Here is a 142867-nt window from a genome sequence, read left to right as displayed (position 1 = left end):
AGTCCAATAATAAATTTGCGGCACATCACATAACTGAAAAGTAAGAGGTGGAGTTAAATTGAGAGACCAATCATTGATCTCCACATAAATTAAGTAGGATCCAAGATAGAACAAAAACAAGTGAAAACAATTTGTTTATCACCTAAACCAATTTGCTTTATTAGTATTATCAATTTCAAAGGGTATTAGCTCATAATGTTAATGTTAAATTTTAAAATGGAATGGTAATACTTTCAATTTGCTTGAGCCCAATGAAGAGGATTAGATATGTGAAGAGTACTAAATTTTGTGGGTTGGTCTAACACAATCCTACAAAATCAGTTTACGAGGTAACGACTATTCCCTCTTATAAACACTTTTTCAAGCAATCTCTCATCCATTGTGAGACTCTTTAACACCTCCATTACACCCAACACTATTAGACTTGATGCATGGATAAAAATGGTGGGTTGTTCGATAGTAGAAACATGATAGTAGATGACCTAATGAATTATTGAGAAGGCTCTGACACTCTGACACCATATCATTTATGGTTGGACCTAACACGATCCACAAAATTGACTTGTGAGGTAAGGACTGTCCCCGTTTATAAATATGTTTTCAGGTAATCTTTCATCCAATACGAGACTTTTGACAAAGAGATTCCTCAAGTAAGGTCTTAGACCCAAATGGAGGAAGGACCATGAGGTCCCTCACAAGCCCAAGTAAGTATCATCCTATAGCTGTGATTAGAGCTGTAAAAAAATGGGTCGGCCCATTAGCCCATAATTTTGGACAGGGCCTAAAAAACAAGCCAAAAAACACACTCGGGCTATTTTGGCCCAAGCCCATTTGGCCCATCGGGCTTCGGGCCCGGCCCATTTTTACTATTTAATTTGATTTTTGTTAAAAAAATAGTATATTTTTCGAAAAAAATTATCAACTATTTTAAAATTTATTAATAAAAAAAATATTTAAATAAATAAAAATGAATGAATTTAGCTTAAAGTTTTAAAATTTTACAGTTTATAAATCATTAATTTTATTTAATTGAATGAATAGTCTAGAGTTTCATTAATATTCAATGTTAATGTAAAAGTTATTTACACTTTTAAGTCAATCTAATCATATTTTAGCAAATAAATAGTGATGAGTGACTAATATATTAAAAATACATAAAAAAGAGTGAATAAATTTTAAAAGTAAAAAATAAACAGGTCGGGCCGGGCTGATCCATGACCCACACAGGCTAGGCCAGACCCTAGAATCTGCGGCCCGATTATAAATGGGCTGGGCTGGACCAACCCATTTGACACCTCTAGTTGGGATAATGTAGTACCTTTAGACAGACTTGGAAAGGTCTATGCCCTTGTTATGTAATCTTGTTTGTATGTATCTTTTGATCATTTTCTGATTCCTAATTTATATGTAATGAATGGTGAATGAAATAAAACAAGGGCAACAATTTCACTAACTTTTTATTTGTTAAGGAGGACCTCCCCTCGAAGAAGAATATTTTCTATCTTTTTACTTTTTTAATTTGTGGAAGATAGTCGCGTTACATGTTTATGGTTTGAAAAATATTGGGTCACACTCTCTAACACGCTCTTTTAACAAAATTTATAATGATTATAATTGTTTGATGATAAATATTTTTTTAAATATCGAGCTCCAAAATATCAGATTACTATTAGGGTCGCATATTAGTATAATTTAATGAGTAGTGCTATGCAGCACGATTCAAAAGCCCACGAATGTAGCACGACGTGGCAATCAAGTCTCTGGCAAATATAAACATGGGAAAGAGAAAACCATGAATAAAAGAAAAAAAGCTCATCCAACGGTCTATAATGTGTCGTGCCCATTCGTGCTTGTATTGCTGTCGTACAATTAAGCATTTTCCTAATTTAACGCATCTCAACAATTATAACCAACATAATTCTATTTTTAGATCTTGAATAAAGATACACAACAGAAAGAATGAAGGTTGACTCAGTTGATAAGGAGTTGAATCACTCACAAAATGAATTCAACTCCTATTGCCAATATAAAGACCTTTAACATTGGCTTATGACCTGGATCCTATCTAAGCTCCACTATAGAACTCACAGTAGAATGGTGGTTGGAGTCATGGAGACTAACTGACGAAATAAAGTAGCTGTATGGCATGACTTGCTTTATGGAATAAATGTAAAGTTTGGCATTATTCCTTTGTATTCAAAGTCTCCTTTTACAATTTAATCAATAAGGGCACGTGATTCCAATAATTTTTCCACTCCTGAATGAGATTCCATTGCAACGGTTGCTTCTAAATGCAACCATCTAAGGATTGGATTAAAAAAAGTCTGGCTAACAAGTGCCACCCTATACTAGTTAAACAAATTAAAAGTAGTTTTACATTGAAAACAATAATTTTAAAATTTTGATTAAACCGAATTCATTGTTTTCCAACATATTATTTTTATATTTGTTTCTTGAACTAATGTCTAAGGAATTCTTCAGCATTTCCTTTTAAAAAATGCTCTAGAATACAAAATTTTCATCAACTTGTTTTGTGTTTTTCTCTCTTGCATAATTGTATAAATCCTCACTAATACGGAATGCATTTATGTACATGTTAGGTTCCATTCCATTCCATGTTTGGATACTAGTTAGCAAGCACTCTTTCTTTGAAGCTGCATGTGGCAATGTTGGTGATGTTGCCATGTTAAATTTTGTGGCCTACATGTTTAATACATATAATTAAACATGATTAACCATTTCTTAAAAATTTCCAGTTAAATTGCTGCAAAAAGATGGGAGGAAAAAAATAAAATAGAAATTAACCCCATCAACATCCAAGTCAAAGTCATTTCCCAAGTTGTGGAAGAGTGTTAAACTGCTACTACACTGAAAGGTCTCAAAGAAAAGTGCAATTTGGAACTCAGTGTATCCAACAAAAATCGTATCTTAAAGGATATATAAGAATTTCAATCCAAGTTTTGGCACTTACCAAACACTGTCCCACAATAGGAAAATGTCTTGTAAGTTAGTATAGCATCACATTTAATAGCAAAAGCTGGAGGTGGCACTAACAAATAAAAATTGATTTAAACCTCAAAGATTAAGACACTTTCACTTATAAATTGAACCGTGTCCTAATGCTTCATACACACCCTTAATACAAAACATTTCATTCCCATAGCTACCTTTTCCCCTAAACACTTCAAAGATGGCGAATTCTCGCATTGCAAGGTTTTTCATGGAGGTGGCACCACCACAGTATGTTAGCGTGATGAGGCGTAGAACATCAATGATGATGGAAACAATTACTGAAGAGGATATGGAAATGAGCTCAAATGATAGTGTAATTTCACCACCTAAAAATTCATCAACTTCATCTCTTGCTGCTTCTGCATGTGCCTCTTCTACCAATGCAGTTGTTAATTCTAGGTACTTCCTGAAGGAAGTTCATAGAACACTCTCAAGTTTGAATCACTGAAGAATGTTGTTTGAGACCAAGTTAACGAAACAAAACAATCTTTGGTGGCGGTTTCTAATTCTTTTTGTTCTTCTTCTTCTCTTATCTTTTATGTATTGATATCCTGTTAGTTGTTTTGGATAAACAAGGATATATAGTTGAGAATCCAGAGTGTAATGTAACATTGATACGGATCTTGTATCTGTATTTTTCTACGAAGTACATGTTTATAATTTTCTATCAATAAAAACTCAAAACTCTGCCACAAATTTTGGCATGTATATCAAACGTGTAATACCTTAATTAAGTGAGCACCGTACATGATACTAACACTAATGTCGTCGACACCAATAATAATTTTGTGAAAACAATATAATTTAATATAATGATATTTGTTGGTGTCGAACACTAACACTAACACATGTCAAACACCAAACACACATTCGAATAGAAGTGTCGGTGCTACAAGCTAATATCATATTTCTTCCTGTGTGTCCTAAATGGAAGCATCCACAAATTTCATAGCATGGCCAAATTCAAGTCACGGCCTTCATAATAAGTGGTTAATTCAATCAATTTTAAGATTATATATTCTCCAAATTTCAGCATTTACTACTCATCAATATTAATGGTTCCAGAGGTACTTCCAAATTTGTGCATTTACTACTTAAGCAATAATTTGTAATTTGAGTTGGTACGTGGAACTAGCAACCCCGGCCTAAACATGTGCAAGTGTTCTACGATGTCGGGCCTCACAATTTTGGGGTCTCAAAATTTTATTTTATTTTCTTAATAATATTAGTTTTAGTCAATTTAAAATAAATCATAAAAATTGTAAAACATGAGGTTTAAACCTAGTACAAAAGTCTCATTTACGTACAAAATCAATAGGTCATTACAATTCTTTTATCAAATTTACAAATTAACACATTTTTTTTTTAGAAACTAAAATGGGATATATTAACAACGGCGGTAGAGGTTTCCCAGTACAAGGTGTACCAAGAAACTCACCCCAAAAAACAAACCGTCAATACAAAGTATATACAAACAAAGGTTAGTCGATACCCAAACAAATCAAAGGATCCGACCACCATCTCTGAGAACCGTACACAAACATGGCGGTCTTAGCTTTCAGCCACCAATACGAGTGAAATTTTACTTTATCTAGAAGCTGTAAATCAGAAGTTTCTATGTTATTGAATAGCTTGTTATTGCGCTCATTCCAGATCAGCCACACACCAAGAAGCCAAATCAATTGAAGAAATGACATGCACTTCTTAGAGTAACCTGTATAATTAATAAATTGAATGAAGTGCTCATTAAAGTTGAGAGGATCCACACCAGATACCCCAATCCAGGACCTAATATGCTGCCATAAAGAACCGAACACATTGCAATGAAGAAACAGATGGGGCTCTGACTCGTTGATACCGCACTCCGACACACACCGAATAGCGTCGCCATGAAGAAAATTAACACATATTTTAAACAGAGGCAATCCTGACATACTATTTTAGTGTGGCTTAATTATAAAAAAATAATTATGAACTAACTTATACTAAAAATATTTGTTCATCCTATAGAGTAGAATATGAACTTTGTAAGCATAATAAATAATTAGCATTCTCTAAAAAAAAAAAAAAAATAGATAGCATTCTAAGGAAAATCAAATTAGGGGATTCAACAAAAGGAAACCTTAAGGAGTTGAAATGAAGCCTTTCCATGGGACCATTCAAGCATATTTGTTATTAATTGACGTGGTAAATATATAATCATTGATTGGAACCTTGTAAAAAAAAATTATGTGTTTTCGTGTGATAATTTGGTGTGGCTATAGCCACACTCAATCATACGATTGATTTGTTCCTGGTTTCAGAGTTCTTTATTGAATGTAGAAAATTATTATATGCGTTATTTTTTTTTTCATATTTGTTTGTAATTGTATTAACAACACAAATTATGTCCCTTAAATAATTAGTATTTTTTTATTTTGTTAAGTTTAATCATGCATGCTAGTACTTGTTTGTTACTATTTTCTTTTTCCCAAAAATGAGACTTGTTTGTCACTATGTTCATATAGCAAGGACCAATGCATTTTTTTATGCAATAAGGTCTATTTTTAATATTTTAGCAGAACCTCCTAATTAATCAGGTTGACCCTTGTTGAGATGCATTGAATTATACTAATATGAGCGACATTGTGTGTATTAGAATCTTGTAACTAAAAGTTAATTAAATTTGTTTCAAAATTTGTTAGTTAGTTAGATAGCTTGTTCTACAAGCAAGTGATATTGTGCCTATAAAAGGCTTTGTATTGTGAAACTTAAGACTGAATGAAATTTATATTACAAGCAATAATTCTCTCTATTCTCTCTTCTTCTTAAAACAAAACTCTTATCCTTCTTCTTTCTGATCCAAACCCTAAAAACCTGCAGGTTATAACTGTTTTCCCGTTCATCCACCTTGTTCTATTGACTTATCCACTTGGTTCTATCAAGAAAAACACCATTGCTGCGCTAACAGTGTGACCCAATTTTTTTTAGGGTTTGTGCCACCCGAATTATTATCTGATATTTTGAGTCTCGAAATATTATGAAAAATAGTATAGTTTTAGTGATGTGGAAGCAGGTAGTTTGGTCCGAATTGACTCAAGTATAGGCAAATTGAATACAGATATACACAATAGTGGCTTATGGGACCTGATCCTATCTAAGTTCCAATATAGACCACATAGTGCAAAGAAGGTTGGAGAGTAATACCAGGAAAAATGTAGCTGTATGCATGACTTATTTTGTAAAATAAATGCAAAGTTTGGCATTATTCCTTTGAATTCAATTTAATCAACACTTGACAAGGCTACTTGGTTCCATCAATTTTTCCACTCCTGAATGATTGCAACGGTTGCTTCTAAATGTGGCCATCTAAGGATTGGATTAAAAAAGCTCTAGAATACAAATTTTTCATCAACTTGTCTAGTCCTTTTCTCTCTCACATAATTGTATATACCCTCACTAATACGGCACATATATGTCGTGTTTAATTATAGCAAGGAATTAAGACCGTGCTTATGTTCCATATTCTATGTTAGCTAGTACTCTTTCTTAGAAGCTGCATGTGGCAATGTTTGTGATGTTACTATATGCTATTTTAGTTAGGACATACATACATGTGACCTTATTTAGTACTGTAGAAGGATGGTACACATATAATTATGTAGATGTGATACTAGGGCAATGATGTATATCACATCACATTTATATATAGAAAAACCTAGCCATGCGGGAAAGTTTTTTTTTGAGCGATACAGAAAGTAGATCAGATCCGAACATTAGAGAGAGAGGGTATCCGGTGAAAACTAAAATATGTTGTTTGTGGTTCTGTTTTCAAACATCAAAGAGGGTAAAACTGAGTTTTAGGGAGAGAAAAAAAGAGTGAATAAGCAATTTGATCCTAAAACGTGTAAGCTTCGGAATCAACAGATTCATCCATAAAATTATAGTGTTTTTGTCAAAACAATTCATTTATTAACGTCTTTTGTTCCACTGTGGCTCAACATGTTAAATGAACGATTGTCATTTCATGTTTATATCACATCATTGTCACATCTTCAAAGAAATGATTGTCAATTTTTTTTAAGGGAAATACTAATTGGTGTTCCCAAGTCACCGGTTAAGGAAGTAAAAAAAAAAATTAAATTTAAATGGACACTTTTTTTTACTATTGAAGATTTGACTACCCAATTTTCATTCTACGGGCACTGATTAGTATTTATCTTTTTTTTTAATGTGTCAAATAAGTTTCCATTGATGTGGGTTTAACGTAAAAAGTTAAAGACGTAAGATCTTATACAATTGCAACATCAATAAATATGATGTTATAGGTTTAGAGAACCTTAGAGATAATGAATCCAATTGTAACACCATATTGCAGCAATAGAGGATCCAATCATGAAAAGTTACATGATCATTTAACTTGTCACTCATATACTCTTCAATGACACAATTTAGCAAATGGATTATTTTGAATAGGACTTGTTATCATTTTAGGGATAAATTTGAACCCTCACAAAATTTTTATCCATAAAATTTGCACTCTCTCAAATCACGATTTGTTGTGGTCATCAAAATCACACAATCATGCATTGAAGATTGTTCGATCAAGATCAGACAGTCTTGATTTGAGCTCAGTATTTTATGAGTTATACATAAAATTAATTTTATTTTTCCTAGACTGTTCAATCAAGATCAGAGGAACACTAATATCTTGACGGTGTGAAGGCGGAAAAAAAAAAAGAAGTAATTGTAGTGCATCTGATTTCTATAATATGACCTTTAGAGTAAATTTGTTGTTTATGTGTGTCCATTGGACCACTATAAAATATCCTTATCCTTTTCGGGTTTGAACCCTCTCTTGTTTGAATCTAACATAAGAGGGTTATGATCACCAGCTTGCCATTAAAATTCCTTATCATCTCACCATTAAAATTTATTAGGCCCCACTTAGATGATGAGCAAAACTCTCTCATGTTGGGTTAAATCATGTGAGGGTTCAAATTATATCTAAAATCACGAGTAAACTATTTCTTGCACTCTACTATGTCAAGAGTTTCATGTTAAATGAAATATGCTCAGAATATATGTTTGTAAATGACGAATAGTCTTCACCTAATAAATTGATTTTATGAAGTTGCTCAACCCAAATTCTAAAAACCACATTCACGTCCTTTTGGTATCTGTTTCCATGTGAATCGTAATTATATTTGATGTATGTGAATGTGAGAACCTAATGGAGGAAATAAAATAGCTATTTGAATTTAAAAAATTTCTGTGCCAAAAAACTATATTAAAACGTGCTTGCAAGTTTGAATTGAAAATGTATGGTTTTCAAGTCAATAGATTTTCCAATTATGTACCCTCCGAAATAATTTGAAGTGCTTTAAATATCAAGTTAATGTAGTTTATTTTTTCACTCTAGAACTAGATAAAAAATTCATATTTATTTATATATTATTATAAAGCTTAGAAAGTTTCGAAAACGAATGTTTATCCACTACAATGTTGTGATAGTTGTTGAGTGTCTTTATGCATATGCCCTCAATGACACGCTATTTTTTGTAATAAAAATGGAAAGGTAGCTATGGATTTTAGTTATGATAGCGAAGAAAGTGATAGAGTTTGGGTAATCTTTATGATTATTATTATGTGATAAAAGTTATCCAATAAACAATAACTTACTATTGAACATTAATTTAAAAAATAATATTTTCTTTTAGTTTTAATTGTTAACTTTTCTTGATCCAGGGATGTCTATCGACATATGCGGACCACATACACCGAGGAAGAGTCGCGATGTACGAAATAATACAATTATAGCACATATGAGCTTTTCATGTGACCAAATGATCGCCCGACCATCGAGCTATAAAGGTAAAACTGACAAATCTTCTTTAGGGGTTCACAAATATAGCGTTCCACACCGAAATATGGTACTAACTCTCATTTGAAAAGTCTCTTCAAAGCACATTGAGACTTCTCTGACTTTAGGGTTGAAGTGTCTTCACAAATACACCTCCGTATTAATGAAGAACAACTGTGAACCATTACTGAAGCTACACCGCTCCTACTCCAACCGATTTTTCTGTTCTCAAGCAAGAATAATAACATTTACAATTGTGTGATTGCCCTTATTGAATGTTTCCAACATCTATTTTGTCGCAATTCCTAACAAAACTTCAAGGTAACTCGTGTAATTTGAAATCAATAAAAGCAATAGTTGAATAGATAAAAAATTGGAAAAACTTAATTCACTCCAAAATTGTTAGATTGTCAATGATTTTTTTCTTTCTTTCAGAGAAATGTAATTTAGAAACATATTGAAACCAGCACTTATTGTGAAGTACATAGCTTAAATTAAAATATAGTTAAGATTAAAACACGTAATCATGAATATCTGGTGATTTTTTAGTTGGACTTGGTCTCCTCTCCTCTATGGCTCTGTCTCACCGGCTTGATATTTCATCCCATCATGTTTGAAATGAGAAAAGATTGTATTCATTGTGAGGATGAGAAATAAACACAAGTCGAAGGAGTACACTGAAAGTACCTCACCCACAGCCAATTCAATGATACACATACACTTGGCAATTGTTTTCCACACTCATCTCATCTAAAAAACATGCTTAACCATTTCTGAAGCATTTCGAAAGCCACTCAATCAATACTCAATGGTCTTAAATCATACACCTCCATCTGCCCATTTTGCAATATTTTTAAGTTTTGGTTCGTTTAACATGTCAATGTTACATTTGTTACTCCAAACTCATTTTATCAATGAAATCAATACAACTGTTTATTATCTTAATAATTGTACAAAACTCAAATATAACACATGAGATTAGGAGAGTGCTTGTGATTAAAAAAAATTCCCTTCAAAGTCATTTTCACGTACATGTAAGAGTATTAAAAGGCTACTACACCGAAAAGTTTAAAAGAAAAGTGCAAATTTGGAACTCAGTGTACACAACAAGAGGAGGAGCCGTATCTTAAAGGATATAATAATTCAATCCAGGTTTTGACACATGCCAAACACTGTCCCACAATAGGAAATTAGGAACAAATCTTTGTAAGTTAGTATGCTATCACATTTCACATTTAATAGCAAAAGTTGGAGCCGGCACTAACAAATGAAAAATTGATTTAAACCTTTAAGATAAAGACCCTTGACTCAATTTAAGCCTAGTTATCATCTCTAGCCACCCCTTATAAATTGAACCATGCCCTTGTGCTTGATACACATCCTCAATACAAAACATAATCAGTTCAATTTTCATTCTAATAGCTACCCATTTCCCCCTCTAAACACTTCAAACTAGTTCACATTAATTAACAATGGCAAATTCTCGCATTGCAAGGTTTTTCATGGAGGTAGCACCACCACAGTATGTTAGCGTGATGAGGCATAGAACATCAAAGATGATGGAAACAATCACCGAAGATGATAGGGAAATCAACTCAAATGACAGTGTGATTTCACCACCAAAAAGTTCATTAGCTTCATCACTTGCTGCCTCTTCTACCAATGCAACTGTTAACACCAGGGACTTCCTGAAGGAAGTTCATAGAACACTCTCAAGTTTGAATCACTGAAGCATGCAGTTTGAGGCAAGCCAATGAAACAAAACAACCTTTGGTGCCTGTTTCATAGTTCTTTTTGTTGTTCTTCTTCTTCTATTATCTTTTTATGTTATTGATATCCTGTTAGTTGTTTTGGATGGACAAGGATGGATATTTGAGTTGAGGTTTGAGAGTGTAATGTAACATTAATAGGTATTCCTGCATCTGCATTTTTATATGATGTACAGGCTTTTAATTTTCTATCAAATATTAAAAATGGCAATCAATTCTAGTGGTGCAAATATATGGGTAACAACTAATAACATTAACTCACCTTAAAGCAATCCGTTTTCTTTGTGGAGTAATAATTTGGACCTTAAGATAAAAGTATTTTTAGTGCATAAAAATGTGTCAAATGCATGACCTCAATCCAAAGACTAGCTACTTCTGTATTTCATATCTGAAAACACTTGGTACAACTTGGGAAGGGTGGTAGGATTATGGACAACAAAATACCAGTACATATAGAGGAGAAAATGTAACATCAACTTCAGAACCTGATACAGTTGGTCCAATATGCTCGATTTTCTAATTTCCATTGTATCAAAAAGGTGCACCTGTTATCTACGTTTCCTCCAAATAAAAAAAAAATCTAAAAAAAAGTATCTTTCTTTTCATTGTTTACTGTAGAAGACAACTATGAGAGACCGCAGCTCACACTGACAGAGTTTAGATATCGGCTTTGGTCTTTGTAGCTGCCCCTCTAGGAACTTCTTCAACAAGGAAGTTTCCAAGCAACCTTTGGTCCAATATCATATTTGGAATCTGCAGAGCAAACCCAGAAGATCAAATCTATGTACAAGGTCAGGCGAATATTGAAATATCTACGATGAGAGAAATACCTTGTCCCCAAAGAAAATCTTTGTGTTATTAGCAATTGATTCGATAAATTTTAGCTCAAGAAATTCAGGGGTAAGCTTCAACCTATTTGCTTCAGCTTCCTTTATTACACTGAAAATTATAAAACCAATAAATTGATCATTTCGTATTTCAAAGACCACATATTAAAATATCATAGTCATAAATTTTCTTAAAGGTATTTATAAATAGGAAAATCTCACCGGTAGAAATCTGCATCTGCCAGGCTCTTCTCACGTGCGAGGTACATTGCATTCTCAATTTCTTCCTGTCTTCTAGCACTATCTTTTTCTGACAGTTTTTGTTCCATTAGGATCTTGCTAACATTGGCATTTTTCTCAGCCTCGCTAATAGCCATCTTCTTCATAGTCTCTGCCTCCTTCTCAGATACTTTCTGTTTCTCAATAGCAATTAAGACCTAACCAATAGCATCCAAAGCATAGTGTTTATTAGAAGAGAGAATATTCAAACTAAAATAGAATGGTAGCATACAACATAAAACTTTTAGAAGCATTTACAAGACACATATCTCAGATGATGACAGTGTTAATCAATCAAAAGGTTAAATAACACGAGCTTGCAAATGTTTAACCCTGTCTTCTTTTAATGAGATTGTCAACTCAACATTGAATCTGTCTAGCTACAGGCATATACACAGAAAAATGACAGGCCCTTTTTAGTAAAATATACCTTAGTACGTTCCTCTTCCATTTGTTCAAAGTTGTGTCTTATACTTTCTGGAATATTCGGCTTTGTGACACGGACACCAATGATCTCAATGCCCGGAGCATAGCGGGTACAGTCAACTTGAAGGGCATCCTTCATCTTTTCGTCGATCTGAAAGTGCCCCAATGCTTGCTTTGTTAACATATTGAGATGAAATAGAGAGAAAGGAGAAATGCCAGAAGGAAAAGAAAGAAAAAAAACATCTTGGGTAACTCGTCTTCTGACACAGCAGAGCAAAAGAATGGCAAGCTTTTAGGGGACAAAAACTTACGACTTGCATCGACTACTCTTTAGTAGATTACAATAAATGCTACAACTTACAAAAATAAATCAAATTATTCCCTTCATATTTTGCTAGTTTGATTAACCATAAAATATAAATGGAAGTTACCAGTATAAAATGAATCATGGATTAAAATTACACTTCTAAAACATTACATTACCTGATCAAACACATCAATATATACTTGTTGAAGACTATGAGAGCTACAAAACTGATTAATCTCATGATGAATCTTGTCATATATCCATGTCTTGTCATATTGTACACCATAGTTGAGCAATGTCTCATAGACAGATTCCTTATGCAGTCGGTTAACAACCTAAAAGAAGAACATTAACCTTATATACAATTAACTGTGTAAAAAAGTAGAAACTTGTAAATCAAATATTACGTCAGAAATATATATTTGCTATTACCTCAATCTTCCCAAAAACGATCATAACACCTCCTTTAGTACCACACGGTATATCTGTCACCTGCAATTGTCATCGTGATTCAAAATCCAAATTATAGAGCCAACAGAAACCCTAATTCCCAACACTGTTCTAAAGAATTTACCTCATCTGTTTGAAGTGTCACTTGAACAGGCTCAAACTGAGTTAAGAAAGGCATTTTCATATGGAAACCTGGAAGAATTAATATTAAAAACATGAACCAGAATCCTGTGGGTGCAAACATTGAAGAAAAGCATTGAAAAAACAAAGAAGGGTTTTCCACCTGGCTCCGTAATTGTTTTCAGAAGCGCACCACCTCTCCAATATACCCCCACATGGCCTTCAGGGACTTGGTGAACAATTGCCATTGTATTTTTGAAGGATGGTGATGCTGAAGGAACCAAAACCTGTAGATAATAAGGCATGTTTTAGGTTTAGATGTTAAGTAGAATCAATTTCCAATTGATGTAAATAAGTATTATTAGTACAACAATAACAAAATCTTATCCCACTAGCTTAGGTTGGTTCAACTACATACACAGATCAAATAAACCATTATGCATTATAATCAAAATCAAAGCAAGCAAGACATCATCAACAACAACAACAACAACAACCAAGCCTTATCCCACTAAGTAGAATAGACTACATGGATCAAACGACGCCATAATTTTCTATCATATATCATATCTCTATCCAACTCGTTAATCTCTAGGTATTTCTTAATAGTTTTTCTAATTGTTCATCTGTCTCTAGAGATTTGACCACCCTCCATCTAATTCACTCTCCTTTCTATAGAATCAACAGGTCTTCTCTCCAGATGCCCAAATCACCTAACCTAAGTTTCCACCATCCAACACAATATAATTATCTCTGCTATAACGCACATCCACCGCAACATTCTCATCTCAGGTATGCTTATTCTTTTTTATTGTTTTTTTTTTTAACAATGCTTATTTCATTCTTGTGTTGTTTTTTTACCATCCAACACTCTTCTTTGGGCAAGTAGCCTAATGGCTAGAGCTCAGACATTTTAAATGCAAAGAAGTGGGGTGTCTGGGGTTTGAACCCCGACCCTTGCATATAATATGCAATATCCCTAACAACTGAGTTAAGCTCGCGAGGATACCATCCAACACTCTTGTCTCATACAAGACTCTTTCGCTTCATGCGGTACATTTGTATCACATAAAAACACCTGAGACCCTTCTCCATTTCAACGACAAAACCAAAGCAAGCAAGAACTAATATGAAAAAAAAACAACAACAAGAACATATTAAGACAAAATTTCCATTTCCGATTCACTATTATGACTTAATGTTAGTAGTTTAAAATTCAATGGAACAAAAAAAGATTATATTAACAATGCAGGTGGTACACGCGAGTGCCTTAAAAAGGGAGATGTTGATAGCGATTACGGGAAACAGAACAACAAAAATTGCATGACATTTGCGGAGAGAGAGAGAGAGAGAGAGTTACGAAAACGGCAATGGCTATGAATGAGAGGAAGGGAACGAGAATGGAAGATGAAGGAGGATCAGCGGCGGCTTGCGGTGCTCGACGAGTTGGTGGTTGCTGCGATTCCATGGCGGTGGAAAAACTCGTGTCTCCTCTTGCAGTTTCAACTTTTTCGTGAATTTGATTCCTTTTAAGTTTGGGTTTGGTATAAAACAACTCATCTTCCTTCCTTATTTGTACATGGAATTTAATTATTATTTTTTGGGAAGAAAGTACATAGAATTGATTTTGAATTATAATAAATTAATTTTGTCAAATCAAATTGCAATTTTTTTTATAGGCAAAATACAAAATACATTAATAAAAAAGAGATACAAAAACCGAGGGAACATTCGACCTGACCCACTTAAAACCCAAATGGGAATATATCATGACAAAACAAACCAGGTGGACCAACCTTAATCTATCCTAACACAAATTCATTTATCATGGGTGCAACCCAGCAAACCCACATACGAGCGCGAAACCAAGTTACAAAAAATATGAAAAGTGAACATTGCAAAAGAACAGTTAAAGTATAAAAATGGCGAATGGATTGACCGCCAACATGGTAACAAAATCCAAGTGCCAACCGCTCCCGGATAGGTACCAATACGTCAGTAACCAGACCCTTTCGGGTTTCAAATTCAATCCGATAATAGATAGGATGGGTACCAACTTCATGCGAAAAATCAAAGATTTTGTAACATTTTTTTTCGGTGGTTGGGGTTTGAACTTCGAACCTTGCATATATTATAACATTGTTCTTACTAACTGAGCTAAGTAACATTTTGTAACATTTTAACAATACATCTAATCAAATTACAATATAGCATTATTTTTATAAATTAGTTTCATAAATATCTACTTGACATGATTAAAAAAATAAGTTTAATTAACAATTTAATTAGAATTTGAATGCATGTATAATGTTTTTCTTTGTCAATATATATTAATTAAATTAGAAATTTATATTTCAGGATTTAATTTGTATATATGGAAAATTTAGAACTATTTTATACATGCATCCAATAAAATCATCTATAATACCACATTTTTAGGTAAATTCCTAAAATATGTCTAAAAAATTTATACTTTTCATGCATAGAAAAAATTTACAATGTCACTGCATGTAAATTAGTGTATATATTTAAATAGTTTTTTAGAAATAATTCAAATAGTGTTTTAAATAACTAATTTCTAAAATGAAGATATTAAATTTTAGCATGGTTTAAATATTACTAAAAGAAATACTCAAATATTAAATTCAATTATATCTTTCTAAAATTTCTTTGGTCTAATCGAAGAAGCACTCAACCTCATTTAAATATTGAGTTGTTATGCCTGAAATTGCAGGGATGGGAAGCATCCACACACAAATTATCATTTGTTGTTTGAAAATAATTTATTCTCGTGGAATTAATTCTATGATGGAAGTATGGAACCTTTCTCCTCATTTTGGGAGAAAAAGAAGGAAATAACTCCAATATGTCTGCTTTTTTCCCTCAAAAATAGTAATAATAATTCAATAAGTGGACCAAACGAAAATGTTTGGTAAAAAGTATATATTTATGCTAATTTCACCCCATTATCCTAGTTACACCTATGACACAGTCTAATTAAGAAAAATTCTCAAAATTCCTCTTCCAAAGAGGTATCTAATTTTCAAAAATCCTTTTTCATTTTCTAAAATATGACACAAACTATTCATTTGTTGTTTGAAAATAATTTATTCTCAAAATTCCTCTTCCAAAGTGGTATCTAATGTTCTCTACTTTTCTCCACTCTCCTATACCCATGTTACGCCTACAATTGTGAGGAAAGTTCACCAAAGGTTGAATATTTTTTTGAGAGGATCAAAGGTTGAAGATATTTGCAAAGTCTTCAATTAATCTTTCATTGTTTAGATGAGTGATCTTTTTATTGCTTTTTTTTTTTTGTGTTTTTTTTTTAAATAGGAGACTCAAAGCGTTATATGTGAATTTTGGTGTTTTTCTTACACAGGAGACTCAAAGCGTTATACATGAATTGAGATTGTGTAGGTTTTTGTTTTGTTGAAAAAGATAAATTAATCTACTTAAATTAGCACTGAAAAAAAATCGAACCTGAGACATTGGAACATCACACATATTGTGTAGGTCAATTTTTTTTTTTTGAGGGAGTGTATTTTCTTTAACTTGTACATAAATTCAATAAGTGTATTACCTTGTTTGTAAATTCAAAATGTTACATGAACTCGAATCATATTGTTGCACATAAATATAAGTAAAGTAAGTTCGTAAATTAAATTCACGTATATTCTAATTTAAAGTTCTTATGTGTAATTTCCAGCCAAAAAAAAAAGTTCATTTGTGAAATCAATTTACATATATTACATGAATTCAATTCACGTAAGCTACCAATCCAATTTTGATAATTTTACTTAAAGCAATGTTAATATGCAGTCAATCGAATTTGAGCAAGAAAATTTGGATGCAATGAACGACATTGTTAACTGGTAATGTAATAAAAATTATTACATTGTTTTCCAAATTATGAATGTGAACAACAAATACAATACTTCATCTTAACAAGTTTTCAGTTTAGTTTTTGTATGTTTGCTACGCGAAATTATTCAGTGAGTTAATTCTTCTTAATTGGGGGGAATAAGCGGCATGCATAGACTTTTGAATGAGCTTTAAACCTCTAAAAGGTATCTACACCCAAAAAAAATGCTATTGTACTGTTTAGATTAAAAGGGAGATCTTCAAAAGTGGGTGAAGGGTTGAATCAGCATGTAGCATGTGGTCTACACAACCACGAGTTGGTAAAAAAATCTAGGGTTAAATGCACTTTTGGCCCCCTATGTTTGCCACCATAGCAATTTTGACCTCCTAACAAAAACAATGCAATTTTGACCCCATAATTTTTTCAACTATGCTGAGAAGCCGCCACGTGTTCCGAAAAAGGGGTCATAATCGCAATTTTTTTGTAAAGATAATAGGCCAAAAGAGCATATATCCCTAAACATGGCAAAATTAAGGGGTCAAAATTGCATTTTTTTTTGTTAGGGGGCTAAAATTGCTACGGTGGCAAACATAGGGGGCCAAAAGTGCATTTAAGCAAAAAATCTATTAGTCATTGTCTTGGATGGATATCTTGTAAAGTGAAGGCTTTCATTAGTCAGTGAAATGACTAATTAGGAGATTATTAAATTGAGAAATATATCGTTGACACCGAAGAATCATTATGTGGAGAGTTTAACTGCTAGGTTTACAATGTGCGACAAACATTTTGTTCATCCATTAGAGGTAACATCGTGTATCAATATAGAGAAGTGCATTATTCTAATGAGCTGAAGACATAGTTTAGACACGCCGCGATGTTATCACACTTGTGAGTACTTTTCATTGTCTTGGTTGGGGTGGGCATGGTTCGGTTTTTGAAAAAACCAAACTAAATTGAACTGAATTGTTGAAATGATTTGGAAAAACCAAACCGAACTGTTTAAGATTTAGAACGAATGGAATTGTAATTTTAGTGACATTCGCATATGCTCATGATTTTCTTCTAGCTATCCCTATTGATGGATTAGGTCATCATATGTCATTAGTGGAGTACCATACTATCTTAGATATCGCCGTATGATTCCAATATTTCCTATCACAACTTTTGGTCCACACTTTTAAGTCAGCTCATGTGTAGTATCTTTTTATTTTTCAATGAAATTTTGCAAAAATGTGTCACATAAAAAAGTTAAATTTTTTTAACAAACCGTATATTAAATATAAATTTTTAAGTACAAAAAAATATGAAAATTCATATTTAATATTCTCAACATTCCTAAAACTTAAATGTATGGAGAAAAAAAATTAAAATTTTAAAGGACTAAAAGTCGAAGAATTTTTTTATGGAGATTGAAACGAAAAGTTGATATATGTATATGAACAAAAACATAATTAAATGTAATTTTTATTACGGTAAAAAAACACAAAATAATTTCTATTTTTCAAAAACTTCTATAAACAATTATAAATTAAATGACTGAAAATCCTTTTATTTTTGAAAAATAATCGGTAACATTTACTTCAATTATAAAGAAAAAAAAAGGGATAACAAAGTGATGATGAAGATTGAGTGGCAGTTATCTGTATAGTTTAAGTTCCAGTTATTTTGGTTGCTATTACCAGCTTAGTTCTCTTCACATAAAATGGTTGCTCTGTTTTCCTTCGCATTGCCCATATTCAAGGTCGTAGCTGAAACTGATGCTGACTCATTCCCTTCCTTTCTTCCTAAAGACGTCAACAGAATCAAAGACCCTTTCGCTCGAACTCTCGCTACGCGGATTCAAAGACTTCCCGTTTCCGTAAGTAAAAAAAACCTTTGCTTCCTCTTATTAATATCTTATCAATGTCATGTATCAAGTCCCTTTCTTTTATTATATGCACCCGTTGTATTGTATTATTATTATTATTATTATTATACTCTTAGCTGGTTTTAGACTTTATTGGACCGGTAATTATGTAGCACAGACACTTCAAATTGAACATGTATTTGGTGTTCGACACGAGTAGGTGTGTGACACCAATACGACATCCACACACATATGGTTATATTCAAATACTTTAACTAAATTATTACCATTATACGTGCCGTGTCCTTGTCATAGATTAGTACTAGTAGTTTTGAGGAAATGCATACGAATTTCAAAGTGTTTTTGTGGTAATGTAATGTCAATTTAACCTTTATTATGCAAGTCATCTCATGCATCAGAAAGGTTTCATAATGAAATTGAGCCAGGTTACTCTGAATTACGTGGAAAAGGATGAGAAACTTTAATCAAATGATATTAGTTGTAATAATTGTTTATAATAGGATAGGATGGAAACTATGGAGTCTATTCCTTTTCATTTTATTTAGTATTTCTATTTTCCGTCCTCCTAATTTGGGAGTCGCACATTGGATAAGAGATGACCTGAACATGTGTTTATAAGTGGGGACAATCCTCACTTCACGGGTCGGTTTTGCAAGGATGAGTCCAAATATAAAAACCTAATGGATATAACTAACACACTGTTTATTGATTCAGAGCCGGTCTAAGGTTAAGGCCATTCAAGTCCTTCCTTTAGGTCTCTAATCCTACTCACAACACCTCCTACGCAACGCGTCAATTTTATGATTTCACATCCATTTTGACGCATAAAAGATATTATGCATATGATTTGTTTATGAATCCCTTCCCATAATTTTTTCACTATAAGACTTCTCCTAGCTTTAGGTCTCACCTTACTTAAGGTCTTCTTTGGACTAATCATCTCACTATTGCTTAATTCTTGATTAAAGTCACTCAAAAGTACTTGTGTAAGGGGATATACAGATAGCTTGGTGGCTGGGGTGGGGGAGTTAAAGAGTTGATTGACAAGGAGGTAGAGTTCGATCCCCACTCCCAGCATAATACTTACATTGCCCGTTAAAAAAAATAAAATCAATACTTTGCGTATATTCACATTGTAATTCTTGTTTGATTGCTCATAAAATATTGAAAAGTTACATATTTGCATATAATTCAAACAGGTTAAGTTCTCTGAAAATCCTATCATGAGTAGTTGTGTGAAGCCACTGGTGCAGAACAAGGAAAATCCAATTGTCCTTTTACATGGTTTTGACAGGTGCTAAAAAAATATGCAGGAGACAGAATTGGTTTGTTCATTTTATTTCTGAAGTTACCCTTGGATTTCACTCCTCCTTATTGTTCAGCTCATGTTTAGAATGGAGATACACATATCCATTGCTTGAGGAAGCTGGTATTGAGACATGGGCCATTGACATTCTTGGTTGGGGTTTCTCTGATCTAGGTTTGTTTCACTACTTTTCCTATGTTATGTTCATACCTTTCTCTCTTCATTTTAGTCATGTTTTCTTCTATCTCTCTTGTATACATCAGAGAAACTTCCTTCCTGCGATGTGGTATCAAAGCGTGAACACTTCTACCAGGTACTTGTATGCTAATTAATGAGTTTTCAGTTTTGTAATTATAATTCTTGAATACTTTCTAGTTTGTATCCTTTGTTATCATACTGTGTAATTCGGAGTAAGAAATCAGATATGTTATAGGCTATCTTCTAAAGAAATGGTTGCCTTCACAAATTAATGAATTTCTTTCCGCACCTATACTTGTTTCGCTTGTGTTGAGGGTGAATTGGTTTATCTACCAGTTTTGGAAATCCTACATTAAAAAGCCGATGATATTGGTTGGTCCAAGCCTTGGTTCTGCTGTTGCCATCGACTTTGCAATCAATTATCCAGAAGCTGTATGTGCTATCAAATAATTTAATTTTTGAATATATTTACAGTGCCGAATTTTTTTTTAAGTTTTTTTTTTTATTAAAAGATAGTTTTATCAAGTGACTATGCCATGATCTGGTCATTTTTCAGGTGGAAAAGCTTGTTTTGATTGATGCTAGTGTATATACAGAAGGGACAGGAAACCTGGCAACCTTACCTAGAGCGGCAGCTTATGCTGGGGTGAGTATTTCTCCTACTTAAAAAGCCTTAAGCCCTCAGCCACAAATCACTGTCAATTATCTAGAAAGCTATTGTTAGGTCGTAAAGAGAGTCTAAGACGCGGGAGAGATCTTCACGTAGAATCTTAAGGCATTGAGCTATTTCTCAATACTCACATTTTCATCCAATGTCGAACTTCTAACTCACACTTGATGGTTGACAGTCTTAATAGTTTCTCCCTCAGGTGTGAGTTAATCCACTCATCACATATGTTCCCCCACTCTTAACAGTTTCTACATCGACGCAGAACATCAAAAACCCACGTCACCTAACCACCATATAGTTCATAAAACTTTCGATACAAGGAGTCAACCACCTTTAGCCCAAACGCCTGTGATACCACTATTGGGCCATGATGGGAGCCTAAAACACGGGTGAGATCTCCACATTGGGCTAAAGGCAACCACGCAAGTGGTTTGGACAACAAATTTTCATTCCAAAACATGAAGGCATTGGTTATATTAATCGCTTCACTGTTGCTCAAAATTCACATTTTTATCCTATATATTGGATTTTTAACTCACAATTGATAGTCTAACAGTGATATCATATTATTTCTCTATGTCAATGTTCCCTAGCTGGAGCTGGATAATTCATATTTATGTGTAATTATCTAGAATATTATTTCATAATCTATCTCTGTAAAATGTTTGAGCAGTTCAACTTCCCCTACTAAAATGAAATTTAATTTATTCATTTTTTTGGGTATGCCCTCTCCATGATACCTTTAAGCAACTACATTCTCAATTTGCCGTATTTTAGAAATCACATCTGTTTCTTTGACATCAGTTAGTCTTGCTCCTGCCAATCACACAAACCAAAAGTACATAATGAATTTATCTTGGATGGCTCATAACCTCTTGGAGTTAGCAATTGCTTACTGGTTTCTAGCTCATACCATTTACATGTGATGTGAGCTAGACTCAAGCAGTAATTTGCAAGGTTTTGGTGTCTCCTTGATTCAAATTTGAGGCTGCTCTTTCAATTTTTACCATTTAAAGCTTCAAAATGTTGGATTTTATGACTTTGGCGAAGTTTGAGAGCTTCTGTGCATTATTTCTTAGCAATAAATAACCACGTCTACTTTTCTAGTGATGTCTATCCTCCTTGGCTATGTATCATTCCAACCAACTCTTCTGTCTCAGTCTTCTCAGCAGTTTTGTTGAGTTATCTACAATTGTACAGCCAGTGCTTATCTGTTGTATGCCGCTCTATTATCTTCTACACCCTTAGTTGTCTTTCCAACTATGGGATATGGATACCACATTGTATTTAGGGTAATTTTGTTAAGAATTCAAGGGGAAGTATCAAAATTGTAGGGTTGTTTTTAAGAACTTTGTTTGGAAAGTTGTCCTTGTTGGATGAGCATTTGATAGGAGTACTACACTGTACTTGACCTGATTTTTGTATAAGTAGGTGTCGGTGCTTGGCATTATTATACATGTCATTTCAATCTTACATTATTGATTGTTCATAGTTCCTTTTCTGTTTCCAGTCTTTTTCACATTATTGCAATAATCTCATTCGATAATGTTTGATTAACCTCTTCACTAGAATTTTTACTTTCATGGGGATAGATAAGTATGAGAGAATGAGGATGTTTGATGTTTTGAATCATTCAAGTTACGCTCACCACTGGCTCTGTTTTGAATCAGGTATATTTATTAAAGAGCGTCCCATTACGCGTATATGCAAACTATTTGTCCTTCACCAACATATCTTTCAGTACTAGCCTTGATTGGACAAATGTAAGTTGCTTTATCCAATTTTTTTCATTGTTTTAGAGGATATGATGTATATATTTTGAATATATTTTCTAGCTCATAACAAACCATTTGGCAAATGCACACTTTGAAGCATTGCGAGCTTTGTATGCTTGTCTACGACAGCCAAGAATCCGAACATCCTATTTAGTCATAACAAGTGTTAGGATTATGAGATGCAGTTTATTTTTATTGTCTATAATAGATATTTAGATTGCATCCTTCCTAAGCATTTAATCTCTTACGAAGGATATCAACCATAGCACCTTCATATCGTATCATATCGTATTAATTGACATTTGCATACTTTGTCATCTTTATGTGTTGCAGAACAAAGTTAGATAACATGATTTTCATATATAATCTTATATAGATTGGCCGCTTGCATTGTTTATTGCCTTGGTGGGAGGATGCCGCGGTTAATTTTATGACCAGTGGTGGCTACAATGTTGCTTCGCAGATAAAAATGGTATTTCCGGCGTTACAAATTTATGATGTTACTTCTGTTATATTCTATTTTTGCTAGAAAACACGATGGATCCTCGAAAGAATCCTCAGATTAGTGGTACAACTATTCATAGTTTCATATACTTACTAAAAAGATTTGGCTTTCAAATTTGTTTAACAGGTAAAGCAGAAAACACTCATAATTTGGGGGGAGAACGACCGCATAATCAGCAATAAGCTTGCTGTGGTTAGTTACTATACAACACTCTTCTATATTATATGAAAATAATGATCTTGGCATATAAATTGTCTTGTGAATACTAATGTTGAAATTAACTTTTTATTTTTACTCTTTTAGCAACTGCACTGTGAATTACCTGATGCAATTATACGCCAAATACCTGATTGTGGTCACCTACCTCATGTTGAAAGACCAGATTCTGTTGTGAAACTCATTAAGGAATTTGTTCAGAAGGATACCAAGACAGTAAATCAATATGTTCCATCATTATGAATGTTGAATACCCTTTTGCCATTCTGACAGAGAAATGACAGAATGTTTGGTGTTTTTCCAAAAAAGGAACCAGTAGTGATGGAGCTTTGAATGGTTATCAATTCAGTGGGGTTGCTGGTCACTAGTGGAATCATTGAGTTATGGAGTATAGTACAAATTTTTTTAAAACATTTCTAATCATATTTTATCAATCCATATACTTTGAATACACATTCCCAGCCTTATTTTTAATTGATTTTAATAAAGAACATGGAATGCTCTCCTTTTATTTTTGGTACACTGAGGTAGCAACTGCTCTCACGTATGTATTATAGAGGAGGGTAGTCTAATAAAATGTAGTATTGGTTGTTCAATGTCTAAGTGGAGTTATAGAGGTAGATAGCCTAATAAAGTTAGCTAAGTGGCTAATCCTTTGTTGTTTATCCATTTGATCGTTTCACTCATCCATAATCCATAATTTTTTATACACAGAATGAAAGTTGAGATTAAGTTCTGAACCTCTTACGTAATACTCATTCATGTCTCAATTTATACCATTAAACTACTCCTTTTAGAACAAAAGCATTAATCATTGATAATGTTTGTGACGTTGTCTATATGATTACTGGTTATTGATGGTATTAAAAAATACAAATCGCTGCAAGACATGCTTATCTCTGCCTTTTCTTACAAATAATTACATCATCAAATATGTTGGAAATTCAAAGGAATCTTTGTACGCATAAGCATGTATCAACCTCCATTTAGTGGAGGAATCATGCACACGTAAACAGTACTTAGCTAGTATTTCTTTTCATTTTTTAAATTAGAAAAACCAAATTAGGTGGATCAAATTTCTCTAGTGTATTTACGCTGAAATTAGAGAAATTTGATCCTTATTTCTTTTCAGTTACAACCTCAATAAGTATTTCTGGATAAGTAAATCTTAAACAACCATCCTTATTTCGATTTTGTTTTCAATTACAAAAAATTGCTGGTGAAAAGCATTACTAGTATTATTTAAGATTTGTCGGCTATGCATGTCGTGATGGAAAATCTTTTTTTGGTACAAACGTGAAATAATTTAATCATCTGGTATAATAATTTTCTCATTTAATTTTTTTTAATTTATGAATGTGTGCCAAAAATTTTTTATTTGTGTTTGTGATCAAGTAAGAATTTCTCGGTGATGTCAATCAAATTATTTTAAGTCGATATTGACTTTTAGGAGCAATTGCGTCAAATAGAAAAATTTAGGTTTAAATATGTCTTTAGTCCTTGCACTTTCATCAGATTTTGGCATTGGTCCCTACACTTTTTTTTGTTTGAAATTGGTCCCTGCACTTTGTAAAAATATTGGTATTGGTCCCTCTATTAACTTTTTGTTAAAAAAAAACACAAAACTATTGGTATTGGTCCCTGCACTTTGTAAAAATATTGATATTGGTGCCACGTGGCGTGAAATAATTGGGCCACGTGGCACTCCGTTGGTTTTGTGTTTTTTTTTTTTTAATAGAAAGTTAACAGAGAAACCAATACCAATATTTTTACAAAGTGCAAGGACCAATGTCAAACAAAAAAAAGTGCAGAGACCAATGCCAAAATCTGATGAAAGTGCAGGGACCAGTGACACATTTAAACCAAAAATTTATTATCCCACGGCATGAAAGAAACGCCAAAACCGAAAGAGAGATTGCACAAAATTCACAATGCTCTCATCTTGTATGGTTTGGTTGATACAGAGACCTTTGAACAACCTGTACTACTTTTCGTGTTACCAAAAAAACTTATATACACAACTCATCCACTAAATATAATAATTGAATATTTTTAATTATTTTTAGATTACATCATTCATCTTTTTTTATCATTCATCTTTGAATTTGCTAGGAATGTCAAAGGCAAATCAAAGATGAAGCCGGCTAGCATGAGATTGGACCATAGTAAACTAGATTATAAATGGGGTAGCTGGCCTCTATACAAATTAATTTAAAAATAGTTCTAGTCACAATCTTAGATATACAAATGAGAAAAGGTTAAAACGAAACCAATGAAGTTCTACTTCTACCCCATTTTATCATAATCAAAATATAGCCACTAAACAAGAAACCAAATTGCCTACTTAATTTTTCAACTTAGGAGGAAGAAAACAAAATGGGGTTTTGCTTGTAGATGATTCTCATAAGTAAAATTACATAATAACCATCATGTTGTTGTGCAAAATTTCATCCACACATCAAACCCCCTAAAATTTTCCTAATTCACTAGTAGCATTGTACCTTAGTTTAGACCTTGAAGGCTAAACACATGGTAATAACAAGGGACAATAGCAATATGGTGTTTGTGTTTTTCATACAAGACTCTCCAGCTGCTGAGGAACCATCAATTGTAGATGATGGACTTATTCCAATAACATTAGGACTACCCGCAGTTGATCCGGTGCCAGTTCCAGTTCCAGTTCCAGTTCCAGTTCCAGTTCCGGTTCCGGTTCCTGTGCCTGGAGTTGAACCGGGTGATCCAGTTGATGGAGTTCCTGCATTGCTGCAAGAAAGCCAAGATAAAAAGATCAACATAGATCTTGAAAAAATATAAGATGCACAATTAATACATTTCATTGTTGCATAGTAGATTAAGATCGTATGCAATCGACAATTCCACGCAATAATTTAGTTAGATTAAGATTAGACGGTTTAGATATCAATGATGGTTTTGATTTTTGAAAAAAACTGAAATGCCAACCTTGAATTCTAAACTGCCCAATCTCGATTTTGCAATTACCAATGCGTGGAATTGCTGACTGCAAGCAATCCAAATCCGATCATAGACATCGGAAATATCGAAATCATGCCAGCTATTATTTCAAGAGAAAAGAGGATTTTGGCTAATGTGCAAAGTAAACTAGTTCCCTGACAACATTTAACAGTATTTTTAGATGATACTAATTGAAAATTGAAATCACACACAAAAAAATTCCATGATGTTAAACTAATCAATACCTCCAAATCTAATCACACAAAGAAAAATTGTTAACTTAAAATACAATTTTCAGGAATTGAAAAATCTGGTGAAATCACCTTTGGATCATACATGGAAAAAGGACTGAATAATGTAAAAATTCCAACATCTAACCATAAAATGCTTATAAGAAATAGGAATTTTCCACAACATTACCACTTGAGACTCAAAATTCCTTGAATTGCAAAATAATCAATAACTCAATTAACAAATAAACAAAACAACATTAAAATAAAATCTCAGAACAAGATCATTATGAAAAAACATACTACCCTGGACTTGAAGGGTAAACACATCCAGATGCTGCAGCTGTAAAAAAAACAAAATAAAACAAATAAAAAATACAGTAAGAGTAAAATCCAACAAAAATGTGTCAAAAATGTTTTGTAAATATAAAGAATAAAGAAGAGTACTTACTTGGTGGTGTTTGAGTAGGTGCTGCAGCTCCAGCAAAATCACAACTACCTTGAACATTACCCTTTCTCTGGTAATAGCTATTAACAGCATAGTTACAGTGATCTTTCACAGTGTTGGGTTGGAAACAAGGTCCATTTTGGAGAATAGGGCTACAATCAGCACCAGTTCCACAAGCATAATCAATTGCCTTCTGAAGAAGTTGACTAGAGACACCATCTTTGCATACACAATATAAAGCACCTATTCAACAAAAATAATTTGTCAAAACACACCAAAATTTCATCTTTTTCTTAGAATAATTGTAATAAGATGCATGCAATTTTTCCTCTGTTTCTTAAAAAAAAAAACAAAGGTGAAAATAATATTTCATACAGAAAACCTTTCATACAATGAATTTAAACAACAACAAAAGTTTCATACCAATCATAGGAATTACCAACACCAGGGAAAATAAAAAAGGACGAGTAAAAATAGTTTTTTTTTTTTTTTTTGTAAGAAAATAAATAAAAATGTTGAAACTTGAAACACAAACAAAAATATAATATTTGTGCTTACTTGAGTGACCAGTGAGGGACAGGAAAATCAGAAAATAGACCAGAAAAGCCATAGCTAGAGAAAGTGATTTTGAAGTGAATCAGATGTTTGAAGCAGAGCGAAAGAAAAAGAGATGAATTGATTGATGATGAGAGAACAAGCGTTTTTTTTCCTCCCTCACCCGCTTATGGCTTTTCACGTTCTTCTCTCTAGTAGTCTTGATATAAGAGTGCGATCAAATTTAGGTAAATTTTTTCCAAAATAAGAATTTCAGGGAAAAAGTAAAGACTTGGTTTTCGGAACATAGCTCAGTTGGTAGGGACATGTATTATTATATGTAGAGATCGGGTTTGAACCTCGGACACCCAATTTATTCACCTTGATTGACAAAAAAGAAAGTAAAGACTTCACTTTCCAATACAATAGATACGCAAACTTTCATAAAATATTAGTACAACTTTAGGTGCTTAAAGAGTGTCCTCAGACACTTGTTAACATTTTCCAATAATAATCTAGGAAGGGATAAATAAAATGAAATAAATAAAGTCTTAAATATATATATATAAGTGTCTTGCTATCGAGTGTCTTCATGACAATGCTTACTAAAACTATAGATAAAAAATTTGTCTTGAAAATATAATTTTTGACTTTTGATTAAGTAATAATTACACCACTTTTTATAATTTTTTTTTTTTACTTGTTTTGCTTGCTTAACCAATACCCTCAAAGCAGTGTTTCGCATTCTCCGTAATATAATCATCTTGAAAGGGACAAATAAAATGAAAAAAATAAAGGCATATCAATGGAAAAGAATAACAAATGTTGTATTAATATTGTAAAAGAGAACAAATAATATGACGAAAAAATATTTCATACGTTCCACATTATATGTTTTTTTTTAACAAACTAAAATGAGATATATATTATGAACAATAACGATTTACCGTGCACAAGACATGCAAAAGGTAAACCGACCAACTAAGATACAACAGTAGGGTGCTATTTTAGAATAGCACCATAAAAAAGTTACAGAAAATGCAGATGGATTAAGAAATGTAGTTATTGTTGTATAGAAAAAGAGTAATTATGAATTATTCCTTCGGTATGGAAAACATAAATTTAAATACTTGAAAAAAGATAAAGTAATAAATAGTAAGGGGCATGATAGAAAAATACGCATTAATGATTCCTCGATATTGTAAAGTGACATATAATTTGGAACAATTTTTTTCTTCTTCTAGAATTACATATAAGTTGGAATTGAGAGAGTAGTAAAAAAATCACTACTCCCTTCGTCCTATTATAAGTGAGCATTTTGTTAATTTCGCACATATTAAGAAAAAATATACAAGTGAAATAGAGAGAAAAATTGTTTTGGGTGTATTATTAAGTATTGGACATTCCCCATTATCATAAAAGTAAAGTAGAATATATTTTTTTAACAATAAAAAATGGTATATATTAACAATTTAGGAACTCTCCCGAGCACAAGGTGTACCTAAGAGACTCCTAATAATTACAACCTGTCACAAGTAAAGTAGCACTTAGCCAATGCCCAAACAAAGGAAGGGGCTTGACCACCACGAACTAAAACCGTAAACAAAGTTAACATTACTAACATGTAGCCATCGTAGCGAGTTGTGTTTTACTTTATCTAACAATTGAACTATGAAATTTTTCTACATTATTGTGATCATTCCAAATAGTCTAAGCACAAAGAAACCAAACTAGCTGCAAAAAATAGCGTCTTGCGCGTAAACCTCCAGCTGAATGACTGGACTGATAAAAGTAATCTAAAATGTTGTCAATATCCGGTCCCGACACCCCAAGCCAGGATGCGCCGCCTGCCATAAAGAGCCATAAAAGTCATAGGATAAAAATTAGAGTCTTGTTAACGAATTCCCCTGGGGCACTCTTTAAGCATGTAAATGTTGAGAAGTCTCAAGATGGTCACATCCCATCAAATAGCCCGCCGCGCCATTTGTAACAACATTGCGATCCAGCAAATTAGATCCAGTAAAGTATAATATATTGAATTGAGAGTGATTAAAATAATATTCATTGAAGTTATAATTAAAAAATAATAATTAATATTGTATTGAAAAGTGAAATAGATAAATTTTTATGGGACAATTTTTTTCTTTCTTTCAGATGATTAAATTATTATAGGAAGTAAGAGATACTCCCTCCGTCCCAAAATGTAAGCAAAAAAAACTCATTTTTTTTGTCCTAAAATGTAAACAAAAAAACAAATTTTTATCCTATTTAATCTTGCTTTTTATTTTTAAAACCATATTTTACAAGAAAAACTTTTGCTTATTATCATGAAATTAAATGTAAATTACTTCAATTTTCTCTCTCTTCCATTTTCTCAATAATCAAGCGTCAATGAAAATTGTTTTTACATCTTCCCATAAATCTTATTTTAAAGAAAACACAAAAAACAATACTTCAAATTTTTAAATTTTAATTTTCTTAACAAATTTGATTTGATTTTTTTCTTACGATTTGGGATGGAATGAGTACTTTTTAAGAAAGAGTTTCCCTTAATCACATGTTATCATTTTCCTAAGGGTGTATTGGATTAGGATTTTAAAAGACTATTTTAATAAAAAAAAGTCTTTAAGATTTTAAAAGATTGTGTGAGATTGTATTGATTCTGTGAGATTTTAAAAGACTTTTTATGTAAAAGACTTTATACATTCAAGATTTTAAAGGATTTATCACATTGACTTTTAAGGATTTCAAAGGATTTTATGTGATTTTAAAATTTCAAAAGATTCAATGAATTTTAGGGAAAAAGAACAAACTTACAAGCGTGTCTGATAAAAATAATGAACAAATAAATTCTAACGTTTGAATAAAGAAAAATAAAACCAACAAAAAATTCTTTTACTATTGATTTTCAAATTTTAAGAATTTTATGGATTTTATAAGATTTTAAGGGACTAAAAAACACTCTAACACATTATTCTCAATACACATTTTTTATTTGTTAAAAATGTTATTCCCACAAAACTCAATTGTACATATTTAAAATTATGTCAGCACTTACAAATCTTTCAAAAAAAAAATATTGTGGCAGACATTACAAATCGGTTGAGTTTACACGAGTTTACCGAGTGTTAAACTCAGTCAAACTCGTTAAGCCTTCCGATTTTACCAGAAACCGAGTTTACCTCAGAATTAACACGATTTTTGTACCTAAAAACGTAAACTCGGTAATCTCGGAGAGTTAACACTCGACTTGCGGAACATTGATTACGACATACTCTCTATCATAATATTCTCAATACAATTTTTTATTTTTTTATGATATAGAGAGAGTGAGAGAGGGGGGATGAGAGATGAGAGATGAGAGAGAGAGAGAGAGAATGGAGAGATAGAGAAACGAAGAGAGAAAGGAGAAGAAAGAGATGATAACTATTAAAAGAAAAACAATCTCAAGAAATCTCATCTTTTTATGAAAGACATTTTCTTATTAAAATTACACTACAAAATCCCACAAAATCCATCAAAATTCAATTTATTAAACAATCCTTCGAAATTTGAATGATTTTGAATACCACAAGACTATTTTTAAGTGATGAAAAATCTTGATTGAATACCTCAAGACTTTTTTAAAATGACAAAGAGTCTTGATTAAATATCACATGACTTTTTTTAAGTTACAAAAAATCTTGATTGAATACCACAAAACTTTTTCATAATTAAAAAGTCTTTTAAATTCTGATAGAATCCTAATCCAATACATCCTAAACTAAATTACGAAGGAATATCAATAAGGACAAACATACATTTGGCGTGTGCGTGTGTTTATGGGGAATTGTAATAACTTTTTCCATGTCTTTGTCATAGTTTGCGATGGTACTTTACACGTGTAGTCAAACGTAAACTCCGTGTATTTAAGGTTCGTACCAGTGGCATGTGTGTCGTGTGGGACTTGGCATTACGCATGCTTTGCAAATGCAGTGCAATGCTTGTACAATTCATTCATGGATGGATAAATTTTCTCAAATAAACATGATAGTAGTTTAATAAGTGATTTTTTTACCACTAGATCAGAAAACTTAAAAAAATAATTAAAAGACTGCATTCAAATATTTTTCATAATACATTATATTTCAAACATGATATATAGTTCATAATACAATATACTTTCCTTGGCTTGTGTCTAAAATATTTTTCTAGCAGAAAATTATAATATTTTTCTATCGCTATCTACGTGTGTTTGGGGTGGGTGGGAGGGCTATTGGTTCAATTCAAAAATATATTGTTAACAATTATCACACATTTATTTGTTGAACCTACCCCGAACCACATGATAAATTTAAGAACGTACGGCTCACATATAAGGTGAGACCAACCCTAACTTTTACGGTCGCACCCCCACTCAATTGCCTATCTAGTCTAGTTCATTTATTTCATAATTCAACTTCCAATTTATTGTTTCAAATACTAGTACTACATTCGTCCCAACTTATGATTTTACTCTAGTTATGAGGATTTGGATCTTGGTTTTATTTTTTGACCTTCAGACCTTTCATATATTATGCATTATCTATATCAATTAAATTAATCTTGACTTAGTCTGTTAACGCCTTCTTATTTTCTGAAAGTTTTATACTATCTTATTAGCATGCATATAGCAATCTAGATCACTTGTATTGATTCTAAGATATGGATGGAGAATGTCACAACTCATAATTATTTTAATTGTATTGTATTGATAACCCCTTTGATTCACATGCAATCTCCAACAACACTTACTTAAAAGAGATAAGTTGATTAAACTCTCAGGCAAAACAAACCCCATGAACCATCATTATCATGATCAAGACACATTCAATCACACATAATCCGCAAATTTTTCAAGCTTCCTCACTCCCACCCTATAAAAAATATTTAAATAAAGATTCAATAAAAGAAATTATATTTGTATGAGCCTTGAAGATGGAAATAAATTAAACCGGTAACAAAAACAATAAATTTTTTCAAAAAAACCCAACTACCACCCTAAGAAGTATTTCTACTCTTACACCGTGATAACTTCTTTTTGATACAGTCAAGCAAATGGCAGCAAAACCTTAATTGACGAAGATTTCCTCCTATTAGAAGGCCAAGATTGTAGGTCTTCTTTGCTTCTCTATCTTATCTTAGGTTTTGAGTGATGTCTTATATTCATATGGTAGTTTTAGATTGTAATATTCCCCTCTAATCTATGATTGATTCTCACTTTCATAAATATATTTTGTATACATAAACTCTTCGCTAAAATTCATATCTAAAAGCTTATTTTTTATGGAAATTCTTTTTGGTATGGTCTTGGGTCTTATGTGTCTTTGTGTAAACTTGAATCGATTCAAAAGTCATAACTGACTCTCTAAATCAATTCACTCAAGTCAAAGAGTTTATAGTTATTAAATTGACTCAAAATTAGATAGAAAGACCATCGAATCGATTCAACCTTCATGAAGTTCATCTAAATCGATTCAATCTTTATCTAAATTGATTCAGGATAAATGTAAGTCAATTCAACATAAGCTTAAATTAGTTCATAAAGTGTTTTTCCTCCAAAACTCAACTTTCTTTTGCATTAAGATCATCCACCTATAAATATAACTTTTCCTTATTTTTCCCAATAATTGAAATCATTCATTACTATTTTCTTCACCGTCTCTCTCTCTCAAAAACCTTGTGAAAACACTTTCTTCAAGAATTTTGTGAGATTGGTTCATAGATTAGGGGGACAATTGTAAGTTGTGTAATGATTTGTTTCTTTCAAGGAACTTGAGGCGCTTAAGCTTTTTTTTCTTCCCTAACATCTTAGGGGACTTTTCTAGTTCATTAACACCAAAGGAATCTCATGGATCTTATGTCAAAGAAGGGATCTTGATGAAGTTTGCCGAAGGATTGCATAAAGTTTAAGAATTGAAAGGTTAAGGCTTTTAATTTAAGGGTTAATTAAGTTTTTACTCCCTATAAATATTCACAGTTTTGTTTAGTCCCTACAAAATAAAATCATACTTTTTAGTTCCTCTGACATTTTCCTTAAGCATTTTAGGGACCAAAAATTTTGATGGAAATTTTTGACAAGGACTAAAATGCTGATGGAAAATTTTTATAGGGACTAAAAATGCTGACAGAAAATTTTATAGGGACTAAAAAGTGTGATTTTATTTTATAGGGATTAAAAAAAAAATTCAGAATATTTAAAGGGACCATTTACTTAATTAATCCTTAATTTAAAGGATTTGGATTTGGTTCAAGTTTGAGGTGATTTTTTTTAATAGATTTAGGTTTTGAGTCAAAGGTTGACACAATTGTGAAATTGCATGTAACAAAAATCTTTTAACACTTTATGCATTCCAAAAATCAGTGGAAGACCGAAGAGTATATGTATACCATAGTGAGAACGATTGGAGGACCTACTATAAAATCCGGTGTTTTTGCTTCCTTTAACCTTTTTAATTCTTGCATAACTAATTTGATAAATGTTTGAATAAAAACATGTTTACATCCTTAAAATTAGTATTCAATGAATGAAAGAATTATGGTTTCGTTTTAATATGGAAAAATCCAAAGCAAGCATACGGAAAAATTAAATTTCAAAAGAAGCCAATTTTCAAACTCTTGACAGAAAATCACTAGAGGGTCAATATTGTTTATTTTTTTTTTGAGGAAATAGAGGGTCAATATTGTTGTCATATCGAAAGATGAAAACAAAATATCTCAAAATCTGCATAAATTTTAAATTAAAGGAAACTGATGCTGTTTTGGCTTGTATTAAACTTTGACCAAAAATCATTTTAATAGTCAAATGTATGAGATGTTGTCACCTAAAGGAGAAAATTTAAGTACAATTCTTTAGGTGCTTTTCATATGATTCTTAATTAAAAATATATATTTTTTGGATATAACAAACTTTGAGAAAATTATGGATCTGAGGAAATCATGGTGAATTTAGTTAAGAACCATACGAAAAGCACATAAGGAATTGTACCTAAGTTTTCTCTATTTTTAAATGTATTTAAACTAGGATCACGTTAACTTGTGCCCTTAGGGCACATGTTAAGCATTAATGTCATTTCATTAGTGTTAATAATTTATTGAAAAAAATTAATATTAAACATTTTGAACAATAAATTAACACAATTTTCAATACATAATTTCTATTAATGAAATTCTTAACATGTGGCTAAGGGCACAAGTTAACATTTCCCTTTAAATTATAAACACAAAAAACAAATTCGAAGACTAAATTGATTATCTAAAAATAGATTATATGACCAAAACGACTAATAAAACAAACACTTGTGAATGCTTTTACAATTTCAATACATTAACCAAAGTGACATCGAGTTACATTTTCAAATACCGAAATGGTAGTTTACCCATTAAACTTTTGTATTCACGCCTCTAATAACGGTCCAACTTTGCAAGCTTTACAAAATCTTTTATTGTGCTAGAGTGGTCGTTTCTCCATATGTAGTTGCTAGTATGTAGGCTGCTTTCCATTTTATTAGATTAGGTTCATCATAATAACTAGGTCAAATATATTTAAAGGTCCTTTAAATTTTTTCATGTTTTCTAAAGTGGTTCTTTAAGTTTCAAAAGTACCAACAAGTCCTTTTAGTTTTTGAATCATTTCAAACAAGTCCTATTGTAGATAACATAGTTGGTAATTGCTTCATTGAACTCATCTTTGGTACCAAATCTGTCTCCTAACACCCACTTAAAATTAGTCATCTTTTTAGGCATGACAAATGGTGGATAATGTTCTTTGTTGCTATCAGCCTATCATCTGAATAATCACCATCATCCTCTAAAAAGATTTGTTTGAAACGATTCAAAAAGTAAAAGGACTTATTTGAGACTTGAAATTTAAAGGATCACCTTGGGACTTTTGAAACTTAAAAGACGACTTTAGAAAAACGAAAAACTTAAAAACCTTTAGATACATTTGACCTAATAATTACGAACTCCTATAAGCAAATGTCCTTTTTCACTTGTTAGTTTAGTTTAGCTTAGATTATTGCTTAGCATAAACATTTTAAACTATGGTCGATCGTAGTTGCGATGCACGTCACAATCTATGAAGTTTGAAATTACATTTTTAGTTGGGGTGTGATTTCATTTGCATATAAATAATAATGTAATCTAAGTGTGCACTGCTTTGCATTCATAACCTCATGAGAAATTAACGCAACTAATGCTTCTTTTAATGTAAAACATATGTCCAAAATAATTAGGAGAATCGATTCAAAATAATCAACAAAGAAAAGAGATGCATTAGGTATATGTAAAACTTCATCCATTACTTTAACCATAAAAAATAAAATAAAAATTATCCATTACTTCAATTGACCACTATACTTGAAATACATAAAAAAGAAAGAAAAAAAAAGCCACATATCGAACTTTATAGCATTTGTTGGATGTAATGTGAACACAGTAATTATGAAGTCACGTTCGAAATGACCTGCAAGATAAGCTGAAAAATGCTCTCTTTGCAGCAGGGCCATCAGAAACCTTACTACAGCGTCCAGGATCAAGGTGCTATATCAGTGCTGCAATTACACATGAAAATAAAATAAATATCATGAACACAAACGCATGCACGTAGTTTTTTTTTGTTTTGCCTAAAAATGTGAAGCATTGGTTGAATATAGAGACATTCACATGATAGTAGTTTTTTTAGAGAAGTGATTTTTTCTCGAGATATAGTGCAATTGAAGACAACATATTACGTTGGTGTCAAATTTGTTGAGATAGAAAATCGTTATGCGCTTTGACTAAAAAATAAAATTAAAAGGTGTTAATTGAAACATTGACCAATTCAACATCCAACAAACCTAAGCCTCTTTCTTCCAAATGAGTAAATTGTTGAGGTAGGTGTTTGTATAAAACATAAATTACAAGGTATTGAATGAAACATTGACCTATTAACTACCCTACAATCTACATGCTTACCTTTTTTTTTTACGGTGAAGAAACAATACTCATACTTAGGTATGGCAACAAATCTGCACTCGTGGATTCCCAAACCCGTACCAACTTTGACGGGAAAAACCAAATCGTTCGGTTTGTGTTTTCCCCAGTTTCTAAAGATGGGTGGGGCTGGATAATAGTGATATTGATATCCGTCCCCTTCATTTGTATCAAAATTAAGTATTTACCTCTCATAAATTAGAAAACCTTCAACAAACCTTAAATTACATTCATCTGCTTATTTTTATTTTTAAGGTGAGTCTTAATTGTTTCCTCTATTTTTTTTTCTTTTACTTTTACTTTTTAAATACAAAAAGTATCAAAAAGTAGTCCAAGTTAATGCGGCAATGGGTAGGGCGGGGATACTTGAACCCCATCGGGTACGAGATGGGTTCCATTTTTCAGCACCATCGGGGATCAAGACAGATACATGGATATCCTAACCCCATTGGGTTTGGGGACGAGGAAGATGTCCGCCCTGCTTTGTTGCCATACCTACTCATACTAATTTGTTTTTTAAGGATACCTACTCATACTAATAAAATTAGGAATTAAAGGGTATGCACCGACTAACATTCAACGAGAATCCGCTACTTTGCCACATCACCCCACTTTTGTATGGTTATTTTGAAACAGATAGTGTGACATGGAAAAATAGTGGTATCTTATTCTTACAGTTAGGGATGGCAAAGTGGGCCAGCCTGCCTCATTTAGGCCTGTCCCGTCTAAGTCCGCTAAAAACGAGACGAGACGAGCCGAGTTAAATTTAGTGACCGAGTCTAAAATCTCACCCCGCCCCGTTTAGTGGCAGACTTGCGAGTTGGCGGGCCGACCCGCCAAACAATTTTTTATTTTTTTTTACAACTTAATTGTTACAACAAAAAAAAAACTATGTTGCTTTTAACATAAAAATATATGAAAGAATATGTAGCAAATAAATTTGCGAAAAACAAGATAATTAACAAATTGTCGAATTCAACATTATAATTAATAGAAAAATAAGGCAAATGCGCAACATAAAACAAATCCAACAACCAAGATAAATCCAAAAGCACAAAATAAATCCCAAAATAAATCCAACAACAAAGATAAATCCAAAAGCATAAAATAAACCTCAAAATAAACTAAACAACCAAGATAAATCCAAAAGCATAAAATAAGTCTCAAAATAATCGCAACAACAATATAATTCTTCTACTAAGTCAATCAACTCCAAGTTAATCATCATCGAAGTTATGAATATATGGTGCTCCTCCTCCTCTTCCTTCTGTTGTCGTCATAACATAATTGTTTCCAACGAGTTAAGCGGGCCGGCTCGCCCTGTGTCCGCCCCGTTTTTCAACGAGGCGAGACGAGCCGAATCAACTATAAAAAGCGAGTTCAAAACTTCGACTCAGCCCGCCAAAAATAATGAGCCAAACGGACCGACCCAACGGGTCAAGCCCGTTTTGTCACCCCTACTTACAATATATAGCCACATCAAACTCATAAAATTATGGGTTTGGTTTAATTTATGGGTTAGCTTAATTTAGTCACTCTAACTAATATGTGTGAGCGATTGCATTTGCTTCTATTCTAAAAAAATTAGTACCAAAGCTAATTATGAATTACACACATACCTCTGGTTCAGCAGGTTTGACTTCTTCTGATTTGAGTTCTTCACCTGCATGAGAGAATTCGTTATTTGAGCACAACTATAGAGTTGCTTAAATGCATATTAAGTATCAATCGGTATCTTACCTCCATCCTCAGGTAAATCAGAGGTCCAAAGAGTTAGGTTGTCTCTCAACAACTGCATGATTAAAGTACTGTCCTTGTATGACTCTTCACTCAAGGTATCTAAATCTGCAATTGCCTCATCGAAAGCTTGTTTAGCCAAATGACAGGCCCTGTATGTTTCAGTATTCACATTTGAAGGAAGGTTAGCAACAAATGCAATTCATTGAACCTATGCAAATGATAATACTGTTCGAAGCACATGTGTGCGTGTGATGTTTTTTGAGTTAAATCTAAATGTCTTCTCTTATCGAAGACAATTATATTCGAGGCCAACATAATAAGAAGTGTACGATCTCTCTCCAAGAAATTTGTTTGTCAGAAAAGATCAAAAGAGGGATCCCTCACTAAGGAGTATCCTTGAACACATTCTCGCCACTCGAAGAGCTAGCATTACTACAACTAGGACAATCCCATTGGGTTATTTGTGTGTGATGGGAAGTGAGAAAGTTCTAGTCCGACATTTTTTAAACAGACGATAGTTTACCTAATAAGTAATAATGTTCTATAAACTCTAAACAGCCATTTGGGTAAAATGGGCCTGACTAAAGATATGAAATTCACTCTTCAATCATGCAAAGTAAGAGGGGCACTGCATTTCACCCTGTCTTCGCTATTAAAAAACTCATGATTCAGTGAAAGTTTATTTTTGGACTGCATCGAATCTTAATTCCAGACGGCACAAAATCAGTAACTTGCTAAACACACTACGAAACCCAGTACATTTGAGCCCAAAAGCTAATAAAGAGTGTAAGTAAAGTAACTTGCCTTTCAGGAGAGTTCATTATCTCATAGTAGAAGACAGAGAAGTTGAGTGCAAGTCCAAGACGGATTGGATGTGTTGATGGAAGATCTGTGCTTGCAGTGGCGGAAGCAGCCTAATAATAGAAATAGAAATATCATGTATATTAAAAAAAACAACACCACCATATAGATTTAAACACAAGAAATTATATGTGAATCAGTTCAGTGGTGAAATAAATGAGGGAAATATCAGATACTAACCTCATATGCCTTCAGTGACTGATCAGCTGCCTCCTTCCTATCTTGATCGTTCTTGAACTCAGCAAGATATCGATAATAGTCACCTTTCCTGGATCATACAAGCTTATTTATCTCTGATGTTATACTAATATATGATACATTTATGAACTCATATTGTCAGTTTAATAATTCAGACTTAAACTACAAACTTAATTAAATGTTTGTTGTGTGATCTTTCATCCAATGATTGGAAAAAAAATTGATGCTACACCAATCGTGTGCAGGAACTTCTTACAGCATTAAAATCCATTTACAAAAAATGGAACAAGCAATTTTAGTCCATTCGAAAACAAATTTTCAACAGCAGACAGTTATTAAACTGACCAAGAAAATGGCACAAGTAAAACATTATGACTCACATCTTGTAGTAGAAAACAGTAGCTTCCCCTGTGGTGGAAGAAGGAATCAGATGTTTGTCAATAATTTCGAGAATGTCGCTGCAAATTTTCGATAGTTCCTCCTCAACCTTTTGGCAATAGCTCTTGATCAGTTTCACGTTGTTCTCATTTCCCTTAGCCTCTTCTTTCTGTTCAATTGAAGACATAATGCGCCACGAGGCTCTCCTTGCACCAATGACATTTTTATATCCCACCGAGAGAAGATTCCTCTCTTCCACAGTTAGCTCAACATCAAGTTTTGCTATTGTCTTCATGCACTCAACCATTTCTGCATCATATATATAAGTTTGAAGTTTCAGAGAGGAATATCAATATGAAAAATTCTAAATTTCACGACTACATTCTAACTAATTTTGATTGCTTATCTAACATCACTACTCAAGGCAATTTCCACCAAATTCTATCTCCTTTTAACTCTTAACAGACTTCCTGGAGTTTCACGAATAAAAAATTCATGATGTATACCACTGATCTATCAATATATAACATGGTTCATTTATTTATTTTTCCAGGAAAATATGATGGTGGAGCTTTTTTTAATCGTTTACAAGTTGATCAACTTATGGAAATTACACATGGATGGAAGGCAAACGGGCAACAAGATACGCCGCTAATTCTTTTTAAATGGCAAAACCAATCCTCCTGAAAACAACACAACATTCATAGATCTAGAAGACACTACATTGTTATGCATGACCTTTTGAACTCTTTGTATAAGATCAACGACCTCTAAAGCCATGAAGCCAAAAGACCCTTTGCAATTTGTATATTACCAACAACCAAGCCTTATCCCACCAAATGGGTTGGCTACGTGGATCATAATATTCTATCATTAACCACACTTCAGTCCAACTCATTAATCTCAAAATCTTTCTTAATAACTCTCTTATAGTTTTTTTTTTAGGTTTTTCTCTGTCACTAGTGACCCAGCTATACTCTCCTCTGTCTTATATACTCTCCTTACTACATAACAACTCATTATCAGTTAAACCATGCAAGATGGTATACATCGCAACATTTTTCATGTTGCATTTTGATCAAATTAATTAATTTAAAAAATTCATGAGAATCAATCTAGGATACGATTGAATGAATTTTGAAATTAAGATCAAAATGATTTAAGATCTCATACGGGTAGAATCAATCAACTATTATCAACAAATATTTTAATTTGTATCCGATGCATGCAGAATTGGTTTTCAAAACTCACATTTATCTAATTTATCAAAATTTTAACGTGCAATGCAACTTAATTTACCAAAACTTGAAATCAAATCAATTTGATTGAAGGAATATGGAAATGAATGAATGAAATGAAAACCTTCGTATCTTTCGGCCTGTTCAGCAAGCTTGGCCATGTAAACCTGAGTTTCTCGCTCTTTCTCTGTCGACATTGTTGTGTTGTGTTATTAGAAAGAGGAAAGAAGAAGAAGAAGAAGAAGAAGAAGAAGAAGAAGTTTGTGATTTGTGTGAAAGGAGAAGAAGAGTGCAAGCGAGGAAGAAGGAAATGTAGGGTTGAGTGGTTATATAGGTGGAGGAAGTTATGGAAGACTAGATCTCAACCGTTGGATGTCAGATTTTGAAAGAGGAAGAATAAAGCGCGCAAATAGGAGGGAGTGATGTATATATAATTTTACCGTGAGGTAAGTAAAATCCAGTAAACTCAATTATTTGGTTACTACTCAACCCCAATTTTAAGCTAAAATAAAATATATTAAACATAAATTAGTCTCTCAAGTACAAGTTACATTAAAAAATCAAGAAAAAACTTGGTGTTTTAGCCATAAAGCAAGCACACTAAAAAACTAAATCAGATACTACTGAAATTAAATAAAGCTAATATTAAACTTCCACGTAATAGAGTATTAAGCCATCAAATGTGATAATTAAAAACAAAGTTAGGATGATTTGCCAAAGACTAAAGCTTAATTTTGTCTATAAACTTATTAAAAGAATTTTCCTTATGTTAAAAGACTCTAGCATTCATGTCACGTCAAACAGTCCAAACATTAAAAAGCCATATCAAATAAAAAGCAGAGCAAGTGTCTTTTGAGAAACCACCCAACAAACGAAATTGAATGATGTGATCGTTGACATGAGCCGACTTAACTGTCTAGCCAATTATAAATTTCGTACTAAATTTGGCTGAAGAACCTTTCTCTTGATTAAGGAGTTGTTGGAAGCCGGTTACATAATAGACGTCACCAACGATGTTGACTTTTAAGAAACATCATTGTGCCAAATGATTGAAGTGTGGTCATTAATAGAATTGATACAACAGATGGGAGTTTTATTCTTCAACGCAAGACTTATGATACAATGTATCCTAAGAGTAGCGACTTAAACAGAAATAATGCGCGCATCAAGTCATCAAAGGATGAATTGATAGTGAACATGGCTCGTGCACAATAGGTGGAAATCTTTATGGATTCGGTTAGTACTTCTGTAACTCTTCTTTTGAATTTGGATCATTTGCAACGACTACACCTTATAGAGTCGATAGATTTGAATCTAAGAAAAGATAAATTGAAACAACTTTTCTATTTCCTAAATGAAAAGGCTATGTAATGTAGCACGGTGTAGCCGTCGTAAAGGGTCTAATCAGATGTTATATTTTGTTACACTTTTCTCTCGCTATCTATTTAATATTTTTCTAGTTATCCACAAATATTCAAAATATAGATTCTTGTATATGACGAACGTTAATCTTTATAGGAAAAATAGAGCGCTCTTTTTCCAACTATAGTTAGAAATCTTATTTCTTTTTAATTTTTGGCATGCTATGTAACACAGAATTTGCAACGTCATTCTCGTTATAGGCTCGTGATAAAAGGATAGTTAGTTATTAAATGGGTCCTTTTCAGTTAGACGAACTTACAAGATAGTTTATAAGCTAAAAGCTAACTTCTAGGCCTTGCCAAATAGACCCATGTCAAACAGGGTGAAAGGAGAAATTTTGGACTATATGTGAGAGAATTCCGCTTTCCACCTGCACTTTTCGCTCGCGTCCTGCAACCTCACCAAAAATGCCCTTACGTTAGTTAACTAACGCAAGTGTAAAAAAACCGTGGAATTCTGCTCTTCACCCAGTACTTTTCGCTCGCGCCCTGCACCGTTACCTAAATTACCCCAACGCAAGTAAAGTCACGCTGCGTGTCTTAACTTGCGCACGTTGTATTTTGTGTGTCACTTAAGTAGCGCAGCGTGAGTTAACTCACGCAACAATTACTTAAGTCATTTATCAGAAAAACAGAGACAAAGTTCCTCATTTTTCCAACTTCTCCAAACACAAAATTTTCCCCTCCAAGTGCGATTTTCACCATTCTTGCGCCATTCAAAGCCAATTTCTCCCACAATATCAAGTAAGTGATGATTACCCTACTTAATTGCATTTAACTTGTAGAAATTTTAGTTTTTTTTTAAGAAATATAACATTTTTAGGTTTTTATAAATTTTGCTTGCATGTTAGTTTTGATGATTGTTAGTGATGAATTAACTTAGGAATTGTTGTTTAGAAGTTGTTTAGAGTACAATGTGGTAGTTTCGGGTTTACAAATTGTTAGATTACCTAGTTGTTTGAAAATTGCACACTATGTGTTTGGTAAAATGTCTCTATGGTAATTATTTTGTTTTTTTGGATTGTGAATTATCAAATTAGTTAGCATATGGTTTGTTAATTTTGATTATAATATGTTTGACTGCAATGTAGTAGTTTACGGATTGAAATGACATTGTTGGAATTTTAGTGTTGTTGTTGAATTGTTGGAAATGACACAATGTGCGTGTGAAAATGTATCATTGAATTTGTGTTTTGTTAAATGTTGTGCAGATATGCCTCGGAGGAATACGACTCAGAGACCGCCTGAGCCGCCTCAGGATAGGAGTGACAGACTTAGGGCAGGGAGGCCTGCCCCTACTGTAGTGCACGGAGGGAGAAACTAGCATTACACCTTCTTATGGTTGGTCGAGGGAAAGGTGGGGGAACGAGACTTGCTAGAGTTGATGTTGCAGGGGGGTCAACGTCACAGACGAGTCCATCCCAGACGATGAACCCGACACAGTATCAGCAGGATTATCAAGTGTATGAGCAGGCGGAGGATCAGGCCTATCATTTTCAGGAGCCTTTGCCTCAGTTGTAGCAGTTTGATGCGTATCAGCTGCATCAGTATGAGGATCATCATGAGCAGCCTGATATTGAGGAGTCTCAGCAGTAGGATTATATTGAGCAGCCACAACAGCATGATCGTGGGGCTCGTTTTCAGGGGGTGCCTAGGGTGGTGTATAAGGCCGGACGGATATGCAGAGGGTCTTCTGAGCTGACGCTTTTACCTCACTTTGGTGGACTTGTGGCATGCAGGGTCTGGGTCGATGCTGATGTAAGTATAATTTAATTATTATTTTACTTATTTAATATTATAATTAAAATTTATGTTAGCATATATTTAATGTTTGTTTTACTTATTATTTATTTAACGGTGTTGTTTGTTGTTTTTTATTTTTGTATTTCAGTTTCGAAGAAAACAGAGGGTGAAAGGTATCTCGCACGGGAAGAAAGTGAGCTTTAAAAACTTGACATTGCCTATGCCGGGGGAACAAAACGAGTGGTTTTAGTCAGAAGTGAATATGTCCGGTCTTACAACCCTTCTGACTAGTGGGTATGAGAACATCTCTCACGGGTTTGTTTGTGCGATGACAGGGAGATGGCATGAGGAGACCAACAACTTCCATCTACCAATTGGGGAGATGACCATCAGACTAGATGATGTGGTGTGTCTCCTAGGCATCCCCATCACTGGGAGACTCCTTCCGGATAAAGAGTTAACCTGTGAGGAGGGGCTAAAGATAATGGAGACAGACCTACTTTTTACAGCGGAGGCTGCCGGTAAGGAGCTGACAAGATAGGGTGCTTCTCATATCAGTTTTGGTGCACTGAAGACGCGGTACAAGGAGCTCTTGAATAGGTGTAACCAGCTGTTTGTGCCTGACACAGAGGAGGAGAAAGAGGAGCAAGCTCAAGTTAGGTTGGCCTGCATTAAGGCGTTGTTGTTGCTCTTGCTTGGCTGAACCATTTTTTTGGGCAAGAACAACAAAAACATGAATCTTATTTGGCTGCTTGCGCTGCAAGATATGGACGAGTTGGACAGCTGGTCATGGGGTGGGATGAGACTTGCTTTCCTATATGAGCCGCTATCTCTTACCTCCGACTCATCTGTGGCCTCCCGTGGTGGTTACATGACATTGTTTGTGGTAATATTTGTTTTTCTTCTTTTTTACTTATTGGATCGTAAATGTTTAGTTATTTGTATAATTCTTGCGGTGATATAAATATTTGTTTCTTTGTGTTTGCAGGGATAGACTTTGGCGCACTTCTGAAACATCATTCTGAGGATTGATGATGATGCCTACGACCCTACTGTTTCCCCGCTTGTGAGTCAAAGGAAACCTCCAAGGGGCTTTTCTAATCCTGGACACTACAGAGCTGCCATCGATTCGTTAGACCATTCACATGTCACCTGGAAGTCGTACGAGAGACGACGACACATCACGCCCTTTGAGGACATATGCTGGTACTCCGGATGGATCATGGCCGACAGCGACAGGATGGTCCGTCACTTGCCTGAGCGGGTTCTTAGGCAGTACGGGTATTGTAACACCCCGTTTTCCCAACTTGAAAATTTCGCATAAATAATCAGAGTAATTCACATAAACGGAATGTCACACTTCTTTTCTTAAAAATCATAAATGGAATAAATAACTATTTATCCTTCAAAATTCAATAACATAATATTTAATACTTTGCAGAGGAATTTATTCAACATCTAAAACAGTCTTTGGCACGAAGGCCTCATCATAAACATCTCATATGAATCCAATCTAAAAACATAGTCATGAAACTTCATAAAGTAATACGTAAGGAATAGAAAAGCAATAACAATGTTCCCATCCCGTTACGTATCAGAGCACCTAAAGACACACGTGAGAGATAGTCCACTCACGACAGCAATCTAACAGCAACTTATTCTCGATCACCTGCAAGTTACCCATACGAAGAGCAACATTTCCAAGCAGAAGGGGTGAGATTTCACAAACAATAATATTAAGCATATAATTCATCAAATATATTTAACAACATATACATCATCAACATATCATAAATGTAATAATTCTTCATTAAACACTTCATTAAAATATAACGACTTAGCAACTCAACAACTTGACTCGACAATGCAACTTCAACTTGACTATGCAACTTCTCTTCTTAATCATGCATGTGGTACCAATCCAGGACATCAAGCCCTCAACTTAGTTGAGCAAAGGCTCCAGGGCATCAAGCCCCCAACATGAATGAGTATGCATGGACTCAACAACTTACATCTTAGAAACATCGACATCTTATATAACTCCAATATTTTGAAACAACATCTTACATCTTGACCGACTCATGCAGCTTAATTAGTTTTCAACAGTAACATGGCAGCACATAAACATCTCAAGATATAACAATATTAAATAATAATCAACATCAACTTAAACATCTTATATAATTCACATAATGCATATACAACTATATCACATTACTATCAACATCAAACCATATTATATCAGACTTACTGAACATCAATAATACTATAATCAACCTCCATTCCTACCCCAAGGGTCAACTCATAACATCTCGTGCGACAAAAATCGCAAGAACCCTAAACAAGGTAGTCTGTCTCTGTGCAGCTCGCGAGGCGAGCCACTCTACTCGCTATGGCAAGTTCAGGAAAAGGCTACTCGCCTTGGCGAGTAAGCTACTCGCCTTGGCGAACTGGAACTGGGTGATCTCGGGAACTTGACATTTTTCACTCAAAAATCTCATTTTTAACTTCCCCGTGTTCAATTTCAATCTAAAAACTTGCCTAATCATTATTATACATGTTTAGGCACTCAAAACCATCTAAAACTCGACCCAAAAGGTTACATCACAAAATCAGGTTGACTCACTAATCAACTCGCTATGGTGAGTGATCTGCTCGCATTGGCGAGCTACAAGGTACAACTCATGAGGCAAAGGGAATTGCTCGCGAGGCGAGGATCATCCCTCGCCAGGGCGAGCGATGAATGTTAACTCGGGCAGAATGCAGTTTTTCACGAAAATGCATCAATTCACATGGTTTTAAGCTTAAAACTGATTCTAAACATCAGCCTATGGATTATCTAAGGTTTGTACACACTTTCTACATCAATTCTACAAGTTTTCATCGTTTAATCCTCAATTATCACTCTTAACCCTAATTTCCAATTCTCAAAAACTAACCCTACAACATGTTAAATCTAATCATCAAAATCATAGGCTTAAGAAGATTGAATGTTAGTCCCACCCTTACCTTAAGAAAATCGATCAGCAGCTCTCTCTTGGTTCTTCCCTCCTCTTGTTCTCCCTTTTCTCCAAAACTAGTTGTACGTGAAAATAATTCTAAACTTATTTTCTCCTATTTTTCTCTTCCCATCTATTTTATCTTATTTCCTCTTTTCCCACAAAACTCTCTAAATTCTCAAAACAATCCCTCATCTCAATATTTATTTTATTTTCAAATCTTATTCTATTAAATAATAAAATAAGTCACTTAATAAATCCACAACACATCACATGATTATTTAAATCACATAAATCAAATAATAGACTTTAAACTCTATAAAAATAATCAAATAATTAAAGAGGGCGTTACAGGTATGTCCAGACTATTCCCAGGGCTCCTACAGACATTGAGCTTATTGCGGCGGATGACGTGGCCCATACCTTCACGGAGTTTGCTCTACATGTCCTCAGTCATCAGGATAGGGGTCATCCAGTTCCAGATAACCAGCCGTGGGCTCATACTGGGGGGTACATGAGATGGTTCATTAGAGTATCACATCCTATTGTGAACCCCCATGTGGCCATTCCTGACTATGCAGCTGCTGCCCCTCCTCGTCATGTCCCTCCTTACGAGGAGGTTATTGTTGAGCAGTTGTGGGCCAGACATCCTCCAGACCCATACCATATCATCAGCAACATCAGAGTCAGAATGGACGGTGCAATGGGACATCCTGCTGTGTTTCATAATCCAGAGGAGGTTATGCGCTTGATGCAGGGCATACACTTTGAGTGGAGCATGCTGTAGCAGGTGCCGGCTCCGCGGAGGAGGAGTAGGAGTCCACAGGATGGACCAGTATGACTTGTGTAGCATTTATGACTTGTGTAGTTTTTTTTTGTTTGACATTATGTTGGATTTGGTTGTAATCTTATAACACTTGCGCTTTTTAGCGTTTTTATGACATTATTTGTTATTTTATTCTGTTGTTTTATTCCGTTATTTTTCGTAATATACTTATGAGTTAATGCTTGATTGAATAAATGCTTGAATGAATGATGAAAAATGTTTGCTTGAATGAATGTATGAAAGAAGGATTGAAAAAATAGGTAAAATAGAGGTTGCTGCCTCTTCTGGTTGTATGCGCAGACTGTGCGTGAGTTAACTCACGCATGTGCTAATGGCTACGTGAGTTAACTCACATCGTGTTTTACACTTGCGCGCTTTAAGTTACGCAACGTTAGTTAACTAACACATAGTTTTACACTTGCGTGAGTTAACTAGCGCAAGGGTAAATTTAGAACGGCTGCAAGACGCGAGCAAAATGTGCAGGGTGAAGAACATAATTCAAAAACGTGACTTAATTTTTTACACATGCGTGACTTAAGTCATGCTGGGTGAGTTAACTCACGCTGAAATTAACACATGTGTGAGTTAACTCACGCAAGTTTTGTTTTTGCATTTTTACACTCTTTGTTCATGTCATAAAGTGCTCTTTGTTCGTGTCAACACGGTACTTTTGGTTTCACACTCCATACAATAAAAAACAATGAATATAACCAGTGGCGGAGCTGAAAATAATTATGAGGGTTGCCGATTTTCTGAAAATTTATATTTTTTTAGGGAAGGTGTAAATTTATATTTTTTATTAACTGATTCGAGGGACTATTAATTTTATTTTTCTCTCTATAGAACATAATTTAAATCGATGTTTTAAGAATATTTTAACATAAATATCATATAATTTATACTTTATTACATATATACTTTTAATTGAAAAATAAGTGTGCTTTATTTATTGATGAGCGATATAACATTGTATATATAATAATCAAAATCAAATTAGCTTTGTGCGTAAGAAGTTGTTGTTCAAATGGTAAAGAACATGTTGTTTCATGTGCTTGTGCACCGGTTTGAACCCCCACCAAAGCATTTATTTTTGCAGTAAATCTTAAAAATAAAAAATAAATAAATAAAAAAGGATAAGAAATTAAAAAGAATGGAAGTCAGGAGTCAAACCATGAACAAGAAGGTACAAAACTACTCACCTAAACCGCTGGAACACGTTTACAAACTTGTTAAACTTGACGCAACCGATTTATATATAATATATTACAATATTCTAATATGTGTATATAACTATTAAAAATGACAGGTTTTGGTTGAAGTGATTGAAACTGCAAAAACAAAATCTGTGTGAGTTAACTCACACATGTGTTAATTCCTGCGTGAGTTAACTCATGCGACGTGACTTAAGTCACGTATGTGTAAAAAAAATGAAATTTTAAGTCATGTTAATTTTACACTTGCGTTAGTTAACTAGCGCAATGGTATTTTCGGAATGCCTGCAGGGCGCGAGTGTTTTGTGTTGGGTGAAGAGCAGAATTCTATGTGAGAAGTTAGTAGGTGGGAAAAGAAAAACCCATACTTTGGTCATTAACCAATATCACTTAGAATTTAGAAAGCCCGACCGACTTCATATTGATGAGATCTCACTGCAAACCATGTAAAATAACTGTTGTTATTAAACAAACCCTAGTGCCTTTTAAGTATACCCCCACACTTTATCACTTTTCAAAAATGTCCCCGCAGACATTTTGTCCTTTTTCCAACATTCCACGGTATTATTAGACTACATGTTATTAACCTGTCGTTTACCCTGAAAATTTTAAAACGTTAGCATTTGAATTGGTAGGACATCATTGTCCTTGAATTGGTAGCACCTCCTTGTCATGTCACCAAAAATGGGGATGGATTGGCTGCCTTTACTATTTCATAATTTTGATGACTTTCGTGTATTCAAGATATAGATGAATGATCAAAGTACAATTAAAAAAATGATATTTGTACAACTATTTTGTGATAATTTTTGTAACAATTTTTCCTCACATACTTGCATTATGTTTTTTATTTCTCTCTTTTGTGACAATTTTGACAACCATTTTTTTATTTAGAGCATACCAAAATAATAATATTTATTTAGATAATAGAGAATGATTTGCTGAGAAAAAGATAGAGACGAAGTCATCAAAGTCACAAAAATTGAAAGATAGTCAATCTCAATACCCAAAAATGGCATACTGGCATGGTATCAATTGGAGTTGGGAAATGTTTTTTTGCACAAAAGCAAATTAATTACATAGTTAAGGTTTTAAATGAATACAATGGCACGTCAGTAGATCTCAATCTTTTCATAAAATTTGTAAATTGCAATTGATGCATAGCTTAAACGTGCATGTGAACTGAAGCAAAGATGGCATTAAGTAAGTCTCATAGTAAGAATGCTACTTGCTAAATTCTAGACTTCTAGTATTTGATACTCCCTCCGAATTATAAATAAAAATGTATCAAAGAAAATTCATGTATTTGCTATATATGGAACGGAGGGAGTACCTACGTATCAAATGGCTCAACAGAGCATTAACAGGAAAAAAAAATCCATGGTGGTCACTTGGCTTATACTAAAGAGATTAATGTGGTACTATAAAGTCCTTTCGAGTTCTGGTTATATGGAATTGTGACTGCAAAAACTCTAAAGAGCATTACTGCTCTCCATTTTGAATGTTTTTCCTTTGAAATTTTAATTTAAAAAGTCTCTTAAAATTGAAAGTATATTTGAAGAAAATCAACAAACAAAGTTGTTATGCAATGCCTGTGTGTGTGAATGTGTGTGTTCTCCCTTCTTATTGTGGAGTCTGGTTCACCTGTGCCGTTCCAGCAAGATGAAGATTATCCTTAACCAACCTAATTAAAGCACTTAAGAGGAAGAGAAGGTTGTGCTACTACCCCAAGTTCATTCCTGAATTTCGTGGCCATTCACATTCGTTCTCAAAAACTGGAGATTGTTCAACATAATTGCTAGAAGTCCAATGATCAATAAAGAAATAAAGAAGAATAAAAAAATGCTAACAAGATATTGGATGAATGAATTACTACAAACAACCTTGACAAAAAAAAAAAATGAATTGTAGCTAAATTCAACATGAACCTTTCACGATCTACAATTTCTTCAATATCTTGAACCTATTGTGGTAAAGATTGAAGTCAAGGCTCTGAGCTCTATATATACACGTGCCAATTAAACAATCCATTCCCTGAAATTGTGTAAATAGTGACAAATTATTTCAGATGTATGCTATAGCTAGGCGAATTCATAGCTGTCAGTATAAACACCATTTTCTGAATTGCAGAGTTTCTAGGAGGACTTTAGTTATCATGGATGCTTTTGATCTGACAATATTACAGGATGACACACGGGACCCATGGGACTCTATGTTAGAGCCAAAACAAGATCCGTATCTGTAGGAGTCTGTATCATGACCAATTCAGACCTTGAGTCTCACATGACGGCCACAATTTTTTCTTAATGCAACTATGATGTTTTAAACTAACTAAAATGCTACCCATTTTTACCAAATCAAGAAAATTTACCCAGTTTGAATAGTGAAATGAAGAGTCTAGAGTAATTACCAGAGCAAAAAAATTGTGTTCATCTGTCATGGTGATTGGTGAGATATATTAGTGCTCAATCATTTTTTCAAAAATAGTTTCTGGCAAACAAGTAACCGCTGGTCACTGCCATTCTGAAGATCAATTATCCTGGCTTCCCAACGTACTTGAGTTGCAAGCGTGCGAGCCATCTCAATCGTTCCCACGGTATCGGAAAGAATGATCCATCCCTGCAAAAATAACGATGTGTATTAAAAAATTAGGCTTCAGAGACCTTCACATTACACTGAGATCGACAACTACTTGTATTCAAAAACACACAAATCCAATATTATAGTATTTCATATGGGAATCACAACAATAAAGAGCATGCTTCATTAGAGCCAGCCAACTCGCTTATAAACAATTATCTGTCAAGATGAGATCATCCTTTCTGAAGGATGTGCCCAAAGAGGATGGAAAGTACACGATTACTGTTCCACTACACCTTAAAAAAATTAACAATGAAACTTTCCAGCACGATCACGAAAAAGGAATATAAACACCAAGATCATACCTCTGGTCGTAGTATCCTGTCCATCTCCAAGAATAAGTCTATCATGCTGCAGCGTTCTGAAATGAATTGTGACAGAAGTCCATTTGCATGAAGCAGATCATATGTCCGTGGGTAGGTGGGGAAAGGTTCACACCTGAAGATCAATATCAACATTTAGAAACAAAACAATTGTCTCTAAGTTCCTACGCATTACAATTATTTTACAAAGAGCTTTGACAATGAATTCCAAAGAAAAGATAATTCAGAGATTGAACTACAAAACAGTGCATGGTGTTCCTTAGAATTGGGTTTTGCAATAGATTAGGTTGAGTTTCGATCCAACACATCAGGTGCATGCTGCATTAACTTTCAAATTCATTCTCAAAAGGGAAACAAAATTAAAAAGCTAAGGATGTCTTGGATTAGAAAAAAAACAAACCGAATATTTGGTACTGAAATTTCAAGAAGTTGCTATATGTAGTATGCTTTTTAAAGGAAATTATTGGCATATTTATGAAACTAAATGAGCCTTGCATTAAATGTCAAAATATAGTTTAATAAATAAGAAGTTGCTACGGAATTATTTTGTACATATTTTACAAACACCATTAAACCATTTTCAGCAATAAAATAATCATGAACAGACATATCTTTTAAAGTAAATTATCTTAAGTTCCTGTTAATTTTCTGTTGTTTGTCATAAGAATTGCCAATGACAGTGTAAGAGACATACATTTATCAGGCTTTAGTGGTATTATCATTTTATCACCCTCAACCAAAATTTTTACCTCCAGTCAGTTTATAAATTATAGATAAACTTTGTCTAGATCATGAACAAATAGCAACTTACCAGTCATGCATAACACCAGTAAAACCTCTATCGAGTATGAGAGGAAGTGCATTAGAAGCCCTGGCAGGAACAACATTCATGACCCACACTGATTTTTTCTCCTCCAGCAGTGCAGCATTCAAACCCCCATAATTAGAACTCATGTCCATAACATTCCGGATCATGTTATATGGAGGCAGTGGATCTTCATCTCCAGGTCTCTTTGGATGGTCAGAGAAAATTAGTGGTGTAAGCAGTGACCAATAATTATCTACAGCTGATCTCCAGAAATGCATGTCTTCATAAAACTCTTCAGGCTGAACTCCTGCAATAATAAAGAGAAATTCATGAAAAGGAAAAGCAGAACAAAATGGGAAAGAAATTTCAGAGAAGGAAGAGGATTTAAGCTTAAAGCTTCTGAGAAATAATACTTTCCATGAATTTCAAGCTCAGCTGAACTCAATTCAGAATCAAAGGACCTGTTTTGTATTGCAATCCAGCGCTTGCTAGACGTCCCACTTATACATGGTACAAGTGGTTGATAATATGATTGAGTATCATCCCCATCTTTACATAGTTGAATAGCACGCTGCTTGCTAAAATAAAGAAACAAATATCACAGAATAGCTATAGTTATTATATTATCATTCATCATTCATATAACCTTCACTAACAAAAATATCCTTACCGAGATGCATAACAGTCCAGGTCAGCAGTCTTCTGCCAGATGAAAGTCTCATCTTGCTGGGCTAGGAGTGTCCAGCATAGTTGCTGGGTATGCTCTTCCATTGGGTTCAACGTGATACTCTTTTTCTCCCGCGATGAACCCTGTAACTTGCTTGTAGGTGATGTTAAAACAAAATATCCTCCAGGTTTAAGAACACGGTCAACTTCTATGAGGAACATTCCATCTGCATGACGAGGTCATTGTTAGAGCTCAAAGGATAGCATTTCATACATAAGCTGGGCAATAAAACGCACATCCTACCTAAGATCGAGAGAATGGAAGAAAGAGAAAGAAAATGGGGCACATCCTAATTAATTCATTTGATTGGTAACAAATAAATTAATTTAAAAAGAACACCTGTGATTTAATAAAGCCAAACATATTTAGATGATATAAGCAAGATATTAATAAATACATAGACTACTGGCCACAAACTGGCAAAAGCAAACCAGAAATGACTTAGATCTGGACTTAAATCATGTATGTTCCTTCTAGGTCTTTCCCAAGGTATTAAATCAGAGCCTATAAAAGATAAATAAACATAAAATACTTAAGAGCCTATAGAGATGCTATGGAAAGCCAAATAGTATGCAATTTATGAGTATCTGCAATTTGAAGGAAGCCATTAATAGTTCAATATTATTAGCATCCCTCTTCATGGAAAAGCTCTTTAAGGTTTAAGCACAGATAAAATATGTAGGCCCGCTATTTTGTTCTGAAATCTAGTAAAACTGTATAATCGGAGGGTGACAAGTATGGTGCTTCTGAATATTTGATTATAGATATTCTTAAAAGTAACAACATGTCAAGGATCAACTATCCCATAAACTTGAATTGTTGGATGAAGGTCAAGGATGATTTTATATCTCTAACACACAGGTTCACCGTTGACTAATTTGTATCATTTCAAGGGCTGCTGATACCTCAATCACCGATTGGTTTCAGTCTACAAAACCAAATACTGTACACCCTACACAGTTTTCTCTCTTACTCCCTCCGTTACAAAATATACGCAAAAGTGGGTCCAACAAAATTGATGTATTTGGTTCAAATTTGGTCCACATACATCAACTTTCTTTGACACACTTTTACGTATATTTTGTAACGGGGGGAGTATTTGTCATCAAATACAACTTTTGACAAATACTATGACTTGAATTTAAAATATAAAATATATGACATACGAATATGTTCGTAAGTACATAAGAGACTATACTGACAAAGAGGGTTGGTACTTTATTAAGTCTATGAGGAAATCCATTCAGCTAAGAATGAAAGAGTAACGCTCATAATAAAAAAATTACCCTTTTCATCCCAACTGATGCCACATTGAGCGCAGTGAACCATGTCATATGATAATGATGGATATGGAAGCTGTCTTGCAATGAAGTTGCCAATCATAGCAGGAAGGCCTCTCTCAAGAGACAATTGAACTTGGCTGCCAGTTGCCTCATACGCCGCTACGCAAACCGCCATTATTTTAAGGGACAACAAATGAGCTCCAAAGCTACCAAACCCACAATTAATGTCCAGCATAGTTCGAACCTGTTATATTATGAACAAAATAGATCGGTAACATATCATATCTAACAAAAAGAGCAGTCATTAATGAGAATATGGAAGAGGATATAGGCAGCTGAATAGCATAATCTTCCTTATTGAACCATGTTATGTTATGCACAAAACCAGTCCCCATAAAACATTATGGTTCCCGAAAAAACAACAATTGGTGATTATTACGAGTTGAAAATTTACACCAGCTTGAGGAAGCTCGGTATCACTTCCTAGCCCTATCATCTCCGCAATTTGGCGAGAGTAATCTTTCACACCATCGAAGATCAAACCATCCTGTGAGTGAAAGGCAATTTGATTCTCTTCTAGTAGCATCAACCTAGAGAAACCATCGGGGCAAATTTGTTAAGTGAAATAAAAAAAAAAAATGAATCAGTGTCCACAAAGCCTGATAAAAGTTACATTACTTTCATTCAAAGCAATCTATCATCCAAAATAAAAAACCATTGAATCAATCAGTAGTTACCTTTTGGTCATACTTCCGGACGAAAGAAATTGATCTTTGGTTATCTTCACATTCCCACTCCATATAATATCCCTACCCCTAGGCCAACGCAACGGAATTTTATATTCCTTAGGAGGACGAACCAAACACCGATCTTCTTCCCTCGACACTTGGCAGTGACGATCCAACTCCTCCCCTTGTTCAAATCCAGACAACAAATTGGCAGTTACATTATGACAAGGCACAAAATTCTCCCTTTCTTTTCCACAAAGCCCTAACTCCTTCTGCTTCAAACCACCGCTGGAAACAGATTTCAGCTCCAAATAATCAACCGCCACACGCTCTTTAATCCTTCTATAATTTGTATAGATAAGCGAAGCCTGTCTCCTCGGCGAAGTATCAATCGCATTGGAAGATGACGAACCAAACAATGTAATGAAAGCCAAAATACTAATGACGCTTAATATCAACCAGTTCAATTTTGGTTTAGGGCCAAAAATCATCCACAATTTGTTCAACAAAGAGCTTCTCATGACCAAAATCGTGAATTCGCCACTGAATTTGACGAATTAAGAAAGAGATTTCAAAATTTACAAAAAAAAAATCAAAAATCAAAAATCAAACTGAATCGTAAATGTAAACACCGTTAACCTTGGTTTTCCAACCATAACCTATCGTAATACCATGAATCTAAGCGTTTCGAGATTCAGCGAGTGAATCGCAATGAATTCGGAACAGAATTGAGCAATGTCGATCGATTAGGATTCAGATCGCCGGCGGAATTGATTGAATGAAAACACAAAACGAATCGGATCGAAGGAATTGGGAGAATTAGGGTTTTGGTGAGTGAGATTGAAGATTGAGAAAGGAAATGTGAATGGTGGTGAAGAAGAGCGCTAATTCCGGTTGGGTCCAAACTGTTTGGATTGTTGTTGCTAACTTTACTTCTGTTCGTTGCTTCGTATTTTTTCTCTTTCCTTATATATCTCTCTCTGCTACTATCATTTATTAAACACATCCAAAAATACACAACATATGCGTATAGGTATAATCAAAATCTATATTAATCATAACTAATTAATGGGGGTGGTTGTGTTTTTTACTTTGGGGGATTAAACTTGGGATTTGTTTTATTAGATTTTTCTTCATATAAATAAAGGAAAATGATTGCCATGAGCATATCTTATTCGGTAAGGGATATACTCATTTTGTAAGGGATAAAGCATAATATATGTATGGGTTGAAGTTCGAACTCTGGACATCCCATTTATTCATCTTTAAAGTGAATTTTTTTAGCCACTAGATTACTTGACAAAAAATAATAATAAATGAAAATTTTAACATGTGTATTTATGGTACATTATTAAGAAACCTAACGTGTAAATTTTGTATAGGAAATTCTATCAATTTATCCTTTTAAAGATTAAAAATTAATGTTTTGTAATAAATATTTACCATTCATAAAATCTTTAACATGTACTCTAAGGACACATGTTTACATAACTCATAAATAAATTATTGTGGTCAAAATTTCATTCTTTTAAGTTGAATAACATAACTGGATGACCTCAACATATTTACACTATTTTCCTTGATTGGAAGAGACCCCGAACGGGTTGGGCTAAATTCAACTGTGACGGTGCACTTAAAAGCTCAGTTAGTCTTTCAAGATGTGGCGACTTCTCTGCGATAGCAATGGAAATTGTTTGAATAGTTATGCTCGTAAGATAGGTTCATGCAACGCGTTACATGTAGAGATGTGGGGCATGTATATTGGTATGAATATATGGCTCAGAGACAGGGGATCACGCACCTACAAGTGGAGAGCGACTCTAAAGTTTTGGTTAACGTGGTAACATGGAAATGTAACATTAATGGGAATGTTCCTACCTTGATTCGGTGCATTCGTGATCTAAAAAACATGAGTTGACAAGTTCAAATCAACCATACAAGGCGTGAAGGAAACATAACGACGAATTGACTAACTAATTTTAGTCTCTCTTTGGATTCTTTTGATTTATATGTTATTTAGACTCCTCCTAGAGAGCTTCAATCAATATCTCATTTTTATGACATTTATGATGCTTATATGCTTCGAAATATTCGTTTAATCGCTTAGTGTTTTTATTACTCTGCCCTCTTCTTATGCCAAAAAAACAAAGAATCTTGAATTCGAACTTCACCTCTACTCCCTCCTTCCCAAATTATATGTTGCTTTGGAAAAAAATTGTCCCAAATTATACGTCGCCTTACAATATCAATGCAACATTAATGTTACTTTTCTTATTATTACTCTCTCCTTTCCAGTCATTAATGTATTTTTTCCATATATTTTATTAAGGACATTTTTGTAAAATAATTCATAATATCTTTTTTTTATATCTTAATACGTGTGAAATGTCCAAAACATCGTAAAATTTGGGACTGAGGGAGTAACATATTACAATGTTCTTGTGGAGTGTTTTATAAGATTCTATTGAAATGTTAATGTTATCTCAGTGGGTTTGTGGACCCACAAATGCTCTTGTTAATCTCATTTATTATGTTTCATTTCTATAATAAAGTCTTGGTTGAGCACTAACTATGACGTCAAGGAACACGATTTGGTTAATCAGAGTATTAAACAGCGCTACCAAATGGAGGCAACAATTTGTTTGCCAGCCATCCCATAAAGAAATTTGTTGCCAGCCATCCAGTAGGGAAAGCAAGGCAATAATACAAGTCTAGGCTCAAAATTCAAATATAAATTATTCTTCGTTGGAATGAAATACAAATAAAAATAAATAGTTGAAAACTTGACATATTTGGTACTAGAGAAATGATATTTGTATAACTTTTGTACAACCTTCTCTCTCATACTCACATTATCTTCTTATTCTCTCTCTTCATTTTTTTTTTTCTCTCTCTCTATTGTTTTTGACGAATAAGAAAAGAACACAACAAGGTTGTCCCAAAAATTATACCAAAAGAGTTGTTCAAATATCACTACTCTTAATACTATGTACAATTATTTACACATGCATGTAATGTAACGATGTGTTGTTATGATAATTAATGACTATATCAATGTGAATAAGTGGGGTTTTCGATCCCCGTATATAATAATATTTGTCTCTGTCAACTGAATTATGATAGGCAATTAAATTCTAATATAATGCTAAATTTATTATTGATACGACATTAATCCAAAATTAATGACCTTGCATTTGTGTTTAGGATACGCATCTCTCGTGTTGCAGGCATGCCATTATTAAATGGGAAATGTATGTGTTTACAGCTCAAAACCGTACTTATGTGCTGCACGTCCAGCTACTACTGTACAGCATGTTATTACAGATATGATTTGTTATCGTAACATTCAAAAAATTCCCAACAAAACAAACATCCACGGACCAAAATATTCTGCATTTCGTGCAAGATCGTATGGATTCAGAATATTTTATTGGAAAATATTTTCTGTGGTTAGAGAAATAAGATAATTAATACATCATAAGGTATGACCATATATACCTACTTTATTATTTCTGGGTGTTGCTAGTTTGTGTTATAAAGACACAGGATAAAATATTAAATGTAAAATTAAATTTTTAATTCTATTTTTAAATCATTATTTTGTGTCCTTAGAACACAATTGATCATTTTTCATTCATAACATTTTTGTTATCACTTTTCATTCATAATTAAGTTAATTGACGAATGAAGCAATTTCGTCCATATTAATTTCATCATATATTTATAAGGGTTATGGTAACAAGTTTAAGGGCAATTGTTAAGATAATTATTATTAGTAGCTTTACATTGAAAACAATAATTTGCAAAAAATTTACAAGTTGGTTTGACCACTTTTTAGTTTTTACCACTTTTCAATACAATATTTTTATTTTTATTTCTTTATCCAATGTCTTAAGAGCACTCTTTAACTTTCATGTGGTTGAAGGGGAAATTCGTCGGTCCTCCCTTCAAATACCATGGTTGGTGGCTCTCAGTCCGTTTACTATCCTAGACATTGAGTAATTGTTATTTCTTTCTTGAATTGTTTCTATGGTTTAAGGTTTGCCTTGTAATTATTGTTCCGACTCTTTTAATATTTTGGTGTTTCTTTCGTAACACACCTTGTGTTAGGAAGACTTTTTTGATATGGTAATATATTTCATTTTAATCTCTTAAAAAAAAATATTTCTCTTATTTATAAACACATATGTATAAATAAAACTCGATATATAAAACTTAAATTTTGTTAACCAATTGTAGCTTTAAGATACAACGTTGTTCATATTTTTATAAATAGTTTTTTTAGAGGTATATATATATACCATAAAGTCTAATTTTACACACACACAAAAAAAAAAAAATGGATTGGTTGCATTTTTCCTATATTTCCTCTTATGGAAGTTTTTTTTTTCTAGTAACCTAGTGGCTAGAGCTCACATAATTAAATGTGGAGAAGTGGAATGTCCAGGGTTCTAACCCCGACCCCTGCATAAATTATGCAATGTCCTTATCAACTGAGCTAAGCTCACGGGGACTTATGAAAGTATTTCTATTTGAAGTATTGTTAGACAATGCACCTCTCCCACATTTAAAAACTACTTATACATGCCTTTTTCTCCTAAAAGCATGTTAGAATATAGGTGAGAAAATGTAATTTGTACATCAAATTTAAAATTTCGTAGTGAGTTGTTGCTTAAACATTTGATTGTGAGAAGATTGGTCTATAAGCTCAACCTAAGAAAATTTAAGTGTTTTATTACTCTATTAATGTGAGGCTGGTTTAGGAGCACATAAAGATCTAAATTATGTATACGAGGGGCACATCATGTCGTGTGAGGCGAATTAGTTTCGCATTTAAGACATCGAAAAAACTTTTATCCTTAAAATTGGCTTGTAAGATGGAAATTGTCCCCACTTATAAAAACATTATCGTGCCACCAATCATCTATGTCCACGAACCAAGCCCAATAGTGTTGATCGTGAGGGTTATGTGTTTAGAGTTTTACATCGAATAAGCGATGATCTGACAATATATTTATAAGTTGAGTAATCCCCATCTCACAAGCCCGGTTTTGTGGAATTGTCTTAGGTTCAACTACGATTTCTAAAAGATAAATTATTGATTTAGTTTGCTCCGTTTATTTTGCCCCAATTATTATCTATTTATAAGATAAATGGACAAAAAATAGATTTATATATATATCTCACTTATAAATAGATAATAAAATAGAACAAAGTAAATGGAATAAAGTCGAATAGGATAAATGAATATATATCTATGTATGCTTCATTGGTTATATATGTTTGAATGTTTCGCTTGTTGTCGTAGGAACGAGTTATGTGCAGATTTAAAATGAATATATATGCAGATTTAATGGTGGCGTTTAGTCTGGGAAATGCTACTTTTTCCCACCATGAGAAAGTTATTTTTCAACCCTTTGATTAAATAGAAAACACAATCTTATCATGCTCATTTAACACTGGATTTTTTCTCACTTTCTTCCCCAACCATTCTCTCTCCCACATGTTTCAGTTTTGCACTCCTTGCTTTCATTTCAAGATCTACTCGGAACCGGTTCAAGATAAGCAAGCACTCCTTGCTTTCATTTCACTAACACCACATTCAAACCGGGTTCATTGGAACGCTTTCGATTCTGTTTTCAGTCTCTATTCAAACGGCCTCACCGGCGAGATCCCCGCCGATTTCTCCAATTTAACCTTTCTCCGTTGCATCTATCTTCAGAAGAATAAATTCTCCGACGAGTTTAACTCACTTGACTCGTTTGACTCGGTTGGATCTTTCTTAAAACAACTTCACTGGTTCAATCCCTTTCTCTATAAACAATTTAACTCATCTCAGTGGTCTGTTAATAATAGCAAGACTATTCGATGTATATCAACCTCCATAACGTCCCTCTTTTCACCGCCACCAGCAACCATCCCCAACAAAACTTGCCGCGGTGGTTTTCTGTACCAATTTCTATTTTGACAGCAAGATAATTAGGACGAGGGAATGCATAAATTGGATAACAGAAGCAAACAACTTTTGTATCATTTTATAAATGTAATTTGTACCAGTTTATTGTCATTAATCGATATGCAAATATTGGGAAAAAGAAGCATGATGGAATGGAAAGGTCCAAGATGAAGAGAGTGGGTGAGAGAGACATGTGGGAGAGAGAATGGTTGGGGAAGAAAGTGAGAAAAAATCCAATGTTAATCGAGCATAATAAGATTGTGTTCTTTATTTAATCAAAGGGTTGAAAAACAACTTTCCCATAGTGGGAAAAAATAGCCTTTCCCAGGCTAAACATCACCATAAATTAGAGGTGACATTTCACATGGGAAAGGTTAATAATTTCCATCACCAAAAATAAAAATTCTAACATTCAATAAATGAATTACAGAATTTAAAAAAAAAATATCTAATTTTTTTTTATATTTTTTCAATATTTTTAATTTCTGAAAATTAATTTTCAGAATTTTTAAATTGTTGAAAGATAGTGTGAAGAAAAATCTAGTGTTGAGAGAGCATGTTAAGAATATGTTCTTCACTTAATCTAATCATTGAATCCAACTTTCCCATGATTGGAAATGATTAACCTTTCCCATGTGAAATGCCACCTAAATTAGAAGCAAAATTGTACCGAAAAAAGAAGCAAAATTTCCACCCTCAATCACTTGTAATTGTAGAGTGTCAATAATTAAAATTAAGCACTATATTAGGAAAGCTTTCTCATTCGCATCTCTATATTAGGAAAGTAAGCACTGACTTGTTTTTTACTCATCAGAATCGGTAGGTAGGAGCACTAACATGTACCGTTTTCTTTTCTTAAGCTTTATGGCTTTCTTTTTGGAATGAAAGTATGGCGCGCAAGTATGTGTCTTAAAACTGAAATGAAAGAGAAAATATACATATGCAGTTGGGGTTGGTGCTAAAATTAAATACTCTTCCTTTTCTTTTTTTACGCAAAAATTAAATACTCTTCCTAACTAGTGATATATATGATACTATTATTTTAAGGATATGACACAATGATGATGATGATCCACCGGAACCCGTTGGAAATGGGAAAGGCAACTACTTTGCCACTGAATGCTTTGCTGGTTGGAGATGTGGGTCAGGCCTTATAAATAAGTTGCAGTTCAAAACTAGTAATGATACTACTCCTATTTCATGTATGACTTTTGGAGGTCAATTTTTGTAAATTGTTGTTTAGCTCGAAATTGGTCGCAAGCAACTCAAATACTCTTTTCAAAAGAATGTTTCATGAACACTCTTTTCTCCATACATACTATGTACCACTCCCATGTGAGAGTGTATGAAAGTGAATTTCTTGTGTGTGTGAGGACCACATGGTGTCACAATTGTGTATGGGTGTATAAGTGGTACATGCCACCTAAGATGGTCTATGTATCACTACTTTTTTTAAAAATACATCCACATGAAGTTATGAACTTGAATGGTAGTTATAAATTGTTCTCAGAAACAAGATAGTTACAAGTCGTCCTTAGGAACGAGAGTTAAGATGTGGGAGCAGGAAGGAATGCGGCATGAGAATTAGAATTTCTTAATTTGACATTCTTAAAAATACTCAACATTCTCAAACAACTCACAAACACAATTAGACATTTCAATTAAATACTCTTCCTAACTAGTGGTTAAAGCTCTAAAATAAGTAAGTTTGCATTAAATACAAATAACTACTAGCAGTAGGGTGTAATATACCGCCTTCGATGATCTATGCAGAATATATTAACTAAGTAACAGTAAAAAATGTTGAAATCACGACATTTCAGACCACTCTTTAAGTGTATTGAAATCCCGAAGAGGCTCTAAAGACACTGTATCAATACACTTGTCGCTCGTATTTGATAATATTGTGCATCATAGCAAATAAAGAAGGTAAACAAGTACTGTATGCAATAAGTCTGATGCTCATCTCTCCTGGCCTCCCTCTCTAGTACACTTTCCAAATTTAAGGGTTTTGAGTGATGAGCTAAAATATTTCCTTCATTCAACCATAAGATGTGTGCACTCTTTAATATGTGCACTTACCAACAACAACATCAAGGTCCACACCAAACAATTTAGATAGAAGATCAAGTAAGTTTTTGTTATCGTTTTGGCCTTGCTAGAAATGAACCGAAAAACGTGTGACATGTTGACGTCATAATTTAGGTTGATGTTATATGGATATAAATCTCTTACTTGAAAGGAAAAAAAAAAAAAAGGAATTCTATATCACATATCCATGCAAATACCCTTAATAGTACATGACACCTTGTATAATTCTTTTCCATATTGCAAAATCCGTCAACCAATTGACAAATTCTATGATACACCTAATATATTTGAGTTTATTGGTACACTCACTCTTTAAATTAATAGTTAAATAAATTGTTTTTTTTTAAAAAATATTATTTTTTATTATCTATAATTATAATAAATCTTATTCATCAAAAGTGTCAACGAAATAAAATTATTATTTTTTTGAATTTTTCACTCATAATTAATAATTAAGAACATTAATATTATTTTTTATAATAATATGTAAAAAATTATTATAATTCTTATAAAGAATGAAATGATGTTTTTTCTTATGAAATGATGTTCTATAAAGTATAAATATTAACAAATAGCTATTTATTTCATAAAAAATGATCGTTAATATATAAAATTATGAAGCAGAAGTACCGATATACCTCACTTTATGAATATACCGTAGAAATTCCCATAATCATTTCTATATAATTTAAAGTTAATAAAAAATTATTTGATATTTTAATGAGATACATCAAAAATTAACTCTATATAATTTAAATCAAATATCATTGATATACGTTACAAGATAAATACAAAATTAACTCGTTTGATACTAGACATTTCAGATTTTGATTCGACCACCACAGGCGCACCAAATGCTACATTATTTCTATAATACTGTCAACAGAAAATCATATTTCTATAGTTAGTGAAACAAACACAAAGCAACATTATTATTTATAATATATTTTTTTGGAGTACATTTATAATAATAATATTTTAGTTGCAACAAAAACTAGACTCTATTCTTAGAAACTATATAGCAAACTCAACACTAGATCTTACGTGACATTATTTTCTGCAGCAACACACACAGACTAACTAAGCACCATTGCCAGCACCAAGAAAAGAAAAAAAACTAAGCACTAATAATACTATAGCTAGCTATGACCCATGACCTTATATATCAATGCACGCAGCTTCTTCATTTCTGCTTATTGCCACCCATGTTCATGTTCATTCCAGTATTGCCACCTGCAGCACCACCGCCGCCGCCACCCATATTTGCTTCTTGTCCACTCTGTCCTCCACCAGCATTTGCATCGCCAAATCCAGGAGCAGCAGTGCCATATACAGCAGTGTATTCATACCTTGAGGTGGTGGTGCCATCAGGTGTTACTCCGGTGGCCTCATAAGCGTATGCGGTCACCGGGTATGCGGCTACTGGTTCCGTAACACCACTTTGGAATGCATCGCTCTTCCGAATATCTTTTTCACTATCGTCCGTTCTTGAAAGATTTTGAAATTGATCGTTAGGGCGTTGTTGTTGTTGTTGCTGTGCCATTTTTGTATAAATTCGGCGAGTGTGAGATCATGCGATGTTATTATATGGATCAATTCATATTCAAGGGAAAGGCATTATATATACTTGAGAGGTTAATTAAGCGGTGAGTGAGGAGTAGCATTGATGCCACCGTGGCTTATACAGCATCTGCCACGTTGGGTTGGATGGATTGGACACACTCGACACGTATGTATGGTCTCAAATTGATAACAAATTCTGGTATCATCGGTGCGGTGCTCGGAGGAAGGAGAAGGACTCGGAAATGTGGAAAATATATTTGGCCACAAATAAAAAATTAAGGAGATCTTAACCTTTAATTTCCACATTATTAATAATCAAAAGTAATTTACCAAACAGAGCCTATATCTAAATTAAGTTCAATTTTTTTAGAAGTAAAATAAAAGGGGAGGTTCCCGCTTAGGTTGTTAGTTGGTAGGGAGTAGGGACATTGCATAATTTATGCAGGGGTTGGAGTTTGAACCCCAAACACCCCACTTCTCCATATTTAATTGTGTGATCTCTAGCATTAGACCAAAAATAAATAAATAAGAGGGGAGAGATTAGTAAAGGCAACCACAAAAATTATCATTTTCTTTTGCTTGGGGTTGAAATAACTACAACAATATGTAAACCAATTTCAGTTGGAAAAGACCCACACAAACACACTACGAAATAAAGTTATACGAAAAATTTGAGCATCAAGTTAATGACCAAATTTATATACTTGATTGAGCACTAAAAAACAATTGGACTTAAAATTTAGATTTTTGAGTAATTCTATTTCCAACGTTTTAAAGCTTCCAATGAGGATTACCCCTTTCCAAGTTACAGTGGAATAGTGGAAATGGTTAACTATTTAGCACATGTCAATTGATCGAGACACTCCCAAATGAGGATGTCCATTCGCAGCAACCATGCAAATAGATGTTCTTCCATGAGCACCCTTGGAATCATATATATCTTGCAGCCGCAAGCAATGCTTCGATCTTCTCGGACATTGTTTCATGTTGGATTCTACAGTTTCATGTTTCCTTCCACCACATCTATCTTCTCATTTGAGAGAAAAGAAAATTAATTTCTGATAATTATATTTTAGAAATATCACTAAAAAGAAAAGACCATTCATCTTAATCTTGCTTTTTCAGTTAGCATTTGACAAAAAATTAAAGACAAGGAATTAGAAGAAATTAATAGGGGATTTTAAAATAATAACCAAGGCACCTTTTTTTTTTTTTTTTTTTTTCTTCTTCTTCTTCTTCTTCTTCTTCCATTTTGGACCTCATCCTCGAAGCTACATCATTTGGGCACTTGTCCATAAAAAGTGACACGACACCTTTTTTTCTTCATAGAGTTAACATCTTAGGCGGAAACGACTAACTGAACGAATATACTAGGATTATTTTGCGTTTTCATGTGTGTTATGGACTATGATGACAACCAGACACTTTTAAGAACCAAAATGGTAGTTTGTCACTTTTTTCAATTGAGAGAATCCACTCCCTCTTCCACCACACCACACTGTATATCATTCATGGTCTCCAACAACCAATCCAAGTTACCATGCATTCTACTATGGGAAAAATGTCAAAAAATTGTAACCGACAACATTTTGCATAGAATTGATATAAAAAGATAAAAATGCTAGCAACACACGTTTCAACATATATTTTTCAACACACTCTTTTTTATTGGTTAAAATTCACATGGATCCAACCAAATTTATATTGATCCACATGATTTGGTGGGACTCATGTGAATTTTAAAGAATCAATAAGAGTGTTGAAAAATGTATCTTAAAATATTTGTTGTTAGCATTCTTCATAAAAAGATATGTTTCAAAATCATTTCCCTGAAAATTGGTATCCGCAAATAAAACTAATTGAAAATAAAAATTTATTTTAAATTAATAAAATATACAAAAATGATATAAAATACATAATTGGATGATAGATATATAAGTATCCATTCAACATAAAGAAAGATAACAGGTATGCAACTAAATTTTAAGTACCTAATTAAGTATTCCCACAAAAAAATACACATAATTTATTTTAAAATACATATTATTTGGTTTATTTTTCTTATGCATTATATCATTTTTGTGTTTAAATGATGTGTCTAAGTCATGTGGCGAGGAAAAACTTTCTCTCAAATTAAAATGTGTGTTATTTTTAATAAAAAACATATTTGATAGAAAATTAGAGATCCAAATCACTCACATAAGATACAAAAGGAGAAGAAAAAAGAGGAGTTTCTTCTATCATACTCTCTCTACATTATTAATATCACACCAAGTAATTAAGACATTGGGTTATGCGGGTATGACTAATGAAAGAAAATTGCTATTCTCACCATTAATTTTTCTCTAAACCACCAGGAAAATATGAAAATATCTCAAGCAACAGTTAATTGCCGCCGAAGATCAACAACAACAGCATTAGCCAACAACAGTTAACTGCCATCGGAAGATATTTTCGTATTTCCCGATGTTTTGAAGCAAAACAACTGGTGAGAAGAACAACTTTCCTGATGAAAAGGAAACGAGGCCTAATTATTATAGAAACCCAAATAAGACAAATGGGCCACATTTGTCCCCATATAAAAAAGCGATAATCAACTTTATGTGGATAGCAGCAGAAAATTTTACCCTGAATCCTTACGATTATATCATTTTTCCGCTGTTTTAATATAAGTTATATATTTATTTTTCGTTGTTTTGATAAAACTGATATTATTGAAATCTTTATTTGAGAAGGATCATTAACATCCATTATCAAGGAACGACGTCTATCATCGTTGGAGTTTTAAACATTTATAAAAATACTAATCAACAATGAACCATGAACCACTTATTAAAGTAATCGATATTAGAATTTATCTCTTAAAGAAATAATTTTTTCCATAATATCCAATTTTCTATTGTCACACAACCACAATATCGATAATCTTTCATTTTAATACGTTGGTTAAAAATATATATTAAAATTTTATTATATAATGAAGATCAAAGAAATGTTAATTAGTGCCCTTATACACTCTTTACAGACCTTAAATATTAAATTTTATGAAAATTTATCTATTTGATGCATTAGAAATTAAAGTATTTAACATTTTTAATGAATAATTTCTTAATGTAAAATTCTTAAAGAGTGTTCCGTGAACACTAGTTAGCAATACTCTTAAAACAGCATTGTGTTGGAATCAGGTCTAAATACATATCAATTTCACAAAATATGCTTAATACAAAATAAAAGTAAAAATCATTAGCGGAAACAAATAAAATATTGAACAGGAATATAATCAGATCTAGAACATGTTTTATTTATCAAAGATATAAATTCAAGGCATTAGGAATACCTGGATCCATGATGAAAATGTTCTATTCAGCAATTTGAAACACATCAGAAAAGTTAGTGGCGACTGATTTGGTTCTTCCTCGATCGGTACCTTTAGGCCTCAAGTTTTCTTCAGATGAGGAGAATAGAGAATATATCATGTATGATGTATTAGGGACCATAGAATCTTATAGTGTGATGGTCAATTAAGGTTTCACACTATTGAATCATCCTTCACATTGAGTCCATATCAATTAATTAATTAAGATATTTGCCCGTATAATGAGATTGAAATATAATTAAATAAGAAAACATTCGAACAATCTCTCACTTAGAACTACTTATTTTCATAATTACATCAGAGTTTTTTAAGATCATATCTGAATGTTATTTATCTTTAGATTTCAACTTTACAATCTGATCTACCTCGTACAATAATAATGGGACCATGCAATTGTCGTTACTGACGTATAACGTGACTAAACCTCGACGACCACCATATCATTGCACTTAATAAGATAAATCGATATGGATGAGTGACATGAAGATTTCATACAATGTGTAATCTCATAATCATGCTTATTCTCTATTGGTCTAACCTAAAAACTTTAGTGAGATCAAATTAAACTTTGCAAGTTCAATATTTGAACAAATGATGAATAAATGATTATACCAATAATAAACTTATGAACTTTATGCTCCTTAAAAAGAACCTTATGAAAATTATTTATTAAAAAAGTCCTAACATAAAGTTTGTATCGATATCAAAAATAAAAGTATAGAACATAAAATAATAGACTCTCACTAATCCAAGACATCATTAATTAATGACAACAACCATATCAAAGATCTTAGACGTGAAATCTTTCATTAGTGAGTTAGCTAACATAAAATTTATATCTATATGTTCTATCATTCAACAACAATAATCTATAAGGCAATGACTCTATAAAATTTGTTGTTGAATAATTATACGACTGAATTATGGAACTATGTATAACTTGAGTGGTTTAATACATTTTACTATATGCAACCAAGTGAAATAAATAGTTACAGTCATTTCGTGAGTTAGAATGTTTATTATATATAGACATCCAAAAAATCATAACCTAACATATATATTAATTATCTCCAAATTGTCAGATATGTGATGTGAGCATAAACTCACTTGTTCTCATTAATAATCGTTATGATTGTCTTTTCAACGATTCAAATTTGAATGTTTAAGTATCACCCAAACAATCTTATGACATACTCTATTTCCAAATGCGTATAAACAAGATCATACATAAGAATCCTATAGCCAATGCGTAGGAAAATACTTAATTTTATGAATTTATAAATGTTCTAATGGACAATATTTGAGACTAAATAGTCTCTCTTGATGATTGAGGGCACACATAATTTATTATCGTCTGTTAATTTATTTTCAACTTTATTGATATAACTCTTTTCTGACATTCGAAGTATACCTTGAGAATAATCTCTTAGCATCTAAACTCTAATACAAAAGATGTTTCTCCAAGATCTTTCATTGCTAAGTGTTTGTTATAGATTTCTTGGTTTCACATAATAAACATATATCATCGTTGACTAAAAATAAAATTGACACATTAAACTAAGAATATAAACTTATTCCCATTAAACTAAGAATATAAACTTATTCCCATTGATCTTGTAAAAGTCATAAATCTCCACAATATTATCTTAAAAAAAATAGACAATTACCTTATGAAAATTTGTGTTAAAACTTAAATAGACTAACTTCTTAACTCATAAGTGTATTCTATTACTTTGCAAACTATATACTTTGTGTATATTGTCACAATGTTTTATCTGGTTGCACCATATTGTTCATTAACGTCGACATTAAGAAATATTGTATTGACATCCATCTTATGTGCTTCTAAAATTATAATAAACAAACTAGTATCATTATTGTCCTAATAAAATCTTTAAATTATACGAAATATAATTTCTCTTTTCAATCAATTTTTTATGATATCTGATGCCGTAGTTCAATAGGGTGTTGAGTTTGATCTATATTAATTAATTTCATAACTCAATTGAGAGGAAGAACAATAATGCCCTCATGATGATATAAATATACTATAATAATAGTAACTATATGAGTTAATTTAGAATCAATTTTTCCTCATTCAATTTTGTTCTATTAAATTATCTCTCCGCCAAACACTATATCCTAAAGAAAACAATTATGAATTGTCACAAGTCAAAAAGAAATTGACTCTAATACTACATAAATACAAAATAAACTAGTAATGACAATCTAAAATTAGTTATAAGACATTATATACAACTGTAGGCTGAATCAGTCTATTATGTCGCCAAATAACCATCAGGCCACTCGACAACCCTGAAGTGTGATTTTTTTTTTTTTACCGGAGTTGACAAGAACATGCAAGTTAAAAATCAACACCGATGTGTATATGACAATGTATTTTCAAATACCTCTTAAATTGATAATGAAAAAAACAACAACATGAAATCCATCCATAATGCATGACCGGAGAAAAATATATTATTGTAGAAATATGATAACAATAAATTTAAAGACGACAATCATACTGCAAATTAAATATTAAATTTTCAATAAATTAAAATAGAATCTTATACATACAAAAATATTCATGCCGTAATTTGATTCATATATGAAATGATTCTTTAAATAAAAAAACAAAATTAATTTTAGAATCAATATTTTCATAAATAAAGAAAATATATTCTTATGTGCCAAAGAATGAAGAGTCATAAAAATCAAATAAAATAATAAGATCACAATAAATAGAAAGATTCTATCAATAGTCAAAAAGGATTTTGATCTTATCACCAAAAAAATAACAATAAAATGCAAGTGAGCAATGTATTGAGATTGATTAGAGTTTTTTATTCTTCCGTTCATGATCGTGACATTCATTCATATTTCGTTCATGACAATTAATTTGTTCATATAAAAATATTTGTTCACATAATGACATTTGAATATATAATTAAATAGTAAAAAAAATATTCCTAACATGTATGAACCATCCATCCATCCATCCAAAGTCCACAACTCATTAATTAGACAGATTAGATTGAAGACGGTTATAGGAGCATTATCTAATCTAATCTGATAATAGAGTGAGTGTGAAGGGAAATCTAAGCCACTTTCCAAAACAAGTGTTTGTTTTGTTTTGGTTTGGGGCCACATTAATTATCTTCACCTTTCATATACGCGTCTCCAATTACCATTCATTACTTCTCCCTCATTCACACTCCTTTCCCATTCCCATCCCACTCACATTTCCTCATCTATATATACACTTTAGTTAGAAATCGTGTTCCACAATACTCCTACCTATTTGCATAACTCACCCTCTTTTTTTTCTCTTTCATTCATCATTCACCACCCATTATTAAATAAATAATGGGGTTGAGAAGCATTGTTGTTATGATATTAGCAATAATAACACTATTATTAGAGATTCAGACATGCTTATCAGCGGAGATTAGTAGGGCGAATTTTCCACATGGCTTTATATTTGGCACTGCCTCTTCAGCTTTTCAGGTTAGTCTCATTTCATGGTCACAAATAACCCACTCTCATTTTAGATAAATATATAAATTGTTTTTTTTTTTATCTTTTATTTATAAATAAACAGCAAGAAAGAAAAATAGTAAGAGTAAAGCAAATTCTTGAAGAAATGTATGTATGTCTTCACTTTTTTAAGTTGGTTTTGGTTAGAGTATATGATTTTCTTACTTCCCGGACATAAACATGATTCATGAAGATACATACGTAGTAGACGATGAGATGAAAAAACGATACAGTGGTGGTGTATATAGTAAACGACGAAAAACAGACATTTCGCGTTGGAGTGAGAAATTGTGCTCCACTACCTGGTTCCACTAACCAACTTAATTAATCTGTCGTTTTACACTGCCTCTCTCTTATTCATTTAATTAGTTAAATGCTAATTAATATACTACACTCTACCGTGGAGTATATTAATATCCATTCTTTCTTTTTTTATTGAGAATTTTTGTGCCGGCTACGGAATACTAATGTGAAAAATTGAAACTCTTGTTCTTTTAAAATTAGATCGGATAGCGGATAAAACCGATGAATCTATATCAAATAGCTGATGAGTTAGTTGATAGTTAATATTGGACAAATTAACTAATGAGATTGAGTGTTTGGTAAAATTAACGTTTAAATATAGGGAAATGTTAACTTGTGCCCTTAAGACATAAGTTAAGAAGTCAAATATAGAATATTTTTTTTTGAAAATTATGCATTCAACATCACAAAAGTTTAAACATTTATACTTTCAATACAAAATTAGTTGTTTATTTCCTTTTATAGCTCCTTTAACTTGTGCCCTAAGATCATTAAATATATGATGAATTAATATTCATTTAGTCTCAAAATGTAATTAAAAAACTCACTTTATTTGTCTCAAAATGTAAACAAAAATGATAAACTTTTATAATATTTAATCTTGTTTTTTTAAAAAACTATCTTTTTCAAGATTTTTTTTTGCTTATTCTCATGAAACTAAATGCAAATTACATTCAATTTTCTCCATAATCAATAGCCAATTAAAATTGTTTTTACATATCTTCATCAAACCTATTCTAAAGAAAACACAAAAAATTATACTCCAAATTCTTATGTTTTTTTTTTTTTTTTTTTTTTTTTTTTTTTTACAATTTAAGACAAATTATAAATGTACTTGAATTATTTATCAAAAAATACTATAAACTATTCAAAATAAGTTATAAACTATAAAACATGTATTTATAGCTACGCTTATAAACTACTATTGTAACTAGCTTATTTTCCCCGTGACTTAGATCAATTGGTAGGATATTGCATATTATATGTAAGAGTCAGGGTTCAAACTCCAAATACCCCATTTTTTCACATTTAAAATGTGTAAATTTTAACCAATAAACGACTAAAAAAACTAGCTTATTGTTTTTTGCCAAACCCCTGGTCATTACTAAAAACTTCACAAAATAGTGACAAGTGTGTTTCCTAAATCCATTAAGATCCACATCATAAGCTAGTAATAAATACCAAGTTTGAACCATTAATTTGGTAAAAGGAAAAAAGTTTGAACCATTAGCTTGGTCAACAAAAAAAAGTTTGAACCATTAATGTTTACTTCCTCAATTCATTTTTACTTTTTCTACTAGTAGTATTATTATTTTAGAGAAATGCTAGTGACTTTAAAAATAAAATTTATATAGTGAAAACCTTCAACTCTACGGTCTGTAATTGCTTTTTCTTCTTGATCTTGTGATGGTGGTGGCCACTTCCCATTAGATCAGATAAGTATTCTAAAGTGCCTCCAACTCCCATTTTTGTGTATATAATCCTTAACATCTGTCCTACACATGTTAGCATAATCCTTATTCATATATTTTTTATAAGAGTTTTTTTATCATGTGTAAATTTGCACATGTTAAAAAGTTTAAAATAGTAAATTTGCATTTTGTATTAAATGTATAATTTTTTAAAAGATAACTATTGTTTTCCATTAAAACATTGCTACATGTGCAATATTACGTTAAACAAACTCTTTCTATAATACCCTTAGTCATTCATGATTTCGTTCCATTTATTTATATCTCTACTATAAATAACATAGGGCATTATTGACGAACCAATAAATGATATTGCATTGCACTTTTTTAAAATGACAACTAAACAGAAACAAAATTTTCCTGCAAATGCAGAATTGTAACATCAATTTTAAGGATTAAATCGGTGATTTGTTTTACAAGTGTTAACTTAACACTTGACTTTCTTTTTAAATGGTGATTGTTGTTTGACTTTTATGATTCATTCATACATGTGATTGAACTTGTGTCTAGTATGAAGGAGCAGTGAAAGAAGATGGAAGGGGACCATCTGTGTGGGACACATTTTCTCATACTTTTGGTAAGACACACTTTCATATGCATGATACTTACAATATGCTAAAATTCTGGCTGATCATTACCTCACATTTGTAATTTTTTACAGGCAAGGTAACAGATTTCAGCAATGCTGATGTTGCAGTTGATCAGTACCACCGATACGAAGTAAGTAGTTAATACAGTTCAGTCTACGTCTTGTGAGCTTAATTAGTCTGCGTTTTAGATCGTGTTTGGATAAACAATTGAATTAAGTGTCTATTATATAAATGTTTATTAATAAGTTATTTCATATATGCTATAAGTTGTTTTCGTAGATATTCTGGAGTTTATGGAAATACATTGAAAATAACTTATGAACATGTTTTCATAAGTACTCTCAAACAGTCTAACAAGTAGTATGTAAGTTGGTAAACTAAAATATGTCAATCTACACTGCTTTACTGAAATAAACTAATTTGTCAAAGGTTGTTTGTTTTGTAACATTGAATTTTTGTTTATACAGGAAGACATACAACTCATGAAGGACTTGGGGATGGATGCCTATAGATTTTCCATCTCTTGGTCTCGAATTTATCCCAGTAAGCGACTTTCGTACTGATCATTAACTTCAAAATTAGTCCTTGGTTTAATGCTTTGTACTGTACTGTGAAACCATAAACATAAAGTTTGAGTTTACCTGTTCATAGCTTCTAAGATTATCTTATAACCATAAACATTTCATGTGTTAGATGGATCTGGCGCAATCAATCAGGCAGGAATCGATCATTATAATAAATTCATCAATGCATTACTGGCGAAAGGTAGCTCTCTATATCCCTGTGTAATTGTTACATTTGATCAATTTTGTATTTTCGTATTGAACTTAAAATTTTCAATCTATGTATAGTTAATTTAATAATTAATACTGTATGCATCTTCTGATTGCTTGATCCATTACATTTGTAGGAATTGAACCTTATGTGACACTCTACCACTGGGACCTACCTCAAGCCTTGGATGACAAGTATAAGGGATGGCTCAGCACTGATATCATGTATGAGAAATGTTACAAATTATTTTAGACATGATCTTGCAGTATTCTTATGATTCCGGAATCCGGATATGAAAAAAATACTCATATGATTCATGTGTGCTACAGAAAGGACTTTGCAACTTATGCTGAGACGTGCTTTCAGAAATTTGGGGATAGGGTGAAGCACTGGATCACGTTTAACGAGCCACATACATTTACTACACAAGGGTATGATGTCGGTTTACAAGCGCCCGGACGGTGCTCCATTCTCCTTCATCTATTTTGTAGAGCAGGGAACTCAGCTACTGAACCTTACATTGTTGCTCACAATGTCCTACTTACTCATGCCGCAGTAGCAGATATTTATAGGAAAAAGTATAAGGTAAAGTCATGGACAAATGAATTTCACTGTGATGGTTATAAAGTTTCTATCCTGTTAAGAATGCAATGGAATGAATCACATTTGCAATTAGTATTTTGGTTCGGTGCACTTAGGATATAAAGTATAAACTGCTACTAATAACTCGGTTATTTGACAGAATACACAGGGTGGATCACTTGGGATAGCTTTTGATGTAATCTGGTATGAGCCTGCCACAAACACTAAAGAAGACATTGCAGCAGCTCAGAGAGCTCAAGATTTTCAGCTAGGCTGGTAAGTCATGCACTTAGTACCTCAGATTGAAATTTTCACATCAACCGTTAAAGATCGTTAATAAAAAGACTACTTACATTTTAAAACAAGGCTTAAGGAAGTTATTATAACTCAATCTTAATTGTTAAATGTCTTAATCACAGGTTTCTTGATCCTTTGATGTTTGGAGATTATCCGAGTTCAATGAGAAGCAGAGTAGGAAACAGGCTGCCAAAGTTTTCTTCATCCGAGGCTGCTCTTGTTAAGGGTTCATTAGATTTTGTGGGAATCAATCATTACACCACATTTTATGCAAGAAACAACTCTACTAATTTGATTGGAATATTGCTCCACGATTCTATTGCAGATTCCGGTGCTATTACTCTTCGTAAGTTTCAGATCAAACATTATCAAGCAATCATTTACTTTGCCAGTGTTTTTATAGTTTTGCTGTTTTGCCTTGCCACTAAGTTATTACTTCTCTTTTTTTCAGCATTCAATGGCACTAAAGCTATTGCAGAAAGGGTAAGTTTTACTTATTTTAAGCATAAACAACTCTCTTTCATTAACCACATAAACAGAACTACTTAGTGTACATGTCTCAAATGAAATTCCGTCGATGGCTTAGTTTCACATTCACTAATCGATAAGTTCCGACTTGCAGGCAAATTCTATATGGTTATATATTGTGCCACAAAGTATGAGAACCTTAATGAACTACATCAAGCAAAAGTATGGGAACCCTCCTGTCTTTATCACTGAAAATGGTAATCTTCAAACTCTTATACCATCGCAGAATTCCATCATGCATCTACAAATTGAAGTCTAAAATTACCTTGCAGAAATGCGTTGTAGTATTTTTTTCAGGGATTATGATTTCAAAATGAAACAGTAGAACGTTATATCTCTTGATCCTTAGCAACATAGTTTTTGCATGTTCCACAATTTGCAATAGAACAATTTTTTTTTCTTTCTTTCTTCCCAAGCAACAAACACAAAATGAAAGTGCATGTAAATAATAAAAAATTGCTAGCTAAATCTGGTTGGTCATGGTTTTCACAGGGATGGATGATCCAAATAATATATTTATCTCCAAGAAGGATGCTTTGAAGGATGAGAAACGGATTAGATACTTCAGCGGCTATTTATCTTATCTACAGGCATCTATTAAGTATGTAACAGTTGTTACTACCTTAGTGTATTATACTTTTATAACCAAAATTTGAAGTTAATAAATTAATGAACTGTTGATTTGGCTAATTGCAGAGATGGTTGCAATGTGAAAGGATATTTTGCTTGGTCACTGCTGGATAATTGGGAGTGGGCAGCTGGATATTCTTCAAGATTTGGTCTGTATTTTGTTGATTACAGAGACAATTTGAAGAGATACCCTAAACAATCTGTCCAATGGTTCAAGAACTTCTTGAAACCAGCCAAATAGTTGTTAAGATATATAAGATTGTATTTGGAATGGTAAAATTGATATTTGATTTGAAGTGAAGTGAATTAATTTTATTTGTAAATTTATTTTTATGTTTGAAACTTATAAATTATGATAAAAATAATATTTGCATTGATTTGTATGAAATTAATTTCATTAGTTAATTTAGGACAATACTTTCTTGCTAGCTTTTTCCACACACCATGCACAAGTTGGTTGATATCATAAAACATAACAAGGAAAACAATGTTGGTGGTCCTATATTTGATTCCTCAAGTTTAATGTCATTTTTGGTAAACATATCATAACTACTCTTGCCACTTGCATTTGTGGTCCACATTTAACCTTGTTGTCGTGGAAATCAGTTGATAGAGATGTTAGACAAAATTTTGTTTATTCCTTCAAGTTATTGTTTTCTGTTTCTGAAACGTATGACCTTTGCTTCCAACCCTTTGTCCATTTAATTTCAATTATTTCATATTTTACCAAACCTGTTGATCCTTCTGATCCTGATTTTCAACATAGTGTTGAAGATGAATTAAAGTAAGAAAAAGTACCAATATAATGTGACTCAAGTGATAAATATTTGAATCCTTAACCATTTGGTCTAAGATTTGATTATTGGCCAACATGAGTGAAAGGTAATTTTACTTTATGGTGGCTTGGCTACCCCATTTTTTTTTGTTGATAAGTTAGTGTATTTTTATGTTTAACTTCTCTAATAACATAGACTCAGCTATCCAAAATAAGTTTATTTGTGAAAATTTTATTAGTAGAAGTATGAGACAAAAAATCACCGCTTCATAAATATAATATTTTTTTTTATTATTTTGGCACTACACAAAGAGTATTGTCATAAAAGTATATTTTATTTTTTTGGTCCATTTTGTTGACTCATATGTCTCCTATAAAAAGGACACGAGGGAGTAATTGGGATCTACAAATGCTTGCTGACATCTTTTATCCAAAACTTTTCTGGTAGATACATCTACATAAAAGGTTGCTTAATTTTGGTTGACTGCCACCAGTTTAGAACAGATTTTTACTTAGGGCCTTTAATTTGTGACTATCTTATTGTCACTGTGATAATAAAACAGATTTTAATCCCTTCTATCTTAGCATTTCATAATTTCCACTTTATTCTTACTCTATTTCTGTTCTTGCATTCTGCATCTGAATCGTTGATCATTTTAATATGTTATCATATGATGTTATGTTATACTCAACCTGGTTGGAATCAATTTGTGGTATGTGATATATTTCGTTGAAATTGACTCAAAAGATTGTTACTAAAAATATAAAAATATGTTGAAATATATTTTGTGCTTCTAGAAAATTGTTGCTGAAAATATATATATGGACAAATTTGATGCAAATATATTTTACGCTCAAAGAGAAAAAAATGTATCTTTAGTGTGATATCCGTTCCAAGTTTACGAGTTATATTTTTATATAAATACAGATCTTGTATCTCATTAAATACGAGAGTGGAGAAAAACAAGGTTTAGAAGCCAACAACAAACTAGAGTTTATAGAGATTTCTATTGGCAACAAACACTAGAGTTGAGATTGTTTTGATTCACCTTGAAGAGATTTGAGACTTTGAGTAAAATTAGGTTTAAAGACTAATTCTTGTAACTCTTTCATATCTCTTTTGTAAAGAAACTCATTGGAACGGAGAGCTACTCCCTTCCCAAAGTAGGTTGGACCTAATTGGGTAAACAAATTCTCTTGTGTTCTTCTTCTTCTCTTCTCTCTTGCTGTTTATTTTTGCTTGAATTATATTGTCAACCACTTGATTTGATTGTTTGGTTTATTTGCTCCAGACATCAAGTTTTATTGGTGTGATTTTTGCAACGAATTCACAACATTTATAATTTTTGACGAGTGTTGACAATGAAATATTGGTTAGACTAGGAACATGTGTTGTTGAAAATATGAGATGTGAATATATTCATTGAAGAATGAGATGTTGATTCGAGATGAATGATCATGTGACATTAGTTGTGACTGAACAATGAAAGTTTAAATTATGATAAACTATGAAGCACGAATACGGATATGGACACAGACACCGGACATGACACGCCAACACAACTAATAATTTGAAAAAATAACATAATTCAGAATAATTATAAGTTTCGATGTCGAGTCGGACACGACACGTATCCGATACGGGGACACGACAAATCCAAGGAGTGTCGGTGCTTCATAGATGATAACCGTCTATTCATGTATTTAAACTTAAGATAAATGAATCGGATATTACTCCATACGATTTGAAACTACGATGGTTCCTACAAATACTTAAGATGGAGCTCCGAAATAGTATCTTAGGCTAACGAAGGAAGGGTATAAACGTTAGAGGTCTTTGAAGTATGGACGATATCATTATCATCATATAGGTAGGGTCTAGGGTTGAGGAGAGTGTCTATAAGGGCAAGACCAACTTTGAATTGTGTGCCCATCCATATTAATTGTTAGGGTTGATAATACTATTAATTGTTTTATGACTTTTTTTTTTTTGTTAAAAAAATGTTTTACGACATTGCATCAAATTTAGCATTGTTTTTCATTATTATAGTAAATAGATCCGCATGTTGCTTCGAGACTCATTCCTATTTCCTTGTTCCCTCAGAAACAGAAACAAGTACAACGAGCTTTCTATTCTTCTTCTCCATCTTCTCTATACAAGGTAATTTTCTCACTTTCTTTTTCTTTATTTTGTCACCTTTGTGTCTGTCACAAGATCTTTTCTTAGGTTGTTATTATTTGTGTTAATGTAATGTTTTGTCCTAGATCTTGCTACCTTATTTTATTAGTATATGCCACAATTCTTATAGTATTATTCTTAATCTCATTCTTTCTCTTGTTTAATATGTCTGCATGTGTATAGAAAAACACACAAGATTTCATTCATGTACAATTGAATATTCTATATTTGAGAATGTTCTATGGATTTAATATTCTTTTATTATTTTCTCAATTGAAAAGCACAGATCCTTTTGTTAAATTAAAAAATCATACTATTCAGCATTGCATAGATACTGACATATTGTTACTTTTATAAATAAGTGTTATTAGTACATATGATTTCCGACACCGTATCTTGACACCATATAACATTGAGTGTGATCTTGTCAAAAGAAAACATTGAGTATGAACAATGGTCCCGAGGAGAGAGAACAAACATCGGATGAGAAAGATAATATAATTTAAAACTTGCAAACCTTATAAACATGTTGTGTCTGTGTCTAGATCCGTGTCAAGAAACATTTCGCTTTTATAAATTATATTATTTTCATGTTCATAAATTATTCAATTTTGGTCTTAACCAATAATAAGCATTTCAAAGTAATATACATTGTTTATATGTATGAATTATTTTGATTTTGATCTTCATGTCACACAGTGAAGGAAGTTAAGAAAAAGCAAAAATGGTGAAAATTTGTTGCATTGGAGCTGGATATGTTGGTGGTCCCACAATGGCTGTGATTGCCTTGAAGTGTCCTAAGATTGCAGTAACCGTGGTCGATATTTCAGCGCCGAGAATCAACGGTTGGAACAGCGACCACCTACCGATCTACGAGCCAGGTCTTGAAGCCGTGGTGAAGGAGTGCAGGGGAAGGAACCTTTTCTTCAGCACTGAAGTGGAGAAACATGTTGCAGAAGCTGATATAGTCTTTGTATCTGTGAACACACCAACAAAAACTCATGGTCTTGGAGCCGGCAAAGCGGCTGATTTAACATACTGGGAGAGTTCCGCTCGGATGATTGCCGATGTTTCTAAATCGGACAAAATTGTGGTTGAAAAATCAACTGTACCTGTTAGAACAGCTGAAGCAATTGAGAGGATTCTGACTCATAATAGGAAAAAAATCAATTTCACTATTCTGTCAAACCCTGAATTTCTTGCTGAGGGTACAATTCCTGAAATAGTTAGTTAGGTTATTTAATTTTGTAATCTTCTTAACTAACTATGTACCAATTTTATCTGTAATAGGTACGGCAATCAAAGACCTTTTCAGCCCGGATCGTGTCCTTATCGGAGGTAGGGAGACACCAGAAGGACAAAAGGCTATAGAAACATTGAAAGATATTTATGCTAATTGGGTCCCTAAGGAGAAAATCATTTGCACCAATTTGTGGTCTGCTGAGCTCTCTAAGCTTGCTGCTAACGCCTTTTTGGCACAGAGAATCTCTTCTGTGAATGCTATGTCAGCACTATGTGAAGCAACTGGTGCTGATATCTCGGAGGTATCACACTCAATTGGAACAGACTCGAGGATTGGACCTAAGTTCTTGAATGCTAGTGTTGGTTTTGGTGGCTCTTGCTTTCAGAAGGATATAATGAACTTGGTCTATATATGCGAGTGTAATGGTCTTCATGTGGTAGCAAATTACTGGAAGCAGGTGATTAAGGTTAATGACTATCAGAAAAGCCGGTTTGTGAACCGTGTTGTTGCGTCCATGTTCAACACAGTTGCTGCTAAGAAGATTGCTGTTCTTGGTTTCTCTTTCAAGAAGGACACGGGCGATACAAGGGAAGCACCGGCTATCGATGTGTGCAAGGGTTTGTTGGGAGATAAGGCAAGGTTGAGCATATACGATCCTCAAGTTACCGAAGATCAGATCATAAAGGATCTGTCGATGAAGAAATTCGATAAGGAACAGCCTGCTCATCTTCAACCACCAAGTCCAACTTCGATAAAGCAAGTGGCTGTGGTTTGGGATGCTTATACGGCAGTGAAAGATGCACACGGTGTTTGCATTATGACCGAGTGGGACGAGTTTAAGAAACTCGATTACCAAAAAATTTATGACAATATGCAGAAGCCAGCATTTTTATTTGATGGTAGGAATGTTATGGATGTTGGTAAGCTCAGGAAGATTGGATTTATTGTTTATTCCATTGGTAAGCCACTGGATCCATGGCTCAAGGACATGCCTGCAGTGGCATAAAAGGAATCATCAGTCTTGAGACAATGTCTACCTATTATATATAATTAAACATTTCTTTACATTATTAGTTTTGTTTTATCAGAGAACATTACTTCTAATTTTGTTTCTTTAGCTGCTGCATAATTTGTTGTCATGCAATTTTATGTAATAAATTGTTGTTATTACTGAAGAGATTTATATACAATTAACAAAGTATCTTTTCCTTTCATCGAACCCACGACCACAAGGTTAAGAGCCTTGCGCTCTACCAACTGAGCTAGACGGGCTTTTGTTATTTCAATTAATATTTATATGTTATGATTAAAAATTGGTAGAGCGCAATAGAATGCTGAATCTATCTAAACATTTTTTCCTCGTGATAATTTTAAGGTGCAAGCACGACTTTATCAATCGTTTAAGTTCCAAATTTTTCATGACAACAAACTTCACTGCCTTTAAGTTTTTGCTTAGATAAATATTCAAGTTTCAGTTTTAAATTACCACACATGTTAGTTTTATCATGCAAAAGTTGACTCGTAATTTTTCAGTTTGGATTTACTTCAGAACTATGTTTGCCATCAAGAAAAAAATATCGAAATTTGTTATGGAGTAGTGGAAAAAAATTAGGTGTAGAAAACATTGTCCTTTTTTAAATTAAATTTTAGCAAGTAATCACTATCATTTCACTGCACCGTACCACTATATATGAAAATGAAGACATTAAGTTGGTGGTAGATGCTGGAGTGGGAATGAGGTGAAAAGAATCCAAATTGTACATTGGGCAAGCAAAGCACATCTCTACAATAGTGGGTTGACTTAATCTTAATGGAATGCAATGCCCATTCGGTTTCCAAGTGTCCACCAAATTTTTGACATATTATTAGAGAATTGCTCTATGCATCTCTTGGATTGTTTAATGATTGAAATAAACCATTTGGTAGTTACCATCCGTGAATTTTTTTAACGAAAGTTGCAATTCGATATATTTTATATAATCGAAAGTTACAATCTGATCAATTGAATGAATTTTGAATACAACTAAATAGTCTATATAATAATTATATAATATGAAACTCAACCAACTTTTGTGTTGGGAGCCCCGGTTTGAATAAAATGATACATGTCACAAAACTTCATAATGTGGGTAATTTTTTTTTTTTTCAAATAATTTAGTGGAAAAAATTCACAGGATAAATTGAACTAAACTGACAAGACAAATTATGAGTTATTCAACACATAATAGAATTTAGTCACATAAGTAATCTCTAGAAAAAGTAAAATTGCTAGCAGAGTAAAAATTAAAATGTCGATGATCACTTGTAACAAAACAAAAAATATCACTTGTAAATTTAGTCATTTGACTAGTTTTAATTGGGTGTTGAGCAACTTAGGTACCTATAATTTTTCAAAGAAAACCTTGGTCTCACCTATCCCTATCATTAATAATTTTGAGGAAGCCAGCCTAAAATAGTGTGAGACTTTAATTCAGGCCAACAATGTGCAATTTTTGTTAGCATTGAAATAGGATCTCACTGGTATAGAGAAAACAACTAACATTAGAGTGTAAAATTTTTTATTTTTTTTAGGGAAGTGTAAAATAAATATTATTATTAATTAACAAATCAATGTGAATATTATTTGAAAATCATAACAAATTATGAGTTTTTTTTTAAATGACTACCATTGATTACACTTTACCCACTTTAAATAAGACAAATTTTCTTATACTTATTCGAGTTCAAACATCCAACTTATTTACTTTAAAAATGAATTTTTAGTCATATTTGACAAAAAAAGAGACATTTTTAAAATGGAGGTGGAATCTAAAAAAACTACCCAATACAAATGAGTTAATTTGACACTAATCCTATGATTAGTTTAAGGTGATATTGCTTGCTATTTCTCCTGATTCCCTTTTGTTTCAACTCATGTTATGACTTCATTGCATGATAACCATTGTGTACTTGGTTTGAATGGTAGACACTTTGAATAAGTTGCACATGTTATGAACCTGGCTTTTGTGTATTGTATACTAGATAGATAGATATAGTTCGAATGTTTAGCACTGATTTGAGCTGGCATACCTTATATTTCAACAAGTTTATGGGTGGAGATTAATTTCTTTAATGACGGTGAATATTTTGTATCTATAATAGGTTAAACAAATATTGTACAACTATAGTTCCGAGATTTGTAATCAAATCCTTACCATTAACCAGAGTTGAAAAGTTTAACATTCAAATACGATTATGAACTTACCAAGTTAATGTTTACCTTTCATTTTAAAATTTACGTTACTAATTAGTGCATTAAAAGAGCAGAACATGAATAATGTACAAAAAAAAAAAAAAAAAAAGAACTTGAATTTTATAATCTCTGGTAGTTCCTTAAAAAAAATAAATAAAAAATCTCTGGTAGTAACAGACTTGAGAAATACTATGATAATAAAAAAAATGAAATATTTCCTTGCGGAACTTCAATCAATTAATTAAGAGAATAGGCCAAATTAATCAACTAATGCATGGTATATAATTTAATATTCAAAAGTTTAAGGGACGGGAGAATGGTGATTTTTTTTTATGGTGGTCGGAGTTTGAACCCCAAACCTTTCATATATTATGCATTGTTATAATAACTGAGTTAAATTTACGAGGATGGAGATGATTTAGTCACATCTACAACATTACTAGTCATTAGAAAAAGACTTATACTAGTGCTACAATTTAAGTTAAAAACAAAAGTTGAATTTTATTTTTTTGATAGAAACAAAAGTTGAAATTATAAACAAACGGTTACAGATTCTGATCCTTTAAGATCAGAAGCAAGCAAGTTGTCAATTTATGAGACATAGTTTTGGTATTGGAAGCTTCATTTTTGAAGTGCATATATGGTACTCCCTAAAAGGCTGCTAGACTCTAGAGTTCTCCAAAACTAACACAAAATCTTGGCCGTTCAAATAATCTTCTAATGATTCTCACAACACTACACGTGCCACCTATCACACTTTTTTATTTTTTTTATTCTTTTTAATTAATTTAATAATTATTCCTAATTAATCAACTCGTTGCTTTCATGCATGGAATTCTCCTCCAACTAACACAAACAAAAGAAAGAGTCATACTTATGGTTATTAGTAGCTCTTAATATCATCACTTAACCCCCATTGTTTGTGGCAAGCAACCCCATTAATTTGTTGAATAAAAATTCCATTTTAAATTTTACCATAAGCCCATTTAATTAAATTTTGTTATTGATCATTCTATTGAGAAACGGAAATGAAGGGGTCTCTCCCTTTTTTGTGGGTCGGATCTTGTACTTATACAACTGTCACATCTTCTGAGGAAGAATTCTGATCATCATCACCACCACCTCATTCAACACACCAAGTAAATCATGAAATAATATATACATACATATATCTAGATCAGATTCAATATTATTAACCAAACCAATGGAAGAGAAACATAGGAAGTTTGTATGCAAATATTGCTTCAAGAGGTTTCCTTGTGGGAAGTCTCTTGGTGGTCACATCAGAACACACATGACAGAAGAAAGAAATAATGCTGCTGCTATTGCTGCTGCTGGTGGTGATGCTGCTGAGCATGTTGCTGCTGGTGTTGGTGATGGTGGAAACCTCATTTATGGTCTAAGAGAAAATCCCAAGAAAACAATGAGGTTTGTGCATTCTCATCATCATCATTATAATCATCATGCTGCTACTGCTGCTGCAACCACATTGGAACAAAATGAAATGATCAAATTCTGCAAAGAATGTGGGAAAGGTTTTCCTTCATTGAAAGCACTTTGTGGACACATGGCTTCTCATTCTGAGAAAGAGAAAAAGATCAACAAGGCTATGATGGAGGAGGATACTCAATCTGATGATACTGATGATGATGATGATGATGTTTGTGTTGCTGCTACAACAATGAATCTAAGGAAATCTAAGAGAAGAATTAGGTTCAAGTCTATTACTCTTTCAAATCAGCAACCTTCTTCTTCTTCTGTTAATGGTGGTTCTTCATCTGTTTCTGAGATGGAACAGGAACAACAAGAAGAGGTTGCTAGATGTTTGATGTTGTTGTCTAGAGATTTTTTTGGTCATAAGGGTCGTTTTGTTTCTGAATCTTCTGATAATAACAATGAGATTGTTCTAGAGACGAAATCCAAGATTGTTATCAGAAATGGTAACAAATTTGTAGCTAATCATGCTCGTGAATTTGTTGCGGAGAAGAAAAAGAAGCTGAAAATGGTTGGGATTGGTGTTTCGAATAATTCAGATTTGAGGGATTTCAGATATGGTTCAAAGAAAATCAAATTTGTAGATTCAAGTGTTCCAAACTATGAATTCAAGAGGCCTAAGGTGGAAGCAGATAAATCTGGATTTGATGATTGTAGAAGCAAATACAATAACAATGTAACAACTATATTTAAGAAATCAGGGATGATGAATAAGGATTTGGATCATGATACAAAGTTCGATTCGAGAAAGAAAGCAAACTCTGAAGGATTTTCTTTTAGCAACAAAAATAAAGAAATCTATGAGAATGGTAGCAAAAGTTTGAAATATGAGTTTTTTGATTATGAAAAGGACAATGATATTTCTTATGATTCAACAACAGATGTTGAGAGTGATGAAGAAAACAGTTCAGAAAGTGATTCTTTTCCTGCTGCAAAATCTCATAACAGTAAAGCTGTGAATAGAAAGAAATTATCATCAAGCAACAAGGGTAAGAAGAAGAAGAAGTTGAAGTCAAAGAAAAGCAAAGAATATGAATGTCCAATTTGCTACAAAATTTTCAGGTCAGGACAAGCATTAGGAGGACATAAAAGATCACATTTTGTTGGAGGATCTGAAGAGAACACTTTTGTGATCAAACAAGCTGCTGCTGCTGTTGCTGTTCCTTGTTTGATTGATCTCAATCTACCTGCTCCTGTTGATGAATAAGGGAAATGGCTTAATGGGTTATCTTGGTTTTTACTTTTACATCATTTTTTGAAGCATCTTCTTCTATTGAGGTACATTGATGAATATCTTGAATTTTAAGAATGTTTTTTTTTTCTTTTTTTTTTGGCATTATCACATATGATGAAAGCATTTGCAATGTACAGAAAGCCATGTGGGTTAATGATTTTTGTTTTTGTTCTTTTAACAATTTAAGTATATCTTTTATTTGGTATGAGGTAGCTGTTTTTACTTTCATGTTAATAATGGAACATGACAATTTCATAGTTTCTTCATTCCATTGAAATTTTTGTTTCACCTTTCATTGATTCAATCAATATTCCATTGGACATGTTTTTCTTTTTCAGCGATATCAATATTTTTCTCATCCTCACAACATGGTTGATTTTTAATAATTCACAAAATAAATTTGCTAAACTATAGTATTAGATTAGTAAATTCCTCTTTGCAATGCGTGATTATGAGGAAATTGGATTCAACATTCAAAGTTTCTATGAATATTAGTTAACTTTCCATTGCTTTGTAACTTTAATCACTCCATAATTGTTCCCTATGGAGTACTTTCATAAATTACTAGAGTCCTTAGTGGTGGAAGAGGTAATTCAAAGGTTGAATATAAGTGGTTTTCTTTTGAAGCTACAAATCAACGTTTTTTGTTTTTTGGTCCAACAAACTTTACTAAAATACCAAGTAAGTCATGTGTATCCCTTAACATAAAATTCAGTTCTTTGGTCAATTCATCCCCATGATGTGTGCGGCACCTAAGACAAAAATCTCTGTTTTGTTATTTTTTTTGTTGATGTGAAAAACATGTTAAAATAATGCCTCTACAGTCTATTTCAAGTGGCAATGCTAATATTACTAGATTGAATCTTCATCGGGTTTAAATTCGAGACCTTGCAATGCTAATATTCTCATGTGTAAGTATAAAAATTAATTTCTCGAAACAAGTAAAATCACATAAATGAGGAAGTGTTGTTTCTCAAAAGATTTAACAATTCAAAATTTGGTTAAACTTGGAAGAAACAAATATCTCATTTGATCCAAAAGTTGAGATGAATAATAATTAATTTGAAGAACTATGAACAATTTGCAAACTTATTTTTAATTAATTGAAGATAAAATTGTGGGTTGAGGTGGTTGTAAGGTTGCCAAGCACTTAAGGTAGAAAAAGCATATAATTGCACCATGTGTACGTGTCTGGCATGTAGTTCTATTAGTAGAAGAATTTGTATGTTTTTTCTTTTATACCAATTACTATATGTGGTGTTGCTTATTGAATTTTTTTACCTGTTGAAATGTTTAAGAGGACCACACTGATATTATATATACTACTAGCCTCTGCAATATCATGTGGACTCAATATACACATAAGAACAGAACTGTAAGGTTTGTGGAATCATTACAATTAGATAATGCTAGCTACTATACGAGGATTGCAAAAAGATTTTTCGATGAGGAATTAAATTAAGATTCGACTAGAATTTTTTTGGAGTACATACATAATACAAGTTCAATTGGGCCTGCCACTGTCATTATCTATAGTCATGTATAACGATTCTCTTTCCTTATACATAATGTGAAATTAAAATTGGAAGAAGAAAATGACTAGAGGAAATAGAGATTTCAATTGCTCAAAGTCATCAAGCCACACATTACCCATCAACACACTATTGTTTTTTTCTTCTTTTAAATCGGCAAATATTATTGAAATCAATTCTCTGCAAAGACGCATAGAGGCGGTAAACAAACTACAAAGATGCCGCATATAGACGTAACATCCACACAATAAAACACCAGAAAAACACTAAAAGCAAAACGGCGAAACTCCAAATAGAGAAAACAGCCAAGAGACAAAAGTTATGACACTAAAATATAATTAACGCCACCAGATTTCAGTTCCATACACTAGTGGTTGTTAGACTTGACAATTCAAATTTCAATGTAGATTTTGATATTTTAAGAAAATTAAAATACCGAACTTGAAATTTGGATCTTATTTCGATCCACATACTATTAATATGCTGACGACGTGAATGTGTGCTAACTTTAGACAATCCAAATCCAAACTTCTAATCTATACTCTAGAGATGTATTTGTAAGCAAACATATTTTATAATGCCACATATTTCTGCAGTTACAAATCTAGATCATTTGATCTAACTGAATGATACATATTTATAATTGTATTTAAAAGCAAATTTTGTGAAATTGGAATGTGAACCAACCAACATCAATTTAATGGTCAAAATTGTTTGATTGTGTGCTTTGCTTCTACTAAATATGGATTTCTTGGTGAATTTGAAACTAAAGAGTGAATGGTTAGTGCACTAAGTTGGTGATGAATTGAGTGGTTTTGTGTCATCATGCTTATTAATGAGGGAACAATTGTTGTCTCTATTATAGATAAAGTAAATTGCTAAGCAGCAACTTTTGTACCTCAGTTCCAGTTGTGACAAAAATATAAACAGTGTCTGTGTAGATTGCTCTGGCCGGCAGAATCGCATATTGTTTTGATCAAGCGGCAGGAAAACATAAAAAAACTATGAAGTGTAGTTTGTTTGGGATGAAAGATTTTATTCAATTTATTGTAACGTTTCCCATATTGAGTAGTAACACATTTGTATGAAAATAAATATAAAATGGGTTAATAAAATATAATAAATGTTGATTAATGAATAAAGACTTTATAGTAGCTTGTTTGGGTTGAACCTGAGAAAGGTTAAATATATGTTGAGTGCACACTGTACCTTTTTTTTTTTTTTTTTTTTTTTATGTGTGAACAAAATATTCGGTTGAATTCGAACTTAAAACATCCGATTAAGTTGGAAGAAATCTTTTAACATTTGATCGAAGTTTTCTTGCATGTACACCATACTTTTGAACACACTCTAATGGTGAAAAAGAAACAATTGTAGTTGTAATTTTGTTTTTTGGAAGGAATTGTAGTTGTAATTTTTATTTGAAGATTTGTGTTTATACTAGCAGTTAAATAATCAGAATTTAAAAAAAAAAAAAAAATAAAACTCATAAAATTATTATAAGATCTTTAGTCAAAAAAATCAACCATTAAATGGTGTAATTTTGAGTACAAAATGCAGTAATTTTTATTAAGCTTTTTATTCACTAATTCTTCAGCACCGGTTAACAATGGGAAATGACATACTAGAACTTTGTAACTTTTGGATCTGTTCATTTAATTGATAACACTGCCACAATTGAGAAAAAAAACAAAAGATCAATATCTCAGTGTCAGTGTTACTGTCATGTGTCATGGATGCAAAAGTCACACGGATGTTCAATTTGTTCAGGATGATGCAGATAAGGTAAAAGTAGTACAAGTTTAGACCAAATGAATTATTTTCCTTATTTTTATGATTAAGTTTTTTTTTATTGTCAGCTTTTCCAGCAAACTGCTGCAGTCTCTATGTCACTTGTGGAAGGAAGATGAGTATAGTTTAAGGTGTGAAAAATGGTGGTAAGTGTATAATACTCCTTGGACAATATGGAAATTGGGCAAGAAAATCATCATGGAGATATCTGGAAAAAAAGGTGGTAGGAAAGCTTACTGATAAAGAAGCAATTCTTACCTTACCACTTTATTCTTTTATAATTTATTCCTTTTCTTAATGTATACTATATTATTTATTTTGTTCTTTTTTATGGTTGGATCATGCAGACCATTCCATTTGTATAAGGTGACAAGTGAATAAGATAAAATAAAGTCATCTAATTTTGAAGTATATACACACTGTAACATTTGTAATTTTGTCACCATTTTTTAGTGGTTCAAATTTGTCCTAATTCATAACAAGATATATGCAATACTAAGTTATCGTATTTATATAGTTATTTTTGAAAGTCTTGTGAAAAAGTATTTGTCACTATTTGTCTTTAATAGAGTTTTTGTTGAACTGTGTAAGAGCTATGTTGGCCTTAGAATAAGAAAGAGATCATTCATTCTAGAGTGGGCTCAATAAAAGTAGTGGAGAAAAGGTAAGAGGAAGTTGTGAAATCAATGAGTATAGGACAAGGATTTGAAGGCGATTAATGCTAGGGAAAGAAATGTACCATGTGGTGTAAGTGGTTCATGTGGTGTAAAATACTTGAAAATCTTTCAAAATTTTAAATTACAACCAAAGTCATTTATTTAAATAGAAGTTCAATTCGTCTAAGTAATTATATTTGAGAGTTGAGACAATGACCTGATCAATGTTAATAAAACAAAAACAGTATAAAAAGAATATATATTAAATTTTGAGGTACTAATATTTATTTTTATTGTCTATCTTTTGCCAAATCTATTGGGTTACCCATCTAAGTTATGAGTATGAGTAATACAATAATTTTTTGCTTAATGGGAGCAACTTTGATCATTGTTAACATTTTGAACATTGATTGTCTATAGATTATATGAGACATTTCTATTGGTTAAGAACTAACAGAATTTGGAATCCTAAATAAAGAGCTACCTTGACTAGTTCCCTTCTTTCAAATTTGCAATTTTGATTTGATTCTCACTGTAAATTTGTACCAAGTAAATAGAATATATGTCCAATCCATGTTTTGCTAAAAACAACCTTTGCTTGATTTTGTTGTAAATAAATAGTCACAATTTGACCAATTTCCTATTCATAAGTATATAGAGAAATTTTATGTTTTTATGAATATGTACATCTAAGTTCATGGACAGCAATAGCATAAGTTATTAGAAAGTAAAAAAAAATTTATATTCTTACGAATATGTACATCTAAATTCATATTGAAATGATATATTTTTTTTTTTACACAGAGATAACATTGTTTTACACTAGTGAGTAGTGACAGCCTATTATGGTGGCGAATAGTTTGAATACCATAAACTGCTAATTCAGTTAGAGGCTCAAACATATTTTGAGCTGAAAATTTCTTACAAGTGTCCTTATATATATATTTCATCTTAAGTTAGAGAGTATTTATATTTTCTGAAAAATACCTTTGGACTCGTGCACACTTTTTTTGTTGGTTCAATTGTTACTTGCATTTCACCATCATATAACCTCAAAGATGGTATGTCTTGCTTTGTTAGGACTTATGCTTGTTTGCTAAACTTGTACTTCAAGTATTTTTTAGCTTAAATTAAATTTCAGACACTGTGATCCTTTACATCAGTGACTTGTTTATGTAATTTTTTTTTGTAAGCTTATTTGTGTAATTCAAAATAGCTATAAACATACTTGGTTTGCAAGTGCATTGTATCACAAAAGAGAGATGCATGATGTAAGTTATTCCAATCCATACACCTGGTTTATAAGTCCAACACAACATAGAAACTCCATTCTACAAACCTTATTTATTGTGCATACTTCTAAACACTAGCAAGCTGCAGAGGATGAATGAACATCAGAATATGTTACATAATTTGAACGGTCATTCGCCAGCAACTTTGACTATTTGTTTTCCGAAGTTACGACCACTGAAAAGTCCAACTAAAGCTGCTGGACCTTTTTCAAGTCCTTCAACAATGTCTTCAACATAGAACACTTTGTGTTCTCTAATGTAAGGCAACACAGTCTTTAAGAGCTTCGGATAGAGATGATGGTGATCTCGATGAGTAAATCCTTTTATAGTTAGTCTCTTGAATGCAATATGCAGCAAATTCTTTAGAGGTTCAGGATGAGGAAGATTGTACTGGGAAATCATTCCACATATAGCAATGCGACCATGGAGTTTCATATTTAGGAGTACTGCATCAAGCATTTTACCTCCTACTTGCTCAAAATAGAAGTTGATTCCTTCGGGGAAGTACCTAATGACATAGAACATAACAGAACATTTAATGCTTTATTTAAGAGTTAAAGCAATTGATATATGTAGCTAGACTTGAACATAATATATAACAGAACAGGACATTTAATATTTGGATTGGCGGCGAGTTTGACATAAGCAAGGTGGGATTTTAATTTTGTTGAAAGTCTAAAGTGTAGATTTTATTAAAATCACAGTGACTCACCATGACTCTGACAATCTCACCGTCAATCCAATATAGAGAAAGATCTCCCGATATTTAGACCTTCACAAGGCTCGAGCTAACATATTAAGGGCCAATAGTGATAAATTGTTCAATTTCTCTTTTTATTTAATGCAGGCTTATATAAACCTTTTCAAGGCTGCATCCAAGTCAAGCTCTTCTTTATAATTAAAAGCATCATCAAAGCCAAGCTTGTTCTTTAAAAGATCAACCTAGATAAACAAGGAGTTAGAGACTGAGATACATATATCTATCAAATGTTGGTAGTGGTGAAATTAATTTCATGAAAAATTTGATGTGTTTATAAACTATACTTTCTCTTGACTACCAGCACTTCCAACAACATAACAACCCAACAATTTTGCAAATTGTCCGGCCAGCTGACCGACAGCACCTGATGCCGCCGAGATGAAGACACTTTCTCCTTTCTTTAGAGAACCAACTTCAAAGATTCCGGCATATGCAGTAATACCAGGCATGCCTATTGGATTAGAAAGAATAAAATACATCAGAAACTACCAAAAACTGACTCTCATAATAGATTTATCATTTCTTTTCAGCATTACATTCAGAAAAAGCATAATAAAAAAACTTGAGAAGAACTCAATTACTAAGAATTCCAGTGTAATAGGAAAGAGGCACATCAGTGTGATGGATTTTGTAGAGTTTGTCTGGATTTTGAATTAGACTATATTCTTCCCAACTAGTTATCCCCCATACCAAGTCACCTTCACTGAAGTTAGGATGTCCTGAATCCAAAACTTTAGCCACTCCAAATCCATTTATAGGCTGCAAAGTTAACATCCAAAAGAAACAAGTAAAACAAAATTCAATGTATATAAGCTCAAGTGTTTGTGTAGTACCAAAATAATTCATCAAAAAAATATAATATTATTAACTTCTTCATATTTCATATATCTATATTTAGGACAAATACTTACAGAGCCAGGGACGTAATAGTGATATCCAGACATAAGAAATTCATCTTTCCTCATGAGGAATTGCATGACTGGATCACAAGAAAGGTACAAATTCTTCACCAAAACAGCATTTGATCCTTGAGGAACCTGAAGCTTTATCTTACTTGTACTTATGTATAAATCATCTTCTTGTAGGTTGCCATTAACATAGTCCTTGAATATAACTTGTTTGTTCTGAACGTCATCAACAACGGTGTTCTTTCCCATGATGAACTACTCTCTCTGAAACATTCATGTCTTTTGATGCTTCTTCTATTTATAGTTTACCATGCAATTGCAACCCTCCTTCCCCTTTCTCTATAAAATGATAAATAATTAAATAACAAATCTAAAAAGTAACATTTTCTAGTAAATACTAGTCAACTCGTCGGGTATATTATTAATCTTTGAATGGTCAAATTATGCTAAAAAAACCATTTTATCTATCAAATCAATCCTTAACTTTATGTTTTATTTTCCAAAAAGTTTACCACAAAAAAGAGTTATTTCCTTTAGTTAGACTAATTCAATATTTTTACGTGGCCAGCAAGCAACCACATTCAGCTATATATACATAGAAAACTTGAATTGAGTTTGACTAGTAATGCTTAGGAAATCTGTGGGTTGGATGGAAATTAGGGGTGTGTAACTTCTCCAATCTATGTGCTCTTGTTTAGGTCCATCCAATTTCCTTTCCGTATTTGTATTTTATAACCAGCCACCATATTCAACAGGACATGCATGAGATTCCAAAATGAATCCATGTTTTGACTGACAACTCTTTAGACTCTGCTATTGCAAACAACAAATGTACATTGTACTTGAATGATGAGACAGCACTTGAGAAGAAATCACTAGAACATTTTGTTTTCTAGTTTGAATAATCCATCCATGGAACAATATAACCTTATCAACATCCTCATTTGGAAAATTGGACCATAAAATAATTAAGAAATTACTTTTTCATAGAACATAATCGTATGAATGTAACATATTCCTGGAGTAAAAAATGTTCAAATATCTTAACCGGAAAACTTTATGCGTCGTCAGTTTTCAAGCCTTTGTGAACTTCATTGTGAGAGAAGGAAGAAATTGAATATGCCTTAGAAGCTTAAACCAGAACATGCATAACTTTTCAAGGCAATACAACTGGCTCAATTCTCCATATATCTCTAGCATATTCATGGATAGTCCGGTCACTGCTGAATTTATATGAACCAGCTGTGTTCAAGATTGACATTCTTGTCCATTTCTGCACCAACAACATCAATGAATTCTTTTAGATCGCTATATCAGCCATACATATGACATAGATTATATAACTACTTGCATAAAAACCTAAGCATTATGCATATGAGCAATATGTATTAAAATTTAGAAACATGTCAAATGATTTCTATTTTCTAATTTCATTTATTACAAGTTGAGAGAACCCGTGGTCAACAAGGGTATGAATATGATGTGTGTGAGAAGTTCATGAAAACAAATTTGCGCAAAGCTTGTCGGTTTTAATCTTTATAATAAATTCAAATTCAACAAGAAGGTAATAAATGAAAACTCATGTTTTGTTCAGAACTTGCTGTTACTTACTTTTTGATCACGATATGCCTTGTCAACTTCTTCTTGGCACTCCAAGTAGCTAGGGAAGTCCTTGCCAACAAGGAAATAATCAGCACGACCATAGCCTTCATTCCCTTCCAAAGATCCCATCAATTCGTCATAGTTGTAGGTGCCAAAAACACCACTTCTAACATATGCTTTCACTTCTTCAAATTGTGGGTCTGGTACAAACTGCATATATATACAATACCACATAATATTGATATTACAAATTTACGATGCATGATTCTGTTGTCTTAGACTCAACAGTGCCTTAAAGGATCTATAGAAGCCAAATTTTATTGGTTTTGAGCTTTCGTAAGCAATTTCTATTGTCATGAAAAATTGAAGTGTGTGAAAGAAGACAAAAAGGAACAGGAAAAATCGCATTGAATCAAATATTATGTTTGCTTTTAAAACTTGCCTTTCCCTCTGCTCTTTCTTTCCTTAACCCTGCAATTTCTTGAGCTCGTGCGCCAAAAAGAAAGAAGTTATCTTCTCCAACTTCTTCTCTTATTTCAACATTCGCTCCATCAAGGGTTCCAATTTGTACACATCCATTCATAGCAAATTTCATGTTGCTTGTTCCACTGGCCTCCATCCCAGCTGTGCTAAACAAGCAGAAGAACAGAAACAGAAGTCAGAAAAAAACACTGCCAAAATTGATTGTGAACCAAATATAAAATATTTTTTTAAAAAAAATATTTATCTATACCTAATGTGCTGGGACAATTCACTGCCGGGAATTAGCATTTCAGCAACACTAACATTGTAATCAGGAACAAATATAACCTGCAAGTTAAGACAAAAACCATGATCTGTTTTATGACTAAGTAGAAAAAATGCTAATTTAACAACCCTTTATCAGCTTTTCAGCTAACAAGCTATAATTTTATTTTGCTGCAGCTGAGGCCACATACATGCTGTTACATATGAAGAATAGCATAAATTTGTCGATTACTTCAGTCCATTTTTGTTGAGATATTCATTTATTTAACTACTGGGATTTGTCCTTGGAATTAAACATTTTCCAAAGTTCCACTTCAGATAAAGCAAACAAATTTTTATTTAAACATCAAAAGGTGTAGGCAACCAAATTTTTGGAACGGCTATAACGTGTTTATCTATCACCCAAGTTTGACTGATACCTTCAAAAGATCTCCAATCTCTGGATCGTGATTAACTGTAGCTCCTACATCTGTGATGAATTTTACAATCCTCTTGGCTTGAACATATGTTGCAAATGCTTTCCCTCCAAAAATACAAACCCGAGGAACAAACAATTGCTTTCTTTCCTCAGCACTCAATTCTTTCATTTTTTTGTAGCGATAAACAATTCCCATGATATTCAGTAACTGCCGTTTGTATTCATGGATACGTTTGACCTGAAAATAGATATGTCATTTATCATTAACCATGATTGAGGGTATAAAAAAACATGCCATTGGAATTTTAATGGTTGTCCCATTTTCCCAAGTACGATTTCATTTAGCCTTTTTTCTATTCAGCTGTTATTTATTGGATCTTGGTTTTACACAATAAGTAAATGTACAGTTTATATCCAGTTAAATGATTTTTCTCACTTTTGTTAATAATTACATGTGTGTTTGTTGAAAAACATATTACACTCCAAAAATATTATATCTAGCCAATAAAAACATAAAATATGGCATAGAAATTGAACTAGTGCTGTTACACAAACATCAAAGCTCAACCTAGATAGTTGGCTGTAACCCGTTTAAAAAAAAAAGATGCTTGACAGAAACCAATGTTATTGACGTCAGATGGCAGACCTTGGCCAAAAGACAAAAACCGGCCTTTTTAAGCTGTCATATCCGCCAAAAAACACCATGGCGTCGCTATCTATCACAAATTGGCCATGGCAATTATAAAAAAAATATGCCACTGGAATCCATCATGGCCGATATTTGACAACACTTGTAACATATAGTATTTAAGAATTCATCATAAAGGGGTGATGTTATTTTACAGCATAGGAATTTTTAGCTAATAATAGTATAATACAGAGCACTGTCCCTTCTCCTATGCAGCAAATAGTGAGACCGTATAATGTTACAAGGATTTCTATAACATTAGAGATGGATGATGCTGATCCTCATTGTGTAAGTTTTACACAGGATTCTAAATCTATTTAACTATAAAAAAATGAACTTCTTTATGAGTTACGTATGTGTAAGTTGTTTTAGGAGCAAGAACCAAGAACTAATGTTAAGGTGAAAATAAACACTCCGGACATGAAACATTTCCAGCATTGCTACTATTCAGATGCTAACTAAACACGAGAAGAAGGAAATGCAGTTCTTGATGGCAGAAAACTAACCTGTACATCAAACATTGCATCTGGACTGACAACATAACCTGTTTTCTCTTTGATAAATGATGCAACGTTAATCTTGTTTCTCCTTTTTGATTCTATCCACTCTGATTGCAGATCCTCATTATCTGCAAACTGGTAGAAAAATGTATCCATAAAGGAAAAATCTAAAGGAACTAAAGAACACATAGAATTTGTGCAAAAAAAATTGTGAAGTGACATTCGACTAAGGAGTCGCCTATAATGCTTGCTGCCATTTTGACATTATAATGTGACTAATCACAACTTTCATCGTACTGTGCTCTCCAAAAAGCAACTCTCACATATGTACTTACTAGCCAACTGTGGAAGTTGTTGCATAGAAATTATTTAATTCAAATATCATTCAGAATGATCAATTAAATTCATTTACCTTGCGAAGTACAGCCAATTTCTCAAGATCTGTTACCCAGTCTTCTGTTCCAATCCATTTTGTAATGATTTTACTAAGGTCGGGATTACAGAAACGGATCCATCTTCTAGGTGTCACCCCATTTGTTTTATTCTGGAATTTTTCAGGCCACAACTGTCAATTCAATGACAGAGAAAATTAATGAATATCATATTTTATGGATGTACATACCACTAATTGCAAAAAAAATTGTTCATATTAACATAAAAAGAATCTGTTGATTTTGATACCTCGTAAAATTCATTAAAAACTTCCTCTTTTACAATCTCACTGTGAATCTCAGCTACTCCATTCACAGAAAAACCACCAACAACACATAGGTTAGCCATGCGAACCATCATCGGCAGGTTTGGATCAACTTCGAATTTCCATTCTTTTTTGTTCTCTACAACAAGCTCTTCACCATCATCCGCTTCTTGTTCGTCTTTCCCCACTTCATCTTCTTCTTCTTCGTCATCATCATCATTTTCTTCTTCATTATCTTTCTTTTCTGTTGCCTTTATATCATTATCATCAACATCAATTTCCTCAACAGGATCATCGGCAAGAACTGTATTATTAATAAACTCAACCACCGAATCCGGCAACTCAATATTCTCTAGTATTCTCATCTTTCCGAGCTTTTCTTGCAGCATGTTAAGATCATTTGTCCCATACTCAGAAACAATTTCATGTGTAAACTGGTTAACAAAACAAAGATACAAGACATTATATATAGAGAAGAATTCATAAAGTTCGTAAAGAAAACCGTGTAGATGGACATATGAAATAAGAATAATTTTAACACTAAAGCCAAATAAACATTACAACATTACCTCCTCATCTATCCTTTTTATTATTTCCACATGTCGAGGAAGTAAATCCTGCAGAAGCGTCAAACTCCATTTCTCTAGTGCCTCTGGTAGAACTGTGTGGTTTGTATAAGCAACCGTTCTAACAGAAGAGTCATTAAAAGAGGGATCAAACTAAGTGTAAAGATCAAAGCAGTGGTTAAAACGTTGTTATTAGAGAAGCTCTAATAATGGCTTGATATCTTTTAAATATAAATTGGATAGAGTTGATGCAAAAAGAAACACCTTTTAGTAATATCCCAAGCTTTCTCCCAGCTTAAACCCTTCACATCTATTAATATCCTAATCAGCTCAGGAATGCAGAGTGTTGGGTGAGTATCATTCATTTGTACCACCACTTTATCTGGGAGGGAGTCCCAATTTACCGTCATTCCTGATCTCTTTTCAAAGCGTGCAATGATATCCTGGAGAGAGGCTGAGCATAATGTATATTGTTGCTTTAGTCGTAGAGTCTTTCCTTCTATTGATTCATCCCCAGGGTATAGAATGTAACAGATCTGATTACAACAAACATTAAAAGAAATAAATATGCATCACAAATGATTCATGAAAACAGTCGACTGAATTTACTTTCCATAAATGAAAAGAAATTTCTCTGATGATTTATATCTGAGATATAGGTACCACTACAATTTGAAACAAGAGAATAAGGTTTTCGTCATATTCATGCAATACATTCTAAGCTCAGTGGTGGATATTTTGAATCTTCCAGAAAGTACTTTTCGGAAAGTTCAGAAGAAGACCCTGAACTTAGATGCAGATGTATGGACCACAAAGAAACAAGGCTTCCACAAACCTTCTCTGCATTCTTCATGGCAGCGTATGCTTTGGCATGATCTCCAGTATTGAAAGCCTTCAAATCAAATTCTTCAGTTGAAACTTTAGTGGACCACAATCGCAAGTTTATGGTGGTTCTAGTTTTGTATCCAGGTATTGGAACATCATAAGCAACGGCCAAAATACTTTCTCCTCCAGTCCACTGCTTAGCTTCATTTGGCCCTGAAATAACTTCTCCATAGAACCTAACTGGATAAGAGACATCGTTTCTCTGAATTTCCCAGGGATTTCCCATCTATAAATAGACACATCAGTCAGTTAATATCTCTGCAGAAGAACTTACAGAGCTTCCAAAAAGAGTGATAGAAGTAAGAACAATTAAAAGAACAAGCATGCCTGCATAGGCTGCAATAATATGAAAATTGGCTTACAATTGATAATTATTGAATATCCATATAAGCAGTACCTCAAGCCAGTTTTCAGCAACTTCCTCCTGGCCGTCCTTCGTTATACGTTGTTTGAATAAACCATACCTGTATCTAAGTCCATATCCCCATGCAGGGTAATTCAGTGTTGCCAATGAGTCTAGAAAGCAAGAAGCAAGCCGGCCTAATCCTCCATTCCCAAGGGCTGCATCTGGCTCCTGTGAATTGTATGTGAGTTTGCTTTTAAATATGCTCGGATTAATTCTTTGCAATCTATCCATATTAATATCATTTCATTCGTGAACGGTTTGCGGTTCTTTTGTAGTTTTTCTTGGTCCTTCATCATTATGTTTCCACAAAAATGAAGACATTTTACTCTTAAACTTGCTTGCTAGTTTCCTAACAATATTCTCTCTTTTTTCCATTAAAAAAACATGTAAGAATCTTGGTTCAAATATGAACCTAATCTTTCTTGTCAATAGAAAGCCTATAAGAGATACATTGGACTATAACATTTAGCATCCTCAAGATGACAGATAACAATTTTGTGAAATGGACAGAAAGGGATTAGTCCAGTTCAACTTACTGTTACATTCTACCAGGAGGACTATTTGATAAACAAAAATTGTAACAAAAGTAAAAAAGTTTCTAACAGAAGCCGAAACCGCAACAACAAAGGAGAACAATAGTAGGAAAAAACCTGATTAGCCACATCCTCTAAATTGTAACCCAGCTTCTTCAGAGCCTCAGCATAAGGACCTGAGAGTTGTAAATTCCCAATTGCATTTAACAATGCCCTACCCTTCACAATTGGGAAAAAATGTAGTAATGAAAATTAATAATCATTTGCAATGAAAATGACCCGTGTTTCATAAAGGAAACCCAATATGAACCTGTAGATACTCCATAGACATGTAATAAGCTTGCTTAACATTAACCCTCTCATAATATTCATATGTTGCATTCCAATTTATGATAAGGGAATCACGGACACTCTCTGCAGTTGCAAAGTAAGCCTTACTGGGCTCAAATTTCTCAGGAGAAAAAGATGTGGTGAACTCAGCATGATATTTTATGCTTGAAGCTACAGATGCAGAATCTGTAACAAATTCATTTGAAGTGGTGCCTGCAAGTGTTAAGCAATAAGGAATTAATATTTAGGACCATATTTGCAGAACAAAAAAAAAACATTATTGTAAGATATAATACTCATAAATATTTGATTTTAGAATTCGATAGAAACATATATATGTGGAAAAAAAAATCTAGAATATCCTTATAACTTCAAGAGAACACTGTTGTATTAGCTATGGTATTGCTTAAACGTGTTTCTACTTTTGTTAACTGAATAAATAAATAAATAAGAATTGTCAATCTATTATGAGGTTTTGTCATTAGTTCAATTACGATTCAAGGAAACTTGATTTATATAAAGGAAAATCTTAGGGAAAATAGTAACTCAATACTCAATACTAACTATTCCTCCAACAAACTTCAAAGGGATAAATAGATTCCCTCAAGAGATGATGTAATCACTAATCTTTATTTCCTCAACTAGATTCCATTAATCCAAATTTACATGGAAAGATATTAAGAGACATCCTTCTTTTTTTTGGTTACTTTTAAGAGACATCCTTCCCGTGGTAATATAAGTTACGAAAATCACCGTAAGAAAGCTACTATCTGAATCAGCCAACTAAAATGTGCATTGACAGTTTCACTCAAAATAAATCTAACATAAAACCATGGTTCCCACTCCTTAACTTTTAAGAAACTTTCGAAAAAATGCACTAGTGACCAATTAAACCCAGCAAAATTTCCACTAAACTGAAACTCTTGCAAGGCTAACTGAAAAAAATATAACTATTTAAATTATAAACATGAATATCCTTAATAATATATTAGAAAGTAAAGAAGTGGAGTGAAGAAAGAATCACAAAACATGAGAAAATGCCAGCAAGCAACCTTGTTTGATGAGTCGTTCTTTCAGTTCCGCTGTTTTGTCGCTGGCAACATTCTTTACATAGAGCTTTCTAATTGCTCTTCTGGAATTTGACTTTGTGATGACAAACAACTGCCAAATATTATTTCTTTGACCGAGACCTGTAAAGTTTGATTTGGAATGGGGATGTAAAGGTGAGTTTGAATGCCTGCAGGTTGTTGAGAATGGTAGAGCAGACATTGCTGCTAGTTTTTCTTGTAAAGTATGATGTGTCAGAGGAGCAGTATTCCACAGAACAGAAATAATGTATGTTATTTTGAGTAGTGATGAAGAAAAAAGAACGAGTGAAAGAGGAAGTGCGTGTGTGTCTTATCTTTATTGAATTATTGAACATAAATATCTTGGTATTTGGAAATGATGTTCATATCATATTAAACACGAGCCAAAATACAGCTTTTAGTTACCTACTTACTCCTTACTTTTGTGACAGTAGTTGGTTGGTCCTCCTCCTTCATGATCAACAATTCTCACGTTTTAACTGCATATCCATGAAAGTTGAAACTAAATGACCAAATCAACCCTGTGATATTTCTGTTTTTCTGTCTTGCCATTTGGTTTTTTTGTTTAACTTTTGGTCCACTTACTGATACTGCCATGCTGGATTATTGTCCAAATATGGCAACTTGGACAGGAAAAAAAATACTACTTTCCTTTTTTATCCCTGGCTTACAATCCTAGAGACAGAGAAACAAGTTGGCTTTCCACACTAGTTAATGGATGACGAAGTTATGCATAAGCATGTTGTAACTGTTCACTAAAGCTGGAGGCTTGCTTAAATCTTGATTGTGGAGACAAACATATCTCTGTTCTAAGTTTGTGTACCTAAAGAGGAACATGGTTTTGTAGATCAAATTGGGGACTTGCATATTCTCACTATTCATTCCTTCCTCCATTCAGGAAGATATTAATTTTCTGGACTGGCCAAGGGGTTTGCATAACCAAGCCATTCAGAGATCATCTCTAAAACACAAAATAAGAAATAAAATTAAACACAGAAATAAAAAATTGCTTTGAGTAACTTCTATTCAAAGACCGGCATAGATATAACAGGAGAGAGATTTTTTCTTCTTTTAATAATTAGTTACATTGGTATCCTTAATTTAACATGTTTTATTGTGTATGAAGTACGCTCTATCTGTACATATAACTTGAACATATTATAGAACAAAACAAATCACTACAAGGAATACCTTAAATGGCAAGTCCTCAGGAAGAAAAATTGCATATGTACAAAACATAAGACCCCAAGCATATACCAGCTGCAACTGGGGTTTTGATAAAAACAAATAGAAGAGATACTTAATTTCAAACCTTCCTATAAAAAAAAGTTATAAAGGCTAATAACTAATCATGTTTCCTCAGTCTTCACGGGGCTAAAACCACTCCTGGACTCGGGCTGCTTCTTCCTAGCATGTGAAACGAAACCAAGAATGTAGCCCATAAAGGCCCCAAGCACTAGTACACTTCCTCCCTGGACATACCACGACAACGTGGATTCTTTAATCTGACCTTCAGGTTTAGCACTACCAATACCGCCATTAACATTATCGTTACCACCACCACCACTAACAACTTCTCCAGATTCCAGAATCTCCAATGTGTCATGCACCTCGCCATCATGATTACCAACATAAGAAATCACGAGATTCTGCTTTGTAGCCATCAATCTAATGTATCCGAACTCACCCCCGCGGTACAAAGATCGTTTTGGTTGTGGATAGATTGGGACATCGGGATGATCCGGTCTTGGTCGCCACATGGGTTGCCAGTCTTGCCCTGCCATGCCGATCACAAGATGAATGGTATGACCTTTTTCCCCTGCTCTCCGACCCACACCATTTCCACAAGTAAAGTTGTTTAGTGGACAAAATCTCTCGTACCTATGAACATGACCCCAAAGGGCAAGGGTTACATGGTTATTCACCAATAGAGGTTCCAGGTGCTCAACCATCTTTCCTCTTAACGCAGCATCCCTAAATTCATTGCTTGTTGTGTACATGGGTCGGTGCCCTTGGACTACTACAAAAGGAGTCTTGTTCCTGTCAACTGATTCCAAATCACGCTTTAAGAAGTTATACTGATTGCTCCCAGGAAGGAAATTGGTCTCTGTGGAAATATAAACAAAATGTACTGCTCCCATATCAAATGAGTAATAAAGATTCCTAGTGGCTGGAGCTACAGTTCCAGTGGGTTCTGAAGAGTTTCCTGGCATGTTGAACCTTAAACTGTAGGGTACACCACATTCACCACCTCCATCTGTTCTATAATTAGCCCAATCAGGTTTCCACGGCTGTAAAGGCCAGTTATACTCGTGATTGCCAATGCATACATGGTATGCCACTTTGGTTGCAACAGGTTCAATCTGTGCGAAAAAATGATCCCACAACCACGCATAACCTCTTGCATAACTTGTGTCTCCAATGTGTGATATAAAGGCGGGCTTGTTTCCTAGAGCTTCAACATCACGCAGGATCCACTTCATGGTTGATATGCTCTCATCTTGTGTACGCAAATACGTATTGTATGCTGTAAATGTTCCCATGTCACCGAAAAGGAAAGCTATTGTTTCATTTGAATCACTATTCCTCGACACAAAGCTATGGGTTGCACTCCAACCTCCATTATCATTTCCAACCTAACACACAGAAAAACACCATACCAAATTAAGTTTCTGGTTTCCATATACTAAGCAATTAGATGAATCAGAATTTTAAGACCTCAGCAAAATACGATATTGTATACTTACTAAATTTTTTGGCATATTTGAGTATTAAGTAGAATAGGTTTTGTCTCCGTAATGGATTTTAACTTAAAAGATGATATTTAGAGCTTTATACCTCTTATCGTGATTTCGTTTCAGCCTCAGATTCATTGTTTAATTCATATAACATAAACAATTCTAGTGTATCTGATAGCCTAGTACTTCTCAAAACCCCAACTACGAGTGATGACATCCCTGCAAAGCATAAACCCCCAGTTCTCTTTTCCATGAGACATTGATCTGATTGATGTTGGTTCAACCAAAAACCGAATTCATGTTTTAGCCATACATTCGTTTTCTCTTTTTTTTTTTCTTTCTGTTGAACCAGCACCGATCAAGTCACTATCTCAACCGTGATAACAAGAAGAATTGTGGAGTTCTACTTCTAAAACGCAACTTATGTTGTCATTGGAGTTTTGAACGATTTTTGATTTTCAGTCCCCTGTGACCAACCTATCAAAGTGGTCCACAGTAGAATTCACCCCAAATACCCTGTGGTCGCTGTTATAAGCAAAATTTGACTATTTAGGTTCAGTGCATAACCGGTGAATCTCGTCTGTATTATAGACGAATACATCAGTTATGCAATGAACCTAAAAAGTGAAATTTTAGTCACCGGAAAGAGTACCACTTTACATCCAACTAACTTCTAACCAAAGTAATAAAAATATCCAACCAAACAAACCTAAAAGAGCAATGTCACGAGAAATCCAACAACACAAAGAAAGCAAAAAAATAAAAAATAAAAACCTTGTAGTAATATCTTCTTCCTTTGTCCAAACCAGTAATCAAAGCATCATGAATAAACCCAGGATCCCTCCAACCAACACTCTGATTAGCAGGAGCATCACACATATGCTCTCTCTCATATCTCTTCACATTCGCAACAACCAATCTATCCATCATATCCTCTCTTTCTCCATATCTCACATACGTCTTCTTCGGAACCCCCGTCACATACATCACCCTCATAGCATCTTCTTCATCTGCAAAAGCAAGATGAATCTGCTCCGGTCGAAGGGATGGAAAAGAAACTTCATCAGAGAAAGCAAGAAGGTGATGCGTTTGTGGTAAGGGATTATGATCGTGATCTTGACGTTTAGGGTTGATTTCGGATTGGGACCAGTGGAAGATACGGAAGGAGTAGTTGGAACGGAGGTTGATGAGAGGAAGAGAGAGGTTGCCGGAGCCGGATTGCCAGGTGGGGGATTTGGAGAGGAAGAGGTAGCCGATGTAGTTTTTGTGGGCGGAGGTAGGTGGGGAGTAGATTGCGAGGAAGTCGAGATCGGAGGGGGATTGGATACCGGACCACCGGAGGGTGACGGTGTCGCCAGATTTTGTGAGGGTGGTTGGGGTTACTGTTAGGGTGGGTTTTGATTGGGCGAGGGTAGAGGTGAAGGTTGAGGATAAGAGTAAGGTGAAGAGTATTGTGTGAGGGATCATGATTATGAATTTGTTGGAATTGAATGAAATGAAGATGAAGATGAAGATTGGTTAAGCATCCTCTTAATCCAGCTGGTATATTCTTCTTTATTGCAAGGATCTTTGCTAAATTAGCTACATATTTTGACTTTTCCAAAATTCAATACATGATTTTTAGGATCACTATTTTACTAAGTTCACATCACTAACTTGTGCCCCTCCCTAACTCACTTGAGATTTTGAAAGTTTTTCATTCAGGTATCAATTTTGATGGATTAATTTAATTTTTTAAAAAAATTGTGTCCCTCGCCTCAAAAAAAAAAAAAAAAAAACTTGCATCCTCTTTCGAAAAAAAACATGTGCGTCCCTATATATATGTAAGGTGACCTAACTTATATTCGGTTAAGTCACTTGCAAGTTCAACATATATATATATATATATATATATATATATATATATATATATATATATATATTCAGCTAAACTTTTCAAACACATGTAACTAAGATTATTTCAAGTCAACTTGTCTATCTAATGTTCGAGACTAGCCCAAAATTCAATGTCCACTTTATATTTAATCTGAACACATAGGTCTGACCTCAACCATATTCTCGCACATAGATGCTCTTTTTGTCCCAAACATCAACAATCAGTAGACTTAAAATTTATGTAAGTTTGTAGCGCTTTCAAACATCAATGCATCACAACATTCATCAAGTTCATCCTTTCATATCAGTCGCCTGTAATCGCTCTTCAACGACTGCCTCAACAATTATATCCTTAGATGCATATATAAATGGATCTTTGTACCATAGCATAAGGTACACCACTTATATCCTTTCAATACCCCTTACTTTCTACTCATTAATTTGATGGTCATAGTGTTTGCGGGTACCTCATCCTACACTTTACATCTCCACGGTCCTAAAATTTATGGTTGCGTCTAACAAGTCCACAAAACCCGCTTAAGACGTGAGAATTGCCTCCACTTAAAAACACTTGTTGAGGACTATTTGAACTTTTGATTTTTATATTAAACTATCGATGATTGTACGATTGGCAAGAGAGAAAATTTGCATCTCAATATCTAACATTCCCAGCCGTGTTACTGCACGTGCAACTGTCGTAGAGAATTGACGTCGTAAACAATGCTCCTCTCTATCCTCACTGCACCTACCTAAACAATGTAGTACCTCCGTCCCTATACTTTGATATAATTTAATTAAGGGTTTATGTTAGTAATTATATATACCACTGAACAATGGTTTATTTTGTCTGAATAAATTGAATTTAATATTTTTGAGAAACCTAATTTAGATTACATTTTCTCACAATTCCAACCTCCTTTCTCCTTTTGCGAATTTTTGTGAGGGGATATATTCTTCGATTATGGTGACTGATTCAGGATTAAAGACAAAGTAGTCCTTGAATGTGCACATCCGTTATCACTTTAGTCCCTGACGTTAAATAATTTTGTTAACCGATGACGTGACAAAGATTTTATGCTGACAAGGAGTATGAGGTGTCACAGTGACTAAAGTGAAAGTAAAAAATTGTTACTTTGATTTCTGAACCGAAATCAAAGTAACCAAAGTTACTTAACCGAAATTGGGACGAGTTTCGGGATATTGATTTTCGAGGATATTGATTTTCGGTGCAGAGATCAAAGTGACCATTTTTTACTTTCACTTTAGTCTCTGTGACACCCCATACTCTTTGTCAGCATAAAACCTTCGTCGCGTCATCACTTAACATAATTATTTAACGTTATGGACCAAAGTGATAACGGAAGTGCACATTTAATGACTACTTTGTCTTTAATCCTCAGGGACCATTGTTACAGCGAGGTAGAGAGTTGGGGAACAAAGTAATTATTTACTCTTTAAAATAACATTTCAGAAGTTAGAATTGTGAGAAATCTATGTTTTTGTTTAACATTGGGGAATACCTTACCATTTTTCGATCTCAATTTGCTTCAAAACTAATAATTCAAGAAATTAGGGAATAGGGACGAGACTTCTCTTATTCTATCAGTAAGGAACATAACCCATACAAAATCATAGTGAGAAAACTTGAATATTATACAACAACACAAGTCACTACAAGGGATGCCTTAATTAAACGACAAGCTTTTAGGGAGAAAACTTGCATATGTTCAAACATAAAGTCTCCAAGTATATCAGAGTTTTGATCAAACAAATATGAGTGATACTTAATTCTATACCTCCTATAAAAAAAGTTGTAAAGAGTAGTAACTAATCATGTTTCTCAGTCTTCGCGATAGTACAACCACTCTTGGACTCAGGCTTCTTCCTTGCATGTATAACCCAACAGAGAATGTAACCCATAAAGGCCCCAAGCACCAGTACACTTCCTCCTTGGACATACCGGGATAATGTAGCTTCTTCAATCAAACCTTTAGGTTTAGCACTACCAATATCGACATTAATATTACCATTGAAAACTTCTCCAGATGCCATAATTTCCAATGTGTCATGCACCTCGCCATCATGATTTCCAACATAAGAAACCACGAGCTTCTGCTTTGTAGCCACTAGTCTAATGTACCCAAATTCACCCCCACGATACAAAGACCGTTTTGGTTGTGGAAAGATCGAGTCATTGGGATGACCCGGTCTTGTTTTCCAGATGGATTGCTTGTCTTGCCCTGCCATGCCAATCACAAGATGAACGGTATATCCTTTGTCTCTTGCTCTCTGGCCCACACCATTTCCACAAGTGTAGTTATTCAGTGGACAAAATCTCTCGTATCTATGAACATGGCCCCAAAGGGCAAGGGACACATTGTTATTCACCAATAGAGGTTCCAAGTGCTCCAACATCTGTTCTCTTAACAGAACATCCTTGGTTCCGTTGATTGTGGTGTACATAGGTCGGTGCCCTTGGACTACTACAAAAGGAGTCTTGTTCCTGTCAACTGATTCCAAATCATGCTTCAAGAAGTTATACTGGTTGCTCCCAAGAAGAAAATTGGTCTCTGTTGATATATAAACAAAATGTACTACACCCATATCAAATGAGTAATATAGATTTCTAGTTGCTGGAGCTATAGTTCCAGTAGGTTCTGAAGAGTTTCCAGGCATATTGAACCTTAAACTGTAGGGTACACCGCACTCACCGCCTCCATCTTTTCCATAATCAGTCCAATTAGGTTTCCATGGCTGTAAAGGCCAATCATACTCATGATTTCCAATGCATACATGGTATGCCACTTTGGTTGCAACCGATTCAATTTGTGCGAAAAAATTATCCCACAACCATGCATAACCACTTGCGTAACTAATGTCTCCGATGTGTGACACAAAAGCGGGCTTGTTTCCTAGAGCTTCAACATCACGGAGGATTAACTTCATGGTTGATATGCTTTCATCTTGTGTACGCAAAAATGTATTATATGGTGTAGATGTTCCCATGTCACCAAAAAGGAAAGCTATTGTTTCATTTGAATCACTATTCCTTGACACAAAGCTATGAGTTGCACTCCAACCTCCATTTTTATTTCCAACCTGGTACACAAAAAACACCATAACTCAAGTTAAGTTTCTGGTTACCACATATACTAAACGATTAAATGAACCAGATTTAGGGCGTGTTTGTATTGCCTTAAAAAATGATTTTGTTTTAAAAAATTTAGAGATTTTTAGAAAAGTTAAAGCTAACTACCGCTTGGTTGCTATCATACAAAAATAATTTTTTTCTTTTAAGATTTGAAACTCTTACACTTGAGTTCTTTATTTTTGAAAAATAAAAAACCTATTTTGACAAAACAAGTACTATTGTATACCCAAATATAGTTGGGTTCTACGATTGACTAGTTGATAAGGGATCCCACAGGGACCAATACTTAAAAATCTTTTCCAACTCAAACGGCAATCGATGATGTCCCTAGAAAGTGGAAGCTCATGATCATCTTTCTTATTAGACGGTGGTCTAATTGACGTCGATTCAACAAAATTAAGCAAAAAATAATATGAATTGAGTTTGATCCCTAAATACACATTTATAATATTTTTTATGTTTGTAACCAAAAAGGGTATTTTTTTTATTTTTATAGTTTGTACGATGAATAAAAATTTGTCTTATGATTTTGTGAGGGAAGTCTCTTACTACTTTTTTGTCCGGTACCTATAACCAGTTTGTAAATAAAATATAGGGTGCAAAAAAAATGTGTTCAATCCCTTATTTTTTTATCGAATCAAACACACCCAACAAAATATCGAGGTATTGTTTATACTTAAGTAGCCAAATTCAAACCTCAGACTAATTTTTCTATTTTATTTTAATGATAAGTTATCAATATTGTATTATTTCTTATTGATATACATTTTAAAAATTATATTTATTTATTACCGGTCGAGCTCCAATCCAACCTCGGTCGAATTCCTCTAATCCAATTCCGGTCAAACCTTTAAACTTTAAACAGTTATCAACATATGTTCAATGTCCGATCTAATTTTGATTAGCTTGTTTTACAAGCAAACACACAAGTAAAAAAGTTTATCAAAACAAAACCTAAAAGCACATAACAAAGAAAGCGAAATACTTATGCTAATAGATTAAACTGAATAAACAGAAGAAAACCTTATAGTAGTATCTTCTTCCTTTCTTTAAACCAGTGATTAAAGCATCATGTATATAACCAGGATCCCTCCAACCAACACTGTCGTTAGCAGGAAAATCACACATATGCTCCCTCTCATACCTCTTCACTCGCGCCACTGCCAGTCCTCCCATCTGACATTTTCTCTCCCCATACCACACATATGTTTCCTTCGGATCCCTAGTCACATACATAACCCGCATAGCATCTTCTTCATCCGCAAAAGCAAGATGAATCTGCTCCGGTCCCTGACCAGAAACAAACGAAACCTCTTCAGAAATGGCGAGAAGGTTTCCGGTTTGCGGTAAGGGGTTATGGTCATGGTCATGACGACTATGGTTGATTTCTGATTGGGTCCAATGGAAGATACGGAAGATGTAGTTGGAACGGAGGTTGATGAGAGGGAGGGAGAGGGTGCCAGAACCGGATTGCCAGGTGGGTGATTTAGAGAGGAAGAGGTAGCCGATGAAGTTGTCGTAGGAGGAGGTGGGTGGTGAGTAGATTGCTACAAAGTCTAGCTCTGAGGGTGATTGGATACCGGACCACCGTAGTGTGACAGTGTCGCCGGATTTTGATAGGGTTGTTGGGGTTACTGTTAGGGAGGATTTTGATTGGACAAGGTTGGAGGTGAAGGTTAATGAAAGATAGAGGAAGAGTATTGTGCAAGGAATCATGATTATTCTAAATGGTAATTGTAATGGGAATTAGTTGAAATAGAAGGAGATGAAGATGAATTGGTTAATTGATTTGGCATTGAATGGAATATATGATTATTCATTCATACTCGTCATTGTTTATTGTTTGATGAGTTAAGTCGTCTAGCTAAAACTCTCTAAAGCATCCTCTAATCCATTTGGTATATTGATTGCATTAAAAATAAAAATAAATAATGTAGAATATTTATCTATTCCCTCAATTATATTGACTTCTTTTTGGCTTCATTCTTTAAGAACTCTCTCGCAATCTTGATCAAGATAACACTCTAATGGCTTGTTTGATGCGCAAAATACGATAGAGATGAGATAAGGATAATGAGCGGTATAAGAATAAGATAGAATCATGAAATGGTAGATATTTATCATATCATGTGATTGATGTCAATATAACAAGAGGCAAAATATCATTATTTACTCCTTTTAAGTTTGAATATGTAATGTTTTTGTGTTTAACTACAAGATATAATATATGTATGTATGCATTTTTTTTATTTATTAAATTTTATTTTTATATTTCAAGATCAGTTAGTACTACTAGTTTTAATTAGGATTATGTTTGAAAAAAAAAAATGCATCTATTAATTTGTATGAAAACTTATATTTAGGGACAATATTTTTTCAAAGGACAATTATAATTGATTAGGGATCGAGGGAATATTTATGCAGAACAAAACAAAAAATAAAGAAAAATGGCTTGTTTGATTGTTTGGTATATACATTGTATTGTATTAGGCACTAGTATTTAGTTCAAATCTTCCTTCCTCTTCAATTGATTTAAATTGTTCAGGATAAAAGACAGACGATTTTGTGTTTTCAAGAGACAAATTCGTAGGTGGTGGATGAGTTCTTATGTCCTTTTCTATAGGGTTCTAATTTGATTGATTTTTTCTATTGATCTTCAGTTCGAGTCTAAGAAGGTATTTTAGTTGTGTTATTTGAAAGGAAAGAAATATGCATATATTTAAGCATAAGGAGCCTTTGATTCAACAATTACTGGGCAAAGTAAAAATCTTAGTTTTCCGATGGCTAAAAGTGAAATATATGAATTTAGGTTTTGATGTACAGTTTTGGTGGCAATAATCTCGTTTGGGAATTTTCACTCAAATCATAAGGCCATTTTCACCTTTCTCTTGTTTTCTTGTACTTTGTTTGTAGATACTACCTTTGTTCATTTTTAATTGTTATACTTTGATATTTTATACAAATCAATCAAGACAATTAACAATTGATACTACTTTTGATGCAATAAGCTATACTTTTACTATGACTTTATTCATTTAATATTCATTTCATATATTTCTTTCTCCACAATAAATAACTAAGGATAATATTGGTAAAACAATATTTAATGTTGCATTGAACTTTAAAAGTGACAGTTAAATATGAACAAAATTTTTCTCCAAAAGTGACATTTAAAAAGGAACGGAGGGAGTAATTTGTAAATCCTCTCCTTACACTCCTTAGGTTAGTTAGGATTTATTGTCGGGTTTATTAATAGTATACTCCGTTTTGATTTCTTAGGTATAACTAGTAGTACTACGTATGAATATAGAATAAAATATAAGTTGATAAGATATTTAATGATAAATAGGAAGCTTCCCGTAGAATTTAACAAGCAATTAAGTAAGAAAATGTAAAATAAAATAAGCAAAGTCATAAGTCATTGTAAATTAAATAAACAATTAGAGAAACCAAAAGTCATATGTAGTAAAATAAAATAAACAAGTCATAAGTCATTGTTTATTGTTTGATGAGACAAGTCGTCTAGCTGAAATTCTTCAAGCATCCTCTTATTATATGTTTGACATCACTTTTTTAACAGCCAAACCTAAGTTTATTTTTTCAAACGTGGTTTTTAGATTTTTTTTTTTTTTTTGTTTGGGAGAATGAAAAGTGCTTTCAGAAAACTCAGTTTTGATCTCAAAACGACAGTACAACAGAAGCTGGTATTCCTAGCTTCTGCTTTTGTGAAACTCAGTTTTGATTACAATGACATGTATAGTTACCAATATACCCATGTTTTCTTCCCAATTTCCTATGAATAAACATTTTTCTTCTTCTTCTTCTTCTTCCTCAAAAAGAACATCTTTCTTCTTCTTTATTTTTGCTGATCTATCCTAATTTTGTTGGATTTGCAGATGAAACAGATAGAAAAAGATGGAAAAGGAAAATAGTGATGAGTGATGGAGAGATTTGTTCTTAATTGGTGAGTTGAGTAATAGAGAAATGGTATGAGAGAAAAATGTTGAAATTGGGAAGAAGAAAAGGTTAGAAGAAGATGGAAATGGAAGATGGAAAAGGAAAATGTAGAGTATTTGAGAGGTGGAAAAAAAGATGAAAATGGATAGTGGATAGAAGTGGAAGCTTATGGAGAAATGAAGAAGGGGGAGTGGGAGACGTAAGGGAATTATTAAAAATAACTCATTTGATCAAAAAATAAAAATGAAAAAACTCATAATTTTTTAAAAAAAAAAAAACTCTTATAATATGAAGTTATTTTTAAATAAATTGTTGAACCAATCAAAATCCATTTATGATTTTAGATAAGTTTAAATAATTATTTTAATTAAGAATGAAATATTTAGTTTTTTAATTATAAGGATAATTTAGTCATTAGACATTCAAAATCAGTTTTGATTCAAACTATCCAAACAACATCAACTCATATGAATCACTTCTAATATAGTGTATCCAAACATAACCAATTCACATTCAACTCACTTTTAACCAAAATCAATTCACTCAAACTCAATTCTATCAAAATCAATTATCGCCACCGCTATACCAAACACACACTTAATCCAATTGGTATATTCTTCTTTAAAATAATAATAAAGGGAGAAAAACTGAATTAAATTACAACGGAAAATATATATTTCATGTCTCAATTTGTTTTTTTTTTTTTTTAAAATTTGACGTAAAATTTATGAAGTATACTATATAGACGAAAAAATCAACACATAAAAATAAGATGATTTTTTTTTTTTTTTTTTGTAAAAAAAAAAAGATGATTTTTACACTACATGCTATCTTTTTTATTTTTTTGGTAGTGTCACACTACATGCTATCTAAAAAAAATAATAACACTTATAGCACAACTCAATTAGTTCAAAGTAATTAATAAATTTTTAATGATGCAATTTAATATTAGTTCAAAGTAAATAGTTTAATAACACTGTTTAATGATAGATAATACTTGAATTGAAAATGAGTCGATCTAAGACCAACTTGTTTTAGTTTGATTCAACTTAAATTACAAGAATGATCTAAGATATCCAACGTAGGACATCCATGTATTTTATTTTTAAAGTGGGAAATTTTTAAATTCTATTAGTATCTAAGTTATTTAAAAACATCGATACTAATCAATTAGAAGTAAGAAAATCAATTAGGTTTACGTCATAAACAACAAGGAGTCAAACACAGTCATCTATACGAAATGATTAATTAATGATCAACATTGTGTCACACGAAATCATTTTTACAAGATTACATAACGGATGATGTAGCTTCCCCTTTTAGCAACCAATCACATCCCATCCCCATGCTCTTAACAGTTTCTACCTTAATGAATGATGGATTCAAGTTTCAAATTACACGTTCTTTTCAAAATTATTTGGTGTTAACATGTCTCTTTAGGACACAAACTACTACTAATATATTCATTAATTTTTTTTTTTGAGAGAAATATATTCATTAATTTGTTGTTGTAATGAAAAAAATACTCCCTCCGTTCCTATATCTAAACTTTTATTGAACTTTATTTTTGTCCCTAAATATAAATCCCCTTTTAAATTACTAGATGTGCATTTATTATTTTTTTTCTAAACATACCCCTAATTAATATTACTAATTTATATTGAAATATGAAAAGTCAAATTTAATACACATATAAACAAAGAATAATTTGATAATATTAACACACAAAACAGACATATTAATTACACTGACAACATTTCTAAAAAAATATGAATAAAGCAATGGGTGGCTATATTAAGGGACTGAGGGTACCAAGAAAGAGATTTACATTAGCCTTCCTTTCCTTCAAATACATTAATAGACTAAAATCTGAAACTTCTGTATCAATGTTAATATTTTTACCATTAAACCAAACTTTTCGAAGTTTGAAATTTATTCATCAAAATACATTATTCCCCTCTTTTGCCAACTGAGTGTACTCACTATCTCCATAATAATCACATCAAAATGGATTATTTGCCACCAATTTTATGATGCAATGAAGATCTTGTTGGGTCTCGATGGAGGGGAAGCTTGTGGATATCACATGGGGTTTTGAACTACATAAATGATTTAAGCATCAGCTCAAGATTCTTTCTATTTCTCAAAGAAATGAATAGCCCAATTTACGAGATATATAGACACAAAGGAAGTTAGCGGAACCTATTTTTTTAACAAAATATTAAAAATAAAATAAAAAATCATACCATTATATTTGTGTCCACCTCTCTCATAAATTGATATTTTTATTTTTATTTCAGAAGTAAAAAAGATCTCAACTCTTAAATACTACGTCTTTATCTAACGTTTTAAGACATTATAGACATTAAATCGCTTAATTATCTATGCATATGGGTCAAAAATATTTAACCAAATATTTTTCACATTTACTTTTTTTCTTTCTAATATAGAATATTTAACTCATACTTGACACGCCAACCAATCCTATCATAAGTAGTATGGATCCTCCCCAAAGAAAAGAATGCACAACATTGAAATTACACATTCAACACCTACACATAATTAAGTTCCGTGACTCATTTTATGAGAGAGATGCTATATTTGCTGACAAATTATAACACCCAAAATCTCCCAATTAATTGAGATGAATCAATAGTAAGGTAAGGTCCCCTTCATTTCCTTTCCTTGGCAATTATATCACTTCATGTGTCTCTTGCTTGTTTCTCATTAATACATTCACAGCTAATGTCATCACCTCTTCTCCCTCTTTTTCATAATTTTTCCCATCACTTCACTTCCTATGCCCTAATTAACCTCTCTTCCTCTCTCCATTCACAAACCTATCTTCCTTTGCAATGAAGACCTCTCATTCTTCTTCATTCTTGCTTCTCCTCTTCTTTTTCTTCTTCCTCTCCTCATCAGCAAACTCTAGGTTTCTTCCATCTCCATCTTCCTCAAGAAACCTCCACCATTGTAATTCTTTTTCCAACAGAAAACCACGTTCTTTGTGCTATAATCTTCAAAGAATACACCACCAGAACATGCATCAAGTTCCACATGGGGTTGAAATTGATCCAAGATATGGTGTAGACAAGAGACTAGTTCCCTCTGGACCAAACCCACTTCACAACTGAATCATGATGAAAATCAACTATATATATATATATATATATATATATATATAGTAGTCTTAGTATATATATACACCAAGGTAACTATAATCTGCTCCAACATCTTCAATGTCACCCACCTATTTCCTTGTTTGTTCACATTTTATATACAGAAAGAGACAATCTTTGACATTTGGCAAGGATTACTCCTTGGTTATTGTTCAATCTTTTTACCTTTCTTGATTTTTATTTTTTGTTATTTGTATCAGTTTAGCATTGGAGTTAGTGTAATATCTTTTGCCTTTAATATTATGGGCAATACATTTTCCATTTCCATGCTTGTATTTGGTTTTCCATGTCTTGCAATTAGTACTACAGCTGTAACTATGAAAGGTACAGAATTTTGTAGAAAAGAGACGAGAATCTGAAAACAAACATGGAAATGGTGAGAGAGAGAGAGAGAGAAGATGAGGATGAAGAGGATCCCATGAGTTTCATTAATGTGGAGCCACCGAAAGTCTAGGACGTATCTATTTATGGTTGTTGATCACAAGAAGAATATGGAGTCAACATCATTTTTTTTTTGTTTTTAAATATATTCTTGTATAGATGGAGTTTGGTGTATTTGAATTGATCCCATGAAATATATGACATAGTATGTTGCTTTAATTATGCTTTATATCATGTTTTGATTATTTGTTTAAGGGTGTTGTTAATGATAAACAAATTTCTTTTTAAGTACAATATTTAATGTTTACCAACATGGTATTTTTAACCACTTAGTTGGGGGTTTGATAATCTAATTGTACAAATTGAAAAATAGTTGTTGGAAGATGTCAACTTCTTACTTACAATTTAGTTAGATATAATGATCAATCACTATAATTAGAATTGTGTGTCGGAGAGTCACATTGGTTTTAAACAAATTATTAAGAGTCTTAAAATTGTGCTTTTGATAGATACTTTAATTTTAACTTGTACTATATTTGTTTAGCATTTTTAATTTCTAAAATTTTCCCAATTGGCTATGTTCATGTACATGATGGCTTACTATTTATAAAATAGTTGGGAAACTTTGCCCTAGAACATGTAGTCATAAGTTACAACTTTAATATTTGATGAATTTTTTGTTTTAAGGCTGTAAAAATTGATATTGATTGAATTGATTTTACTTGAAAATACATTTAAGATAAAATGATTTATGGTTATCAAAAGTTCGCGTAAAGTGTGTTGAACAATAAAATTGAAGGTAAAATCACAATTGGTGGCAAAATTAAAGCTATAAATCTTGGTTTTATGTTAGAATCAATTTTATAGACAAAATTAATTCTAGTCGATAACCTCCAAGATCAAACATACAAAAACTAAAATCTTCAGAATTATTTTTTACTCTTTAAAAAGTGAATCCAAACATGAAATAGATCTCATCTCATCCTTTACTAAAAAAAAAAAAAATAGACAGTTCATATTTCAAACTTTACATTTGACACTTTTGTCTTCGTAACATCAGAGGTTTCTAAAATAGATGGTTCATATTTCAAATGAATCAAAACATACTTTTATACCACTTGTTTTTGACACTTTTAGCTTCCTAACATCAGATGTTTTGACCTTTTATACATGGAGTTCGAAGGGTCATACACAACAATATCATGACTCCTAGGTCTATGAATGTTGCATTATTGATTTTGATATCCAAAAAGGCCTAACGACGGAATTTGTTGACCGCTTACCTTATTTTTTTTTTTGGTAGATAGACGAAATGACAAAGTCATTATAAACTCACACACACAAGTGGAGGTACCGGGGTTCAAACCCCATTCATAATATCCGGCATAACAATTTCGGCATTTTTGCGAGTTGAACTAGGACTTCTGAATACCTTCTATTTCTATTCATGTGTAATTAATCTTTGATATATCCACAAATTAGAAAACTGCTAAATTCTATTGGACAAAATTATAATATGATGCGTATCTTCATTCAATGATTAATTATATTAGTCTATTGAGTCCAAAGACTCTTGATCTTTTGGACTAGGAACCAGACAACCCGTGTGGATTTTGAATCAAGCATGTATTTAGATAAACGCAACAAATTATATTAATTTTATAACCTTTTTCATCAGATTTTTTCAAAAACAGAGCATAAAGGGTCTGCAATTCTTCTTTATACACATAGTTTAATATTTACCCTTTTAGAGATTAAAAGTATTAAATATTCAAAAACCAGTTCTTTATTCCCTTTGGAATTTCCACATGCTAATGTAAATAAAAGTTCAAAGCAATAAGTAAATTAAATAAAAAAAATCTGACACCCTTTTTTCCCTAGCTGATTTAATTCGATAGTTTTAAAATTTTCATCAGAGAAAAATTGATTATAAAATATGGTCAACAAAGTCAAAATAAGATCCTATGCTTGATGGTAAAAAATTTCTCAAGAAGAAAAGAATACTTATCTTCCCCCACAAGGCACTTGAAATCCAAACCAGACAAACACATGCAAAGTATATCTAACCTTGCTTTGCCCTCAATAACAACCTATGACTATACTCTACAAAAAGGTTCTCATTTCTTTGGTTTCTTCTCTTTCAAATAAGCACCTACCACCATCATAATTAAAGCACAAAATTCTTCCTGTTTAGAATGGAGAATTGGCTGAAGCAGATAAGGTTAGTAATTTTTACTTTTCACTCTATAGAAATTTAAGATTGTCACATGTCTCATTTATTATTGTAAATAAATACCACTCATATTTTGCATGAAAGCACATGCCAATCTTCTGTTTAATATGCTAAACAAATTTTTGTTAGAGAGAAATTAATTGGTGCAGAAGAAGAGAATACAACTGATTTTGGTGGTAGTAGGGTCCAGAAAATACCAATACAGAAAAGTTCATCTTTCAAAGGTGATGTACTATCTTTCCCTTGCAGGCTTTGTTATCAATATTAGGAAAGAAATAAAGTCACAAGATAGCAAATATTCTCTTTGACCAAAAAAGCCATTGAGGAAATTAATGACGGTTGAAATTAACATGCAATATTTTATAGTTTTTGTTTTTGGCTGAAAACTGAATGAGGTAATTAGATAATTGACAAATATAATCATGTGACAAATTTCTACAGAGAAGAAAAAGGCACATAATTGGTTTCAGAGACAATTTTCAAGGAAAATGAGTCATGATTATGATTTTATAGAAATGGAGCATGCCACAGCAGTAGCTGCTGCAGCATTTGCAATTAGTTCACATGTCTCAGAAATTCCACATGAGCAGAATATGTGGGAGTTTCCTGAGTCCTCATTGACCAAGACCAGAAGCAAAGCTTATGATAAAAAATCTTCATTTTCCCAGCTAGGTGCTGCATCCAAAAGATTATCAGGTAAATATATATTTTTTTTAATCGGGTATTCTCTACGCTAATCCATCGAGCTGAGTAGAACCACAATGTGCGGCAGGGCTCTCCCTCAAGAGTTTTAACTTTTAACGTTCCTGTATTCTTAGGGCTAGATACGGACTCACTACTCTTGGACTGAAAGAGACTTGAATCATCTCATCCAATTAGCACAATTTGTTACATTATTTATCGTTTATTCGCAGCATAATGAGAAAATTAACAAAAATACAATAATGATGAACTCAATCTGCATCACTTGTAGGCTCATTTAAAATCACAGATGAACAAGGAAACACGGTGCCAACAACATCCTCTATTAGAGAAGAAAAAAAGCCTGAAAAGACCATCTCATTCGCACCAGCACCATCAATGAAAAAGACTCCAACTTTTGGGGAAAAATCAAAGAGAAATGATGATAAAAAACCTGATATCCTAAAACCAAAAAAGGTTCCAAGTTTTGGTGAAAAATCAAAGAGAGATGATGATAAAAAACCTGATATCCTAACATCAAAACGGACTCCAAGTTTTGGCGGTAAAGATTTTATTAGTACTGATGATATACAACCTGAGACCCCAAAAGCAAAAATTCTCCCACTAGTTGATGATCCAACCACGTCCTCATGGCCGCAGCCGCAGCCGCCGCCACCTCCACCGCCACCACAACCACCAATCAGGCAGACTTCAACAGCTGCCAGACCATCAACTAGACCAAGTGAAACAGAAGCAAAAGCAGATGCTTGGGAAAGGGAAGAGCTAAAAAAGATCAAAGAAAGGTAGATACATAAGCATAGCAATTATATTTTTCAATAACACTATATGAATATTGTGAATCTATGACTTTATGCATTGGAAACAATAAAAATATTATTAATTTGTCAGGTATGAGAAGTTGTTAGAGACAATAGATTCATGGGAAAAGAGGAAGAAGATGAAAGCAAGACGCAAGCTAAATAAGCATGAGGTTAGATTTTCATTTGCTATTCAACTCAACCATATTGATTATTTTAATGTCTAAATTGAAATGTAGCGTTTCATATTTATGCCATGTTTGGATAAACACTTTAATTAAGCGCTTACACACAAGTGTTTATCGTATAATTGCATATGTCTAAGCTATTTCTATATTAAGCGCCAATCATATAATTTCCTAATTATAAGCTAATTAAACTGTTTTCATATAAGCTAGGACAGAAGTTTATTAATATGTCATAATCTGTTGTCAAAAATTCGCTAAAAAATTGTTTGCGCAAATAGATAAGTTCAAATAAACTAATCCAAACATGTTCATACTAGTTCTCTGATAAAGTGTGGTGACTGTGAAAAATGCAGCAAAGTGAAAACACACAGAAAAGGGAGAAAGCATGGAAGAAATATCAAGTGTTTATATTTAGGCCATGTTTGGATAACCACTTTAATTAAGAGCTTATACACAAGTGTTTATCATATAAGCTAGGACAGCGTATAAAATACGCTAAAACAGTTTATGGCCATGTCATAATCTGTTGTCATAAATTTGCTAAAAAAATGTTCACGCAAATAGATAAGTTCATATAAACTAATCCAAATATGCTCTTATTAGTTCTCTAATAAAGTGTGGTGACTTTGTGAAAAATGCAGCAAAGTGAAAATACACGGAAAAGGGAGAAAGCATGGAAAAAATATCAAGATAAGATTAAATATATAGACGAGATTGCAGAAGGAGCGAGAGCACAGTCCGATGAAAGAAGAAAGAATGAAACGCTGAAAGCAAAAGATAAGGCAAACATTATTAGAACAACTGGAAAGCTTCCAGGGGCTTGTTCCTGCTTCTAAGAATGAAAGAAAACCAATAAGTATATATATGTACATAATAATGTCATTTGGTTTTAGTAACAAAACGAAGTTCTGTAATTATATGTTTCACTGTTCTATGAAATGTACATGAACATCATGTATAGTTGCAGTATACAAAAAACACTTGGTTTTTCTTCTTTTCTAAGGCTCAATCAGTTTCAAGATATGCAAATTATAAAATATCATATGACAATGTCAATTAGACAATTCTGTTAATGTTTCTCAAACTTTTATTTGCTATTGTATATCAACTTATGGTGTATCGAAATTAATCTCAATTTAATTAACACATGTTGAAAGAGCACAAAATTTGACTTAGCCAAAAGAGAAGAAAATACGAGAAAGGAAACAGAATTGAATAATATATATGCAACAGAATTAAGAAAAATATAAACAGAGGCAGGATCAGTAAAGTAAAGAGCATAACTCTGTTACCTTACATATTGGATCCAACTTAGTATATCCTATCCTATAGATTATATGATAAGATACACAGTGCTAACTTATACACAATACTCTTAAAAGGGATGGCAAGTTTAGTGTCCTTATTAATTAATCAAACTTGGTAAAGTGAAATCAACGATATTGTTCATTTAAATAAGCCTCCAACAGACTTTGCAGCACCATCAACCGCACCTTTGGTTTTGCCAATAGGATCTGGTTTGGGTTTTACATAATTAGCAGCCGTGGTAGCATAATCTCCTACAGTCTTATGAACTCCAGCTGCAGCATTTCCCAAAGTTTTCTGGGCACCAGAAGCAGCATTTCCTACAGTTTTCTGTGCTGAAGCTGCTGCATCCTTTGCACTTGCCAGAAGATCGTTAGGTCCAGCCATCGTTTTTTTTTTTTTTTTTGCTGTTTAAAAGTAATGAATATATGAATTTTGAAAGCTTACTTTCTTCAAGACTTGAACTGTTATTTATAATATGAGGGAAGGGTGATTTTTTGCAAAGAGAAAATATCTACGGAATTTGTAGTTGCAGATTTTAATACGGGTCTACCATGTCGACTCGTACATAAATAATACCAAATAATACAGTAGGGAATACGTGGCATAGTACTGTTTGCTTCTTATGTCGGCACACCCCTATTTAATTTTTATTTTTTTGAAGGGAACACCCCTATTTAATTAACTACCACTCCTTATTATTTTTTAATCACATTAGTTAGTACTCTATTTAACGATGCTTATATATAAACCGTCATTGAATGAGGTGCCTTTGGCTAAGAATATTTGTAACAATAATTTAAGGGTTCGAGGTTGCAACATGGTCTCTATGTAGGGCTTGTGTCGCAAGCAGCAGGAACAATGTATAAATAATTGTTTATGAAAAATGTTAACTAGTGTTCTTGGGATATTTGTTAAGAATTTTAGAGTAGAAATTTCATCTTAAAAATTGTGTATTTAACTTATTGAAATACTAAAAAATAACTTTTTTTATATAAAACTTAGCAATTCTTTTTTTTGAATCCTTAACTAATGTCCTTCCTTAACGTAACCTTTTTTATTGTAATTTTGTGGGTTAATTTTCGTGCTAGATTACTACCATTTCTAATATACAGTTGGACACCAGGAACATACACACTATGATTGAGGTTTGAGGTTTTTAGTAAATCTTGCCCACCGCAATGTAATGGTCATTAAAGTTATTATCAATGTGATCAATATCATTTGACATTGTAGAAACAAGAAAATATGAATTACCTGGACTCTGTAATGGCAAATATGAATTTTTCAAAGTTGTGGAGGAAGTGGATCTTTGAATGTGTTGGCACGGCAAAGGCGTCTGTTTTAGTGAACGGCAGTCCGACGGATGAGTTTCCTTTAGAGCGGGGTCTTCGTCGGTGTGATCCCTTGTCGCCTTTTTTATTTTTGCTCACTGCTGAGGGTCTAAATGTGCTAATGACTACGGTTGAAAGGTCGCATCTCTTTACTGGGTACGGAATCAGAGCCAATGCTGAGGTTCGGTTGACGCGTTTACAGTTTACGAATGACACGTTAATCATTGGTGAGAAGAGCTGGTTGAATGTTCGTACAATGAGGTCGGGGTTGCTTTCATTTGGGGAGCTTTCGGGTCTCACAATGAATTTTCACAAAAGTATGCTCACTGGTGTAAACATCCCTGCTTCCTGGTTGTCAGAGGCTACTATGATGATGAGTTGTTGCAGAGGTACCATTCCTTTTGTATATTTGAAGCTGCCTATCAGAGGTGATTCTAGAAAAATCTCTTTTTGGAAACCTGTTGTTGATCGCATTGTCTCGCGCTTGTCGTCGTAGAACCATAAGTTCCTATCTTTCGGTGGTCATTTGGTTCTTCTTAAATCTGTCCTGTCCTCGCTACCAATTTACTTTCTTTCCTTTTTCAAAGCCCCTGCAGGTATAATTTCTTCTATTGAATCTGTTTTTAAAAAAAATAAAAAATTGGGGGGGGGGGGATTTTAGGAAAATTGCTTGGATAAGGTGGGAGTCAATTTGTATTCCAAAGTAGGAAGGAGGGTTGGGGGTTAAGAGGTTGGGTGCTTTTAATTTATCTTTAATGGATAAATGGTGTTGGAGGATGATGGTTAACAAAGAGGGATTGTGGTACCGAGTTTTAAAAGCTCGTTATGGTGAGGAGGGGGATCGGTTGAAAGAGGGAGATAGTCATAGTTCGACTTGGTGGCGGTCTTTGTGTAGGATCCGTGAAGGGGTTGGTGAGGGAGTTGGTAGGTGGTTTGATAGTAATATTTGAAGAGTGCTTGGAGATGGGAGGGGTACTTACTTCTGGCATGACATTTGGGTTGGGGAAGTTCCTTTGAAAATTAAATTTCCCCGCCTTTTGACTTGTCTGTAGACAAGGAGTGTTCGGTGGAGAAGATGTGGAGGATTTTAGGGGCGGCTGAAGGGAGGGAGAGATTGTGGCTTCCGCGTTTGTTTGCTTGGGAGGAGGAGGAGAGCGTGAGGGAGTGTTCTGTGTTACTTCATAACTTTGTTTTTCAGGAACATGTAGAGGACACTTGGACGTGGTTGTTAGATCCTATTAAGCTGAGCTATTTCCTTTTAAGCTGAGCTCTATGGGTTGATGAATGTTATTGAGATAACTTATAAGAATAATTAGAGTTGGATTTGGTTAGAGACTGACTCTCATATTGTTATGACTTTTAGAAATTCTAGTATTGTTCCTTGGCACCTAAGAAATTGATCCCACAATTGTATAGAGTTAAAAAAAAAAAAAACATGCATCCCTTACTCTAAATGCTTATTAGGTCTAGCAACCATTTAACCTAATTTTTCCCTCTAATTACCTGCAATTAATTGCTTTTAGTCACTTAACCCTCAATATTTTCCCTCCTCTTCTATCAATAGGTATTCGTGTGATATCAAATTTTATTGCTTTATGGTGTTGTTTGACTGCAGTGAAAGTGAGTATGAGAGAGATTCCATGCTATGCAGATAGTGCATCTACCATTTTGTCAATTTTAGTATCAGTTACACGTCATTCCCTTTTAAGAAATTCACTTTTCATTCTAAGTGTTTGATAGGTCTTTTTTATTCTTATTCTCTCTCACTCATTTTATCAAATTTAGGTAGACATTTTGTGTTGGTGTTTGATAGTTAAAAGAAAGATTTGTTTTGCTAATTAAGCGCTTTGATTTGGTCATGTTGTGTGCTTTGATTTCTGAAGGTTGATTCACATTGCATCGACAAATTTTTTCATGACTGTTTCTACACCTTTCATTGCATTGTTGTGGTTTGGGCAAGAGTTTTTGCCGGCGCAGTTTCGATGTCTGCTTTGTGTGCATTGTTGTTACCATTTAGATTCTTCTACGCCTTTGAAAGCATCTTGGTGACGATTCTTCTATAGAATTTAAATTTCTAATTCAATACACAACATGAACTATTTACAATAAGATGCAATTAAGTGTTGTTATGATATTCATCAGATTTTAAGTTATCCTTAATGGTATTGAACTGTAAATGACTATTTTAGTTTCTACTGTGTTTTTTGCAGGGTATTTCAGTATGTACGTGTTGTTATTAGCAATATTTTCACTATTTAAAACCACCGATGAACAATATTAACTGCTCAATCCTTCTGTCAATCTAAAGGACATGATCTCTATTGGTATGTTCAATTATATTATGTAGATTTCAGTTTCTAACATGTTAAAATCAAGTTATATATGTTAATATGAGCACTCATACCTATAAAACTGTCTGCATTTTTTCTTTTTGTCAGGTTAATTGAAAGACAACTCGCATGTTGTTTAGCCATCTTTGTTGTATGACCTACCCATAAATGGATCCTTTGAGAAGATGTGATATTAAATTGTTAATCCATTAATGTATGCTCCAGTTGAGATTGCTTATGCCTAATATTCCTGAGCCTATCTTCAATTGAGACCGTTAATGACTAATATTGTTATGGGACATGTCCGTCAATATGTTTTTTGATTACACGTGTTATGACATTGTTGATGCATTATTATATGCTCCAATAGTGATTGTGAATGTTTGTTATTTCTAAACACATTGTTAACTTATTCGTACCAATTCGACGTTTATAAGAGATTATATTTAACTCACTCACAAGGCTTTATCGAATAAATAACGTGTATTATAAAGATCATTGCGTTATGTTTTTAACTATATATGACCCGTGCGGCAGCACCGGTGGACGATCTAGTTTTGTATATGCCCACAGATTCTCTGAAACGGATTAATCATTTGTAAAACGACGGTGAAAACTTTATACCGATAACATGGTAACCCAAAACTATGTCATTATGCTTAAATGATTAATTAACTTCAATTAAGAACCCTTTTTGTCTTCCAAAAAGGGTTAACGACACAACTTATTACTCACTTGTTTTTCATTCCTGTATAATTTTCTTTGCAAATTCAATATATTTTCGAAATTAAAAAGAAATATAAAAAATAACAAAGCATTTAGGAACCCAAATTTAAATCTTGACTAAAATAATCATTGATCAGATTTTACCTGCGAGATCTCCCAATTAATATATACGCTTCTTATGATAATTGAAAGTTTTATTCATTTAATATAACTTTATATAATTTTTTTGTACAGTTACATTATCTATTTTTATTTAGGAGGAGTAATTTATATAAATTTAATTAACACATATAGAAAAAGCACAAAATTTGAAGTAGCCAAAAGAGAACAAAATAAGAGAAAGGAAACAGAATTGAATAATAAATATGCAACAGAATTAGGAAAAACATAAACAATCAGAGGCAGGATCAGTAAAGTGAAGAGCAGAGCTCTGTTACCTTACATATTGGATCCAACTTAGTATATCCTATCCTATAGTTTATATGATAAGATACACAGTGCTAACTTATACACATACTTGAAGGGATGACAAGTTTAGTATCCTTATTAATTAATTAATTAATTAATCACAGGATGCTAAAGTGAAATCAGTGATGTTTCATTTCTTAAATAAGCCTCCAACAGCATTTTTAGCACCAGCAATCACACCTTCAGGTTTGGCTGGCTCTTCTGGTTTGGACTGCACAAAATCAGCAGCCTTGGTAGCATATTCTCCTACGGTCTTCTGAACATTAGCTGCAGCATTTCCCACAGTTGTCTGGACACCAGCTGCAGCATTTCCCACAGTTGTCTGTGCTGAAGCTACTGCATCCTTTGCACCTGCTAAAAAATCGTTATTAGGCTCAGTTGATGCCATGGTTTCTTTGTTGTTTAAAAGTAATGAGTATCTGAATGATGATAGGGCTTACTTTCTTCAAGACTTGAACATTTATTTATAATACGAGGGAAGGGTGATTTTTGGATAATAATTGGTTGATATTATGGTTGGTGATATTGACGATATTGGTCAATCACATTATCACACGTGTACAAAAAAATAAAAAAATATTGTCAAAAAGAAAGAAGAAAGATACTTGTGACATTGTAGTTGATCAATGTCACAATATCACCAACCACAATGTCACGCAAGTTCTACCCGAGATTTTTTGCCAAGAGAAAATATCTACTGAATTTGTGGTTGAAGATTTTAATAATATGGGTCTACCATATCCACTCATAGATAAAAAAAAATACAGTATTGAAGACGTGGCCTTTCAAACATACTGTTTGCGTATGTCGGCATATCCCTATTCTTTTAAAGCAGTGTTATTCGAACATCTATTTGCTTGACAACTAAATAGATAACCATGTTTTTACAAAGAAAATATGCATTGGCACAAAAATTAAAATAATAGAGAGTAAAAGTAAAAATATAATGTAAGTATGAGAAAGAAAGTTATCACAAAAGTTGTTATAAAATGGTTATACAGATATCATTTCTCATTCTTTTAACTACCACTCATTATCTTTTTTATTTTTTATTTGTCATGTACCACTCAATATTTTATTTTTAAGAGAACTCTTTATTATTTCTTAATAATAATCACATCAGTTATTTCATTTTTTAGTGGTGGGATTTGAACCTCGAACCTTACCTTACATACATCATACATTATTCCTATCAACCGAGTTAAGTTCACGAGGACACATAAGTTATTTCAATGATCTTACTCCAAGTGATATAAACATCACATATTATGTAAGAATTATGTAAGGACTGAGTTTTGAATCGGATCTTTCATATATTCATGTGTATTTTTAGTCAATAAATTACTTAATCACATTAGTTAGTACACCTCACGACTTTTTTTTAAAATAAAAAATAAATTAACGAGACATTTTGAGAAAAAAAAATAATACTAAAACCTTCATTTAATTTCGTGACTAAATTTTGTTACAAAGACATTGGAGAGTAGGGGTGTTCGCGGTGCGGTTTGATTCGGTTTTGAGGTTAAAAGTCATCCAAATCGAAAGATAAAAAAGCATGCGGTTTGGATTTGTTCCGTTTACTTTTAAAACACAATCTGAACCAAACCAAACCAAACAAATGCGGTTTGGGTTAGATCGGTTGATGCGGTTTTTTGAGACAATACAATTTTTTGTTTCCAACATTAAAATCTAGTTAAAAAGGTAAAACACAACTTAATTTCAACAAGGTTCCGACAATATTTTTAACTTCATTCCACGTTACATTTTCATTTTCACCAAACAACATAAACTAAATTAAAAACATGGACAAAAATTAATTCTATTGTGAAAGACATGTAAAATACTTATATTTTATCATTCTCTAAAAGTTCAAGTAGCACACAAATACACTTTTGAAATAAAAAGTAAAGAAGAAACTTAACAAGAAAAAATATGTCATTTTATAAAAGTTTACATTGAGTTTATATGAATATTGGTATAGGTGACATATATTTTAATTAGTGTTTTTATTATGTTGCGGTTTGGTTTGGTTCGGTAATTTGTAAAATGAAAACCGCAAACCAAACCAAACCATACGGTTGAGTAATAAAAAAGTAATTTGAATACATCCAAACCAAATGTTGTTTGTTGCGGTTTTTCTATTGGATTGGTTCGGTTTTGAACACCCCTATTGGAGAGTGTTATGGGATAGAACATTAAGGAAATTTATGTTGTACAAAGTACTCAAGCATTTAGTGCCCCCACTAGTTCTTAACTTTTAAAGGAAAGTTATTTTGCCCCCACTAATGTCGTGTTCCCGCTAGCGCCTCCGCTAATGCCCCCACTATTCTTTATTTAAAGGGGTAAATATTTACATATAAATCGACATCGTTTTATTCTATGATCACTTTAGCATTTAGGTCATAAAACCTATATGCTTCGCTATTTATAACATACTCAATGAATACATATTCATAGGCTCTACTAGTGAGTTCAACTTTCTTGGGGTCCAGAATCCAAATATGGTTCAGATGATCCCAAGTTCAAAAATAAGACAAGTTGGGTTGTCTTTTCTTCAAAAATTTCTTAATTAGAATTTTTTGTTCTTTGACTTGAGTACTCTGTACAACATAAATTTCGATTTTCGTTAAAGAAATTGAACAAATCAAACATATCAATTTTATTTTTTTCAAGATTTACTATCATCAATAAATATGATAAATATTATTTTATCATTTCTAATTTATGTTTCATCAAGTTCGCACATATCATAATTTATTAAGTTTAGAGATTCAAATTCTCTAACACTGATTTATATGAACTTTTGGTTCATTTATCTTGACTGCAAAAAATAAAATTATCTACTTATACAACTTTGGAATTAAGTTCAAATTACTCAAGTTTAAAATTAAACGCTTGTTCACATAATAAATTTTGATATATCAAAAATTAAAATCACATAACTAATAAAATAGAAGGAGAATTTAATTTTGAACATGTCGTCTAAACAGAGTCTTTTCCCAACAAAAGTATTGTATACGGATCACTCAACCTATTCTTATAGGAACAGATCCTAATATAATTGAGCATTCGTTCACGTATGTCCAAAATAATGGTACTCGAGCTCAAGTTCATAAAAATATACATGTGCTTTAATTTACCAAATAAAACTTATTCCATGTGTTCGAACAGGAGGTTGGTTAACTAAAGCAAGCACAATATCCTTAACTGGTAAGCTCATGCTCAACCTTAAAATTTAGAACCTTTTGCATCATTATCATTTGCAACATTCAAGGGTCTCACAGTACGAAATTTCCGAAACTTGACAACTAATTTTTTATCTTACTCCGATCAGCTGCTTTAAACAGTTTGTTACGATAAATATCTGTTTTGTCGATTGTCAAGAATCAAGTGGAAAATTAAGATCGATGCTACAACACTTGTTGGTTCTATTCTCTTAACGGTTAGTATTTATTCACAATGCAGTTTTGACTTTTGAATATAAATTTCAAACAATTCAAAGTTGCATATGTGAATTTCTTTGTGTTGTCGTTATAACATCAAACACTTCTTCGTTTCAGTTGCTCTCTAAGTATGTGAGTTTCTTAGCTTTTTTTATCCTTGTTTATATTCAGGGACAACATAACCTCAATAAGTAATTTCTTCGGTAGACATAGCAGATCGAACCATCTTAAAATTGTTGTTTTTGGATTTTCAAATTGTTGTATTTGGATTTTCAAATTCTATTATCTACCGAAATTGTTACTAGGTTGAGTCACGACCAGGTCGCTCTCTTTAAGACCATTCTTAATTCCGAATGGAGATTAAACCGAAAAAGAGACTATGGTCTTAAGAACACTCTACATATAAAAAGAGATGAAGAGAAGAAAGACTCGTCAACACAAGTCAAGAAAGGGAGAAGAGAGAAAGAGTTTCCGACAACTCAATGAAACTTTTTGGTGTATTTTTTGAACTGAGTGGAGTCCTCTATTTATATAGAGATTATGTAACTGTTTTAGCATAAATTGCGACAACAGTTACTCTAATGGATAAGATTAAAATGAAGTTTATTCATTAATCATTTCAACAACACTTGTATATAGGATCAAAAGAAACAAATCCACAAAAATGAAGGAAAGAAACCATTAGATTTGAATGAAGGAAATATAAGAAATTTAATTAAATTCTTATTCTTATCACAACCACCATAAGTTAAATTTATGAAAAGTGATATTCGAATAAAAATAATAATTACTATTATTTTTATCATTATCAAATATTTAAAATTAAATATCGGAATTTAAACACTAATAATGTGTATGTTCTATTTTATGTGGGACCCCCACACTCTATTTTTTTAATTCACACAATATTAGATCAAAATATAATTACTTAATCTTTCAATTTTTCTTCCTAACATTATATCAATGTTCCAACATGAAGTATATGCAACAAAATTAGGAATAAAAACATAAACAGGTGCAGGATGTTGGTTCAAACAGTAACGTGGAAACTTATATATATGATCCACAATCAGACATTAGTATATCCTATCCTATAGATTACATGATAAGATATACAACAATCAATACTTAAAGGGATGGCAAATTCAATGTCCTTATTAATTAATCAAGATGCTATTTCATTTGAATAAGCCTCCAACAGTCTTTTTAACACCATCAAGCACACCAGCTTCTTCGGTTTTGGCAGGCTCCACAGGTTTAGAATGAACATAATCAGCAGCCCTATCAATTTGCTCTACAACTGTCTTCTTAACACCCTCTGCAGCAGTTGCTACCTTTTCACCTTGTTTCACCACAGTTGTCTGTGCTGATTCTGCTGCCACCTTTGCACTCCCCAAAACCTCGCTTGGTAGAAACTTATTTGGTTCTCCTGTTCCTGCCATCGTTTTTTTATTTTTCTTGTTTTAAGTAATGAATAATTGGTTCTGCAAGTGTAATACTTCAACAAGGTTGTTCAATTATTTATATAACTTAGGGGTGGTTTTTTGCAAAAGAAAATATCTATGAAAATTGTGTGGTTGAAGATTTTAACGTGGGTCTATCCTATCGACTCATACATAAATATTATAGTAAGAATACGTGTCCTTTGAAATACTATTTACCTCTTATGTCGGCAAACTGTGAGATCCTTTAACTACCACTCCTTTTTTTTTGAGAGGTACTTTTAAAATATTATTCTTATTAAATATTGATATATTATCGATGGAAAATATATTGAATTGGAGTGGTATATGTAATATGTTCCTTTAACTATCATCTTAAGCTATAGGAGTAGTATATCAATTGTTGAGAGGTACTTTAACTATTATTCTTACTTTTAGAACATTTTTTACAAATATATCAATTGTTGTAGAATAAGCTATAGGAGTAGTATATATTTCAAACTTGTGAAATATTGAATTAGCTTTCTAGATGGATTGTAAATACTACTACAAAGAAAGGAAACATGATTGAATAAAATATAGTAAAATAGAAAGAAAAACATAAAATATATATAGGAAGATTAGAGATGTCATAAAGATAAAATTGAGTGTTAAAAACATAAAATATATGTAATATATATAGGAATAAAAACATAAAATATGTAGGAATAAAATATGTTTGGTAACTTTAGACTCCCTCACTTTTTTATTGTCAAGTACTCCCCCCTTATTTTATTATATCTCAATGTGGAAGAAACAAAATCTTTGAAATTATAAATTAATTCATAATATTAATATTTTTTCTATCATACTATTTATTATTCTATTTTCACCTTTTATTATTTATTACTCTTTTTTTCTTCCATTTCTTTTAATATATCTTTCCCGTGTCATTAATGAAGAATGTAAAATCATTTATAATTTTTCTATTTCATGCAAAGTTAAATATATTATTTTTGTTACCGTGTTATTGATACGAAATTTCACCGCCGCTAAGCGATGATTAATCTCCATCAAAAAAAACATGTCCTTAGGTGGATTATCTCCTCGTACAGATTTTTTATACGCATAGATGAGTTAGAAATCGAACCCTAACTAAATATTTAAAGGGTCCAAATCCCTTATTACTTGAACTAATATATTGTTCGTAAGTTAAATATATTTTTTAGTATATGTGAAAGTAATATATATAATAAAATAGGAGGGAATATATCCTATATTCCTATAGGTTACATGATAAGATACGCATGCATCATTTAATACTTAGAAAGGATGACAAGTTTAGTGTCCTTATTAATAAATCAAGATGCTAAAAAAAAATCAGTGATATATCTTTTCATTTGAATAAGCCTCCAACAGCTTTTTTAACACCATCAAGCACACCACCTTCTTCGGATTTAGGAGGCTCCTCTGGTGTGGAATGAACATGATCAGCAGCCCTGTCAACGTGCTCAACTACGGTCTTCTTAGCCTTCTCTGCAGCAGTTGCCACCTTCTCAGATTGTTGCCCCACAGTTGTCTGTGCTGATTCTGCTGCCACCTTTGCACTCCCCAAAACCTCACTTGGTAGAAACTTATTTGGTTCTCCACTTTCTGCCATTGTTTCTTTGTTGTTGTTTTTAAGTAATGGAATGATGATAGGTTTTGCAAGTGTAAAACTTGAACAGGTTTGTTCAGTTATTTATAATCTTAGGTGTGATTTTTTGCTAGAGAAAATTGTGGTTGAAGTTATGTGGGGTCTGCCCTATCGATTCAAACAAATACGTGTCTTTTAAAACACTACTCTCTCCGTCCCTCAATACTTCACCTATTTGAAAAAAATATTTGTCCTATAATACTTGATTTTCTCAGATTTTTAAGCAGAATTTGACAGATTTACCCCTTATAAATACTTTTTGTGGTTCCCATGTTAAAGTTTGTAGTGGAACAAAGAAAGTAATCATTACTTAAAAGTGAAAAAGTTTCAAAATAATGACAAGGACTATTCAGTAAAAATATAATTCTCTTTCTTTCATCTTTACACTCTTCTTAATCTGTGTGAAATGGTCAAGTAGGTAAAGTATTGAGGGACGGTGGGAGTATATACTTTTCATGTCGGCAAACCATTATCGATCACTCCTTTATTTCTTAGTATTCACATTCATTAGTACGATATTGTTTTTTGATTTCTTCTTTGATTTTTCATACATATGTATTGACGAATTTATTCGGCAAGTGGGTGGATCAAATAAGTTGTCTTGCAATAATATTAAAAAAAAAAAAAAAAAAAATCTTCTCGTTGTTGTTTTTACTTACGCAATTAACCAATGTTTATTTTTAAAAGTAAAATTTGAGGGAGTTTGCATAAGAGTTGGTTTGCAAAGAAAAGTAAATAGACCTAAATCAAAATGATGACGGATGATTAAATTTCCCAAATTTCTCCATATTATTTTTTGGTAATACTAGTTTCTTGTCAAAAAAAAAAAAAAAAAAACAATTTGATTTCTATGTTCACTGCTGTTTAACAAATTAGGCCAAGACCAATTTCAGGCTCAAGTTCTATCTAAAATAGAACTCTAACATCTTAAATGAAACTAATTTTATCAAAAGTTTTATTGACCGTTAAACTATGAGCCATGCTTGCTAATTAATTCTCTTTGTGTAGATAAATTAATTAGAGAACATTACACTAGTTCAAGTCATAAAAGCTAGGGTTTATAGTGAATTATAACTTTTAATCAATTGAAAGTTTATTAATTAGGCTATGAAAAGCAATAAGCATGTTGTATAATAAATAAAGGGTCCTGTTAACCGGTGCCTCCGGGGCACAGGTTAAGCATACCATAAAAGGGAATTATTATCATAAAAAAAACTGTTTTTGACTTTATTATAAATTAATTACACAATTTCAATGCATTAACTACTATATAATTTCCTTTTTTATATCCTTAACCAGTGCCCCGGGGGCACCAGTTAGCATTTCCCATAAATAAATATAGCCAAATTGCATTGATAAAGGACATTATAGATTACATGGTTCGAACAATACCATAGAAGTTCATCATTCAATCCTAATTTAATGAGTTTAATTACTCTTAGTAACAAAAGACATAATCAAAAGGTTAAAGAGTTACACATGCAAATAGAGTGGTGATTGTTGAAGGTCTTCAATCTTGTTCGTCAAGGGTTGAAAATTGCCACTTTAGGTTGTTGGGATTGCACTCTAAACATCCCCATCATTAAGATTTGGAACCCTAGTTTCTAGTTAAGTCTGCACTTATATCACTACAAGAAACATTGCCTTTTGCCAGGGGCAAAATCCCTGTTAAAAGGACAAAATCCCTGGCAAACGGGACATTTGTGAGGGAAAAAACGAGGGGCAGATGGCCTGGCAAAAGCGCTCATTGCAAACACTTTGCCAGGGGCTACACCCCTGGCAGAAAAACGAGGGGCAGAACCCCTGGCAAATCGCCACGCTTTCTCCCTGGCAGAACCCCTGGCATGTTCCCTCACTTTCGTCTGCAGCTTTCCTGCACCTCTGACTACGACTGACGTCTGACTGCGGCGGCTCTGACTGAAGTGACAGCAGCAAAAAATGAGGGACATGCGAGGGGTTTAACCCCTGGCAAATGTCCTTATTTTTTAAAAAAAATATTATTTTTATGAAAACGATTTTTTTTTATTAATTAATAAAATATATTTAAATTAATTTAAAAATTGATTTTTTTTTAAATTGTTTTTGTAATACAATTAAATGGTTAAAAAATCAATTTAATTAAAAAATATATATTTAAAAAAATTAATTTTTTTTAAAACACAATTAAATGCATATAAATAAAGTTTAATCAAAGAAGACATAATTAAGATATCATTAGAATTGTTTTCCAACAATAGAAATTTTTAGTATAGTATTTTTTATGAAGCATTTTTATAAACAGACTATATAAAGCAGTTTCAACGAAAAAACACACACAAAACAAAATCCTTCTCTCTCTAAGTATGTTTTAAAGAGAGAAGCTCTGCAACACAAAAGCTTCTTCTCCGATGAGATCATGTTTTCCAGCGCGGTGGCCGGTGGTGGCACCACCGCGCCGGAGTTCGAAACCCCTCCGATTCATAAACTTTTTACATTTTTAAACATCCTTTTTCCTCCTCTTTTCAAATATCAACTCAAAATTTTCAAAACAACAACACAGAAGTCTAGATCTAAACTTTTATTTTCGAAATTTTTTGAAACAACAACCTCACAAAACTCTAGATCTACACTCCTATGTAAAGAGGAACACGAAATATTACTCCTTCTCTTCCTTTGATTTGGTTCGTGAAACTCTTGAGGGTGTGATTTGTGGTGTTAGTGTTACTGAAAATGTATGAAGGTCACAATGAAGTGTTCATGTGTTCTTCATATGTTCATCAATTTTTGTGAGTTTTTGGTGTTTGATCCGTATTTGGTATGAGAGAGAATTGAATAATAGAATTATCAAACCGGTGCTTCACTTATATAGGAAAGGGAAAAAACCAGGGCCTTTGCCAGGGACATGTCCGTCGGAAAAAGCAGTCAAATCCTAGCTTAGGTAGGCGCAGAAGTAGGCGCAGAACAGGTTGCAAATTGCGACGGAATTTGGCAAAAACCGAGGGGTTCCGCCCCTGGCAGGCCCGCAGCGCTCAGCTTTTGGCAGGCCCTTGTCAAGTCAGCTGGGAAAACGCAGGGGTTCCTTTGATTTTCGCAAACCGAGGGGCAGTTCCCTGGCTTTTTCCGTCGGTTTTCTCTGACATAGCAGAGATTCCCTCAGATTTTCAAAATTCAAACTGGCGCCTTAATAAAACCGACGGATTTTGGCAAAAAGCGAGGGGCAAATCCCTGTCTTTTGTGCCACCGGTTTTCCTTGGTATTTTCCCTGGCAAAGGGTCATTATTCTTGTAGTGTATAAACCTAATTATCATGCACCGCGCATGGCCTTATGCGCGCCGAGTGTGCCACTTAATCTAGTTATGGCATGTGTTACGAGTTCAATGTGTGCATCACACACATGTCCATACAGATTTCCCTTGTTATGCAATTCATGGTTTGCATCATGCAACATCCACACGCGCGAGGCATGTGCACTCGAGGTGTTTTCCCTTGATTTCTACACTCTTCATGGGTTTTTTTTTACCTTTGACATGTGAATGGTACTTGGGACAAAATTTCTCCAAGTTGTCTTTTGATTGGGTCAATCCACTTATTTATATATGTCGAAAAGACTATGACACCTTATATAGAGTTGTTTGGTTAGGGAAATACAAGACCCACGATGATATTAATCAATATATTACAAATTGTTTCCCGAACTGTTAGAAATCCACAAAAATTCTCTAAAAATCCTAAAATTAAATGGCAAAAAGACTCTATAAAGCACTAAAATACATGTTATGATGAGGAGTCATGCATGTATGTAAACTGGTATGAAGCACAAGTTCCCCATTATCAACGAACATGGGAAACAACTTGTTGTAAATAACGAGCACGTCAATTTTTTGGCATGATAAATGGAGTTTTTTTTTTTTTTTTTTTGCTAAATCAAGAGCAAATGACATAGAGATTAAAGGACGTCTCAACTAAGTTGGCACCCCATTATGATCCTTTGTCAACTATTCATATATATTATGACTGGTCTTTTTAAGATTCATAAGGAAATACATCATCTTCTAAGCGCTAAGATAAAAAGAAAAAATCCATTACAGGTTACAAGTGGCTTATTCCTCATTCTTTTTTGCCTAGTAACAAAAGTTTCTTGTCTATTTTACAAAATGTACACTTTCCTAAGTTATTTGTTGAGGACAAGTTTATTTGGAAGAAATCCACCATTAGGGAAATTTGTTTTAAGCGTCCTTATTTGTTTCAAAAGCCTCCCTTGAATGAGAAGCTTTAGGCCAAAATGATTTGGAATCCAACTATTTCTCCGTCTAGATCTCTCGTGGTTTAGCGATTTTTCCACAACAAGGTTCCTACAATGATATTTTAAGAGATAGAGGTTGCAACGTAATCTTCATTTGCAGCTTGTGCCACAAACTTAAAGAATCTAGCAAGCATTTATTCTTTAAATGTGATTTTGTAGGTCAACTTTGGTATTTGATTACTTCCATTTTGTTGTGATTGCTTCAATAATAATTGCCACAACAACGTAAAGTGGTTTCTAATGCAGCAATTATCAATGTGATCAATACCATATGACATGAAGAAATTACGAGTGGAGATTTAATGGTGTCATAAGTAATTGGCATTTTGACAGATAAAAATGTCATTTTTTTAAGGTGGGTTTGTTGCCAATATGCATGTATGTACTGGTTTTCAAGGTGAGCTTCATGGGGTGATGAATGGACTTGTGAGTTGTGATGGATCATAAAAAGAGTTGGAGGAAGCTTTGCTTAGAGACAAACTCTTAGCTAGTTGTTATGTTTTTCAAAATATCTAGTAAATGTTTTGTGGACCTAATGAATAAATGGTTAAATTGTATGAATTTAAAAAAAATGTAGTTTTAAATTCCTCAAATTTTTAGAGTTGGAAATCTATGTGCAGACAAAATTGTTTCTTTTGGCCTTCATCATAATGAGGTGTTTGGAGATGGATTCTACTTTTCTTTTCATTTTAAATTTTTAAAATTGGAATGTATTAAGATTTACTAAATTCAAATTTTGTTGATGTTGCTCTCTCTCAAGATTTATGTTTTCCTTGTTTTTTTACCAAGTTGTTTGCTCTCTTCTCATTTTCCTTTGTTAGGTTTATCCCTCTGGATTTTCCTAATAAGTTTTTAATGAGTCAAATGTTGAGTTGCTTTGATTATTTTGGTTTGGATTTTAGTCTAGTCTCCTCTAGAGCTTTTATATCTTTCTTTTCTCTTATTTAGTAATATTTCTAGAGCCCGACATGTGATTGGTGGCAGCCAAGGGTTGCCAATATAGATGAGATGTATTAGTTTCTCTTCTTATTCTCTACGAAAATTCTAGCAGATAAGATGAAAGATTTCTCTCATTCTCTTTCCTTGCCTCCCCTCTGAACTCTCAAACAAACCCTAAGACCATCCACAATAGTGTTGTTGTCTTCACCATTTAAGACCCGGTGTCTAATAGGTACTCCCATTGTAGAAAAAAACTTGGGGGTCTCTTAAGACCCAGGGTCTCACTTAAGACCTCATTCTTAAGTAGACCTCACACCACTTTTTAATAAAATAATCATTTTTCAATTGCTTTTGTTGAAATGTAAATGATAAAGAGTTATTGGTGGGACCCATTTAGACCTTTTGTTAGAGGGTCTCTATTGGAGTGGTTGAGTATAGGGTTGGGAATAAGCCAGGCCGGCCTACAGGGGCCTATGGCTTGACCTGTTTAAGCCTGGCCTGGTCTGGCCTGTTTATTAAAAAGGCTAGGCTTAGGCTTTTTAAAAAGTCTATTTAAGTAAATAGGTCAGGCTTAGGTTATCAAAAAAGCCTATGAAGCCTAATAGGCCGGACTGTGTGTGTGCATGTTATGCTTCATAGTGGACTTTTTAAATAGGCTTTAAGCTTTATAGTGAAATAGGCTTTTAAGGCCTTATAGTGATAAACAAGTCTTACACTGAAATAGGCTTTGAGGCCTATTAAACCTATTTAAAAGTAGACAAAATTGAATGTTTAGTGACTTTAATAGTAAGTAGGCCTGTGAATAAGCTTTCAGGCCAGACCAGGCTTTTAAATAGGTTAGGCCAGACCAAGAAAATAGGCCTATGAAAGGTCATAGGCCCGGCTCAGGCCTATCAAAGCCTGGCCTAGCCTGGCCTATTCCCAACCCTAGTTGAGTACCTATTAGGTACTATTATTAAAAAAAATTATAAAAAAAAAAAAAGTAATGTGTCCATATGAGATCCGTTTAAGACCTCAAGATTGAAGGTCTCTATTGTGGATGCTCTAAAGGTCAAATGTGGTTGTCGTTTAGAAAGATAAATGGCTTGTTTGAAACTTTAAATTAAATTAAAAGAACTCTGACGCAATGGAATTATTCAATTGAAATATCTCAATGGTATCATTGGATATTTAATTAATTTATGAGAGCATGCTCCAAAAATTTATTAAAAATCAGATTTGGACGGGAGAAAATATATTTTCGTCTTAAATGAACTTTTGAACCCCTATTTTAAAATTTAGCTTTTTGGTCCCCCTATTTTACTTTTTCTAACTTTTGATCTCCCATCCCCACAACAAAAAACTTGACCTTTGGCGACATTAAACTTCCGTAGATAAACATCTTTTTATTGGAGGTATAACCCTAAGTACATACCCACATATTATTTGTCATCACTGTAAACTATAGCGACGGATTTTACTTGTGTGACAAAACTTTTGGTCTTGCCTACGAATTTTAGTTATAGGTAAAGATTGTAATCAGAACTTACAAATCCTAAGTATGGGTACTTGCGGCTACGGATTTTACTTGCATGACAATATTTTTGGTATTATCTTCAAATTTTAGTCGTAGGTATATATAGATAGGTATAGGTACTTAGGGCTATACGTATGATAAAAGGATTTTTATGAAAATTTACTGTCACTAAAAGTTAAGTTGCTAGATACTTATGGATATAATTGTGGTAAAACAAAATTACTTATAAAAAATTTGCTGTCACTAAAAGCCAAATTTCTACGTTCTTCGAGCTATACCTACGATAAAAGGGTGTTTACTTATAGATATTTACCGTCAAATTAAGTCAAGTTTACATGTAATGGAGGTGGGGATTAAAAGTCATAAAAAATTAAAGTGGGGGCCATAAAGCTAAATTTGAAAATAAGGATTCTAAAACTTCATAAAAATAAAAATGAAAATAACGTAACCAAAAGTATATTTGAGCCTAAAATATATGCATCGGCAAAACAACATAAAACAGAACAACATTTACATAATAGAAATGTCCTATGATTAATATTAAAGTGGTGATTTTTCAAAAGCTTGCAGCTTCTACAAAATTAATGTTGGTCATCGTGATTTTGATCTGGCAGAAGTAAACGACGAACATATCATTATCACAAACTTATCTCTCTCTCTCAATTCCAAGTTTACAACTTCCAACTAGGAGGAAACCATTAGTCATAAACATAAACATGATAACTGATACTAGAAGTCTAGAGCGACTTTTCACAAAACTAGGAACAAAATTTCATGAAGCCAAAAGAGAACAAAATACTAGAAAGGAAACAGGATTGAAGTTCACCCCTATTTTCTTAATATATATGTGCAACAGAATTAGGAAAAACATAAACAAACTACATAGCCATGATCTTGGTTCAAACTATAATAAAGTAGAGAGCAGAACAAACTCTGTTACCATACCTTACATATTTGATCCATTATCACACATTACTATATCCTATCCTATATGAATTATATGATAAGATACCAACATAATAATAATGAAAGGGACGGCAAATAAAGTGTCCTTATTAATCAACACACAAGAATATGCATGCTGAAACCAAATCAGTTGATTTTGTTCATTTAAAGAAACCTCCAGCAACCTTAGCAAAATCACCACCTAGTCCACCAATCCCACCTGATCCTTCACCTTCAGGCTTAGCAGCTTCATCACTTTTGGGCTG

At 33.0% G+C, this 142867-nt stretch overlaps 16 protein-coding genes across 24 annotated transcripts in view; 5 read left to right on the top strand and 11 right to left on the bottom strand.

Annotated features, from left to right (window-relative positions):
- Window positions 1-10933: 10933 nt before the first annotated feature.
- On the bottom strand, window positions 10934-14589 carry LOC11439868 (erlin-2-B). The gene is made up of 9 exons (XM_003607757.4): window positions 14393-14589; window positions 13196-13319; window positions 13037-13104; window positions 12895-12954; window positions 12639-12797; window positions 12160-12306; window positions 11673-11887; window positions 11454-11562; window positions 10934-11376 (listed from the first exon to the last, which is right to left on the bottom strand). Exons 1-9 carry the CDS (start codon window positions 14498-14500, stop codon window positions 11281-11283), a joined length of 1086 nt encoding a protein of 361 aa, XP_003607805.1. The 5' UTR covers window positions 14501-14589; the 3' UTR covers window positions 10934-11280.
- Window positions 14590-18543: 3954 nt separating this feature from the next.
- LOC11443399 (uncharacterized hydrolase YugF) lies at window positions 18544-23912 on the top strand. Of its 2 annotated transcripts, XM_003607755.4 has the most exons (10): window positions 18544-18755; window positions 19964-20058; window positions 20147-20244; window positions 20334-20383; window positions 20605-20700; window positions 20825-20914; window positions 22609-22701; window positions 23090-23185; window positions 23345-23410; window positions 23522-23912. In XM_003607755.4, the coding sequence occupies exons 1-10, from the start codon at window positions 18600-18602 to the stop codon at window positions 23675-23677; spliced, it is 996 nt and encodes a 331-aa protein (XP_003607803.1). In that variant the 5' UTR covers window positions 18544-18599; the 3' UTR covers window positions 23678-23912. The 2 variants fall into 2 exon arrangements, with proteins under 2 accessions (XP_003607803.1, XP_024638809.1); XM_024783041.2 differs by lacking the exon at window positions 19964-20058 and having other exon boundaries at window positions 18545-18755; window positions 20078-20244.
- A 1693-nt stretch (window positions 23913-25605) lies between these two features.
- Window positions 25606-27868, bottom strand: LOC11443398 (PLASMODESMATA CALLOSE-BINDING PROTEIN 4). Its single transcript, XM_003607753.4, has 4 exons — window positions 27644-27868; window positions 27089-27328; window positions 26944-26980; window positions 25606-26197 (listed from the first exon to the last, which is right to left on the bottom strand). The coding sequence occupies exons 1-4, from the start codon at window positions 27693-27695 to the stop codon at window positions 25942-25944; spliced, it is 585 nt and encodes a 194-aa protein (XP_003607801.1). The 5' UTR covers window positions 27696-27868; the 3' UTR covers window positions 25606-25941.
- Window positions 27869-39096: 11228 nt separating this feature from the next.
- Window positions 39097-40097, bottom strand: LOC11443937 (14-3-3 protein 7). Its single transcript, XM_024780676.2, has 3 exons — window positions 39793-40097; window positions 39395-39482; window positions 39097-39267 (listed from the first exon to the last, which is right to left on the bottom strand). The coding sequence occupies exons 1-3, from the start codon at window positions 40095-40097 to the stop codon at window positions 39097-39099; spliced, it is 564 nt and encodes a 187-aa protein (XP_024636444.2).
- Window positions 40098-50942: 10845 nt separating this feature from the next.
- LOC11441923 (probable methyltransferase PMT5) lies at window positions 50943-56759 on the bottom strand. Of its 2 annotated transcripts, none has more exons than XM_024782003.2 (9): window positions 55747-56759; window positions 55449-55599; window positions 55013-55253; window positions 53670-53892; window positions 53417-53577; window positions 53003-53306; window positions 52174-52306; window positions 51639-51847; window positions 50943-51262 (listed from the first exon to the last, which is right to left on the bottom strand). In XM_024782003.2, exons 1-8 carry the CDS (start codon window positions 56256-56258, stop codon window positions 51698-51700), a joined length of 1875 nt encoding a protein of 624 aa, XP_024637771.1. In that variant the 5' UTR covers window positions 56259-56759; the 3' UTR covers window positions 50943-51262; window positions 51639-51697. The 2 variants fall into 2 exon arrangements, with proteins under 2 accessions (XP_024637771.1, XP_024637772.1); XM_024782004.2 differs by having other exon boundaries at window positions 55464-55599; window positions 55747-56758.
- Window positions 56760-71804: 15045 nt separating this feature from the next.
- LOC11445706 (beta-glucosidase 40) lies at window positions 71805-77772 on the top strand. The gene is made up of 13 exons (XM_003607746.4): window positions 71805-72233; window positions 74549-74615; window positions 74700-74758; window positions 75096-75171; window positions 75322-75393; window positions 75539-75626; window positions 75732-75987; window positions 76145-76260; window positions 76404-76627; window positions 76733-76764; window positions 76904-77006; window positions 77302-77410; window positions 77506-77772. Exons 1-13 carry the CDS (start codon window positions 72093-72095, stop codon window positions 77678-77680), a joined length of 1518 nt encoding a protein of 505 aa, XP_003607794.1. The 5' UTR covers window positions 71805-72092; the 3' UTR covers window positions 77681-77772.
- A 2199-nt stretch (window positions 77773-79971) lies between these two features.
- Window positions 79972-82806, top strand: LOC11440905 (UDP-glucose 6-dehydrogenase 1). Of its 3 annotated transcripts, XM_039833978.1 has the most exons (4): window positions 79972-80085; window positions 80319-80375; window positions 81093-81601; window positions 81684-82806. In XM_039833978.1, exons 3-4 carry the CDS (start codon window positions 81118-81120, stop codon window positions 82640-82642), a joined length of 1443 nt encoding a protein of 480 aa, XP_039689912.1. In that variant the 5' UTR covers window positions 79972-80085; window positions 80319-80375; window positions 81093-81117; the 3' UTR covers window positions 82643-82806. The 3 variants fall into 3 exon arrangements, with proteins under 3 accessions (XP_039689912.1, XP_024637544.2, XP_003607793.2); XM_024781776.2 differs by lacking the exon at window positions 79972-80085 and having other exon boundaries at window positions 80212-80375; XM_003607745.4 differs by lacking the exons at window positions 79972-80085; window positions 80319-80375 and having other exon boundaries at window positions 80850-81601.
- A 2657-nt stretch (window positions 82807-85463) lies between these two features.
- On the top strand, window positions 85464-87774 carry LOC11446182 (uncharacterized). The gene has a single exon (XM_039832967.1). It carries the CDS (start codon window positions 86073-86075, stop codon window positions 87567-87569), a length of 1497 nt encoding a protein of 498 aa, XP_039688901.1. The 5' UTR covers window positions 85464-86072; the 3' UTR covers window positions 87570-87774.
- Window positions 87775-92781: 5007 nt separating this feature from the next.
- On the bottom strand, window positions 92782-94900 carry LOC11444659 (2-alkenal reductase (NADP(+)-dependent)). Its single transcript, XM_003607743.3, has 5 exons — window positions 94539-94900; window positions 94209-94386; window positions 93912-94078; window positions 93727-93809; window positions 92782-93375 (listed from the first exon to the last, which is right to left on the bottom strand). The coding sequence occupies exons 1-5, from the start codon at window positions 94782-94784 to the stop codon at window positions 92997-92999; spliced, it is 1053 nt and encodes a 350-aa protein (XP_003607791.1). The 5' UTR covers window positions 94785-94900; the 3' UTR covers window positions 92782-92996.
- A 471-nt stretch (window positions 94901-95371) lies between these two features.
- On the bottom strand, window positions 95372-103411 carry LOC11445705 (alpha-1,4 glucan phosphorylase L-2 isozyme, chloroplastic/amyloplastic). Of its 3 annotated transcripts, none has more exons than XM_024780951.2 (15): window positions 102960-103409; window positions 101888-102120; window positions 101695-101796; window positions 101036-101212; window positions 100589-100864; window positions 100018-100289; window positions 99757-99874; window positions 99172-99621; window positions 98903-99055; window positions 98497-98625; window positions 97304-97540; window positions 96871-96947; window positions 96580-96766; window positions 96143-96347; window positions 95372-95808 (listed from the first exon to the last, which is right to left on the bottom strand). In XM_024780951.2, exons 1-15 carry the CDS (start codon window positions 103174-103176, stop codon window positions 95765-95767), a joined length of 2877 nt encoding a protein of 958 aa, XP_024636719.1. In that variant the 5' UTR covers window positions 103177-103409; the 3' UTR covers window positions 95372-95764. The 3 variants fall into 3 exon arrangements, 2 of the variants coding, with proteins under 2 accessions (XP_024636719.1, XP_003607789.2); XM_003607741.4 differs by having other exon boundaries at window positions 96147-96347; window positions 102960-103405; XR_003010951.2 differs by lacking the exon at window positions 95372-95808 and having other exon boundaries at window positions 96213-96347; window positions 96580-96761; window positions 102960-103411.
- A 721-nt stretch (window positions 103412-104132) lies between these two features.
- LOC11441922 (probable inactive purple acid phosphatase 2) lies at window positions 104133-107391 on the bottom strand. The gene is made up of 2 exons (XM_024780952.2): window positions 106508-107391; window positions 104133-105631 (listed from the first exon to the last, which is right to left on the bottom strand). Exons 1-2 carry the CDS (start codon window positions 107198-107200, stop codon window positions 104345-104347), a joined length of 1980 nt encoding a protein of 659 aa, XP_024636720.1. The 5' UTR covers window positions 107201-107391; the 3' UTR covers window positions 104133-104344.
- A 1849-nt stretch (window positions 107392-109240) lies between these two features.
- On the bottom strand, window positions 109241-112678 carry LOC11439867 (probable inactive purple acid phosphatase 2). Its single transcript, XM_003607739.4, has 2 exons — window positions 111783-112678; window positions 109241-110707 (listed from the first exon to the last, which is right to left on the bottom strand). Exons 1-2 carry the CDS (start codon window positions 112473-112475, stop codon window positions 109436-109438), a joined length of 1965 nt encoding a protein of 654 aa, XP_003607787.2. The 5' UTR covers window positions 112476-112678; the 3' UTR covers window positions 109241-109435.
- A 7668-nt stretch (window positions 112679-120346) lies between these two features.
- On the top strand, window positions 120347-123193 carry LOC11446315 (remorin). 3 transcript variants are annotated; one of them, XM_039833994.1, is made up of 6 exons: window positions 120347-120497; window positions 120639-120733; window positions 120951-121205; window positions 121483-121993; window positions 122100-122181; window positions 122550-122764. In XM_039833994.1, exons 1-6 carry the CDS (start codon window positions 120472-120474, stop codon window positions 122637-122639), a joined length of 1059 nt encoding a protein of 352 aa, XP_039689928.1. In that variant the 5' UTR covers window positions 120347-120471; the 3' UTR covers window positions 122640-122764. The 3 variants fall into 3 exon arrangements, with proteins under 3 accessions (XP_039689928.1, XP_039689927.1, XP_039689929.1); XM_039833993.1 differs by lacking the exon at window positions 122550-122764 and adding an exon at window positions 122838-123193 and having other exon boundaries at window positions 120354-120497; XM_039833995.1 differs by lacking the exon at window positions 122550-122764 and adding an exon at window positions 122838-123193 and having other exon boundaries at window positions 120357-120497; window positions 120659-120733.
- A 195-nt stretch (window positions 123194-123388) lies between these two features.
- LOC11446301 (uncharacterized) lies at window positions 123389-123952 on the bottom strand. The gene has a single exon (XM_003607736.4). The coding sequence runs from the start codon at window positions 123886-123888 to the stop codon at window positions 123643-123645; it is 246 nt and encodes an 81-aa protein (XP_003607784.1). The 5' UTR covers window positions 123889-123952; the 3' UTR covers window positions 123389-123642.
- A 4272-nt stretch (window positions 123953-128224) lies between these two features.
- Window positions 128225-128853, bottom strand: LOC120580035 (uncharacterized). The gene has a single exon (XM_039832947.1). The coding sequence runs from the start codon at window positions 128745-128747 to the stop codon at window positions 128490-128492; it is 258 nt and encodes an 85-aa protein (XP_039688881.1). The 5' UTR covers window positions 128748-128853; the 3' UTR covers window positions 128225-128489.
- Window positions 128854-142431: 13578 nt separating this feature from the next.
- LOC11440387 (nodulin-related protein 1) overlaps window positions 142432-142867 on the bottom strand; it is a 787-nt gene continuing 351 nt past the window's right edge. The window contains exon 1 of the mRNA XM_003607733.4: window positions 142432-142867. This exon is cut by the window's right edge and continues 351 nt beyond it. Within this exon, the coding sequence (XP_003607781.1) occupies window positions 142763-142867 (105 nt within the window). The 3' untranslated portion in view covers window positions 142432-142762.

This window comes from Medicago truncatula, chromosome 4 (assembly GCF_003473485.1).
Source record: "Medicago truncatula cultivar Jemalong A17 chromosome 4, MtrunA17r5.0-ANR, whole genome shotgun sequence".
Taxonomy (NCBI): Eukaryota; Viridiplantae; Streptophyta; class Magnoliopsida; order Fabales; family Fabaceae; genus Medicago; species Medicago truncatula.
Note: the sequence above shows the minus strand (reverse complement) of the source record. Positions and strands in the feature narration are given on the sequence as shown.

Coding starts and splice junctions, on each gene's coding strand:
- LOC11441923 (XM_024782003.2), bottom strand. CDS start 56,258: ATGAGAAGCTCTTTGTTGAACAAATTGTGGATGATTTTTGGCCCTAAA. Junction 55,600..55,746: donor TCCGGAAGTATGACCAAAAG/GTAACTACTGAT, acceptor TGGTTTCTCTAG/GTTGATGCTACTAGAAGAGA. Junction 53,893..55,012: donor CATCAGTTGGGATGAAAAGG/GTAATTTTTTTA, acceptor CTCGTCATGCAG/ATGGAATGTTCCTCATAGAA.
- LOC11439868 (XM_003607757.4), bottom strand. CDS start 14,500: ATGGAATCGCAGCAACCACCAACTCGTCGAGCACCGCAAGCCGCCGCT. Junction 13,320..14,392: donor TCATAGCCATTGCCGTTTTC/GTAACTCTCTCT, acceptor TATTATCTACAG/GTTTTGGTTCCTTCAGCATC. Junction 11,888..12,159: donor TGGAAGAGGAACGTACTAAG/GTATATTTTACT, acceptor GCTATTGGTTAG/GTCTTAATTGCTATTGAGAA.
- LOC11445705 (XM_003607741.4), bottom strand. CDS start 103,176: ATGTCTGCTCTACCATTCTCAACAACCTGCAGGCATTCAAACTCACCT. Junction 99,056..99,171: donor TTTTTAATGAATTTTACGAG/GTATCAAAATCA, acceptor TTGAATTGACAG/TTGTGGCCTGAAAAATTCCA. Junction 98,626..98,902: donor AATTGGCTGTACTTCGCAAG/GTAAATGAATTT, acceptor TTTTTCTACCAG/TTTGCAGATAATGAGGATCT.
- LOC120580035 (XM_039832947.1), bottom strand. CDS start 128,747: ATGGCATCAACTGAGCCTAATAACGATTTTTTAGCAGGTGCAAAGGAT.
- LOC11440905 (XM_039833978.1), top strand. CDS start 81,118: ATGGTGAAAATTTGTTGCATTGGAGCTGGATATGTTGGTGGTCCCACA. Junction 81,602..81,683: donor CCCTGAATTTCTTGCTGAGG/GTACAATTCCTG, acceptor TATCTGTAATAG/GTACGGCAATCAAAGACCTT.
- LOC11441922 (XM_024780952.2), bottom strand. CDS start 107,200: ATGATCCCTCACACAATACTCTTCACCTTACTCTTATCCTCAACCTTC. Junction 105,632..106,507: donor GAAGAAGATATTACTACAAG/GTTTTTATTTTT, acceptor TCTGTGTGTTAG/GTTGGAAATGATAATGGAGG.
- LOC11446301 (XM_003607736.4), bottom strand. CDS start 123,888: ATGGCTGGACCTAACGATCTTCTGGCAAGTGCAAAGGATGCAGCAGCT.
- LOC11445706 (XM_003607746.4), top strand. CDS start 72,093: ATGGGGTTGAGAAGCATTGTTGTTATGATATTAGCAATAATAACACTA. Junction 72,234..74,548: donor CTGCCTCTTCAGCTTTTCAG/GTTAGTCTCATT, acceptor ACTTGTGTCTAG/TATGAAGGAGCAGTGAAAGA. Junction 77,007..77,301: donor TGTCTTTATCACTGAAAATG/GTAATCTTCAAA, acceptor TGGTTTTCACAG/GGATGGATGATCCAAATAAT.
- LOC11446315 (XM_039833993.1), top strand. CDS start 120,472: ATGGAGAATTGGCTGAAGCAGATAAG. Junction 120,498..120,638: donor AATTGGCTGAAGCAGATAAG/GTTAGTAATTTT, acceptor AATTTTTGTTAG/AGAGAAATTAATTGGTGCAG. Junction 120,734..120,950: donor GAAAAGTTCATCTTTCAAAG/GTGATGTACTAT, acceptor AAATTTCTACAG/AGAAGAAAAAGGCACATAAT.
- LOC11444659 (XM_003607743.3), bottom strand. CDS start 94,784: ATGGGAAAGAACACCGTTGTTGATGACGTTCAGAACAAACAAGTTATA. Junction 93,810..93,911: donor GTGCTGGTAGTCAAGAGAAA/GTATAGTTTATA, acceptor TTGTTTATCTAG/GTTGATCTTTTAAAGAACAA. Junction 93,376..93,726: donor TTGGATGCAGCCTTGAAAAG/GTTTATATAAGC, acceptor CTATGTCATTAG/GTACTTCCCCGAAGGAATCA.
- LOC11443937 (XM_024780676.2), bottom strand. CDS start 40,097: ATGGTTGAGTGCATGAAGACAATAGCAAAACTTGATGTTGAGCTAACT. Junction 39,483..39,792: donor ACTGTTTTCTACTACAAGAT/GTGAGTCATAAT, acceptor TGTATGATCCAG/GAAAGGTGACTATTATCGAT. Junction 39,268..39,394: donor AGTCACTGAAGGCATATGAG/GTTAGTATCTGA, acceptor TTCTATTATTAG/GCTGCTTCCGCCACTGCAAG.
- LOC11446182 (XM_039832967.1), top strand. CDS start 86,073: ATGGAAGAGAAACATAGGAAGTTTGTATGCAAATATTGCTTCAAGAGG.
- LOC11443398 (XM_003607753.4), bottom strand. CDS start 27,695: ATGGCTTTTCTGGTCTATTTTCTGATTTTCCTGTCCCTCACTGGTCAC. Junction 27,329..27,643: donor GTCCCTCACTGGTCACTCAA/GTAAGCACAAAT, acceptor TTTGTTGAATAG/GTGCTTTATATTGTGTATGC. Junction 26,981..27,088: donor ACCTACTCAAACACCACCAA/GTAAGTACTCTT, acceptor TTTTTTTTACAG/CTGCAGCATCTGGATGTGTT.
- LOC11439867 (XM_003607739.4), bottom strand. CDS start 112,475: ATGATTCCTTGCACAATACTCTTCCTCTATCTTTCATTAACCTTCACC. Junction 110,708..111,782: donor GAAGAAGATACTACTATAAG/GTTTTCTTCTGT, acceptor TTTGTGTACCAG/GTTGGAAATAAAAATGGAGG.
- LOC11443399 (XM_003607755.4), top strand. CDS start 18,600: ATGGTTGCTCTGTTTTCCTTCGCATTGCCCATATTCAAGGTCGTAGCT. Junction 20,915..22,608: donor GAGCGGCAGCTTATGCTGGG/GTGAGTATTTCT, acceptor GTTTTGAATCAG/GTATATTTATTAAAGAGCGT. Junction 22,702..23,089: donor CTAGCCTTGATTGGACAAAT/GTAAGTTGCTTT, acceptor AATCTTATATAG/ATTGGCCGCTTGCATTGTTT.